The following is a 144,179-nucleotide window of genomic DNA, read 5'->3' as shown; positions in this document are numbered from 1 at the left end:
GATCCATCTGGAGGGGATCCAGGAGCTGGGACATCTGTTGTGAGACCGTCAGCCTCAGGAGATAGTCATACCTGAAAGACTTATCTCTATTGTATTTTGATCATTTTGTTGTATTTTGATAGAAATGACATCCCTTGTACATTTCGACCATTTTAAGAGAAATATATATGACACTGATTTCATTGATTCACATGTGATGTGTTATGGATGATGATGTCTGATATGCATTGATACGAAGTTGTGATGATGAAGATGGAATGCGTAGATGGTAATGCTTTTGATTTTTGATTATGATGTATGAGCGATAAAGATGAACATATAATGATGCTTTGTTTATCTTGATTTTGTTGATGTATGATGTGAGATGTATCTTGAAAATGAGATGTATGATAATGATATGATGTGAGATGTATGATAATGATATGATGTGAGATGTATCTTGAAAATATGATGTATGATAATGATATGATGATGATAATGAAATGATACTAATGCAAGATTAAAATGATATGCAACCTAATGCAAGATTAATATGATAATGATATGCAAGTAAATGCAAGTATAAAATAATATGCAACTAATTGATCACCCTCTTTTTCTCGTTGTCATTCCTGTGTAGTCACTATTGGAAATGTACCTCGAATTAAATTGACTTGTGTTCAGACTGATCAGAGTAACCTATCCCGATGGAACAACTATCGGTGTGACTCTTACCGATGGGCCGATGGAACCCTCTTCTTGTGATCGGCTATCAGGTGAGCAATTCTGAGATGATCCAATGACTGTTGCTATACCACGATGGGAAGATTATCAAAAGTTATTCCCCGTGGCTTGGCGAAAAAGAACGTGCAAAAAGAAGTGAGTTAAAGACCGTGCAGATCAAGATTGATCCAATGATGGTTGCTAGGTCATGATGGGAAACTGCTCGTTAGAATATCCATCGCAACCCAATGACAAAGAAGAGATTCATTCCGGGTGGTTAGTGAGGTTGTGCTAAGGTGGTAGGGCAGGAACTCCAGAGCCAATTAGGAAGTGACATGTGGCATAAGTGAGCGGCCTAGGTGAGATAAGGGTCATGCAAATCAAGAAGATCCAATGACAGATTTGAGGAAGATCAATGGTGTAGTAAAATTCTGGGACTATCAGCGGCTGTCGCTATACCAAGGTTGTGAGGTGCCTGAAATGTTATCCCTCGTGACATGGTGACCAAGTAGTGGGACCCGACAGGAGAGCGACTAAGGTGAGTTAAAGGCCGAGCAAATCACAGATGATCTTAGATGATGATCACAGAAGATCCGATGGTGGTCGCTAGGTCACGATGGGAAATTGCTCCTTAAACTTTCCACGACCCAGCGATAAAGAAGAGCTTCATTCCTGCGGTGAGTCCGTGACAAACTAAAAAAGATGTGAGCTAGAGGTTGAGCAAGTGGAGTAGAGACCGACTATGGGTGTGCACTCGAACCAGAGTCCAAAAGATAAACACTTGGACATTGAAGATGGTCTTGTCGATGTATATGAATACGAACCGACCCAACTTCCTGGTGCATGCGGGATATTGTGTTTCTCATGAATGCAAACCGACGCAAATGGTTAGACTTCAAACCATTGGTGCAGTTGCTCAGATGGATTGTCAAGAATCTGATATATGTAGCCATTGGATAATTATGGTGATATACTGATATTCGAGATCCGATTGTAGTGTCTAGTTCATGAGAATTTGAGAAAGAATACTTTTAGTTGTAGACTGAAACTTTATTATAAATTCATTTACTAGAAATAAAGTGTTTCAACTATTGGTGGTGGGTTTTTTCCCGAAAGTGTTTTCCCACGTAATTCTTGGTGTTCTATCTCTGTGTTGATTCTATGTGTTTTGTCTATGTTATTCTTAACATTCTGTAAAAGTTTTAAACTGCATTCTTGCATGATCTTGTATGTTAATTGACATTAGGAAGGTGTTTCCGCACTATGCTTTCCTTACAAGTGGTATCAGAGCTTGGCTCGTTTTGTTATCCTTGTTGGGTAGGGTTAGTTTTTTGTGTCAGTCCTGTTTTAGTGGGAGTCTTGTAGAGTGTCTACTTGTTTGTTTACAGGTTAAGATGCCAAGCACCTTAGGGCGCATAGACATGGAGAAGTTTAATGGTTCCAGTTTTGAACTATGAAAACTCAAGATGGAAGACTTGTTGGTCGACTGAGACCTTTGGATTGCTATGTTTGGGCAGAAACCTACATGCATGAAACAAGAGGATTGGGAATTAGCCGAGTGGAAGGCAAGGGGTCTAATCAGGCTATGTCTTGCTGATTCTGTTCTGTTAAACGTCCATGAGGAGAAGACTACACATCTTCTCTGGAATAAGTTGGGAGATATTTATCAAGGCAAGTCCTTGGTGAATAAAATTTTCTTGAGGAAGAAGTTGTACTCTCTGAAGATGGATGCAGGAACACCATTGGCAGACCACTGGAATGCATTCAACATGGTTCTTGCACAATTAACTTTTGTTGGTGTGACCATTCAGGAAGAAGAACGTTGCATGCTGCTATTGTGTTACTTTCCTGACTCTTGGGATCACTTAGTGATGGCTATCAGTAGTACTACGACCCAGTTCAAGATGGATACTGTGGTTAATAATCTTTTGTCAGAAGAAATGAGAAAGAAGTCTTCTGAGATGACAAAAGATGCTCTCTCTATTTGAGGTAGATCGAAGGACAAAGATAAGAAGAAAGGAAAGAATTCCAAGTCCAAGTCTCAAGAGATATCAAAATCTCCAGGCAAGAGGTCAAAGGTGAAGTGCTGGAATTGTGAGCAAAAAGGGCATATCCGAAAGGATTGCAAGGAGGAGAAGAAGAAGAAGAAGAATTATTCTGACACTGAATCTTCTTAGAGTGATGCAGACGCATTTATAGCGGCCCTGACAGTGCCTACCTCAGATGACACCTGGTTAGTAGATTCTGCCGCATCTTTTCACATGACCTCCCACAAGGAGTGGTTCTTGAAGTATGAACCGTATGCTGGTGGAAAGGTATACTTGGCTAGTGATTCTACGTTGGAGATTGTAGGGAGAGGTAGAATTAAAATTCAATTCCTAGATGGTAGAGTGAAGGGGATCAACGGAGTTCTTCATATACCACGTCTGGCAAGAAACCTTCTCTCTGTAAGTAAACTAAATGATGCTGGAGTACATGTTACATTTGTATATGGTGGTTGCAAGATGACTAGGGGTTCCATTGTATTGGCAAAGGGTGATTGCATTGGTACACTGTATAAGTTAAATGCTGAACCTATATGTTGTAATGTAACCTCTGAAAAGTCAGTTAAGACAACTGTAATGATGCATAATGCTAATTCATTGGAAGATAAACTTCCTGCTGAGAAAACAATGCTCTGGCATAATAGGTTAGGCCACATAGGTGACAAAGGTTTAAAATCTTTGAAGAATAAGAATCTGGTTGAAGTTCTGGATGATTGTAGTTTTGAGTTTGATTTATGCGAACACGACATATATGGAAAACATAAACGTGTTAAGTTTTATTCTAGTTCTCATAAGTCTTCTGACATTCTGGATTATGTTCACTCTAATGTGTTTGGTCCAGTGGATGTTCCTTCTCTATCTAAGTCTAAGTACTATGTATCTTTTGTAGATGATTATTCAAGAAGGGCACTTGTGTACTTTCTTAAAAGTAAATCAGAAGTGTTCAGTCGATTTAAGGAGTTTAAGAACTTTGTTGAAAATCAGACAGGGAGAAGGATTAAATGTTTAATAACAGACAATGGTGGGGAATAATGTAGTACAGATTTCAACAAGTACTGTGTTGATCATGGAAATAAGAGACATAAGATTGTACCTTACACTCCACAACAAAATGGAGTTGCTGAAAGGTTGAATCAGTCTCTAATGGAGAAAGCAAGAAGCACGTTGAGCAGAGCTGGGATGAAACAAAAATTTTGGGCTGAAGCAGTTGCTACAACATGTTACCTGCTAAATCGTTCTCCTACTTCATTATTGGTTGACAAAACACCTATGGAAGCTTGGTCTCATAAGAAACCTTCTTTAAGGCACCTTCATGTTTTTGGTGTAGAGGCATATGCTCATGTGCCTGATGTTAATAGGTCTAAGTTGGATAACAAAGTTGTGAAATGTATCTTCATTGGCTATGGAGTTGGTGTGAAAGGATACAAACTTTGGAATCCAGTGACTGGTAAGGTTATGTACAATAGAAGTGTGATTTTTCATGAGCTAAAACCTATGTCACTAGATCACAACATAGGAAAGGAGAAACTGAGGTTGAAATTCCTCTAGCTAAGGAATAATCTCCAGAGATACTTGAAGATGAGGAGAGTTCAAGAAGTTCAAGTAGTTCTGAAGAAGAACACGATGATGAGCCACTCATTGAACCTCAAGAACCCTCAACATGAGAGTTGAGAAGATCTACTCGAGAGAGGCAACAACCTAATAGGTATACACCTAATAAGTATAATCACTCTATGTTGAATTTTAATTGTGCTTATTCTGTACTTGTCGATACTGATGAGCCTAGGACTGTCAAAGAAGCTATTAAAATGCCTGATTTAGATTCCAAGTTGGAAGCCATGAATGATGAAATGTCATCATTGGATAAAAATGGAACTGGGGATTTGGTGCCATTACCTAAAGGTAGAAAGATTATAGGCTGCAAGTGGGTGTTCAAAAAGAAGTATGGTCCAGATGGCATCATTGACAAGTACAAAGAAAGATTGATTGCAAAGGGGTATTCTCAAAAGGAAGGTATTGACTATGGAGAGATGTTTTCTCCTGTGGCTAAACTGACATCTATCAGATTTCTCTTGTTACTTGCAGCAGCGTATGATTGGGAGATTAAGAAGATGGATGTGAAGACAAAATTTCTTCATGGTGATCTTGAAGAAGAGATTTATATGTCTCAACCTGAGCACTTTGTGGAAAAAGGTAAAGAACATTTGGTATGCAGACTCAAGAAGTCTCTGTATGGTTTGAAACAGTCTCCCAGAATGTGGTATCAAAAGTATTATACATTTGTTTTGTCCTTGGGATTTGTGAGATCAAAAGCTGATCATTGTGTTTACTACAAAACTAAAGGTGATAGGATTCTTATCATAGCTTTGTATGTAGACAACATGTTGTTCATAGGAAATATAAAATGTATGATCTCAGATTTAAAATCTCAGTTATCTATGAAATTTGAAATGAAGGACTTAGGAGCAGCAAATTACATTCTGGGAATGAAGATCAAAAGGAATAGATCTAAGAGGAAACTTTGGCTCAGTTAGAGAAAGCATATAACCAATGTTCTTGATAGGTTTCATATGTGTGACTGTAAATCATAGGTTGTTCCCATCTTGCAGGGAACTAAGCTGTTTGTGCTTGATAGTCCGAAATCTCCAAAAGAGATAGAAGACATCAAAAGTGTACCTTATGCAAGTGCTATTGAAAGTTTGATGTATGCTATGGTCTGTACAAGACCAGGCATTTCCCAACTAGTGGGAGTACTTAGCAGGTTTATGTCAAATCCAAGAAGGCCGCATTGGGATGCTGAAAAGAGGGTGTTTAGATATCTGAAGGGAACTTCAGATTTTGCTTTGTGCTATCATGGTTATTTTGATGATTCAAAGAAAACTCTCAGTGTATGTGGTTTTGTGGATTCTGATTGGGCAAGAGACATAGATAGCAGAAGATCCCCCAGTGGATATGTTTTTGTAATGAATGGTGGAGCAATTAGTTGGATGAGCAAGCGACAACCTATAGTCGCTTTATCCACTACAGAGGCATAATACATGGTGACCACACATGCTTGTAAAGACGATGTTTGGCTTAGGTGTTTGAGTTCAAATATTGGTTTTGATGTAGGGCAGGTTGAAATTTGGAGTGACAGTCAGAGTTCCATATGTTTGGTGAAGAATCCTACTTTCCATGCCAGGTCGAAGCATATTGATGTTCAGTATCACTTTGTCCGTGACATGGTGGAAGATGGAAAAGTTTATCTTAACAAGGTAGACACTCTGGAAAATGTTGCAGACGCCTTGATGAAACCTGTGAGCACTCACAAGTTCAGCTGGTGTTCTAATTCTATGGGTCTTGATACCCATGTTTCTTAGTAACGTTTGGAATGGTAATCGGTCCAGTGAATTCCTCGTCAAGTGGGAGTTTGTTGGAAATGTGCCTTGAATTAGGTTGACTTGTGTTTAGACTGATCAGAGTAACCTATCCCAATGGAACAACTGTCGATGTGACTCTTGTTGATGGGCTGATGGAACCCTCTTCTTGTGATCGGCTATCAGGTGAGCAAGTCTGAGATGATCCAACAGCTGTCGCTATACTGCAATGGGAAGATTATCGAAAGTTATTCCCCACAACTTGGCATCAAAGAACGTGCAAAAAGAAGCGTGTTAAAGACCATGTAGATCAAGGTTGATCCAACAGTGGTCACTAGGTCATGATGGGAAATTGCTCATTAGAATATCCTTCACGACCCAACGACAAAGAAGAGCTTCATTCTGGGCGGTTAGTGAGGTCATGCTAAGGTGGCAGGGTAAGGACTTCGGAGCCAATCAAAAAGTGACATGTGGCATAAGTGAGCGGCCCAGGTGAGATAAGGGTCATGCAAATCAAGAAGATCCAATGACAGATCCAAGGAAGATCAATGGTGGAGTAAAATTATGGGACTATTAGTTACTATCGCTGTATCAAGGTTTTGAGGTTCCCAAAATGTTATCCCTCGTGACATGGTGACCAAGTGGTGGGACCCAACAGGAGAGCGACTAAGGCGAGTTAAAGGCCGAGAAGATCACAGATGATCAGATGACAATCGTAGAAGATCCGACAGAGGTCATTAGGTTGCAATGGGAAATTGCTCTTTAGACTTTCCATTGTGACCCAATGACAAAGAAGAGCTTCATTCCGATGGTGAGTCTGTGACAGACTGATAAAGATGTGAGCTAGAGGTCGAGAAAGTGGAGTAGAGACCGACTACGGGTGTGCACTAGAACCAAAGTCCAAAAGATAAACACTTGGACATTGAAGATGGTCTTGTCGGTGTATATGAATACGAACCGACCCGACTTCATGGTGCATGTGGGATATTGTGTTTCTCATGAATGCAGACCGATGCAGATGATTAGACTTCAAACCACTGGTGCAATTGCTCATATGAACTATCAACAATCTAATATATGTAGCCATTGGATAAATATGGTGATATACTGATATTCGGGATTCGATTATAGTGTCCAGTTCGTGAGAATCTGAGAATGAATACCTATAGTTGCAGACTGAAACTTTATTGTAAATTTATTTATTGGAAATAAAATGTTTCAACTATTGGCGGTGGGTTTTTTTCCCGAAAGGGTTTTCCCATGTAATTCTTGGTGTTCTATCTTTATGTTGATTCTATGTGTTTTGTGTATGTTATTCTTAACGTTCTGTAAAAGTTTTAAACTGCATTCTTGCATGATCTTCCCTGTTAATTGACATTAGGAAGGCATTTCCGCACTGTTCTTTCCTTACAGTCACATGTTTGGTTATCATCATTAAGCTTTTGATATGTTGGAATTTTATACAAGCAGAATGGTATAATTGAATTATAATGACTTGAGTAAAACGTACATAGATTTTGATATTGCAAGATGACACAAGCGTCGAGGTATAATTAAACCAAGATGACCTGAGTGTTGTTTGCGTAAAACAAACAAGATTTAACCATTTGTATGCGAAAAGTTGAACAATGTATTCAGTGATATGTTTCCAATCATGTCTCAAGACAAAATCTGCATAGTACAAGTGATTGCCTCACATAAAGAAAACCAAAAAAAGTATATTAGACTCCCCTGCGATTTTCTCTAGCTCGATGCATCGTTGAGAAATTCAGGAGATCCAATGATTCAAAATTTTTGAAGTGAAAAACAGTCAAAACTTCATGCGAGATGTAAAAAAATTATAAGTCAGAAAATCATCCATCATGTGCGTGTTGAAGTTGTTAATCAGATCAATGTTTTGTTTTCTCTACAGATGAGCTATTGTTGACAAGATTTCCTTAGCATGTTGTGATTCTTGTTTGCTTGTTGTTGGGATGTTTTGAAGTCCGAGGAATGCTTCCCCTAGTTATAGATACCGATTGATGTGGATATTCATAGTGATTACCAAGCCATGGTGGGATAAGATGAACTGACCTTCAGATAAGCAAGGACGGTGACTACGCTAAGTATGTCCGGGATAATGGTTTGTAAAAAGTGTTGGGCGATGGCCATTAGCTTTGAATTTAGATGCAAAAGATAATGAGTAATGATGGATAGAGGAGATGTTCCCTCACAAAGAGCGCCTATTGCCAGGTTTTCACCACTTGTTTTTATTGCACTTTTTTTTGTATTTTTTTGTATTTTTCACTTTTCCATGCATTAGACCACTCAAGTATATAATTTCTTTAGATGGATGTTGTTGGTTGGTTCATCGAGCACATCTCCTTCTGAAGTTGTTAGTTGATAGGCACCCAATCCATAGGCTGATATGATGACATAGGGACCTAACCAATTAGGTTCAAACTTCCCCTTATTTCCTCGATCCTGTTGATTTCTGGGATTTTCTTTGAGTATAAGATCATCGACTTTAAAAATCCTAGGGATGACTCTGTGGTTGTAGCTTCTACACATGCGCTGCTGGTATGCTTTGAGGTGATTATAAACATGTTGTCATTTTTCATCCAGAAGCTCTAGTTCTTGTAATCTGTTTACCCGATACTCCTCATCTGGTATGAGGCCTTTTAAAGATACTTCAAGTGATGGAATTTCTAACTCAAGAGGTAAAATTGCTTTTGATCTGTACACCAATGAATATGGCATAGCTCCTGTAGGTGTCTTGATGCTAGTCTTGTATGCCCAGAGTGCCGGATTGAGTTGCACATGCCAATCCTTACCTGCATCATTTACTGTCTCTTTAGGATTTTCAAGATTGTTTTATTTGATGCCTTTGCTTGACCATTCCCCTGTGGGTAGTAAGGTGTAGAGAAATGATGTTGGATTTTGAATTGCTCACATAGTTCTCGTACATCTTGATTTTTGAAAGGACGCCCGTTGTCAGTGATGATAGAACTTGGAATGTCATATCTACAAATCAAATAATTGAGAATAAATGAGGCAATTTGTTTTCCAGTTACTGTGGTCAGTGGGACTGCTTCAATCCATTTTGTGAAATACTTTATTGCAATGATAATGAACTTGTGTCCATTTGAAGAGGAAGGATGGATTTTCCCTACTAAATCAAGTCCCCACTGACAGAAAGGCCAAGATGTTGTAAATTGCTACAACTCCTGTGCTGGTGCATGGATAAGATTGCCATGAATTTGGCACTTAGGACATTTCTTTGTGTAGACACCCAAAATTATCCAGTCTGATTAAATAAATATTTTATTTATTTAATTATCTAAGCTTAATTCTTCTATTAATTAAATAAATCTTTATTTATTTAATTAATTCATTTATCCTCTTCTAGCCTTATTTCTCATTTAAATAAATACATTTATTTATTTAAATTATCCTTTTCCTAAATTAAATAAATATCTTATTTATTTAATTATCCCACTTCTTCTATTAATTAAATAAATCTTTATTTATTTAATTAATTCATTAGCCTTTTCTACCTATGACACATGTCATTCATCTCTTAATTCATACACTACCTACCCCTTTCATTATTTTATTATTTCTTTTACCTACCCTCTAATCATAGCCGACCTCCTTTTACACCTCTCAATCTTATCCCTCCATTTCATATAGTGTCTTCTATATAAGAGGATACTTCCTTCATTATCAACCCTGGCTAATCAATTTATGCACTTGACTACACTACGCTTTTGACATATACGATCCTACTTGCAACCACATTCCGTTCTTTGTTGAGCTCTTGTGCATATAAAATCTAAGAGCAAATATATCAAGCAAGATCAATGGAGATAGGAAGAATGGAGATCCAAACCCTATTGGACATGTGATGGTATAATCTTTGTGATTTCATTTGATTTGCATTGTCTTAGGTAATCTTCATATGTTATGGTGGATCTTTGTTGTTGTTAGGCTAGGGTTTTGTGGTTGAATTCATTTAGCCTTTCAATATTGTTATTATTGTTATCCATTTTCACCATATAAATTTTGGCACACCCGGTGGGACTCTTGTCCCTTTTTGCATTTAACATCCTTATTGCAGATTTTATGTTTTGAAGTTGCAGATTTGACATTTTTGATAGCATTTTGATATTTTCGCGTCTGCGTACTTTTGGATCGCGTTTTTGATTTTCTGGTGCGTCTGCGACATCTGGAATCGCATCTATGTTATTGACAACATTTTATTTTGCAGATTTTGGAAACCGTGTTTGTGTTCATAAGTCACGTCTGCGGTGTTTTTGGACGCGTCTGTGTCCAGAAGTCGCGTCTGGGTTCTGTAGCCGCGTCTGTGTCTCACAGAACCACGTCTGAGTCACAAAGTCACGTCTGTGTCTAAGGTAATCACGTCTGTGTGCACCAGTTTCCAATTTTGAAGTTATTGATTTAGTTTTGGGTTCTGCATTTAAGGTTTCGGATCTGGTTTATTTTGAGCTAACATTTTCAGATCTAGCTAACGAAATTGGTGCAGCTTATCTTGAAAGCAAAATCATTTGTTTGAAGGCCCCTATTTTCACAAAGTCTTTTGGATTTAAAATTTACCTAACTTGTGTGCTTGCAGGAAGGGGTGATTATTTGAAACAATTCAAACTACTAATAAATCTTTGTTGGAGGTCCTTGGCAAGGATTTTTGGATTTTTATTGTGTGCCTTGTTTTCATAGACTAGAAAACACTTCAATTGGTGCACTAAAATTGAATCATTGTCTTTTGTGTCGTGAGCAATAGGCTCTTTTTGTTTAATCTTTAGAGGGCCTGTCTTCTTGTGTGGTCATTAGGACTACTAGTGAGAAGAGAACGACCCAAGTGGTAGCAAAAGAAAAGCCATTTTCTTCCAAACCACTATAAATAACTGTATTCATGGTGAAAACTATGAATAACGTGTGCTGATTAGTTCATACCGACACTATGTCTCCCCATAAACCCATTTGATCAAATTTATTTGATCAGTTGTAGGGCATAACCCCTACCGACTAGGAGCCTTCTGTATTTACAGAGCTGAAAGTGCCGCATGTATGGCCACACGAGCAAATGCCCTTACTAGCACCTTTTTGTTTTAGAAGTCCAAATCCTTCTAGTTGTTGGGGCAGGAGGTCGAACCTCTGGTAGCGGCCCACACACATACGGTTCTTAGTAGAGATACAAAGTTCACCATGGGGAGTTTTCATGGGGACTGATGCTTGGCTGACCCGAGAAGTGAGTGCCGAGGGTGGAGCTAGTGAGGTCAAGCATCTAAGTATTTGCTCTGAATAACATAGCCTCGGGGGTAAAACCCCATGTGGGATCAACAACTATTGTCTTGGCCAGCCATAATAATTGTGCTTGACTTATTTTAAACATTCAGAACATTCAAGACCAAATAACAAAACATTGTGTCTTTTGTGTCTTCAAGTGTATGCAAAACAATTTTACATCAAACAACACACTTTTCTTGGAGTCATTTTGAGTCTAGACACTTGCAAACATTAGGTCTTCATCAACATTGTGTCCTCTTATCATGAAAAACAGTCAAATAGTCAGATTTGGTCACAACAAAACAACTTCACAGATTGGAAAAAATTGCACAAATTTTGCAGAAACACGTCTGTGTCTGACATAATAACGTTTGTGTTGTATAACCGCGTCTGTGAAGGGCAGAAACGCGTCTGTGTTTCCAGAATCAATAGTGCATTTTAAAAAAAATCTTAGAAACGCGTCTGTGTTAAACAGAACCACGTCTGTGTCAGGAAATCGCGTCTGTGAAGTATACAGGCGCATCTATGTTTAGAATTGAAAAACTTTTACAATCCTGCAAACAAACATAGTCAGTTTCGAAATTCTTGAGCTTCCTAGGTCATTTCTCCAGGGTTTCATTTAGCATTCAACTTGTCTTTGGGTCTCACAAAGTCCATCATTGCTTTACACCTTACATTACATTCACATTTGTCTAAACTTGAGTCAAAAGGTCACTTGCTTGTCCTCATCATACTTTGTCAACACACTACATACAACAACACTTTGCTAAGTGGTCCCTCATCAAGGTCCATCACCTTTGGGTCTCATTTGGTCTTACTTAGAGTCAAGGTAAACTTACCTCATCAAGAGAAACTATCCTCTCTTTGGAAGTCACACCTACTCTACTACATACATACTTGGTCTTACACTTTGGACATTGCAAGTACACTTTAGATTCATTTACATTCCATCCAACTCTTAGTCTTCCATACTTTTTCCATTTTCATCTAGTCTCACACATCTCGATCAATACCTAGTTCATGGTTGAAACCCGTCTTCAAAAATATAGGAGAGAAATTAAAGAGGCTCAAGAGTCCGCAAACATGAGTTCTTATGAGTATGACAATGATGTCTTTTTCAATACTGATCATAACACATTACCTAACATGGATGCCTATAGAAACATTCCAAATGTTGAGAACATGGACACTACAAACAACAATGCTACACATAATGACAATATGGACAACTTTTCTGTACATTCAGCAGATGTGGAAGAATCCATTATGAATCCCCATTTCAATCGATTGGTTGAGGAAATAATGAGGAGGGATAGACAATACTTCTTACAAATGATGGCACAAATTGGAGTCAAGATACCTCATGATTTTGACATGTCTCAAATAATGGAAAATCGACCTTTGCAACAAACTCACTCCAACATGGATCAAAAAGGACCTAATAGTGGAGGCAATAGAAGACCACATATGGTGCCTGAATCACCATCATCTTTGTTTCAAAAACTAGAGGTCCCAGATACACATGGTCAAGAATATGATACTCACCTTCGTAGACCATTATGGAAGTCTTATGCAGAAAGGTATGCTCAATCACATACAAATGCTAAGGATCAACCACCAAAGCAATTGGATATTGAAAGGCATGCTCAAAATTTGGACACAAGGAAACCCCGTGTCAAATTTGGGGGCAACACATTAGAACATGACATGCTTGTAGAGTATGGTATACATGGAAAAAATAGATATGGCGTTCCTCAACATGAATCTATAGCAAGTGGTCCATATACGTAGCACCATTATAGACCTTCTCCATATGAACATGTGTATGATCAATATCATCCATATATGCAACATGCTCCTCTTGCAATTGGCACCTCAAGCATAGGGTATGGTCCAAGAAGTCGATCTCCACCTAAGAGCAATTTGGAGCAACAAATCAGGGACTTACAAAAGAAAATGGAGGACATAAATACACCAAAGCCAACATACACAATGAGAGACATATGTCCTTATCCATTTGACAAGAGTATTCCAATGCCTCCATTTCCTACACACTTTGTGACACCTAAGTTTGATAAGTATAGAGGAAAAGGGGATCCTAAGGCACACGTAAGATAGTTTTTCACAGCTTGCATTGAGGTAGCTTCAGAAGAGACATATTTGATGAGATTATTCCCACAAAGCCTAGGCGATCAAGCTATGGAATGGTTCTCCCAACTTCCACCTGGAATTAAGTCATGGGGTGATCTAGCAGAGACATTTATTCAACATTTCTCCTACAACATAGAGATAGACATATCAGTCACTACTTTGTGCAACACCAAGCAAAAAGAGGGAGAGTCTTTTGCATCATTTTTACAAAGATGGAGAAATCTAGCTAGCAGATGCTCTTGTGAAATTCCACAAAAACAAATGGTAGAGATGTTCACCCAAAATGTTAACGAAGACATTGGCTATGATCTAAGGAAAGCTTGTTTGTCCACCTTCAAGGATGTCATTGAAAAAGGCTTAGCGACATAAAAGGTCCTAATTGAACAAGGAGTCATTAAGATATTCAAGGAAAACAAAGATGACTTTAAAGGAAAAGACAAGCTGAGATTTTGGAATAGAAACAAGAACACAGTCAATGATGGTGTTGTTGACGCCAACACAGTGTGACCCAAATTCATTTTTTCTGGATCAAGTTCTACAAACAATCAAGTGAATACTCAAACAACTTCTAGATCACGAAGGAAGTACACTCCATTGGGAGAACTACTTGAGTCAGTCTTCAAGAAGCTAGTGGCAAACAAGGTAGTCACTATTCTAGATTTTCCTCCATATGAACCAAAGGTTAAACCAAATTGGTGGAATGATGATGAGTATTGTGAATTTCATAAGAGCAAGGGTCATAAGACAGGAAATTGTCATCGACTGAAGAACATCATACAAGATCTTATTGATAGAGGTGACATTGAGATTGAAGGACACTCATCCAATCAAGAACATGAGATGTTTAAGGAACCATTCCCAAAGCATGACAAGGGAAAAGCTAAAGCCATAGATGACCAAACCAACTATACCAGAGCATCCTATAACTATGATTCAACTATCAATCACATTTCGATGGACAATTACGTCTCTACCATTATCATCAAGGACAAAACCCCTGAGAATTCTACCCAGAGACCCAAGATCATTCTGAAAGGCGTTGGATCTTCTTCCGAACCTACCTCTGAATGTCATGTTACAACTCCTCAAGGTAAAATCACTTTGCAAGGTGCTCCAACCAAGCACACCGCTTCCTCATCAACCAAACCTGAGTATGACCTTGTAGAACAGTTAGGGAAGACACCCTCGCTCATCTCCATTCTTTAGCTCCTACGCATATCCCCCGCACATAAAGCTATTCTTGACAAAACCTTGAGAGAAACTATCGTTCCTACTGATCTGAACGTGGACCAGTTTCAAGCCATGGTGGGATACCTTTCCATTCCACTCTCTTACATTCATAGAAGCCGATGATGCCTCCATAAGTCAGCCACATAATGCACCACTACACATTGAAGCCTTCATACACAAACATCGAATAAAACGAGTCCTGATAGATGGAGGAGTAGGTCTAAACATTTATACATTGAGCACAATTAAACAATTGGGATATTCTGATAAAGCTGTGAATTCTACAAATCAAATCATTATCAAGGCATATGATGATGAAGAGCGTTCATCCCAGGGCACAGTCACCTTAGCTCTCAGAGTTGGGCCAGTTACAAAGGATGTGGTTTGTCAAGTCCTAGATCTAGATCTCACTTATAACATATTGCTAGGACGTCCTTGGATTCATGAAATGAGGGCAGTGCCATCTACATATCACCATTGCATTAAGTTTCCTCACAATGGAGTAGAAGTAACAGTTAAAGGTGATCCTAATCCGTTCATATACTGCAATAACCTGAGATCAAAAATTGAGACCATCATTCCCAGTAATCGTGAAGTTGTTCCTTCTTCGGCATACATTGATCTTGAGTCATTGAAACCTTCAACAACAAAACAAGGTGAGCTTAAAGGCAAATTTCAGGATAAGGGCATGGGAGAATACACTTTAAATCAGACCATGTACTTACAACAAGTCATGAGTTCCCCAAAAGAATATGGAAGACCACATCCTAACAAGCAAGTATCCATCATGGTACTCAAATGGGACCCTACTACCTTTCAAAGATGGGGTGAACTGGAAGAGGAAGACTTATACAAAATGCTTTACAAAGACATTGAAGATGACACACAAGATCACATCACTTTACCATGTGAGAAATATGGCAAAGGTTTCAAGATCCTACAAAAATTCGGGTATGATGGAAAAAACCCTCTTGGGTTATGAAAGGAAGGCATCATTGAACCTTTACAACCTGAATTGAGATTCAAAAAGGAATGCTCGAAGGGACTTGGTTTTTTGACTTCCAAGTTCCACACTCAAAGGACAGGAGAAGCCTTATAAATCAAAGCTGCCAAAATTCAACAAGAGGGTCGCTATTCCACAGACTCCAATGAATGGGAATGGGGTTCAGATAAATCCTCCAGTGACTACGAGCTCACCAAGATATTCAGAGAGCTAGATGAACCCATAGAAGAGGAGGAATTTTATAAAAAATTCAAAGTTGATTAAGAAACAACCCATGAGGATTCCACACAGTCCTTGTCTCAAGGTCCTAGGTTGAAATCACATAGGATAAGAACACCTGTCCCAGAATGCGCTACTAGTGATGATAATTTGGATTCATTCACGATCGAGACTGATGAGGAGAGTGCCATCGATGACCTCGATAATTACCTAGACATACCCGAATATAACTGCATCTTCACTCTTAGTCCCACTAACTTCGAAGACATTAAAAGCCTTCCCCTTGTTCACCACCAACTCATTGACTGGGATCATGAAGGATCTGCACAGTTTGACACATTCCAAAATGATGAAGCTTTTATTGACTATCTTGGCATATGAGATGATCTTCCTCCTGGGGACCATAAAGTGGGATACACTATAGAACTCAATAGCATGGCATATTTTGGTGAGGGTGTCGGACCTTCCAGTCGCAAAAATGTAAAAATAAGAACAAACCAAGGGTCTTATGGTGAAAACCACACTATGGCGCTGTTTGACCCCAAAGAAGTAAAAAGAAAGGATGTATCTGAGGGTGAAAACCTCTCTGAGGCACCCAAAGATGGAAGGCTCGACATTCTCCCAGCATCATATGAGGAAAAGTCATCCATGTTGGTAGAGGAGACTATCAAAACAAACATTGGTATAGAAGAGGTTCGGCACAACATATTCTTGGCTGAATCATTGACAGAGTCAGAAAGGTCAAAATTCATAAGTTTCTTCAAAGAACGACAAATCAACTTTGCCTTGTCATACGCTGATATGCCTGGATTAGACCTAGATTTGGTAATGCATCATTTGATAGTTAAACCGGGGGCAAAACCAGTGAAACAGAAATTAAGAAAGATGCATCCACAAATTGCATTATTGGTCAAAGCAGAGCTTGAGAAATTATTGGTCGTCGGATTCATACGCCCAATTGATTATCCTAAATGGATCTCCAACTTAGTGCCTGTCAATAAACCAGATCGCAGCATCAGAATATGTATAGATTTCAGAGACATTAACAAAGCTTGTCCAAAGGATGACTTCCCATTACCAAATATTGACTTGATTGTCGATCTCACAGCAGGTCATGAAATGTTATCATTGATGGATGGATTCTCTGGTTATAATCAAATAAGGATCGCGCTCGAGGATCAACACAAAACATCATTCACTTGTCCGTGGGGAACTTTCTACTGGAATGTCATGCCCTTCGGGCTAAAAAATGCAGGTGCTACATATCAAAGAGCCATGACTACTATCTTTCATGATCTCATCCACGTAACTGTGGAAGATTATGTCGATGACCTCTTGGGCAAATCAATAGACAGAAATACACATTTAGACATACTTTTAGTCATCTTTGATCGGTTGGAAAAATACAAAGTAAGATTAAACCCCAAGAAATGTGTCTTTGGAGTCACCTCCGGGAAGCTCCCAGGATTCATTGTATCAAAAAGAGGAATCGAAGCAGATCCAGCAAAAGTCAAGGCCATCTTGGAGATGCAACCACCAAGAAATATCAGTCAACTTTGGTCTTTACAAGGTAGACTCCAGTCGATACGAAGATTCATAGCACAACTTGCAGATAGGTGTAATCCTTTTCAGCACTTGCTACATAAAGACATCAAATTCAAATGGGATGATAACTATCAACAGGCTTTCCAAACACTCAAAGATTATCTTCTGAATCCGCCAGTTTTGATGCCACCAGTTCCAGATCAGCCTTTGTTACTATACATATCAGCTACTCCAACACCACTGGGGGCACTCTTAGCACTACAAATTGCGGAGGGCAAGGAAAAAGCAGTGTACTATATCAGTCGCACATTGGTGGGATATGAGCTAAACTACACACCAATTGAGTGTGCATGTCTCACCATGGTCTTTGCTTCATAGAAATTACGACATTACATGCTCACTCATAAGACTAAGTTGGTTGCAAGAATCGATCCATTAAAATACCTTCTCAATAAAGCAACACTTACTAGGCGACTAGCCAAATGGGTAATGATCCTGAGTGAATTAGACATCAAGTATGTGGACATAAAAGAAATAAATGGACAAGCCATCGCAGATCAATTAGCAAATGCTCCCATGATAGATGATGTTCCTCTAAGTTCAGAATTTCCAGATGAATCCATTTTAACAATGTCACATGCAAAGCCATGGCAACTGTACTTCGACAGCTCATACACATAGCATGGGGCAAAAGCTGGCATCCTCTTTATAAATCCTAAAGGGGATTCTATACCAAAATCATATGGCTTATCATTTCCTTGCACTAACAATATAGCCGAATATGAGGCATTAACAACTGGATTATGGATTGCAGTTCAGTGGAAGATCCAGGAACTTCATGTTTTTGGGGACTCTCAACTTGTAATCCGTCAAGCAACTGATGATTACCAAACAAAAGGTGAAAAATTAATGCCTTACAAATGAATGGTGGATGACCTGAAACAACACTTCACCAAGATAGATTTTGAGCAGATACCAAGAGAGCAGAATCGCACTGCAGATGCCATGGCCACAATTGCTTCACTAATTGATCTACCTCCAAATGAGACCCGTTATGAGTTCTTGGTGGATAACCTTTTGGTTCCTTCATATGAAATCATTCCTACTGAGATGATATGTGTTGTCGGTCCCAAGTCCCAGTTATATGGTTCCATTTTCACATACCTTCGTGACAATACCCTACCTCCTGATTTATCAAATAACCAACGTCGCACTTTCATTCACCAATCCTCTCGATATGTCATTTTAGCTGATATCATATATCAGCGAGGTCTAGATGGCACTCTTCTTAGATGTTTAGAAAGTGACAAAGCTCAGATTGCGTTACGTGAAGTACATGAAGGGATATGTGGTCCACATACTAGTGGTCCTACCTTAGCCAAGAAACTCATTAGGATTGGATATTACTGGCCCAATATGAAAAAAGACTCATATCAGTTTGTCAAGAAATGTAAGTAATGTCAAATTCATGGTGTATATGGTGAAAATGGATACCAATAATAACAATATTGAAAGGCTAAATGAATTCAACCACAAAACCCTAGCCTAACAAACAACAAAGATCCACCATAACATATGAAGAGTACCTAAGACAATTCAAATGAAATGAAATCACAAAGATTATACCATCACATGTCCAATAGGGTTTGGATCTCCATTCTTCCTATCTCCATTGATCTTGCTTGATATGTTTGCTCTCAGATTTTATGTGCACAAGAGCTCAACAAAGAACGGAATGTGGTTGCAAGTAGGATCATAGTGTAGTCAAGTGATCAAGTAATTAGGTCATTAGGATGATTGATTAGCTCATTAGGGTTTGATAATGAAGGAAACATCTCCTTATATAGAAGACACAATATGAAATGGAGGGATAAGATTGAGAGGTGTAAAAGGAGGTCGGCTATGATTAGAGGGTAGATAAAAGAAATGATAAAATAATGAAAGGGGTAGGTAGTGTATGAATTAAGAGATGAATGACATGTGTCATCGATAGAAAAAGGTTAATGAATTAATTAAATAAATAAAGATTTATATAATTAATAGAAGAAGTGGGATCAATTAAATAAATAAGATATTTATTTAATTTAGGAAAAGGATAATTTAAATAAATAAATGTATTTATTTAAATGAGAAATAAGGCTAGAAGAGGATAAATGAATTAATTAAATAAATAAGGATTTATTTAATTAATAGAAGAATTAGGCTTAGATAATTAAATAAATAAAATATTTATTTAATTAGACAAATATTTATTTAATTAGACATGATAATTTTGAGTGTTTACATTTTGCCCCTCTTTGAGACAATGCAGCTTGTCGTGTTGTTTCAAAGAAGATAATATGAACTGATACAGAGTTGCCCCAAGATGGGAATGATATGCCCCCTCGAGAGATTGGATGAAAAAAATGTCTGAAAAGATCATAGACAATCTCTCGATAAGAAAGATGGGCTAGAATGGACTGACCGGATAAAGTGACAAAGTCACGGGATAATGAAGACTGACTCGGAAAACAAAGGCGAGGGCTAGGATAGGCTATAAGATAGACCACGGGAGAAAATACATCCTCATTGTCATCTACATGTCCACGAGAGCAGATTGCAGAGCGAAAATAGAGCAGCAACAGTCAGCAGCGATGGCCTTCATTCACAGATTCGATCGCGTTCGCCGATTTCAGAGGTCAGCAGAGGCAGGAGAGCCAGTAAGTACCACCAAACCTCCTCCTACTTCGATGCATTTAATTTTGTCATTAATGCATGCTAGATAGGGTAATAAATGCGCTTAGACTAGGGTAAAAAAAAGTCAAAAAATGTCCAGGTGCGTCTGTGTTGGTGCTAGGCGCGTCTGTGATCGCGAGGCACGTCTGTGTTTGTGCCAGGCACGTCTACATTTGAACCCGCGTCTGTGTCAAATGCGACCACGTCTGTGATGGTCAGTCACGTCTGTGCCAAGAAGGCACTTCTGTGTCATCCAAGCGTGTCTGTGTAGAGCATAGGCACGTCTATGTCGATTAGGCACGTGTGTGTTTTTCAGGCGCGTCTGTGCAGTCTGAAAGCACGTTTATGTCAGGTAAGCGCGTTTGTGTTTAAAAAGTGTGAAGTTATGTCTTCTAGGTCAAATCGACAGTTCTGTGATGAACATACGCTATCAATTGGATAAGCTGTTGAGAGGATACACTCAAGCAGGTCCTCTAGGGAAGACTAGGATAAATTAAAGCACTTTGTGATGAACAGTGAGTACCAAGATAGAGTACTTTGTGATGAACAGGGAGTACTAAAATATGAGCAGCACTTTGTGATGAACAGTGAGTGCAGATGTGAGTAACATTTTGTGATGAACAGTGAGTGTCACACACGTAGTACTTTATGATGAACAGGGAGTACCACTAGGATAGAAGCAACACTTTGTGATGAACAGTGAGTGTCACTAGGATAGAATGCCATATGCATTTAGATAAAAAGTAGCATTTTGTGATGAACAGTGAATGCCACTATGATTGACATGAGTGATTTGTTTGACTGCAGGAGTATTTGCCGATGCTGGAGTCACAGGAGAGATTCCCGTCTACTCAGAGGTTGCGACCTGAGTTGATAGACGAGGAGCGAGCTGTGATCGAGGAGATGGGATTGAGACATGTTCTATATGTGCCCGAGTTTCAAGCAAACATGGGTTTGCTGACTGCATTAGCTGAGAGATGGCACTCTGAGACGTGCACGTTCCATTTGCCGATGGGTGAGATGACAGTCACCCTGGAGGATGTTTACAGGATTCTGCGGATACCGATCGATGGGGAGCTGATCCCATACGATCAAGATGGAGACAGGGAGGCCCTAAGACAAGTATTCCAGGACCCAGGACTAGAGATGAGGGCAGGACATGTGGCATGGGATACCATGATAGCCATAGGATTAGCATTACCAGCAGTTGTAGGAGGAGCGATCAGTGGATTCCTGTGTCTGGATAGGGTGACACGGGGGTTGGCTGTGGGTTGGGGAGGAGCACTGGAGACACTGGTGACACAACACACCAAATATGCCTGGGGACCGTGTGTGCTGACACACTTTTATTATGAGCTACATCAGTTTGTCTACCATGGATCAGTGGGATTGGGCTGCGGAGTGACATTGCTGTAGGTATGGGCCTATGAGCATCTGTCGGTTACCTGACCGATACACTTCAGAGGCAGGGGACATGGACGCAGCTTTGTGCACCTATATGATATGATCACATCATAGCCACGGATTGGCAGGCTAGAGCATTGGCGGCGAGTGATAGATGATATCGACATGGTCTCCATATGGAGACCATATCTGGGATGCGAGCAGTGGGAGGATGATGCAGTTGAGCTTCCTTACACTTTTTGGAGTAGGTACCTAATTGGGCGGATGCCCTATGTGCTAGAGAGGCAGCTGGTGGACAAGATTGGCTGATAGTTTGGCCGGATTCAGAGGATGCCCTGGGGCTCAAGCTTGTATGCACAGACAGTTAGAGATCAGGCACAGTTTGGGTCCTTGCTGTCATATGATCAGGCAGTGACACAGTTGGTAGAGATGATACCCCTACCCTGGGACATGTGGCTAGAGATCGAGGATGCCTGCATGGATGCTGAGTACACAACATTTTGGGCAGAGTATCCCTTCCCACGCTTGATGGATCCGGGAGAGCCATTGGAGGGAGATGGGGGTGGGGATGATGATGATGGTGGAGGCCGATGGAGGAGGAGGGGAGCAATTGGAGAGAGGAGAGTTGCACCTCGGAGGGAGGGTGGTGAGGAGAGGTAGGCTCGGGTGGTGAGGGGTCACGGTGGATTGCCGCTACAGGTGCCAGCAGCACAGGGTCCCAGATAGGTACAGGTGCAGGGACAAGGACAGAGACAGGTACCAGTATAGGTATAGGTATAGGTACAGGCTCAGGCACAGGCACAGGGACAGGCACCCATACAGGGGGAGCCAGAGGCAGAGGCGAAGGGGGCTGACCCAGTGGAGGATGAGCTGCTAGAGCTGAGGGAGATCTGCCAGGGCCAGGCAGATGAGATCCAGGAGCTGGAGAGGGAGAGGGATCGATTTAGGATGAGGCTCAGAGATACTGACCAGGAGCGAGATCAGGCTATTCAGCGCTATACAGAGGCTGAGACAACACTGAGGGCCGAGAGAGAGGTAGCGGAGGACACAGGGGCAGGATATGCTTATGTCCAGTAGGCAGGGGAGGAGATTGCCTACTGGCGAGATCTCTACTATGGTGCAGTGCCAGCAAATCAGCGGGCGAGGAGCTTCCATAGACCATCGCATACAGTGACAACTACGGGAGGGAGCCGGAGGAGACAGACATCGAGTGGTAGGGTTATGGGTCCTCCACCACCACCAGATAGAGGAGACAGGAGGGATGATCCTGGGGTGGGTCCTTCAGGGGCTCAGATTCCATTGAGGCCAGGCGGCTCTGAGGGAGGGAGTTCATCATAGCCGTAGAGGGCTACCTATGTGTCAGTTTTTGTACCATTTTTGTATTGTAGACACCTGCGGGTGCTTTTGTAGCCATATGATTTTGACATCATTGTATCATGACACTTTTATATATATATGAGATGATTCATCTTTGCGGCAGCTATATGCATGTGTACCTATGTGATGAGATGTTCTTATGTGATGTTTGCTTTATGCTATGGATGCAAATATGCATATGATGCAATGCAATATTTTTGTTCTTTTATGTTTTAAAATGTTATGCATGATGCAAATGCGAATGTATGTAATGCAGATGAATATGATAATGCAAATGTAAATTGTGCTAATAGGTGTTGTGTGCAGGATGTGATGGAATTGTGATATATATATGTATGTATGAAATTCTTATATGTGGTAATGCAGGTGAAACTACATGAAATGCAAGTGTTTTTGGTGTGTCATTATACTCAGTCATGTGATAGCAAGCTACGCGGACTTGAGAAGGACAATGAAAGTCAATCAAGAAAGGGGGATGAAAGACAGAAGATATGAAAGTGAAAGAGCTTCTTATGCGTTATCATCATTGAGCTTTATTATGGCAAGTAGGTTATAACAATCGAGGCATATGTTTGACCCAGAAAGTCATTGTACCTGTTTGCATGGAGATAAGATAGTCACAAACAAGGAATGCCCCAGTTCACACTAGACTCACAGTGTCCTCATATCCTTGGACAAGTCATAGCATTACTAAGAGACAATCCACAGACAACAAATACAAATAGGTGATGATACCCCATCCTCACCTTTCTAGTCAAAGACATCCTGGAGATAGAATCTCTAGTCAGAGACATCCTGGAAAAGCTAAAAGACATGTCACCAAAAGATAAAATCAAAAGAAAACCAAGACTCGACACCAACATCCACTGTAGTCCTCAAATTTAGTGTCTCTTGTCACTTTTATAAGTCTTTTTTGATTGTGGTACAATGTTTACTTTCACAAAAAGGATAGATAGCACTGAACCATAATGTTGTCTGAGTCTGTTGAAATATTTGATTTGTTGAAGTCCATTATTGCTGCTGTGTCTCATCTGAAACTAACTGAATCCATGAAACTGATACTTTATTGTGGAGAAGATGAAACTTTATTGCGGATTGGCGATGCAGATGTTGCTTTATTGCGGATTGTGCGCGAATAGACTGAAGAAAGCTAGAAGAAACTGTACTCCTCGAAACATGTGATGTTCTCAGTTCCACACCCATCACTAGACGTAGGATTTGCCTTAGCCATAGATAGGAGCTGATTTATTATGGATGGAAAGGGATGAAAAGGGAGGTTTATTATGAATGGCTAACCAATCTTAGGTAGATCAATAACAAGCCATGATGGGAATGTGTAAGTTTATTATGGATGAATTGGTCGTGAGTGTGTGCAAAGTGAAGTGATGAAAGAGAATCCTAAAGGAGGGAGGAGCAATGTCTCTACGCATGGTGCTGGTGACCCAATTTTCACCATGGTACTTGCCCAGGGCGTCACCGAAGTGGTTTTCACCGTTGGACAAAATTATTTCTCTTTACTTTTTTGATTTTTTTTTTTTTGAAATTTTTGATTTTTTTTTGTATTTTTGAATTAGGATATTCCGAAGAGCTATGTGTAGAACTTGCGAAGGTGCATGCTATTGATGGGATCCTCCAAAGGTTCACCTTCTGTAGTTGAGAGTTGATATGTACCAGATCCATATGCTGTTGTAATAATGTAGGGACCAAGCCATTTTGGTTCAAACTTGCCCTTCTTCTCTCTATCTTGTTGATTTTTAGGATTTTCTCTGAGAACTAAGTCCCCTACCTCAAATGTGCAAGGTTTGACCTTGTGATTGTAGCTGTGACTCATTCATTGTTGGTAAGCCTTGAGATGACTAAAAGCAGTTTGTCTTCGTTCATCCAGTAGTTCCAGCTCTTGTAAGCAAGAGACCCTATAGTCTTTGTCACTGATGATGTTTTGCAAAGAGACCTATAAAGAGTGTAGCTCGACCTCAATAGGTAAGATAGCTTCAGTGCCATAGACAAGTGAATAGGGTGTAGCTCCTGTAGGTGTGCGGACACTTGTGCGGTAGGCCCAAAGTGCAGGATTAAGTTGAATATGTCAATTACGACCAGCATCGTCGACTGTCTTCTTTAGGATTTTCAGGATTGTTTTATTAGATGCCTCATCTTGGCCATTACCTTGGGGGTAATATGGTGTGGAGAAATGATGGGAAATACGGAAGTGGTCACAGAGTTCACGAACATCTTGATTTTTGAAGGGACGCCCGTTATCAGTGCTAATGGAAACAGGAATACCGTATCGGCAAATGATGTAGTTGAGGATGAATGTAGCAATCTGTTTTCCAGTAACTTGTGTGAGAGGCACGACTTCAATCCATTTTGTAAAATACTCTATGGCAATGAGAATGAATTTGTGACCATTGGAAGAAGGGGGGTGAATCTTGCCTATGAGATCGAGTCCCCATTGACAAAAGGGCCAAGGAGATGCAAGTGGTTGAAGTTCTTGTGTTGGCGCATGTATGAGGTCTCCTTGAATTTGACATTGCTTACATTTCTTGACAAATTGATATGTGTCTTTCTCCATATTGGGCTAGTAATATCCAGTCCTGATGAGTTTCTTGGCCAAGGTAGGACCATTAGCATGTGGACCACATATCCCTTCATGCACTTCCCGTAACGCAATCTGAGCTTCGTCGCTTTCTAAGCATCTAAGAAGAGTGCCATCTAGACCTCGTCGGTATAGGATATCAGCTAAAATGACATATCAAGAGGATTGGCGAATGAAAGTGCGACGTTGATTATTTGATAGATCAAGAGGTAAAGTATTGTCACGTAGGTATGTGAAAATGGAACCATATAACTGGGATTCGGGACCGGCAACACATATCATCTCAGTAGGCATGATCTAATATGAAGGAACCAAAAGGTTATCCACCAAGAACTCATAGCGGGTCTCGTTTGGAGGTAAATCAATCAAGGAAGCAATTGTAGCCATGGCATCTGCAACGCGATTTTGCTCTCTTGGTATCTGCTCAAAGTCTATCTTTGTAAAGTGTTGTTTTAGGTCGTCCACGATTTGTTTATAAGGCATTAATTTCTCATCTTTTGTTTGGTAATCATCAGTTGCTCGACAGATGACCAGTTGAGAGTCCCCAAAAACATGAAGTTCTTGGATCTTCCATTGAACTACAATTCGTAATCCTGTTGTTAATGCCTCATATTCTGCTATATTGTTAGGGCAAGGAAATGATAAGCGGTATGATTTTGGTATAGAATCCCCTTGAGGAGTTATAAAGAGGATGCCAGCTCCTGCCCCATGCTGTGTGTATGAGCTGTCGAAGTACAGTTGCCATGGCTTTGCATGTGACATTGTCAAAATGGATTCGTCTGGAAATTCTGAACTTAGAGGAACATCATCTATCATGGGAGCATCTGCTAATTGATCTGCAATGGCTTGTCCTTTTATTGCTTTTCTATCCACATACTCATTGTCGAATTCACTCAGGATCATTACCCATTTGGCCAGTCGCCCAGTAAGTGTTGCCTTATTGAGAAGGTATTTCAATGGGTCTATCCTTGCAACTAACTTAGTCTTATGAGTAAGCATGTAATGTCGTAATTTCTGCGAAGCAAAGACCACGACGAGACATGCATGCTCAATTGGTGTGTAGTTTAGCTCATATCCTACTAATGTGTGACTGATATAGTATACTGCTTTTTCCTTGCCTTCAGCCATTTGTTGTGCTAAGAGTGCCCCCAGTGCTCTTGGAGTAGCTAATATGTATAGTAACAGTGGTTGATCTGGAACTGGTGGCATCAGAACTAGAAGATTTAGAAGATAATCTTTGAGCGTCTGGAAAGTCTGTTGACAATTATCATCCCATTTGAATTTGATGTTTTTATGTAGCAGGTGCTGAAAAGGATTACACTTATCTGCCAGTTGTGCTATAAATCTTTGGATGGACTGGAGTCTGCCTTGTAAGGATCAAAGTTGACTGATATTTCTTGGTGGTTGCATCTCTAAGATGGCCTTGAATTTTGCTAGATTAGCTTCAATTCCTCTTTTGGATACAATGAATCCTAAGAGCTTCCTGGAGGTTACTCCAAAGACACATTTCTTGGGGTTCAATCTTACTTTGTATTTTTCCAAAAGATCAAAGACGATTGAAAGTATGTCCAAATGTGTATTTCTGTCTATTGATTTGCCCAAGAGGTCGTCAACATAATCTTCCATGGTTACGTGCATGAGATCATGAAAGATAGTAGTCATGGCTCTTTGATATGTAGCACCTGCATTCTTTAGCCCGAAAGGCATGACATTCCATCAGAAAGTCCCCCACAGACAAGTAAATGATGTTTTGTGTTGATCCTCGAGTGCGATCCTTATTTGGTTATAACCAGAGAATCCATCCATCAGTGATAACATTTCATGACCTGCTGTGAGATCAACAATCAAGTCAATATTTGGCAATGGGAAGTCATCCTTTGGACAAGCTTTGTTGATGTCTCTGAAATCTGTGCAAATTCTGATGCTGCAATCTGGTTTACTAACAGGTACCAAGTTGGAGATCCATTCAGGATAATCAATTGGGCGTATGAATCCGACATCGAGTAATTTCTCAAGTTCTGCTTTGACTAGTAATGCCACTTGTGGATGCATTTTTCTTAATTTCCGTTTTACTAGTTTTGCCCCCGGTTTGACTGTCAAATGATGCATTACCAAATCCAGATCTAATCCAGGCATATCAGTGTATGACCAGGCGAAGTTGATTTGTCGTTCTTTGAAGAAACTTATGAATTTTGACCTTTCGGACTCTGTTAATAATTGAGCTAGGAATATGTTGTGTGGAACCTCTTCTGTACCAATGTTTGTTTTGATAGTCTCTTCTACCAACATGGATGACTTTTCCTCATATGATGTTGGAAGAATGTTGAGCCTTCCATCTTCGGGTGCCTCAGAGAGGTTTTCACCCTCAGATACGTCCTTTCTTTTTACTTTTTTGGAGTCAGAGAGCGCCACAATGTGGTTTTCGCCATAAGACCCTTGATTTGTTCTTATTTTCACATTTTTGTGACTGGAAGGTCTGACACCCTCACCAAAATATGCCACGCTATTGAATTCTATAGTGTATCCCGCTTTATGGTCTCTAGGGGGAAGATCATCTTGTATGCCCAGATAGTCAATAAAAGCTTCATCATTTTGGAATGTGTCAAACTGTGTAGGTCCTTCATGATCCCAGTCAATGAGTTGGTGGTGAACAAGGGGAAGACCGTTAATGTCTTCGAAGTTAGCGGGGCTAAGAGTGAAGATGCAGTTATATTCGGGTATGTCAAGGTAATTATCAAGGTCATCGATGGCACTCTCCTCATCAGTCTCGATCATGAGAGAATCCAAATTATCATCACTAGTAGCACATTCTGGGACGGGTGTTCTCATCCTATGTGATTTCAACCTAGAACCTTGAGATAAGGATTGTGTGGAATCCTCATGGGTTGTTTCTTGACCAACTCTGAACTTGTTATAAAACTCCTCTTCTTCAGTGGGTTCATCTGGCTCTCTGAATGTCTCGGTGAGCTCATAGTCACTAGAAGACTTGTCGGAACCCCATTCCCATTCATTGGAATCTATGGAATAGCGACCCTCTTGTTGAATTTTGGCAGCTTTGATTTGTAAGGCTTCTTCTGTCCTTTGGGTGTGGACCTTAGGAGTTAAGAAACCAAGTCCTTTCGAGCGTTCCTTCTTGAAAGTCAATTCAAGTTGTAAAGGTTCAATGATGCCTTCCTTTCATAACCCCAGAGGGCTTTTTCCATCATACCCGAATTTTTGTAGAATTTTGAAGCCTTTGCCATATTTCTCACATGGTAGACTGATGTGATCTTGTGTTTCCTCTTCATTGTCTCTGAAAAGCATTTGGTATAAATCTTCATCTTCTAGTTCACCCCATCTTTGAAAGGTAGTAGGTCCCATTTAAGCATCATGATGGAGATTTGCTGGTTAGGGTGTGGTCTTCCATATTCTTTTGAGGAACTCATGACTTGTCTCAAGTACATGGTCTGATTTAAAGTATATTCCCCCATGCCTTTGTCCTGAAACTTGCCTTTAAGCTCACCTTGTTTTGATGTCAAAGGTTTTAATGACTCAGGATCAATGTATGCCGAGGAAGGAACAACCTCACGATTACTGGGAATGATGGTCTCAGTCTTTGATTTTAGGTTATTGCAGCATATGAATGGATTTGGATCACCGTTAACTGTTACTTCCACTCCATTATGAGGAAACTTAATGCATTGGTGATATGTGGATGGGACTGCCCTCATTTCATGGATCCAAGGGCGTCCTAGCAATATGTTATAAGTGAGATTTAGATCCAGGACTTGACAAACCACATCCTTTGTAACTGGCCCAACTCTGAGAGGTAAGATGACTGTACCCTTGGATGAATGCTCTTCATCGTCATATGCCTTGATGGTGATTTTGTTTGTAGAATTCACGGCTTTATTAGAATATCCCAATTGTGTAATAGTGCTTAATGTGCAAATGTTTAGACCTGCTCCTCCATCTATCAGGACTCTTTTTATTCGATGTTTGTGTATGAAGGCTTCAATGTGTAGTGGTCCATTATGTGGCTGACTTACAGAGGCGTCATAGGCTTCGGTGAAAGTAAGGGAGTGTGGAATGGAAAGGTATCCCATCATGGCTTGAAACTGGTCCACGTTCAGATCAGTAGGAATGGCAGTATCTCTCAAGATTTTGTCAAGAATGGCTTTATGTGCGGGAGATATGCGTAATAGTTCAAGGATCGAGATGAGCGTGGGTGTCTTCCCTAGTTGTTCTACAAGGTCATACTCAGGTTTGGTTGATGAAGAAGCGGTGTTTTTAGTTGGAGCACCTTGCAAAGTGATTTTACCTCGATGAGTTGTAACATTACATTCAGAGGTAGGTTCAGAAGTAGATCCAACACCTTTTAGGACAATACTGGGTCTCTAGGTAGAATTCTCAGACGTTTTGTCCTTGATGATAATGGTAGAGATGTAATTGTCCATTGAAATGCGATTGATAGTTGAATCATAGTTGTAAGATGCTCTGGTATAGTTGGTTTGATCCTCTATGGCTTTAGCTTTTCCCTTGTCATGTTTTGGGAATGGTTTCTTAAACATCTCATGTTCTTGATTAGACGAATGTCCCTCAATCTCAATGTCACCTCTATCAATGAGATCTTGTATGATGTTCTTCAGTCGATGACAATTTCCTGTCTTATGACCCTTGCTCTTATGAAATTCACAATACTCATCATCATTCCACCAATTTGGTTTAACCTTTGGTTCATATGGAGGAAAATCTGGAACTGTGATTACCTTGTTTGCCACTAGCTTCTTGAAGACTGACTCAAGTGGTTCTCCCAATGGAGTGTACTTCCTTCGTGATCTGGAAGTTGTTTGAGTATTCACTTGATTGTTTGTAGAATTTGATCCTGAAAAGATGACTTTGGGTCGCACTGTGTTGGCATCAACAACACCATCATTGACCGTGTTCTTGTTTTTATTCGAAAATCTTGGCTTGTCTTTTCCTTTAAAGTCATCTTTGTTTTCCTTGAATATCTTAATGACTCCTTGTTCAATTAGGACCTTTTCTGTCGCTAAGCCTTTTTCAATGACATCCTTGAAGGTGGACAAACAAGCTTTTCTTAGATCATAACCAATGTCTTTGTTAACATTTTGGGTGAACATTTCTACCATTTGTTTTTGTGGAATTTCACAAGAGCATCTGCTGGCTAGATTTCTCCATTTTTGCAAGAATGATGCAAAAGATTCTCCCTCTTTTTGCTTAGTGTTGCACAAAGTAGTGACTGATATGTCTGTCTCTATGTTGTAGGAGAAATGTTGAATAAATGCCTCTGCTAAGTCACCCCATGACTTAATTCCAGGTGGAAGTTGGGAGAACCATTCCATAGCTTGATCACCTAAGCTTTGTGGGAATAATCTCATCAAATATGTCTCTTCTGCTGCTACCTCAATGCAAGCTGTTAAAAATTGTCTTATGTGTGCCTTAGGATCCCATTTTCCTCTATTCTTATCGAATTTAGGCGTCACAAAGCGTGTAGGAAAAGGAGGCATTGGAATGCTCTTGTCAAATGGATAAGGACATATGTCTCTCATTGTGTATGTTGGCTTTGGTGTATTTATTTCCTCCATTTTCTTTTGTAAGTCCTTGATTTGTTGTTGCAAGTTGCTCTTAGGTGGAGATCGACTTCTTGGACCATACCCCATGCTTGAGGCACCAATTGGAGGAGGAGAATGTTGCATATATGGATGATATTGATCATACACATGTTCATATGGAGGAGGTCTATAGTGATGCTGCGTAGATGGACCACTTGGTATAGATTCATGTTGAGGAATGAAATATCTATTTTGTGCATGTATACCATACTCTACACGCATGTCATGTTCTATTGTATTGCCCCCAAATTTGACACATGGTTTCCTTGTGTCCAAATTTTGAGCATGCCTTTGAATATCCCATTGCCTTGTTTTTGAAGCAAAGCTGATGGTGATTCAGGTACCATATGTGGTCCTCTATTTCCTCCACTATTAGGTCTCCTTTGATCCATGTTGGAGTGAGGTTGTTGCAAAGGTCGATTTTCCATTATTTGAGACATGTCAAAATCATGAGGTATCTTGGCTCCAGTTTGTGCCATCATTTGTAAGAAGTATTGTCTATCCCTCCTCATTATTTCCTCAACCAATCGATTGAAATGAGGATTCATAATGGATTCTTCCACATCTGCTGAATGTACTGAAAAGTTGTCCATATTGTCATTATGTATGGCATTGTTGTTTATAGTGTCCATGTTCTCAACATTTGGAATGTTTCTATAGGCATCCATGTCAGGTAATGTAGTATGATCAGAATTGAAAAAGATCTCATTGTCATACTCATAAGAACTCATGTTTGCGGACTCTTGAGCCTCTTTAGTTTCTCTCCTAGATTTTTGAAGGCGGGTTTCAACCATGAACTAGGTATTGACCAGGATGTGTGAGACTAGATGAAAAATGGAAAGAGTATGGAAGACCAAGAGTTGAATGGAATGTAAATGAATCTGAAGTGTACTTGCAATGTTCAAAGTGTAAGACCAAGTATGTATGTAGTAGAGTAGGTGTGACTTCCAAAGAGAGGATAGTTTCTCTTGATGAGGTAAGTTTACCTTGACTCTAAGTAAGACCAAATGAGACCCAAAGGTAAGAAACCTTGATGAGGGACCACTTAGCAAAGTGTCGTTGTATGTAGTGTGTTGACAAAGTATGATGAGGACAAACAAGTGACCTTTTGACTCAAGTTTAGACAAGTGTGAATGTAAAGCGAAATGTGAAGCAATGATGGATTTTGTGAGACCCAAGGACAGGTTGAATACTAGATGAAACCTTGGAGAAATGACCTAGGAAGCTCAAGAATTTTGAAACTGATTGTGTTTGTTTGCTGGACTGTAACAGTTTTTCAATTCTGGACACAGACGCGCCTGTATACTTCACAGACGCGGTTTCCTGACGCAGACGCGGCTTTGTTTAACACAGACGCGTTTCTGAGATTTTTTTTTTTTGCAAAGTGTAATGTTGACTGTTGGAACACAGATGCGATTATGCCCTTCACAGATGCGGTTATACAACATAGATGCTATTATGTCTGACACAGATGCGTTTCTGTAAAATTTGTGCAATTTTTTTCCAATCTGTGAAGTCATTTTGTTGTGACCAAATCTGACTGTTTGACTGTTTTTCGTGACAAGAGGACACAGTGTTGATGAAGACACAATGTTTGCAAGTGTCTAGACTCAAAATGACTCCAAGAAGAGTGTTGTTTGATGTAAACATATTTTGCATACACTTGAAGACACAAAAGACACAATGTTTTGCTGTGTGGTCTTGAATGTTTTGAATGTTTAAAATAAGTCAAGCACAATTCTTATGGCTGGCCAAGACAATAGTTGTTGATCCCACATGGGGTTTTACCCCCGAAGCTATGCTATTCAGAGTGGATACTTAGATGCTTGACCTCACTGGCTCCACCTTCGACACTGACTTCTCGGGTCAGCCAAGCATCAGTCCCCACAAAAACTCCCCGTGGTGAACTTTGTATCTCTACTAAGAACCGTATGTGTGTGGGCCGCTACCAGAGGTCCGACCTCCTGCCCCAACAACTAGAAGGATTTGGGCTTTTAAAACAAAATGGTGCTAGTAAGGGCATCCGCTCGTGTGGCCATACATGCGGCATTTTCAGCTCTATAAATATAGAAGGCTCCCAGCCGGTAGGGGTTATGCCCTACAACTGATCAAATAAATTTGATCAAATGGGTTTATGGGGAGACATAGTGTCGGTATGAACTAATCAGCACACGTTATTCATAGTTTTCACCATGAATACATTTGTTTATAGTGGTTCGGAAGAGGTGGGTTTTCCTCGCTACCACTTGGGTCGTTCTCTTCTCACTAGTAGTCCTAATGACCACACGGAAAGACAGGCCCTCTAAAGATTAAACAAAAAGAGCCTATTGCTCAAGACACAAAAGACAATGATTCAATTTTAGTGCACCAGTTGAAGTGTTTGCTAGTCTATGAAAACAAGGCACACAATAAAAATCCAAAAACCCTTGCTAAGGACCTGCAACAAAGAGTTGTTAGTAGTTTGGATTGTTTGAAATAATCACCCCTTCCTGCAAGCACACAAGTTAGGTAAATTTTAAACCAAAAAAACTTTGTGAAAATAGGGGCCTTCGACCAAACAATTTTGCTTTCAAGACAAGCTGCACCAATTTCGTTAGCTAGATCTGAAAATGTTAGCTCAAAATAAACTAGACCTGAAACCCTAAATGCAAAATCTGAAAAACTGAATTAATGAAAACCCCAAATTTTGAAATTGATGAACACAGACGCGACTGGGTAACACAGACGCAGTTCTGTGAGACACAGACGCGACTACAGTACATAGACGCGTCTTCTGGACATAGACGCGGCTAAAATCAATGCAGACGCAACTTTACAACATAGATGCGTTTTCCTAAACTTGCAAAAATAAAATATTGCCAAAACACAGACACGGATCCAAATGTCACAGACGCGCCAGAAAATAAAAAGCGCGATCCGAAATTACGCAGACGCGAAAATATCAAAATGCTACCGAAAATGTTGAATCTGCAACTTCAAATTACAAAATCTGCAACAAGGAAGTTAAATGCAAAAGGGACAAAGGTCCCATCGGGCGTGCCAAAATGTATATGGTGAAAATGGATACCAATAATAACAATATTGAAAGGCTAAATGAATTCAACCACAAAACCCTAGCCTAACAATCAACAAAGATCCACCATAACATATGAAGATTACCTAAGACAATGCAAATCAAATGAAATCACAAAGATTATACCATCACATGTCCAATAGAGTTTGGATCTCCATTCTTCCTATCTCCATTGATCTTGCTTGATATGTTTGCTCTCAGATTTTATGTGCATAAGAGCTCAACAAAGAACGGAATGTGGTTGCAAGTAGGATCGTAGTGTAGTCAAGTGATCAAGTAATTAGGTCATTAGGATGATTGATTAGCTCATTAGGGTTTGATAACGAAGGAAGCATCTCCTTATATAGAAGACACAATATGAAATGGAGGGATAAGATTGAGAGGTGTAAAAGGAGGTCGACTATGATTAGAGGGTAGGTAAAAGAAATGATAAAATAATGAAAGGGGTAGGTAGTGTATGAATCAAGAGATGAATGACATGTGTCATGGGTAGAAAAAGGTTAATGAATTAATTAAATAAATAAAGATTTATATAATTAATAGAAGAAGTGGGATCAATTAAATAAATAAGATATTTATTTAATTTAGAAAAAGGATAATTTAAATAAATAAATGTATTTATTTAAATGAGAAATAAGGCTAGAAGAAGATAAATGAATTAATTAAATAAATAAGGATTTATTTAATTAATAGAAGAATTAGGCTTAGATAATTAAATAAATAAAATATTTATTTAATTAGACATGACAATTTTGGGTGTCTACACATGGAGACCTCATACATGCGCCAGCGCAAGAACTTCAACCAATTGCATCTCCTTGGCCCTTTTGTCAGTGGGGACTCGATCTCACAGGCAATATTCATCCTCCTTCTTCCAATGGTCATAAATTCATTATCACTGACACAGAGTATTTCACAAAATGGATTGAAGCCGTGCCTCTCACACAAGTCACTGGAAAACAGATTGCTACGTTCATTCTTAACTATATCATTTGTCGATACGGTATTCCTGTTTCCATTATCACTGATAATGAGCGTCCTTTCAAAAACCAGGATGTTCGTGAACTCTGTGACCGCTTCCATATTTCACATCGTTTCTCCACGCCATATTATCCCCAAGGTAATGGTCAAGCTGAGGTGTCTAATAAGACAATCCTTAAAATCCTAAAAAAGACAATTGACGATGCTGGCCGTAATTGGCATATCTAACTTAATCCTGCACTTTTGGCCTACCGCACAAGTGTTCGCACACCTACAGGAGCTACACCCTATTCACTTGTCTACGGCACTAAAGCTATCTTGCCTATTGAGGTTGAGCTACCCTCTTTATGGGTCTCTTTGCAAAACATCATCAGCGATGAAGACTATAAGGTCTCTCGCTTACAAGAACTGGAGCTATTGGATGAACGAAGACAAACTACTTTTAATCATCTCAAGGCTTATCAACAATGAATGAGTCACAGCTACAATCACAAGGTCAAGCCTCGCACATTTGAGGTAGGTGATTTGGTTCTCAGAGAAAACCCCAAAAATCAGCAAGACAGAGAGAAGAAGGGCAAGTTCAAACCAAATTGGCTTGGTCCTTACATCATTACAATAGCATATGGATTTGGGGCATATCAGCTCTCAACTACAGAAGGTGAACCTTTGGAGGATCCTATCAACAACATGCACCTTCGCAGGTTCTACACATAGCTCTTCAGAGTATCCTAATTCAAAAAAAAAATATATAAAAAAAAAATCAAAAAATTCAAAAATACAAAAAAAATTATAAAACAAAAAAAATCATTACTTGGTGAAAACCTGGCAAACAGGCGCCTTGTGACACACAAAAAAATTGAAAAATTGAAAAAAGTAAAGAGAAATAATTTCATCCAATGGTGAAAACCACTTTGGTGGCACCCTAGGCAAGTACCATGGTGAAAACTGGGTCACCAGTGCCATGGGTAGAGACATTGCTCCTCCCTCCTTCAGGATTCTCTTTCATCACTTCACTTTGCACACACTCACAACCTATTCATTCATAATAAACTTACACATTCCCATCATGGCTTGTTATTGATCTACCTAAGATTGGTTAGCCATTCATAATAAACCTCCCTTTTCATCCCTTTCCATCCATAATAAATCAGCTCTTATCTGTGGCTAAGGCAAATCCTATATCTAGTGATGGGTGTGGAACTGAGAACATCACATGTTTCGAGGAGTACAGTTTCTTCTAGCTTTCTTCAGTCTATTCGCACACAATCCGCAATAAAGCAACATCTGCATCGCCAATCCATAATAAAGTTTCATCTTCTCTGCAATAAAGTATCAGTTTCATGGATTCAGTCAGTTTTAGATGAGACACAACAGCAACAATGGGCTTCAACAAATCAAATCTTTCAACAGACTCAGACAACATATGGTTCCATGCTATCTATCCTTTTTGTGAAAGTAAACATTGTGACCACAATCAAATAAGACTTATACAAGTGACAAGAGACACTAAACTTGAGGACTACAGTGGATGTTGGTGTCGAGTCTTGGTTTTCTTTTGATTTTATCTTTTGGTGACATGTCTTTTAGCTTTTTCAGGATGTCTCTGACTAGAGATTCTATCTCCAAGATGTCTTTGACTAGAAAGGCGAGGATGGGGTATCTTCACCTATTTGTATTTGCTGTCTGTGGATTGCCTCTTAGTAATGCTATGACTTGTCCAAGGATATGAGGACATTGTGAGTCTAGTATGAACTGGGACATTCCTTGTTTGTGACTGTGTTATCTCCATGCAAACAGGTACAATGACTTTCTGGGTCGAACATATGCCTCAATTGTCATAACCTACTTGCCATAATAAAGCTCAATGATGATAACACACAAGAAACTCTTTCACTTTCATATCTTCTGTCTTCCATCCCCCTTTCTTGATTGACTTCCATCGTCCTTCTTGAGTCCGCGTAGCTTGCTATCACATGATTGAGTATAATGACACACCAAAAACATTTGCATTTCATGTAGTGGCACTTGCATTACCACATATAGGAATTTCATACATACATATAGATATCACAACTGCATCACATCCTGCACATAACACCTGTTAGCACAATAATCATTTGCATTATCATATTCATCTTCATTACATACATTCACATTTGCATCATGCATACACATATAAAACATAAAATAACAAAAAATATTGTATTTCATCATATACATATTTGCATCCATATCATAAGCATCACATAAGAACTTCTCATCACATAGGTACACATGCATATAGCTCCCGTAAAGATGACTCATCTCATATATATATATAAAGTGTCATGATACAATGATGTCAAAAAATTATATGGCTACAATCACCCGAAAGTGTCTATATCATCATACAAAAATAGTACAATACTGATACATAGGGAGCCCTCTATGACTATGATGAACTCCCTCCCTCGGAGCTGCCTGGCCTCGACGGAATCCCCGAAGGACCTACCCTAGAATCATCCCTCCTGTCCTCTCTATCTGGTGGTGGTGGAGGACCCATAACCCCACCACTAGATGCCTATCTCCTTCGGCTCCCTCCCGTTGCTATCGCTATCCGCGATGGTCTATGGAAGCTCCTCACCTGCTGATCAGTTGGCACCGCACCATAATAGAGATCCTGCCAGTAACCGATCTCCTCCCCCGCCCGCAGAACATAGGCATATCCAGCCCCTATGTCCTTTGTCGCCTGCCTCCCAGCCCTCAGTGCTGTCTCAACCTTTTTGTGGCACTAAATGGCCTGATCCCGCTCTCGCTCAGTATCTCTGAGCTGCCTCCTGAGCCAATCCCTCTCTCTCTCCAGCTCCTAGATCTCATCTGGCTGTCCCTGGTAGATCTCCCTCAGCTCCGTCAGCTCATCCTCCTCTGCCTCAGCCCCCTGTGGCTCTGCTTGTGGCTCCTCCTGTACGGGTGCCTGCCCCTGTGCCTGTACTAGTGCCTGTCTGTGTATCTGTCCCTGTCCCTGTACCTGCACTTGTCTAGGACCCTGTGCTGCTGGCACTTATGGTGGTAATCCACCACGACCCCTCACCACCCAAGCCTGCCTATCCTCTCCACCCTCCCTCTGTGGTACCACCCTCCTCTCTCCAACTGCCCCCCTCCTCCTCCGTCGGCCTCTGCCTCCATCATCTCCATCATCATCACCATTCCCACCACCATCTCCATCTAGTAGCTCTCTTGGATCCGTCAGGCGTGGGAATGGATGCTCGACCCAGTATGTTGTGTACTCGGCATCCATGCCGACATCCTCAATCTCTGGCCACATGTCCCAAGGTAGGGGCATCATCTCTGCTAGCTATGTAATAGCCTAATCATATGATAATAAAGGCCCAAACTATGCTTGATCTCTGATAGTTCATGCATACATGCCTAAACCCCGTGGCATCCGCTGGATCCTGCCGAACTGCCTGCCCACCCTGTCCACTAACTGCCTCTCCAACACATAGGGTGTCCGCCCAATCAGATACCTACTCCGAAAGGTGTAGGGCAGCTCTACTACATCATCGTCTCACTGCTCACATCCAAGGTATGACCTCCATATGACCATATCCATGTCATCAATCACCCGTCGCCAGTGCTCTAACCTACCAATCCGCGGCTGCGAAGTGATCATGTTGTACAAGTGTACAAAACTGTGTCTATGACCTCTGCCCCTAAAATGTATTGGTCTCATCACTGGCAAATGCTCATAGGCCCACACTTGTAACAATGTGACCCTGTAGCCCAATCCCACTGACCCATGGTACACAAACTGATGCAGCTCATAATACAGGTGCGATAGCACACACGGTCCCCAGGCATATTTGGTGTGTTGTGTCACTAGTGTCTCCAATGCTCCTCCCCAGCCCACAGCCAACCCTCGTGTCACTCTATCAGGACACACGAACCCACTGATCGCTCCTCCTATCACTACTGGCAGCGCTAATCCTGTAGATGTCATGGTGTCCCAAGCCACATGTCTAGCCCTCATCTCCAATCCTGGGTCCTAGAACACTTGTCTCAGGGCCTCCCTGTCTCCATCTCAATGATAGGGAATCAGCTCCCCATCGATCGATATCCTTAGGACCCTGTATACATCCTCTAGGGTGACTGTCATCTCACCCATCGGCAAGTGAAACGTACAAGTCTCGGAGTGCCTCTTCTCCGCTAGTGCAGTCAGCAGTCCCATGTTCACCCAAAACTCAGGCACATATAGAATATGTCTCAAGCCCATAGCCTCAATAGCCACTCGGTCCTCAAAGGTTAGCTTAGGTCGCAACCTCTAAGTCTACGGGAATCTCTCCCATGACTCCAACATAGGCAAATACTCCTGCAGTCAAGCAAATAAATCATGTCAGTCATCGTGGCATTCAATGTTCATCACAAAATGCTACTTTTTATCTAAGTACGTCTGGCTATCTATCCTCGTGACACTCACTGTTCATCACAAAGTGTTTCTACTTATCCTAGTAGTACTCCCTGTTCATCACAAAGTACTACGTGTGTGACACTCACTGTTCATCACAAAGTGCTGCTCATATTTTAGTACTCCCTGTTTATCACAAAGTACTATATCTTGGTACTCACTGTTCATCACAAAGTGCCTTGATCTATCTTATCCTAGGGCCTATGCTTGAGTGAATCCTCTTGAGTAGTTTCCTAATTGGCAACGTATGTTCTATCACAGAATTGTCAATCTTAGCCCTATTTGCAATCCTAGTCTTTCCTAGAGGACCTGCTTGAGTGTATCCTCTTAGTAGCTTATCCAATCGATAGTGTATGTTCATCACAGAATTGCCGATTTGACCTAGAAGACAAATTCACATTTTTTGACACAAACATGTTTTCCTGACATAAACGCGCTTGAAGATTGCATAAACGCGCCTGTTTTACACAGACGTGCCTGAAACAAACAGACGTGCCTATGCTCTGCACAGACGTGCCTGGGCAACACAAACGTGCCTTTTTGGCATAGACACGCCTACACATCACAGATGCGGCCGCATTTTGCACAGACGCGTTTTTCAACACAGACGCGCCTGGCACAAACACAGACGCATCTCACGAGCATAGACGCGCCTGGCACCAACGCAAACGTGCCTGGATGTTTTTGACATTTTTTTTTGGACCCTATTCTAAGTGCATTTATTGCCCTATCTAGCAGTCATTAATGACAACAATAAATGCATCAAAGTACAAGGAGGTTTTATGGTACTTACTAGCTCTCCTGCCTCTGCTGGCCTTTGGAATCGGCGAACGTGGTCGAATCTGTGAACCAAAGCCATCGCTGCTGACTGCTGCTGTTCTTTTCTCTCTCTGCACTCTAATCTCTTGGAGGTGTAGATGACAATGAGGATGTATTTCCCTCTTGGTCTATCTTATAGACTGCCCTAGCCCTCCTTTCCCAAGTCAGTCTTCATTATTCCGTGACTCTGTCACTTTATCCGGTCAGTCCATTCTAGCCTCTCTTTCTTATCGAGAGATTGTCTGCAATCTTTTCAGACATTTTCATCCAATCTCTCGAGGGGGCATATCATTCCCATCTTAGGGCAACTCTGTATCAGTTCATATTATCTTCTTTGAAACAACGCGACAAGCTGCATTGTCTCAAAGAGGGGCAAAATGTAGACACCCAAAATTATCCAGTCCAATCTAAGCTTAATTCTTCTATTAATTAAATAAATCTTTATTTATTTAATTAATTCATTTATCCTCTTTTAGCCTTATTTCTCATTTAAATAAATACATTTATTTATTTAAATTATCCTTTTCCTAAATTAAATAAATATCTTATTTATTTAATTATCCCACTTCTTCTATTAATTAAATAAATCTTTATTTATTTAATTAATTCATTAGCCTTTTCTACCTATGACACATGTCATTCATCTCTTAATTCATACACTACCTACCCCTTTCATTATTTTATTATTTCTTTTACCTACCCTCTAATTATAGCCGACCTCCTTTTACACCTCTCAATTTTATCCCTCCATTTCATATAGTGTCTTCTATATAAGAGGATACTTCCTTCATTATCAACCCTGGCTAATCAATTTATGCACTTGATTACACTATGCTTTTGACATATATGATCCTACTTGCAACCACATTCCATTCTTTGTTGAGCTATTGTGCATATAAAATCTGAGAGCAAATATATCAAGCAAGATCAATGGAGATAGGAAGAATGGAGATCCAAACCCTATTGGACATGTGATGGTATAATCTTTGTGATTTCATTTGATTTGCATTGTCTTAGGTAATCTTCATATGTTATGGTGGATCTTTGTTGTTGTTAGGCTAGGGTTTTGTGGTTGAATTCATTTAGCCTTTCAATATTGTTATTATTGTTATCCATTTTCACCATATACACTTTGCAAATTGATAAGAGTATTTTTCCATTATCGACCAGTAATATCCCATTCTCAGAAATTTATTAGCGAGAGTAGGACCACTTGAATGCATGCCACATATACCGTCATGAAGCTTGTGTAAAGCAAAGTTAGATTCATTACGATTAAGGCAACATAGAAGAGTACCATCTAGACCTCGACGGTAAAGTTTGTCAGCGGTTAGGGTATAACAGGCGACTTGCCATATAAAGTTGCATTTTTAATTACGAGATAGGTCAATGGGTAGGGTATTGGTTTTAAGATATTCATAGATTGTCCAATATAAAGGAGAGTCTGAACCGGTTAAGGCATAGATGATGTGGGATACAAAATTATCATAAGCTGGGGAAAATAGTTGCTTTACCAGGAACTCATAACGACTCTGTTGCTCTGGAATTTGTAGTAGTGAAGCGATAGTAGCCATTGCATCATCCGCTCTTTTGTCCAACCTTGGTATTTGCTCAAAGGTGATGTGTACAAAGTACTATTTGAAGTCATCCATCATTCTTTTGTATGGCAGCAACTTGTCATCCTTTGTTTGATATTTATTGTTGATCTGATTTATAACCAGTTGGGAATCTCCATAAACGTTGAATTCCGTGATTCTCCATTCCATGACCATTTTGATTCCTGTGACTAAGGCTTCATACTTAGTGATGTTATTGGTGCATGGAAACATGAGTCTATATGATCTTGGAATGTTGTGTCCTTCAGGGGTGATGAACAAGATGTCAACACCTGAGCCATGTTGAGTATAGGAACCGTCAAAGTACAGGGTCCATTGCTTGAGTGTAATAGTAAGGACATCCCTGTCTGGAAATTCTACCTTCATTGGTTGCTTATCTGGTAGTGGCGCTTCAGCTAATTGATCTGCAATTACTTGTCCCTTGATAGCTCGATGCTTTGTGTATTGGATATCAAACTCACTGAGAATCATGACCCATTTAGCCAGTCGACCGATGAGACCTGCTTTCCTGAGTAAATACTTAAGAGGATCAATTTTTGCTACTAGCTTGATTGTGTGGGATAGCATGCAATGTCAGAACTTTTGAGAGGCAAATACTATAGCTAAACAAGCCTTCTCAATGAATGTGTAATTTAGCTCATATCCATTTAATATTCGGCTAATGTAATATATAGCTTGTCCCTTGCCTTCTTGATCTTCTTATGCTAACAGTGCCCCCAATGATATGTCCGTTGTTGATATGTAGAGAATGAGTGACTTTCTTGCTATTGGTGGTACCAGAACTGGTGGATTCATTAGATATTGCTTGATTTAATAGAATGATTCCACATACTTAGCTTCCTATCTGAATGGTATGTTTTTATGTAGCAGATGATTGAATGGTAGACTTTTATCTGCTATTTGGGCTATGAATCACCTGATTGATTGCAGTCATCCCTATAGAGATTTGAGTTGACTAATATTCCTAGGAGGTGGCATCTCCATGATGGCCTGTACCTTCGCTGGATCTACTTCAATGCCCTTTGCTGACTCAATGTAGCCTAATAATTTTCCTGATGTCACCCCGAAGACACACTTCTTAGGATTTAGCCTGACTTGGAATTGATCCAATCTTTGAAAGATTTTATCTAATATGCCCAGATGTTTTGCCCGGGTGAATGACTTAGCCAATAAATCATCCACATAGTCCTCCATGAAGGTATGCATCATATCATGAAAGATTGTTGTCATTTCTCTTTGATAAGTTGCCCCAACATTCTTTAAGCCAAAATGCATGACATTCCAACAATACGTTCCCCAAGAATGCTATTTTATCTTGATCCTCTAGAGCTATCTTGATTTGATTATAGCCAGAGAAATCGTCTATTAATGAGAGCATTGCATGGCCCCCTATGAGGTCTACAATTATGTCAATGCTGCACAAAGGAAAGTCATCCTTTGGACAAGCTTTGTTGACATCTCTAAAATCTGTGCATATTTTGATGCTTCCATCTGGTTTTGAAATGGGTACAATGTTTGAAATCCATTCAGCATAGTTTATAGGTCGAATGAATCTGATATCTAATAACTTCTTTAGTTCAAATTTGACCATTAATGCTACATGCGGATTCATCTTTCTTAACTTCTGTTTGACTGGCTTAGCTCCTAGAGAAATAGATAAATGATGCATGATTAAGTTTGAATGTATTCCAGGCATATCAACATAGGACCAAGTAAAATTGATTTGCTTTTCTTTGAAGAATCTGATAAACTCTAGTTCTTCCTCTTCTATCAGTGATTCTGCTAGGTGTATATTTTTAGTTGCTTCTTTTGTACCAATGTTGATTGATTGAGTGGGCTCAATCAATATGGGTGATTGCTCTTGATAGTGTTGAGGAAGAGTGTCAAGTCTCCCATCCTTAGGTGCCCTAAAAAGGTTTTCACCCTCAGATGCATCCTTTATTTTGACTTTTTTGTGATCTAATGCTACCATTGATTGGTTTTCAGCATTAGATCCTTTATTTCTTTCATTTTTGCGACTGAGAGACTTGGCACCCTCTTGATTGGAGATATTGTTATTTTGTTCACTAGTAGAGTTTAATTCCGGGTTGACTATACATAGGTAATGGACAATGGACTCATCATCTGGGAAAATAGGTATATCATGGTGTTCAGGTTCATCCAAGTCTATCAAATCAGGAAATATGAGTTGTAGAGAGTCATTTGGTGGGCCAAGGTCAACTGCGGAAAGTGTCATGATAGAGGTATCATTAGAGTTGTCTAGGATGTTGGTTAAGTTAATGATATTGTCAAGGTCTTCGTTGGTATCATCTTTTGTGTAGACTTGGTTGTAGTTCCGCTACTCGTTTTCCTTAGCCTCGTAGATATGTTGCAGACCGAATTCAAGTAATCGAGACTCTGTGCTTTGTACCTCCTGATAAATGGGTGTGTGTGAATGTATAGCGCCTTCAGGGACATCTTCAGTAACATTTGAACAACTACCCCATTCATAATCATTAGAGTTAGTTTCAGAAGTACTATCCCAGAGTCTTTCAGTGCTGCTGACAGGTATGTTGTAGGGTGAGAATAGATCTCTGATAATTGATACTAGTCTTGTAGTTTTCTCTGATTTTGAATCAAAGCTTGCTTGTACTCTTTGCATTTGTTCATACACTGTTTCTCCCTAGGGAGTAGCGATTTCCTCAGGGGGTGATTCTTCCTTGTTTTGAATAGGTTCCCGAACATGGTGTACTTTCTCATAAGATGCTTCTTCCCTTTGAATGGTTAGTTCCTCTTGTCCTTTCTCTTTTTCTTGGTGTTCTCGCTCTTTCCTTATTGTTTCTGCTGCTTGGTGTAGTGCCTCTTGCCATGAGTCCTCGTTGCATTTTTCTTTGCTTTCCACTGAGGTTTTTGATATTTATTTTGTTTTTGCCTTGGGGGTATTCTGTGTCCATATCCCAGTCCTGTTTTATCTTGAGAAAATTGTGAAGGAGGGTCTAGTGGTTCTGTAATTCCTTCTTGACGCTTGCCTATAGGTCCTTTTCCGTTGTATCCCATCCGTTGCATGATTAGGAATCCTTTTCCATACTATTGTGTTGGTATGGATACATCCAGAGTAGCAACTTTGATTTCTCCCTCATCCTTGTATAGCCAACTAAGGATGTCTTTCTCTTCTGATTCATGTGCTAGTGTGCCCAATTGGATAAATTTTCCATCAAACTTGGTGATGGGCTGTGTTGCATGATGTGTCAATGTAGAAGGTTGCCCATGAGATTTTGGTGATCGTGGCAATTTGGATAGACACATGGGTTCGAAAGAGTATTCTCCCATGCCTTCCTCTTTGATTTTCATCTTTTGTTTGAAATCCATGGATAAAGATTTGAGATTTTCTTGATGATGATCCAGTGCTGAGGAAGTTGGAGCTTCCCTGTTGTGTGGAACCAGGCTATCTTGAGCTGCCCCCATAGCATTGCAATGTTGAAAGGGGTTATTATCAGTAGAGATGGAAATCTCCTGTCCATTATATGGGAATTTGACACACTAATGGTAGGTTGATGGCACTACTTGCATTTCATGTATCCAAGGACGACCCAATAAAATATTGTATGTTAAGTCTATGTTTAAGACTTGGCACATAGTGTCCCTTTGTATCGGTCCTACCTGAATAGGTAATATCACTGTTCCCTTAGATAATCTTTCTTCATCATCATATGCCTTGATGTTGATCTTTTTGTGTTGATCAATAGACTGCTCAGAGAAGCCTAATGCACAAATAAGTTTTAAGGTACATATATTGAGACCAACTCGTCCATCTATTGATACTCTTTTAACTCGATGTTTGTAGACTAAGACTTTAATATGAAGGGGAGTATTATATGGATGGCTCAAAGAGATATTATCATATTTGGAAAAGGTGAGATTATGAGGCCTTGTCATATGAGCCACCATGGCTTGAAATTTATCAACATCCAGATCTTGAGGCACATTTGTTTCAATGAGTGCTTGTTCTAAGATGCCCTTATATTTTGGTGAAAGTTTGAGTAACTCAAGTATGGATTTCTGAGCAGGAGTTCTCCACAGTTGACTTACCAAAACATATTGAGTCTTGGGGATAGTGGTCAATGTTGATGTATGCCCTATCAAGACATATTTTTGAGCTCTGGTTGTCACATTGATTGATGCACGATCTTGTTTGTTCTTGATCTTTATGACATTGATTTGGTTATCTTCCGTTGATATGTGATTGATAGTGTTGTTGTATAGATGATTTATGCGAGCTCCCTATGTATCATTTGATGATGAAGCTCCTTCCTTGTTGTAATTTAGAAGAGGATTTTTAAAGGCGTCATGATCACCATTTGTTTTGAGACCATCAACCGTTAAATTGCCTCTATCGATTATATCTTAAACAATATTTTTAAGCCTCATGCAATCATTTGTGTGATGTCCTTTGTTTTGATGAAAATCATTGAAATGTGAGTCATTCCACCAAGGTGGTTTGATCTAGAGTTCAAAGTTGTTTATGACTGGCAACGTGATAATCTTGTTTGCTAGGAGTTCGCGAAATGCTAATTCTAAGGATTTCCCCAATGGTGTGTATATGCATCTATTTGGGAAATTGTTGGTGTTACCCCTTTGATTTGGATTAGTCCCTCGATTGGTGTTATTGCCTTGGGTATTATTGTTGGTGTTTGAATTTGAAGGTCCCTGATTGGTATTTTGTGGATAATTGTTAGTGCCTTGGTTAACACGTTTTTGATTCTTGTTAGCTTGCGGATTACCCGATAAAGCCAATATTGGTTGTTTGGACTTCATATCATTAGCATTAGTTCCACCCTTATTAACAAAATTTTTGTTTCTAGTCCAAAACCTAGATTTGTTTAAAGTGTTGTTGTTGTTTTGGTTGTTAAAGTGAGTGTTGGATGAATTAGTTCCTTCCTTAAAGAACTTCAATGTTCCTTTCTTGATGCATGCTTCCTCTACTTGGATTCCATTTTCGATCAACTTGGCAAAAGATGGTACACACTAGAGCTTGAGTAGATAACTCATCTCACCATTTAGATTGTCGATAAAGATCTCCATCTTTTCTTTTTCAGGCACATCTCGAGGATATCTCAAAACCATACGTCTCCAACGCTGAAGAAATACCATGAATGTTTCATTGTTTTTCTATTTGGTATTACATACATCCAACATGGTGATCACGTGTTGACTATTATAGGAGTATTGCATGATAGATTTATTTACCAACTCATCAAAGGATCTAATGGGAGGTGTAAGTTTAGACAACCACTCCATTGTTTTCCCTCCCAAACCTCTTGGGAATAGCCTCATCAAATAAGTATCATTGTGAGCAAATTCAAGGCTTATGGTACAAAATTCCCCAACATGATTGCGGGGATCACTCTTACGACCGTATTTATCGTATTTGGGTATATCTGAATTCGGGGGAAAAGGTATCATGTTTAATCTCCTGTCAAAGGGGTAAGGACAAATTTCATCCAAAGAGTATCATATGGTGGTCCCCTGTTGCATGTCTTGCATATGTCTTTGCAACATTTGAATTTGTTGCGTAATAGCGACTATAGGTGTATTTGATCGTCGATAGAAAGGTTGCGTAATAGCGACTATAGCGATTATCACTTGCTTGCAAAAGCAAAGTGGTCGGGAAGGCAGGCCCTCTAAAGGAGACACACAATCAAGGACAAAAGTATGGTATCGAAGATCTGGATTTCTGATCACCCTAAAAGGATGAGAGCATACTCTCCTACTCCAATGTCACACTCAACAATCAAAGCAAAAACATGTTCATTCCAACCTATTAGAAATTACTATGTGCCTAAAACATTAAAAGACAAACACCAAGTTTAGTTGTTTCTCCAAGGCAACCTGCAAAACCCAAGTTAGAAGTTTGATTTGTTGTCTTTGACTATCGATTCTGCATAACACATGTTAGTAGTTTGATTTGCTGTCTTTGCCATGCGTATGCCAAGATTCTGCATAGATAATTAGTACCAAAATCCAAAGCACAGAAAATAGAATGCAAAAACTAAACAAATTTCAAGTAAAATACTGCATTTTTACCTCTGTTCTGGACTTTACACAGGCATAGAACTCAGGACACAGGCGCAGAAGTCATAACATAGGTGCAGGATTACACAGGCGCAGGTTACCTTACACAAGCACAGTTTTTTTTTTTTTTTTACACAAGCGCAAAATGCATTTACACAGGCGCAGAATGCATAAAGATGCCTTACACAGGCGCAGATTGTCTCACACAGGCGCAAAAGTCTCCAGAAAACCCTGCACGACCCTGTTTTTGGGTTTTTGGCCTGCAAATCAACTTGAAAGCACTCAAAAACACCATAAAGGGGTTAGATGGTTAGTGTTCGCATCGGGTTCACCAATTAATGTACGTTAGGAAATAGGAAATCATCACAAACAAGTAAAAACACTAATCTAGCTCAATCACGAAAGCTCAATTGCAACGATCTATCCTAAACAACACTCAATAGAGACATGAAATAAAAGCATTCAAAACTAGAAATTAAACAAACCATAGGTATGATTTGAATGCTCCTTCATGCGACTCCATTGTCCTTCTTTCCTCTTCAAATGGTTTGGTTGTGGATCTCACCTACAAGTGCACATACATGATTGAAAGCAAGTAGACAAGATTATTGATCAAGAGTACTAGAAATTTGATAGTCTGATTATCAATTAGCTTTGATTGATGAAGATCATCCAATTTATAGAAGAATTGGAGAGATGACAAGATTAGCATGATTCAATTCAAATGGAAATTCCAAATCAATTATGTCAATTATGACAAATTATGACAAATTATGCACTTTCTATGCAAAATTTGTTGATTGATAATTTATGACAAATTATGACAACTTCTATGTCAAAATTGATTGATTGTCAATTATGACAAATTTATGACAAATTGACATGTCATTTCCATGAATTTAGGAGAGAAATAGGAGGAAATTGAAATTAGGAATTAGAAAATTAGAAAATTAGAAAATGAGGAATTTAGGAATTAGGTAAATTAATTAATAATCTTTCATTTATTAATTAATTCACAAAGAGGAATAATTAGCCAATTAAATGAACATTTAATTGTGACACAAAGACCTAGGATAAATAAATAATTTATTAATCCTAGAGGAAGAAATGACACACAAGGTTAAATGATTAAATCATGAAACCCTAGAAGATGAATTAGCAATGCGAGAATGACAATTAGGTCTTGATTGAGGATAATTGATATCGATCATGATTTTGATCAACAAAGGACCAATGTGATAAAGGGATTTGATTGATAAATGCGCCAATTGACGAGGAACAATGACTAATTGATCCAAATTGACATAATTGAGACAGACAACGATCGATGACAAATTAATCGCAAAATGACAAGATTGACAAGATGACAAGGGTTGATGATAAATCGATCGCCAGAGGACATGATTGACAAGAGGACAATGATCGATGACAAATCGATCGCAAGATTGATAGGAGGACGAAACCCTAATTAGGATTGACGATGTCCAAAATGATGACAAATGAGCACGCACATTGATGCGATAAAATAAGATCGATTAAAATCATGACTGGAGATTGTTGTCGACAAGACCAAATTTGAAAGTGAGATAAATGAAGAATGTAGAAGAAGGACTCAATGCTCACAAATGATAAAGACCAAGTGTGTGACATAGGAGGAATGTTAATGCGATGCAAAAACCTAAAATGAGGCAATGCGCAAATGTTAAAGTATGATTTCTCAAGCGTTGACCATTTTTAGGTGTCTACACCCACTAGTCTCGATACTTTGTCAACTCAAACAACCATGTCACCCCCTAGGGGCACCCATTTTTTGGCCTTTTGCCAGAAATTAACCAAAAGTGAATTGCTTCACAATTGGGTAGTTATCTTGGGAGATATATGGTGAGTAATCTTGGGGGAGGATTCTTCCCCATCCTTGCACTATGATATTGAAGATGTTTGGATACTGACTCGGCTCAAGGTTTCTATTGCTAAGGTTCATAATCAGGCTTCGCATTTGGTATTTAGTGATAAGGCTTCCCAACCTTTAGAACAAAGACTTTACGTATCTTAAAGATACTGGGGGAAGGCTAATTGCTGAGCAAAATCATTGAAGGAACTTTTATCAACCTCCACTTTTGATTATAGTGGGTTGGAACACTTGGAGATAAAGCTGTTTCCCACTTAGGTCATTCCTCTCTCACTGACCATTTAAATGGCGCTCTAAGAGCAACTCGAGAGGGTAAACCTGCTAAAGGAATTATGTACTTGAAATGAAGAAAGCATAAGAGTGGTTTGACTTTTTGGTCACCTAGTTAAAGGGAGAGCATATACCTTCCACTCTCGAGACAAAGCACTCAAGTTTGTTTTAACCTTTCAAAGCAGTGATTTGTTAACCTCTATTTGGAGATTTTGCTCCAGCAAACATGGGGTTCATTTTAACCTTTCATAGCAAAGTGTACATTTTCAACATAAAATTTGAATCAAACTTGGTCAACAAAGTAAATGGCACTTTGGTCATCAAAAATTCAAAGTCGATAGGGGAAATCTTTCCCTCTTTGCTTTGCATAAAATTAAAGATGAAGTTCTTTTACCTTTGCAAAAATAAAATTGATCCTTTTAGACACCAAAGGAAGGTGATGTTCATTTTAAGCTTTGTAGAAAGTAAGTTTGCTTATTCTTTTTATAGCTTCCAAAATGAAGTGTGTTCTCTCTAATCTTTCAAGAAAGCAAAAAGTGATTTTTGTTGTTCTTTTTACTTTGCAATAAAGAAAGATGAATTTTCTTTTTATGCACCAAAAGGAAGTTTGATGTTTATTTCATGTACTCCAAAATGAAATGTGAGGTTTATTTTAACTTTGCATAAAAGGGAGAGTGAATTCTTTTTAACCAACTTTTTAAGAAAGTAAAAAAAGAATTTTAAAGCTGCTAAACTAACTCCTTCCTCTGCACAAAAAGAGTAAAAACCTGTACACAGTCAGTGATCAAATGTTAGTGTGGGCATACACAAGCCTAAATAATTTTCCTTGGTTACAAATGTTTTTATTTTCCCTGCTAACTCTATGCGCTACACTGCTGCATGAATGCGCTACAAAAATGCACAGAAGTGCTACATAACAAACCCTATGCGCTAAGATGATCCCCAGATGCACTAGAATGATGCTCTAATGCACTGTGATTTTACCATTGCGCGCTGAAGAGTTATGCGCTAGTCTAACTACTCAATGCACTAAGGTTAGGTTCTAATGCACTAAACAATGAGCAATATGTGCTAATAAATGGTTTTGATGCGCTAAAGAAGGACTCCAACGCACTAACTCATCTTTTTTCATGTACTTACTGTAGACACTCAAAATTGTCATGTCTAATTAAATAAATATTTTATTTATTTAATTATCTAAGCCTAATTCTTCTATTAATTAAATAAATTTTTATTTATTTAATTAATTCATTTATCCTCTTCTAGCCTTATTTCTCATTTAAATAAATACATTTATTTATTTAAATTATCCCTTTCCTAAATTAAATAAATATTTTATTTATTTAATTGTCCTACTTCTTCTATTAATTAAATAAATCTTTATTTATTTAATTAATTCATTATCCTTTTCTACACATGACACATGTCATTCATCTCTTAATTCATACACTACCTACCTCTTTCATTATTTTATTATTTCCTTTACCTACCCTCTAATCCTAGCCGACCTCTCTTTTTACACCTCTCAATCTTAACCCTCCATTTCTTATTGTGTCTTCTATTTAAGGAGATGCTTTCTTCATTGTCAAACCCTAATGACATATCCTAATGACACATCCTAATGACTGATTTTGGAGTACTTGGCTACACTACAATTCCACTTGCAACCACATTCCGTTCTTTGTTGAGCTCTTGTGCATATAAAAATCTGAGAGCAAATATATCAAGCAAGATCAATGGAGATAGGAAGAATGGAGATCAAAACCCTATTGGACATGTGATGGTATAATCTTTGTGATTTTGAGTTATTTGCATTGTTTTAGGTTATCTTCATATGTTATGGTGGATCTTTGTTCATTGTTAGGCTAGGGTTTAGTGGTTGGATTCATTTAGCCTTTCAATTTTGTTATTATTGTTATCCATTTTCACCATAAACACTTACAATATCACTCCTGCATTGAAAAATGATGTTATTTATGGGGTTATGCCCCACGGTGGGTGCCAAAAATGTGTGCGGGAAAAGTGGTGCAATGAAGCAGAAATTTTGGTTTCTAGACAAGTCCACACACCAATGGGACTCTTGGTGCAAGTTATAAAGCTCTATTGAATAGATCAACTCCCAAAGGGATGTTCCATTGTTCTCTATCTCACAAGATCCCTCAAGCCCATGCCTTTGCTCTCAGATCACTGAGCAAAGTGACTTAGGAATGACAACTATGAGAATGAGGGATATTGAGCAGCTTAATATGAATGCATTCCTAGTTATGCATGATATTAATGCTAATATGATTTAAACTAGCATGGATATGATGCTAAGATAAAGGATTAGTAAAACCTATCCTAACATGATATACTAGTCTAATATGAGGATTCTATGATAATAGAAATGCTTCTAAAAATGCTTATTAAGATGATTTCTATTCAAAGAGAGGCTAAAGGCTTAATTTAATATGATTATATTAGATGCTTAGTAAAATGTCTATAATTTTGATAATAAAGACTTGGATATGAAAATGAGAGAAGGAGGACTCTGTTTATAGGAAAAATAGGGTAATGGATGGTCAGGATTGGATAATCTTATCAAGGGCCTGGATTGAAAGTTATCAATCCATGTTTACAATTCTCATCAATGAAATGGTGACAATTGTCAACATAAGACTGCTTGAGAGGAGATGTAAGAAGCATTAAATGCTTGAGAAGACATGATGGCTACCCTAGGAGGTAAGGGTTAAGGTTAGGTTAAGGTTATCCATTGGATAAAGCTTTTATCCAAAGGATAAACTCTTGTGCAAGGGTTAAAGGAATAATCATGGTCAAAGCAATAAATGCTTGATGAGACCCTTGGGTTAGATGAAGGTTGAGTTAGAGAGAGTCTCTAATCATGCAAGAGGGTTGAGTTATCCATTAATGGTTTGGAAGACTTTTAAGGTTAACTTGTTGAAGAAATAAAGCCTTTAATAGTTTTCAAAGACTTTGAGGGTTTGAGAAGTGACTTCCCTTTGCTTAGGGATGTGACAATATTTAGGAGATGGGTTATGCTAAATTAGAAGTGATTAGAAGAATCTAGAAGGGGGTTTAGGGAGGCAAGTGAGAGATGTAGGAAAATGCAAGTTTATGGAGGGGAATTTTAATTAAAATAAATTACTTTATTTCAACTAAATAGATGCAACTTGCATAAATACAAGTGGGGGATTTAAATAAATAAATTTAATTTATTTATTTGCAAGAATCACTTTAATTAAATGTAAATTTAATTAAAAGGGGAAAAGGGGGAATTAATTAAATAAAATGATTTATTTAATTAAAGGTTATGAAAGGCTTAGGTGAACTTAATCAAATAAATTGAGTAAGTTATTTAATTAAATAGATGAATGTGAATAATTTAATTATATAAAATTTAATTAAATAGAGGAATGAGGTTAAAATTAATATTAAATATTCACTTAGTAAGGTGGTCATTTTTATACGTCTACAATAGTAACATTTATCTCAAATCTGAAGGAGATAAAATACTAGTCAGTGAAGTATTTGTTGATGATATCATATTTGGAGGTAATGATGACATGAGCAATAGTTTTGCAGATGAAATGAAAAATGAGTTTGAAATGTCTTTAGTGGGAGAAATAATCATTTTCATAGGATTGCAAATACAACAAATGAAGAATGGTATTTTTGTCACACAGTCTAAGTATGTGAAAGAGGTCTTGAAGATATTTGACATGAGTGACTGTAAACTAGTTGGGTCATGTATGGTTACAGGTTGTAAGTTGTCTAAGGAAGGTGAGTCCAAATCTATTGATGAGAAGGAATACAGGTCAATGATTGGAAAATTGCACTATGTTGTTCATAGCAGATCGGACATAGCTCATGCAGTTGGCATAGTTGCTAGATTCCAGAAGAATCCTAAGGAAACACATCTGATAGCAACCAAAAGAATTTTAGATATTTGAAAGGTACTGTTGATTATGGGTTATGGTATCCATATGGATTAAATTTTGACTTAAAGGTGTACACAGATGTAGATTGGACAGGAAATGTTGATGACCGAAAAAGCACAATCGGTGGAGCATTTTTTCTTGGAGGAAGACTTGTTTCATGGAGTAGTAAGAAGCAAAGTTGCACTTCACAATCTACTGCTGAAGCTAAGTATGTTGCAACTTACATGAATTGTACACAGGCTATATGGATGAGGCACATTTTGGAAGGTTTTAAGATGAATATTTCAGAACCTATAAAGATTTTATTTGATAATACAAGTGCCATAAATATTTACATGAACCCTATTTTGCACGCATGAACCAAGCATATTGAATTCAAGTATCATTTCTTGAGGGAAAAAGTACAGAGTAAAGATGTGATCTTGGAGCATGTTTCTACCAAGGAACAACTTGCAGATATTTTTACTAAACCTCTGCCTAAGACTACTTTTGAGTATCTTAGAAGTTAGTTAAGTATGATGTAGATTACATCAGTCCGAGAGCTACTTGCAAAATTTTATAGAAGGATTGGTGTAGAAGTGGATTTATTCCACAGGGGGAGCATCAAGTTACAGATTATTAATGATGCACAATGAAATTTGACATTACATGTTTTACTTTCAATTTGGCATTGTTGTCAAAGGGGGAGAAGAATTATGTGATTATGGGAAGGAGAACCAGTGACAAGCTGAAGACATGGAGAGCATGGTGAATACTTGGTAATATAAAAAAGGATTCCTATTCACAATCACACAACAATCAATGGTATTGATAATTATATTGCCATCAATGCCAAAGGGGGAGATTGTTGGCATTTGCATGAAGATTGCATTTAATGATATGTTATGTTGTCATTGATGTCAATTAAACCGGTAATGATATTATTGATATCGTTGTAATATTGTTACTGTAACTGGTAGGAAGAATTTGTGGAGTGAACCGATAACCAATGTAAACCTTATCTATTGTTGTAACCGATAAACCCTACCTGTTGTTTTTGATAAACCCTAACCGATTAAGTTTGGCGAATTGGTTATATTGGTTTATGATCTGATGATGAGCTATAATGATTATGACACGCATGATTATTGTATGAATACAATTCCAAGAGATTTTGGCAAGTTGTTGTAATGGTTTTTGTCTAGGGAATGAGCAAATGTATTGCATCTAATGCAAAGCACGTGATGAGTTACTAAGCTCGATGAAGCAGTGATCAAGGAGCGATCAAGGTTTCCTTGATTGATGTGCAAAGATTGCTATGTAATCCAACGGTTATACTTGAACCAATTTATTTGTAATCTCTATGAGAATTAGGTTTTTTTTGTGTTACCGACCTGATTGGTTTGTTTATAAGGTCGATGAAGTTATTTAGTTTAATGAGTTGGCAAAGAGATAGACACAGTTTAGTTGAGTGTGTGGTTGACGAATCAGTTGATGTATCTACAGTTTGAGTAAAGGCAGATAGGAGCATGAAATGGATCTGATCAAGCAAGTGTAGTGCTATTCAGATAGATCAACAAACTCCTATTGTTTTCTAACAATTACAGCAAAATTGAAATCCCCTAACTGGGTAAGCTCTAACAAGCTTGGTGTTATTCAAATCCTCTAACAAGGTCATCCATTAGATTGGATTTTCAAATCCTCTACCGAGGTTACTCCTTATAGGGTATTTCTTCTAACAAGACATTTGTAATTAATCCCTTAATCATGTGATTCCTAACAGGATCAGTTCTTAACAAGACTTTTTGTAAAGCTTTAACAAGCCAGGCTCCTAACATGGCGAACTTCAGAAGAGTTCAGATAGTTATCTTGTGAGTCTAATCTCACCATGGTTTTTACCTATTTTGGTTTCCATGTCAAAAATATTTGTGTCAAGTGGAGAATATTTTTGTGGTTATGTTTTCACGATTGATTTACTTAACTACTTAACTATTTTGATAAGTCATGATAATCGAAAGCATTGAGATATGAAGAAGTTGTTTACTATTAATTTGTTGTAACGGTCAACCGGTTTATCCTATGAGTTTTTATCTTGATAGAGATATTATTCTAAGTTTACATTGAGAGATTGATTTTTGAGATTGGTGAAGTTTGTATTAGTTTTTCTATCTACTAATTCACCCCCCCTCTTAGTAGTTGACCGAATTCTTATTCTTTCATCATACCGTCAAGGAACACTCTCATGACAAAGGTAGATGGAAAACAAAGACAAATATCAACCCCCCCATGGCAATTTATAATGTAGTGCATGTACAATAAGGCACAAGATGTGCAAGATCCCAAATATACAATGCATAATGAAACTTTATCTTAGTGCATTTGCATAAAAAAAATGCTTACAAATAAATGTCTACAATGATCAGAAGAGACATAAGGCTGGAAATACATAAATAATAGCCAAAGACGAGACATCCTACTCAAAGAAAGAGATCCTAGGACCTGAAACTTCCAAGATATTCACCAGAGTGCTGAAAAGCAAAAAAATGAATAAAATGTACATGGATTAGAATTTGGAAAGAAAACTCATGACTGGAAAGTGCACAGAACAAGCTTTCCAATGATATAAAGTTTTCAATAAACAGAGTTCAGATGCTCAAGTTATGTCTCCCAGAGTGCAAAAAAGAACTTATGGCTCTGACAGAAAAAAACACCATCAAAAAATAAAAATAAGAAATTCAAACCTCTAGATCTAGATAGAGCTCAGAAAGAGCATTCTGACAATATAAGGTTTGTTGAAAAATGCCTTCGTGAGCCCAAGTTATGACCAAAAGAAAAAAACCCCTCTTTTAGGGCATAAAGAGGGTAAAAAAAACAAATTATTATTATTTTTTTTAAAGAAAATTTTTCTCACACATTTGCAGGTACAACCATACGGATTTTAGTGCCTCGTAAAGAGTGTCAATTCAAAAATCATGGACCAGATGCCCTTGTCATCGAAATAGGTCGAATTATATATCAAAATGACTAGAAACACCCTTCGGAAGCCAACGGTGAGGTCTTTTTTTGGCCCCAATTTCTCTAAAAGAATTTTCAAATGATTTTTCTGACGAATTTCTCGAAATTCATGCCAAAAAAGGCAAAACAAAAAAAAGTCCAGATTTTGACAAATTTAATATGCAAATAGGAGTTTTTTGGGCGTTCTGAGCTCAACGATGATGTCTGTTTGATCCCAAAATGATTAGAAACAAAACATCTACCCCAGATCCAATAAAAAAGCTAAAAAAAAATTTGAAATCCTAACCTCCAAAAATCTTCTAAAAAATTCAAGAACAAGTAGCAGTAGATGTAGGCTCTGATACCATGAAGAAGTGCAAAAAATACAACTTCAGAGATCCCAAGAGCACCTGTAAGCAAAATACTTGTCACAAGAGAAGATTGGAGACAAAAACACAATAATGGCTCTGAAAAAAATAATTATCATTCAGAGAGGGAATTAGTTAAAAAGTACAATACAATCTTTATAAAAGGATATCAGCAACCCTAAAGGTGTGCAACCTTAAAGAAACCCTAAAGAGATAATGTGTATTTAATAAGTAGAATAGTTATTAAACGCCTAAGTTTAGCTTAAGCGTAGAGTATAACAGACCAATAATTAAATAAATAATTATTAGCTAATACAAGATAACTCTAACATAAGAGGCTTGCTTCTCCTGTTGTTCATCCAAAAAGACCTCAACCTAAACCTTCCACTATCAAGGAGAGAAACACTCCTACTTTTTAAAGTTTTCCTCCTCCTTCTCAGCCTTCCACTAAGACTCGACAAAATTGTTGTGTGAGAGAATGTCAACGAAGATGCCATGTTCGAGCTTGTGAAGCTATCCCTCAAAATATTCAATTTCCTCAGACTCCAATAGTTGACATGATTCCCTTTTTTCCTAAGCAAGATGTTCAACCTACATCTCCAAATCATAAGTTGCATAAAATATGTGATGGTTTTACCCCTATTCGTGTTCTTGCTCCTCTTTCTCTAAACTTTGATGAAGAAAATGGGTGAAAATGTTATTCATAATGGCAATACAACTCCTAATGCTTCTGATAGTGAGTATGAATATGTTGACATAAACAAGCATTTATCAGATGAGTTTTCACAAACCCTAATCCTAGCTCCTAGAATCGAACAAAGTGACTTACAACATGAGCATAGTACTTGTTTGGATCTTGTGATAGCTCCAGCTACTGTGCTCGATATTGCTCCTCTGGCATTTTGCTCACCTTCCCAAAATAGTGATCAACAAGATCAGGAGGTGGATGTCATGCTAGATTAGCAATATTAGCACTATAGATCTTTCTCCCTCTTATTTCTTTCTTGTTTGTGACCATTCTTCTATGTGTATCCCTGTTCTTCTATTGTTCCCTTAATGTCTACTTGGAGACGATGCAAAGCATTGAGATCTTCTCTTGGTGTCTTTCATGGTGACTCAAAAGACATCCTCTCTTCCCTTTCTTCTAAGGTAGTGTCCTTCTTTGGGGAATGAAGATTATTATATGCATATACATACATGATATACATGAGTTATCATACAACATACCGACCCCAAGGAAAGCGATACTACGTCATGTTTTGTTTTCATTATCATTGGGTTTATACCTCAATTGGAGGCTAAATCCTTGCGATAATGTGCTCCCTCCTTCTCTCTCTCTTGGGTGTATCCTACCTTAAAAAAATCGCTCCCAATAAGGCACGCGTCATTGCTTTAATGTGAGGGCATACACTCCACTCATATTTTCCTTCTTGTGATACTTAGAACTACTTAGTGAACTTTGTTTTGCTTTGTAATCTTTAGCATCCTTACTTTCATGACTCATAGTGAAGGGAACTTTGCTACTTGCAATCATGGTTCTCCCCTTCTCGATCTTCCCTTTTACTTTGTCAATCGAAGTTGTAAGATCCTAAGTCCACTAGGGGCTTGGCACATCTTGCCTCCTTGAAGTGGTAAAATTATTTCAATTTTGTTTACTTGTACTTTACCGACAGTATTGGCGTACACTTATACTCCCGCTAAAGTGGGGGCTAAATGTAGTATCATAAAATTGTGACCCTATCAATTTTCGACTTGTAAAGCAGAAAAATCGAACCCTAGTTGTTCTCCCCTCCCCAACTCCAAGGAGAGAGAAGGGGGAGCCACTAGGGTTGATGGTTTTCACTTAGGAGAGACTTTACATTCAAAAGAGGGGTTGAAACCCACAAGATCCAATCCCACGCAATGCAAGATTGGATTCTATATGAGTTTCAAGGGTTAAGACATCAAGGAGACCCTCTTTTGTAAAGAATGTAGATAGAAAGATTGATCTAGGAATGCATGTAAAGCAAGAAAGATTTGCTTATAAACAGAGATAGGGATATGGGATGAAGCTGCGGACCTGGAATTAGCAGTAAAATGTCGAGACGGTGCTGTTCTACAAATTTTAGCGAAAGTTGACGGGACGATGGCACTCGGAGTGCACACGGTCCTCCGAAAAATCCGTGAAACGAAGGAGGATCTGTTCGTCTCTGCACAAGGATTCCAGATCTTCAATTACAGCCGCGTACCTGCAACCTACACACAAAAAAGAGAGGACGATTGGGGGGTTAGGGATGAGGGGTTTGCCTTTAGGTCAAACCCTGGTTTTGGAATTAACCAAGAAATGAGAATGCTGTAAATGTAAATGTTTGTAATGTAAACAAGTATTGATACCTTGTTGTAAGAATGTTTGTATTCTTACATGTGAAGGTGTAATGTATGTAGTATGTTGTATTTTGTATGTGATCTCCTCTTCAATGGTTGAATCCTTGTCTTGAATGCAACACCTAGCCTTGAATGGAGACTTAGAATGCTCAATTGCTTGAAGGAATGCTTGAATGCTTGAATGCTTGAATGTTTGAATATTGTTTCCGCCTTTTTTCCATCTACCAAAATGGGAGAGGAAATGTAGTTTATATACTTGTCAATTAGGGCTGATAGACTGATTTTCCCGACCTTAGGCCGACCAGGAAATATTATTTTCCAATTTGCAAACTTAAAGACCCGAAGCCCCATAAGAGACCGGGCCCAAAATAGGGCCAGGGACCAGGGTGCTGGGCGCCCTAGTCCTAAAGGACCAGGGCACTGGACACCATGGTCCCACCTCCAGGGACAACAGGGTGCAAGGAGGATTAGGCCAAGGTGCTGAAAAATGCAGTGTTTGATGTCATGAACAAGTTTTGGGGTCTCCATTCAGGTTCCGTGTTGCATCACCATCGCGAAGACCCAAATGCAGTCGAAATTGCAAGTGTCACAATTTTAGGATGCTACATTTAGCCCCCACTTTAGTGGGAGTATAAGCGTACGCTCATACTTCCAGTAAAGTACAAGGAAACAACATTGAAAGACTTTCACTACGTCAAGGAGGCAAGATACACCAAGCCCCCAGTGGACTAAGGATCTTATGACTTTGATTAACAAAGTAAAAGGGAAGATCACGAGGGAGAACCATGACTGTCAGTATTAAGGTTCCCTCACTATGAGTCATGCAAGAAAGATATCAAAAATTTTAAAGGCAAAGCTAAATTTGTCAAGAAATTTTTAAGTATCTTGAAAAGATATGAATGGGATGTATGCCCCCCTATGTTAAAGCGATCGCACACGCCTCACTGGGGGTGATTGCTTTAAGGTAGTGATACATATAAGAAATGAGAAAGGAGCACGTTATCACAAGGATTTAGCCCCCAAGTGTGAGATAAGCCCAAGGATAATAGACACAAAACACAAAGCACAAGGTGACTTCGCTTTCCTCGGGGTCAGTATGCTGTATGATAATTCATGTATATCATATGTATATATGCATAATTGTTCTTCATTCCCCAATCAAGGAAGGTCACCTAGAAGAAGGGAACACATGTGTCTTTTGAGTCAACATGAGAGAGACCAAAAGAGATCTCAATGTTTTGCATCGTCCTCAAGTAGACAACACTAAGGACAACAAATAGAAGAATGAGAATAACACATAGAAGAAGTAACAAAAGAGAGGAGGAGAGAGTCTGCTATGCTAATGAACTAGTCTAGCACGTCATCTACCCCCCGATCTTGCTGATCAATATTTTGGGAAGGTAGGAAACACGCTAGAGGAGGAACATCCAACACAGCAGATGGAGCTATCACAAGATCCAAACAAGGGCTATGTTCATATTCCAAGCCACGGTGTTCTTGTCTAGGAGCTAGGATAAGTGATTTAGAAAATTTGTTAGATAGATGGTTATCAACATCAACATATTCATATTCACTATCAGAATGAACAGGAGTAACATTTTCATCATGAATAACATTTTCATCTATGTCATCATCAAGATTTATAAAAATAGGATCTTTAACTCGCACAGGATCAAGACCATCATGCATCTTATGTTTAGGAGATTTCGGCTCAATCGTCGGCTGAGGAGAAAATGGAATAATACTGCCTGAAGGTGTTTTTGGGGATTGCAAAGTTTGAGAAGCAGCTTCCTGAGCTCTAAGATGACGCTTTCGTCGGCGTTCACATGCAGAATGATTTCGTCTAGTCTTAGTAGGAAGTTGAGAAGATTGAGGAGGAGGAATATTCTCATCCTTATCACTTGGGTGTTTAGGTTGTGGTCTCTTAGGTTGAATAATAGGAGAAGAGGAAGGTCTCTTCTCTCCATAAGAGGAAGGAGGAGGAACTACTCCATATGAAGGAGGAATATTTGGTTTAGGAAGGAGACCAAGTCCATCATGACGAGGAGGTATAGGTCTACTCTTAGGAATTTTATTAGATATAGGCATAGTCACATCCATAGGGATGGGTTGGGAATCTTCTTGAGGAAAGACATTAGTTTTATCTTTCAAAGGAAGAACTTCCTTCTCAAGAATGATAGGAATGTCAAGTTTGGGTGTTCTAGGTTCACTTAGAGATAGGATCATATCTTTTTTCCACTTTTGATAAGATTTAAAAAGATGATCACTTCGTAGAGGAAGAGATTGGAATTGTTCAGGCCAAAAGTAATCAATAGGAACGCTAGAAGTTCTTTCAGCTGGTTTAAAGAGGCTATGATTGACAGTAACAACTTCACCATTATGGGGAAATTTCAAACACTTGTGAATAGGAGAAGCAATAGCTTTCATGGAAGATAGCCAAGGATAGCCTAGCTTCACACGAAATTGTTCGGAAGATGGAATAATAGAAAAGCTCACATCAAGGGATTTGTTATGGACCTCAATAGGTAATGTAATAGAACCAATTGCAGGAGAAGAAAATGCATCAAATAGTTTCACAACCACATTTGTTTCATCATAGATCACTTGATTCAATTGCAAAATAAAAAGAAATTCTTCAGTAATGATATTTACCATACAAGAAGGATCAATAAGCACTCCACGGCAAGGTGTATTCTTGACTTTTGCAACTATATATAAAGGACCATCAGGTGCCCTGATAGTTTCACTAGAATCAAAGGTGATGGAAGGTTCTTTAGGGATTTTCTGCTGCTCTACAAAGTTAATCACATTCGGAGTCATAGACACAAGATCATCAGGTGAGACAGAGGAACCATTAGTATCAATCACATTAGAGGTGTGAGAAGGTAATGGATCAGTAAAAATCTAAAGATTTTGGTTAGGAGGAGCTACAGATGTGTTACCTTTATCATTCACTCCAGAAACAGAAATAGTATTATTATCAATCAAATCTTGAATTTTTTCCTTTAAAGCAAAGCATTTTTCAGTATCATGCCCAGGATGACGATGAAATTGACAAAAAGATTTGTTATCAAAATAGGGTGAGTTAATCTTTGCAGGATCTATTTGCCTTATAGGAGGAAGAGTAAGCACATTTTGTTCCAATAACTTATTCATAATACTATGCAATGATTCATTCAAAGGAGTGAACTTTCTTTCTTTCCTGAAAAATTTAGAAATAGGAGGCACTCCTGATGCCGCATTCACATTGTTGTTGATGATGTGTTCATTGAATTTAATGGACTCTCTGTTCGGTTCAAACTTCCCAAATGGTTGTTGACTACTATCACCCTTATCACTCGGAGCCATAGGATTTGCTTGTTCCATTTGACTCACAGTCAGTTGATAATTGTGAAGAGTTGCACACAACTGTTGGAAAGAAGTAAACTCAGAAAATAGGAGTTTTTCTCTAATATCTTTTTGTAAATTAGAAATAAAGATTCTTTGAATATCATTGTCAGGCACTGGAAAAGAAATTTGAGCATACAAATGCTTATATCTACCAATGAAATCAGTCACTTTTTCTTTAACACCTTGTTTACAATGCATTAAATCAATCAAAGTAACTTTAGGACTTATATTGTTTTGAAATTGTTGAATAAAAGTATTTGCAAGTTGTTCGAAAGAAGTAATAGAATATGAAGGCAACGAGCAATACCATTGTAGGGCTTTATCTCTTAATGTTCTAGTAAACAGTTTTGCAAGCAACCTTTGGTCATAAGCAAAATCAGTGCATATTGTTTGAAAGGTCTTAACATGTGTTAGAGGATCACCCTTACCATTATAAAGCTCCAAATGCGGAATTTCAACATGTTTAGGGGGAATAGCTCGAACAATGTCAAGAGAAAGTGGGCTCGCAACATCAAATGTGGGCACACTAAACTTAGATTGATTCATAGAGGCAATTTGTTGCTGTAAAGAAGAGACAGTTTGTGCAAGATTGTTAATGGTCGCTTCAGTCGAAGAGTTCATATTAGACGTGTTAGATTGTGATGGAGGTGTTATGTTATTGAAAGAAGGTAGAGAGTAAGGCGGTGGGACACTATGATAGTTAGTCATAGGAGATGATTGGAAAGGAGGAACACTACAAGGAGGAATGGAAGGGTTAAATGAATTTCCCCCTTGTGTCATGTTCATTTGTGGAGATATAATAGGAACACTCATTGAAGGAATGAATGAAGAAGTTGGATTGAATGAAGGAAGAGGGTTGATTGAAGAAGAAGGATTTCCCCCATGACTAGTGATCATAGGAGGAATGTCTTGTATTGAAGTAGTCATTATGTTTGATGTGAAAGTAGGTATACTAGCAATAGAAGTTGTCAAAGGAATAGAATGATTGACTTGAGTAGGAGGTTGTGTATAACCTAAAGTTTCAGCACAACTCTTCATAGGCATCACATTTGAATCCACAATGTGTGCAATACCATGCAAAATATCAATTCCATTCTTATCACTTTGAACCATACGTTTTAGACCCTCAATTAATGAAAGAGCTTGACTATCAGGGTATTCTTGAGACATCCATTGTCGAAAATCATCAAATTGGTTATCCAATTTTGAAAGTTGTTCTACAGAAACCTCATGGAGAGCTTCTTCATCATTAAGAGGATTAGAGGAATTACCCATATCCTCGTTAAAAAGGCCATTCAAATTAGGTTCCATCTCCTCAGTAATTAAACCTTGGAAAGACTTAATTCTAAGGCTTCGTCTAATGGGAATAGTGTAAGTAGGGCTTATTGTTGTAAAACTCATGCACTAAAGAGAGAGAGAAGATTTTGAATTTTAGAGGTAGCAAATTTCAATAAAATCAGCCAATCTCCTAGATTTAAGTTCTTAAATGCAATTAGGACAATCTCCCGAAATTTCGAAAAAAATGTCCGGGACCGTGGCGAACGGAGTGCACACGGTCCTCGCAACTTTTTTTGAAATTTTCAGGGATGAAAGTTATGATGATTTTAAAGCTAATCTGAAAAAATTGAGTGATTTTACGATCTGTAGATATGCCAAATTAAAGTTGCAATCTCAAAATTGAACCCTACCAAGATTGTTGAAAAATGTAAAATTTGAATTTTGAAAAATAGAGGGAAATTGAAATTTTGAATTTTATGATTTTAGAGGGAATGCTGAAAGCAATGCAAGTTTCGAATTTTAAAAGTTGACTCGATTTCATGCAAAATTTGATTTTGAAAGTGGAAATCAGAGTTGTTGCAATTAAACACTTAATTTCAAAAGTCACAAATTGTAAAAATTTGAACAAAGCACTGAAATTTCGAATGAATGCCAACACACTTTTCAGATTTAGGACTGTAAGAAACACAATTTTGATATGAATTTTAATTTCAACAATTTTTGAATGATTAGAAGCCTCAATCCAAGCAATCACTAGACCAACTTTGACTTTAATTTTGAAAGTGTTAAATTTGATAAAATCAGCCAAAATTCTAGATTTTAGCAGAAAAATACAGTAAGATCTAGCTCTCGAAATTTCGGAAAAAAAGTTGGGGACGATGGCGCTCGAGGTGCACACGGTCCTCGCAACTTTTTTCAAAATTTTCAGGGATGAAAGATATTGTGATTTTATTGCGGAATCCAAAGTTACAGCCGATTTGGAGGTGTTTTGATTAGTGAAATTATCAGTCAAAGGTTGAATCAAGAAGGTCTTAAAAATTAGGGTTTTGACATTTAACCACTTAATTTTCAGAATTAAAGCACAAATATGAATTGAAAATTTGCAATAGAAGGGTAGATCTGAAACAAGCATTAACAATTAAACATTTCACAAGCTTAATTTCTAAAAAGAAAATTTTAGGGTTTTTATGCAATCGACCTCCAAAATTTGCAAAAGATCAAACATGGAAATGTAATTAGGAAAAAAAAAATTTCAGATCTAACCATGAAAAATCAGAATGAGGATGTTCACGTCGGGTTCACCAAAATGTAAAGCGGAAAAATCGAACCCTAGTTGTTCTCCCCTCCCCAACTCCAAGGAGAGAGAAGGGGGAGCCACTAGGGTTGATGGTTTTCACTTAGGAGAGACTTTACATTCAAAAGAGGGGTTGAAACCCACAAGATCCAATCCCACGCAATGCAAGATTGGATTCTATATGAGTTTCAAGGGTTAAGACATCAAGGATACCCTCTTTTGTAAAGAATGTAGATAGAAAGATTGAACTAGGAATGCATGTAAAGCAAGAAAGATTCGCTTATAAATAGAGATAGGGATATGGGATGAAGCTGTGGACCTGGAATTAGCAGTAAAATGTCAAGACGGTGCTGTTCTACAAATTTGAGCAAAAGTTGATGGGACGATGGCGGCCGGAGTGCACACGGTCCTCGGAAAAATCCGCGAAACGAAGGGGGATCTGTTCGTCTCTGCACAAGGATTCCAGATCTTCAATTACAGCCGCGTACCTGCAACCTACACACAAAAAAGAGAGGATGATTGGGGGGTTAGGGATGAGGGGTTTTCCTTTAGGTCAAACCTCAGTTTTGGAATTAACCAAGAAATGAGATTGCTGTAAATGTAAATGTTTGTAATGTAAACAAGTACTGATACCTTGTTGTAAGAATGTTTGTATTCTTACATGCGAAGGTGTAATGTATGTAGTATGTTGTATGTTGTATGTGATCTCCTCTTCAATGGTTGAATCCTTGTCTTGAATGCAACACCTAGCCTTGAATGGAGACTTAGAATGCTCAATTGCTTGAAGGAATGCTTGAATGCTTGAATGCTTGAATATCGTTTCCGCCTTTTTTCCATCTACCAAAATGGGAGAGGAAATGTAGTTTATATACTTTCAATTAGGGCTGATAGACTGATTTTCCTGACCTTAGGCCGACCAGGAAATATTATTTTCCAATTTGCAAACTTAAAGACCCGAAGCCCCATAAGAGACCGGGCCCAAAAGAGGGCCAGGGACTAGGGCGCTGGGCGCCATGGTCTTGGGGGACTAGGGCATTGGGTGCCCTAGTCTTGAAGGACTAGGGCACTGGGCTCCATGGTCCCACCTCCAGGGACAGCAGGGTGCAAGTAGGATCAGGCCAAGGTGCTGAAAAATGCAGTTTTTGATGTCATGAACAAGTTTCGGGGTCTCCATTCAGGTTCCGTGTTGCATCGCCATCGTGAAGACCCAAATACAGTCGAAATTGCAAGTGTCAAAATTTTAGGATGCTACACGACTGCATTAGGGTCCTCATTAATACGAATTTGAATCCTCTAGCCTAATTGAAGACTGAAGATTGCTCAGCTTGCAGAACAACTTCTTTCTTGACCTCTGCATCACCCCGTCCACACTCTGCTCTGGAGAAAGGGGTAGGAAAAGGGTGTGGTGCCCCTGTCCCTGCCCTATTTTGGGGCAGGACCCTTCCTAGGGTTACATTGTTGGTTTTGCATCTGGCGGGAAACTCCCCCGATGTTGACCTATGACGAGAATCAGATCCACTGACATGTATTTAAGGGGCATTCATCCTCTCATTTTCGTAAGTTGGATAAGGTGAAGTTTGATAAGTTGGATGAGTGGAAAATTCACAAGCAAATAAGCATTCAAGCATTCTTTTCCAACATTGAGCATTCTCAAGTCTCCCTTCAAGGCTAGGTGTGGCATTCAAGTCAAGGATTCAACCATTGAAGAGGAGATTGATTTCAACATTCAATTATACACAAGCATTTCTATCAACATTGATACTACAACCTCCCTTGAGGTGATTTATAATTCAGTCTTTCATTGAGGTGATTTATAATTCAGTCTTTCATTTACATCTACTTGCGAGTACTTTCTTTCATTACTTGGTTAATTCCAAAACTGGGGTTTGACCTAAAGGCAAACCCCCAATCCCAACCCATTTTCCTCTCTTTTTTGTGTGTAGGTTGTAGGTACGCAACTGTACTTTTAGATTCAAGCTTCATTTGCAGAGGTAGAAAAACCCTTTTCATTTTGCGGATTTTTTGGAGGACAGCGTACGTTCTCGCCACGGTCCGTGCAACTTTTCTTCAAATTTGCAAGGCGACTTCATCTCAACATTTTACTGCCAGATCTAGGTGCACAACTTCATCCCATGTTATGTTCTCAAGTTATAATTAGTTCTTTGTCAGTCTTGCATTACATAATTCAATCAATTTCCTTTCCAAATGAAACAAGGGAGAGGGGATCAACTTAGCATTCCCAATTCATTCATAATTCAATCTACCATCTTTATGTGGAGAGATTGAATCTAGTGAATTATCCTCTCCTCTTTATAATGTAACATGGTGAAAAGTTCTTGAATGGTAATGAATAGCAAAACTCTCATCTCTCTTTGAGGGAAAGGGTAGTTTCCTTCTTGATCTATCATTCATCATTTTTCCCACCATTACACTAGGAAAAGGGAAAAAAGTATAAACCCAACGAGGAAAATAAAAATCTATACTAACACTTGGACCATAAAATTTTAAATAATGCATTTCTAGCTATAATGGCACCACCCAGGCAACAATGGTGTTAGGGGTGGAAACATCTCATGTGTTGGCTACATTTATAGCCTCTTTTTGCTTCAATAAGGCCTCCCACTCCATGATAAGTAGACTAGGAACTTAAAAAAACCTAAAAGTATTAGTAAAAATATTTTAATCTAAAAAAAATGTTGATGTACTCAACAGTTGAGTAAGGATGTCACGAATATTTGCAAACATTGTACAATGTTAATGTAGGCATGCAAATAATGCATTGATTCTGTTAAGAATATTTTGCTTAGATTGATTCTATTGATGATAGCGATTGAAAACTATATAATTGTGTACATATTTATATGAATGTACAAATTTCATATAGTTGTATGATAACATTTATGGCGATGGATTGCAAAACTCCTTTGATGGCCTCAAACAAAAGTTTCATATTTTAACAATTTGATAATCGAACTCAAGGTTTCTAGGCCTTCTAGACATGATGGTTGGGTCTATTTTGGCCCAAAGTGTTCCAAAATTTTAGTCACCTCTTGGATCTAGCAACCCAACTTGAAATCCTCATAGATCTAACCCTAATTTGAAAGCCAATAAATGAATTTCTTAGATTCCTTGGATTTAATGGTGAGGTCCAATTGACACCAAAGTGCACCCAAAAAAATCAAATTTAAATACTCCCTAGAATTGAAAATGTTGGCAATATTTTGGATTTGGTTAAGTGTTCTCATTGATGTCAACACTGTATCCTGGTTGGAGGTTATCTCGGTTGGACCTATCTAGGTTAGTCTTGGTGATCATCTTTGTTTTGGCTATGATTATGATCCAGTATGATCAAATCTCTGGAATCAATTTTGGATGCTTAATCTAGATGGTTATTTGTTTGCCATATTCTATTGTTTCATGTTTTAGTGCTTCGGTAACTATTGCTTATGTTCGCGGTTTGTATTTCCCGGTACCGGTTAGCTTTACTTGTAAGTGTTATTAGTGTTTTGGTCAGATGATTTTGGTCTGGCTTATGGAATTGGTTTCTATCATGCTGAAGGCACTTCTTGATCATATTTTGAGTGTTTGGTGACTTTGCATTGGCTGGCATGTTGTTATGGTGGTCCTATTTGGATCCGGTTAGAATTTTTGTGTTACTTCACTAAGGGTTTCTATTGGTTGGTGAAGCGTGTTGGATTTTGGTCTTAGCGGAATTTGTGGTGGAGGGAATTATTTGGTTACTTGATTTAGGTCTATGCTATATAATGTAAATCATAATATTGGTTCGGTGATACCGTGTAATGTAATTTTTGTTATTATGGGTTTATGGGTTTAGGGTTTAGCCGACCTTGTCAATAAGGTTGATGATCTCTATTTATAGGTGACTTATTCATGTAATTTAAATATTGATGGATGGATGGGATCGATGGTTATGTCTGCATTATCAGAGGAAGGTTTATGTGTGAATAAGTGATATATCATTCGGTGAAGGTTTTTGTATTGTAGGGAAGACATTTGTGCTTAACCGGAACTGTATCAAGCATTAGGAGATGCTACTTTCATAGTTCATTCTTTCTGAATTTTAGTCCTATGTTTTTGTAAGTCAGAGAGACTTCTTTTTGTGATGAGCAGTGAGCTCTAGGTGGTTGGCCTGATTATAAGTGCAATCCCCATTGTAATTTCACATACTGTTGCAGAAGTATTATCTAATTGTGGGTAGGGTTTCCCACCGTGGTTTTTCCCTTTACTGAGTTTTCCATGTCAAAATATTGGTATTGTGTGTACTATGATTTCATGTTCTATCCTCTATTGTGTTTGTTTCTTTGTGCTCTGGTTTAATGGTTTTGATATGCATAAGTTCTGATTTCTGATGGTAAACTGATTCACCCCCCCTCTCAGTTTACTCCCGGTATTAGGTCCATCTAACAGAGAAGTGACTTGTATATTTGAAGCTCTAATACCATGTTAGAGTCATCAATGGACTCGATCCTCTAGGTTTACCTACTAATAATATGCCTTCCACAAGAGAGCAACAAGAGACATGATTATAGGCACAATGGATAAGATTGATAGTGGGCACTATGTCACAAAATTCACATATGATGCCTTGATTATAAAGAAAAGGTTGATATGTAGGATTAGACAAGATTGTGACATGTGTCTTAATCATATATAATGCTCGATTACTAAAATGATAAATATCAAATGGCTTAAGACAAGAAGTAAATGCTAGGAGAGGACATGATAAGATCATGTGACACCTAAAACTTCTAGAAAGATTCACAAGATCCAAGTAAACTTAACATGTGAGTATGACCTACTAGTGCACTAATTAGGTAAAATACCTTATTCACACCAATAAAAAATACCTTACCGAAGGTGAAGACCTTCTTGCTATTATTCATGGTTGATAATTTTTTAAATGAGCATACTTTGGAAGTCTTTATATATATTTCGAATGATAGGAAGGGTACAATCTCCCTTTAGAATTAGATAGTCTTGAAACTCCCAATAGTTTAATGAATTCTCATGTGGAGAGTTAAACCTAGTTGAACATTACAATGGCTACAATTAGAACTATCTAACCAAATTATCTAAAACTTGATCATCATATAATATAAACAATAAAAACAAAAAAATGGAAGAGCTTGGAGGAGTAGGAAGCGACAATGGGAGAATTCAAAATTCAAATTCTCTGCAAGGTGGGAATTCTAGTTCCAATGGTGGGAGCAACCAGAATGAAGGAGCTGACCCCATAGGAGAGAAGGACAAGCCTCTAGACATTCCGAAGGCTGTTGACATTCCGCAGACTGGGGGTACTCTGCCAGAGAAGAAAGAGGGTTTCAAGCTTTTGGGGGAGGGGTCCAGCGGGGGGCCCAACCCACATGAAGAGGCCTTGAAGAACGGAAAAGAACCTAGAAAATGGTCATCCCTTTTTGGAACAAAACCATCTAGTAAATCCTCTTTACCTCCTATCAAGAATATTTCTGATCCTTCCGGTGGAAAGTTCGCTATCTCTATTCCTGATCTAGTTTTGGATCATAATATAAACAGTATGTCGAACTCCTTGGTAGGAAAATTTATGGGTTCATGCCCAAACATTGAAGTTGTTAGGGATTATGTCAAACAAAAATGGGCTCTGAAGGGTAATGTTGAAATATCGGCTTTGCCTAAAGGCCTCCCGTCTTTTACTTTTTCATGTGAAGAAGATAAATTAAGGATACTTTGTGGAAGTCCCTGGATGGTAGGAAAGATAGCTTTAGTTCTTCGGAAATGGCATCTGAATTAGAACATGAACGACTCTCTTTTGGCACAAGTCCCAGTATGGTTAAAGTTACCAGGTTTGCCTCTTGAATATTGGGCATAAAGAATATTCTTAGGAATTGCAATCTCCTTTGGTGATGTCCTCTCTATAGACCCAGTCACAACTTCAAAAAGGAGACTCACTCATGCTAGGTTTTGTGTAGGGATAGACCATGACGCAGACATGCCGAAATGGATAGATCTAGTGTCAAAGTTGGGAACATGGAAACAACAAATTGAATATGACTCTATTCCCTTTTCATGCTTCCATTGTAAAAAAGTAGGTCACTGGGTAAAATCTTGTCCAATCAAGCTGAAAGTAGAGCTCAAGCAGACTAAACCTCAGGTTGAAAGTAAAAAGGCTAAAAAAAAAATGGTATGGCAAGTTAAAAACTCAGAGAATAAGGAAGCTGACTATAATTGTTTTGAACCATTGGGGGAAAATAAGGAAGTGTCCTCAACTTCTGTCTCCAATCCTCAAACCTAGAAAGTATTGAGAAACGAGTCTACCAAAGTAAACATTTGTGTTACAGAGCAGATTCGATCAGAGGAACTGAAAGAACAGATTGAATCTTCAAATGACATAGCTGAAGTGGTAGCTGACACTTATGCTGGTAAGGAAACACAAAAGGAAGAGGATCAACTTGAGGAAGGGGAGATCCCTGGCTCCCAAGAAGAAAAGACCGACTCTTCACCGCTCATGACAAGTTCTGAAATGCAAGAAGCCCAAAAATGTGCAATATTGGGTATTAACCTTTCGGATTCAGACCAGAATTCAAAAATAGTAAACAAAAAATTATATGGTTCCAGAATCCCTAACTGGGGTAATGAAGATGAAATTTCCAGAATCCTCAGTAACCTAGAAGCGGTTCTTGAGAAAGAAGCTGACTGGAAAATACCAAAATACAGGAACAAGAAAGGATCCACTCCCTCAGCTTCTTAACTAAGGAAACCCAATAGAATAGGGCAAGTTGATGTTGGGTATATCTCCTCTTGCCTAGGTCGACCCTGTAAGCATAAAGTTAGAGACAAGGAGGCCAGTAAGAACATTGCAGATGGGACCCAGAAGACTCTCAAGGAGTTAGGAATCGGTAAGTAACTATGAAGATCTCTTGGAATATGAGGGGACTTAATAATCCTCATAAACATGATATCATTAAGAATATGATAAGGGATAGTAAACCTGATGTTTTTCTAATTCTAGAGTCCAAAATGAGTAGAGAAAAAGTTGAATCTTGAAAGTTTTTCAAAAATGGGAATATCAACGGTGGTAGTTCAGAAGGTGCCTCTAGAGGCATAGCTACCATTTGGAACCTTAATAGTGTCAAGGCCATGTTGTTATTCAGGAAAAATAATTCTCTTGCATTCAATTTGAGCATTTAAAAGATGGAACTTCATGGGTCCTCACTAACATTTATGCTCTCAATACCTTGAAAGCTAGAAATTCATTCTGGAAAAAACTTATAGAAGTTAGGGATAGCTTGAAAAATCTTAGCTGGTTGGTCATGGGAGACTTTAATACTCCTTTGAGAGAAGAGGAAAAATTTGGAGGAAGCCCCTCTCAGTTGGAAAGTAGGCTGGCCCTTATGGACTTTATTAACACTCAGGCTTTCAACGATGTGGAGATATAGGGATGCAATTACACATGGTCTAATAGGAGAACTGGTAATAAACTTATTGAAGTTCGCCTTGACAAGACTGTCATCTTAGATGACTGGTACATACATTATTTCTATTCTCTGTCTGCCCACATCTGGGTTGGGTCAGTTCACTTTCCTATCACCTTCATGGCCGACCCAATTAATAGAAGGAGACACTTTTCTTTCAGATTTGAAAAAATGTGGAATCATCACCCAGATATCACTCGTAATATTCAGAAATGGTGGAGTATCCAAGTTGAGGGAACTGCTATGTACAGAGTTGTAAAGAAACTTAAAAGTGTAAAGGACAATATAAGACACTGGAATAAATCTAGCTTTGGGAATATCTTTGAGGCCAAAGGTAAAGTTCAGGATGACCTTAAAAAAATACAGGCCCAAATTTAGAAGGATGGTTTCAGTACTGTGTCCATTGCTGATGAAAATGAGACTCTTAAAAAATACCATGGAATCATTGCCAAAGAGGAAACTTTTTAGAAGCAGAGATCAAGATGCATTTGGCTAAAGGAAGGAGATAAGAATACAAGATTTTTTCATATGTCGATGATCAAGCATAAAGCGGCTAATAGGATAACCAAACTAATTGTGGATAATGAGGAGATGGTCAAGGATGAAGAAATAAGGACTGAAGCTAAAAGGTACTTTTTAGAACTTCTTAGGAGGGATCACAGATTGGATGTTGATGCTCAATCTTCTTTCCTTCAAAATATTCCCCATCTCATTGATGAACAGATGAATGTCTCCCTTTCTTCTATTCCTTTGATCTTGGAAATAAAAAATTCTATTTTTTCCTTTGATGGTAACAAAGCTCCCGACTCAGACGGTTTCCCCATGTTCTTTTTCCAAGATTTCTGGGACATAGTGAGGAAAGATGTCTCCAATGGGGTCAAGGAATTTTTTGGGGCTAGAAGACTTTTGAAATAAATCAATGGTACTTTCATTGCTCTCATTCCCAAAATCCAAGGTGCAGACTCTATGGACAAGTTTAGACTTATTAGTTTATGCAACTCTTTTTACAAGATTATTTCCAAGGTTCTTACTACCAGAATTCTGACTATCCTTCCTTCTTTGATTAATCATCAACAAAATGGTTTTGTGTCTGGAAAAAAAATTCTTGACTCCATTATAACCATCCATGAGAATATTCATTGTCTTGTTAGGGCTAAGAAGCAGGGTCTCATCCTTAAGCTTGATCTCTCCAAGGCCTATGACCGGGTTGACTGGCCTTTTCTTGTGAAGGTTCTTATGGCTTATGGTTTTTCCACCAAATGTGTTGATCTCTTCAGCTAGCTTATTACCTTAGCCTCTTTCGTTGTTCTTGTTAATGGTTCCCCTTCCCCCTTCTTCCAAGCTTCTAGAGGACTAAGGCAAGGGGATCCCATTTCCCCTATCCTCTTCATCATTATGGCAGGATGTTTTGGTAGGTCCATGGAAAATATGGTTATGCAAGGCTCTTTTAAGGGACTCCAACCTTCTTCTGCTGACCTTATTTGCTCCCATCAACAGTTTGTGGATGATACTATTATCATGGGGGAATCAAGTATCTTTGAAGCTAGAACCCTGAAGAATACTCTTTGGAAGTTTGCCTTAGCTTTTGGTCATCTCATTAATTGGGTCAAAAGAAAAGTTTTTTTTATCAATACTCTAGAGAGAAGACAATAGAGAATCAATAGAATCCTGGAATGTAGGATTGCTAATCTTCCTGCGACCTAGCTTGGCCTCCCCATGGGCATTGCACCTCCTGATCTTTTTTGGAGCTCACTTGTGGATAAATTTCATAAAAAACTAGCTGGTTGGAAAGGAGCCCTTTTAATTCAGGCTGGAAAGCTTCAACTTCTAAAAGCTTCTCTTCAAAGAATACCAATCTATGCCCTAAGCCTTTTCAGAATTCCAGTTAAGTATGTTGATGCAATTAAGAAAATTCAATGAAAATTTCTATGGTCAGGGGTTGAGGACAAGAAAAAAATGTCTCTTGTGGCTTGGGATCAGGTATGCAGACTGAAAAGTAAAGGAGCTATGAGCCTGAGAAGAATCCAGACCTTAAATGAAGCTCTCTTGTCCAAGCAGGTCTGGAGAATGTTCCATTCAGATACTTAATGGTGTAAAATCTGGCAAAGTAAGTACTCTCTTCTGTCCTCTTCTCTTTCTTCTTTTATCAATTCAGATATCAGTATTAATGGGTCCCATATATGGAATCATGCCTCTAAGTGCAGAGAAAGAATTGCTAAAGGAGTTATATGGAAAGTAGAAAATGGTAGGAAAGTTAAATTCTGGGAAGACCCCTGGATTTTTGATAAACATTTGACTGATATCCCTGAATGTGCTCCTTATGCTCCCTCCTGTATTAGAATTTTTAGCCCTTTAGTTGAAGGGTATCAGACTGGCAATAAATGGTAGAACATTGAAAGTATCCACCCAAGCCTCATTAAGCTCAAGAACCACCTGTCTGTTAGAGTAATTGGGTCATTACTTGATTAATTAAACATTATTTGTTTAATTCTTTAAGTTTCCAATTATCTTTTTACACTAAAGCTAACATTAGGTGCATATAATTAATTATTTTAATTAATTATTATGTGCAAGCCTAGGGTTTTCCCTTTTTAGGGTTTCTTGACCTATTAGAGGTTAATTTTTCTTTTCATTGTATTATCTTTTCACAATACATTTCTGGTGAATTGGAGCTCTCTTTTTTGGAGAATATTTTTCTTGTGTTTTTCTTGTTCTTCAGATTTTGCTTCATTGCTTCTCCTTGTAACAGGTTATTCGGCTTGTAGAAGATCTTCAGGCTACTGTGGGGTTGTATTTCTCAACTCCTATATGGTATCAGAGCTCAGATCTGTAGCTACCTGTTCCTGTTTTTTGAGAATTTTGCATTTGAAGTAGATCTGGGGTTTCAGGCATTTTTTGTGTGCTTAGGGTTAAGGTTTTTTTTTTTTTTTTTCCTGAGCACTTTGGGCCTAAATGGACCTCACCATCGTGCTTAGAAGACCCAAAAACCCCTATAGTTATATAAAATTTGTCCATTTTTGACCCCTGAGCATCTGGGTGATTTTTTTTCTCCAAGTCAGGCCGTACGACCCTGACACACAAATCGAGAAAAAAAATTTTGAATTTTTTTTTTTGCCTTTTCACAGCATGCAGGCCAAATTGTTTTTGATTTTTAAAAAAAAAATTTACAAAAAAAAAATCAAAACAAAAATTTGGAAGGCAAGTAAAAAGTTTTTTGTAACAAATTTTTTTTTCTTGGGTACCGGACTTGACAGTCTGGTGCCGTACGGACCTGTCAGGCCAGTCCCACCCGGCGCCGTAGGCTACAAGCCTCCAGCTTTGGCTAACTCTTGTCCTCTCATCACCGGTGAATGTGTCTCTGACTTCTGCTCCCGCTTCGGCAACGAGTTCCGGTGAAGATCCCTGCCGCCGGCCTTGTTCCGTCGCCGGCCGTCGCTCTGGCAAAGTGCGTCGCTTCGGCCCCCGCTGGCAAGCCACTGCCACCCGACCATGGACCACTCCGCTAGGCCGCACCACCTCTACCTGACCGCTGCGCCACTCCGCCCCAGCACCACCTCCGCCCGGCCCGAGCCCCACCTCCGCCCAGAGCACCACCAGCTCCTCCTCTCTAGTCTTTTTGAGAGGGGGTTGATTTTTTGGGACTAGATCGTGCATCCGGAGTCAGATTTTTGAGAATGAATAGGCGTTGGAAAGGTGATTCCAAGCCATACCTCATGGTGGTGGATTTTTTTCTTGGATCTACTGTTTAACTATGTTTTTTACCAGTCAAATTTGGGCTTCTTTTTTGCACTTCCGGGGCCATAGAATGGGCAAACGGACTCCGTTTTTCAAAAAGAATAGGCGTTGGAAAGCTCTCAGCATGCTCTATTCAGATTTGTGATCTTTTTTCTTAGAATTTTCACTAGGTACATGAGATATCAGTTTGAAGTTTTTTTGCTTATGCACTACTTCCATCTTATTTCTATGTACTAGAGTTTGGGTTTCTCCATTGTGGGGGGGTGTTTTTTTTCACTTTCTGTCATTTATATCAGAAATCAAGAACACCTAAACTCTCAAAACAAACAAACCCTTCTGCATCTTCTGTCTATTCTGAAAGATCACATAATAAAAACAACCAACAAGCAGGTGCAAGTGCAGAGTTTTTTCTTTGTTCTCATGGCAGATCCTTCAGTTGAGTTGTTGACTTCACACAATTATCACACCTGGAAGCCTCACACCACGAGGCTTTTTTTAGGTCACGAGGGTTGTGGGCTACTTTGGATGAGGTTCAACCTCACCTACAATGTCCTTATGAGGTTCTTATGTACTAGAACAAGCTAGATGAGGCCATGGGTTTGATCACTTTACATGTCTCCGACAATCTTCTATTTCACCTTGATGAGTTGCTTACTCCTTGGGATATGTGGTTGAAGTTTGATTCTCTCTTTGGGAGGGTCAATGAGATTCAGGCATTACACATTGAGGCAAAGTTGACTTCTTTATTACCTAATTCCTTTCCCACTATTGAGGATTCTTTAAACAAATTCAAGACTACTAGATCTGTTCTTCAGGGATGTGGAAAGAACAAGACTGATACAGAGTGCATTCATTTGATTCTTTCGAAGCTTCGGGGTCCCTTTCAGTTTTTTGCCTCTACTTTCTACTCCACCATGGATGGCTTGGGTACTAATTTCACCATGCCTAGCTTTGATGTCTTTTGTGAGTGCTTGTCTCGTGAGCGGTCTCATCTTTCTCAGCTGGATACGCTCTCAGGATTCAAGAACAAAGCATTGGTTGCTCAGTCCTTTAAGGAGAAGGACAAACAGAAGCAGAAATCGAAGCCAAAAAAGCCTTCTACAAGTAGTGAGAATTTCTCCAAGCTTACTCCTAAGTCTAATTCAAAACCAGTTCCTCCCAAACAAGGGAAATCTTCACAGTCCAGTGAGTCTTCCTTCAAGACTAAGAAGAAATCATCAGACACTTGCAGTTTTTGTGGAAAGGACGGACATCCAGTTTCCAGGTGTTGGAAATGATTAGAGGCTTTAGAAGAAGCCATGCAACAACATCACATTTCCTCACCTTAGGCATCTTCTCCTTCCACATGGAAAGGTCATGCTCTCACTACTAGAGCTTCAACCTCTGGGTCCACTTGGATTCTAGATTCTGGTGCTTCTCACCATATGACACACACTCAGCAGTTGGTTACTTCTCTTGCCTCTTGTGGTATTTTACAGATTGCAGTGGGTGACTTAGTTCAGCTTTCCGTCTTGGGTTTAGGTTCTGTCTCATTGGATGGGGGTACTCTACAGGATGTTCTGGTTGTCCCTAACATCTCAATGAACCTCTTGTCCATTTATCATATTTGCCACTATGGCTCTGGTAAGACAGTTGAGTTCTCACCACATGATGTGGTTATTTGGGACCTCCATGACCCTGATTTGGTTGTGGCTTCTGGTAGTGTGGATTCTGCATCTCATCTCTACAGATTTGATGAATTTGAGCCCTCTTTGGGTACAGGTTCATCTCTCATAGCACATGCAGATTCAGTGAGTAAGCTTTTGCATGAGCGATTGGGCCATGTCAATTACAGATATCTTTAGCAGATGAGTGCATAGGCACTTGTTCTTGGGCTCCCAAAGATTTCTTGCACTGATGGTGTTTGTCATGGTTGTGTTCTTGGCAAGCATCACCAAGATCCCTTTCTGAAAGGGAGAGCCTCTCATACTTTGGCACCCTTGGAGTTGATTCATAGTGACCTCATGTTATTTCCCACTCCTTATTCAGGGGCCAAGTATGTACTCACGTTTAGTGATGACTTCTCCAGATGCACATGGGTGTACTTTCTTAAGTACAAGTCTGATGTCTTTGATGCATTTTGAATCTTCAAGACATATGTCGAGAAGCAGTCTGGCTGTTCTATTCGGCATATACATACAGATAATGGGGGGGAGTATGTGAATCAAGCTTTCAGAAATTTTTGCACTGAGGATGGTTTGCAGCATCAATTTATTGTTCCCTACACCCCTCAGTAGAATGGTGTCGCTGAATGCAAGAACAAAATTTTACGGGAGATGGTGAATTGTATGATTCAGTCCAAGTCCATGGATTCATCTTTTTGGGCTGAGGCAATCAACTGTGCCAACTATATTTAGAATTGGATGCCTCACAAGGCTATTCGACATATGATTCCTGAGGAGGCTTGGTCTCATGACAAGCCTGATGTTTCCTTTTTTCGAGTATTTGGCAGTAAGGCATGGGCCTTTATTCCTGATGCTCAGAGGAAAGCCATGGAGCGGAAGAGTTGACCACTCATTTTTGTTGGCTACTGTGAGGATGTTAAGGCGTACAGGTTGTTTGATCCTGATTCCAGAGAGGTCCTGTTTTGACGGGATGTTCAGTTTGATGAGCATCTTCTCACAGTGGATACCCCGACTCCAGTGTCTACTCCTCTACCTACTCCGACCACTGCACCACTTCAGGATCTTTTTGAGGATGATTTTGATGATGGTGTTGATGATCCACCATCCTCACCTCCACCATCCCCACCCCCACCTGCTCCACCTCAGATGCCCAAGTGGGCTCGCCTTACTGTTGCAACGGCAGGTCCTCTGGCTGGTGATCCTTCACATACTCATCACTCTCGTTCTCATATTGTGGATTCTTGTCTTTTGAGTCATGCTATTTCAGATGATCCTCAGAAGTTTTCAAAGGCGATAGGTCACCCTGAGTGGGATTGTGCTATGGAGGAGGAGTATTCTTCTTTGATGAGGAATGATACATGGGACCTCTGTCCTCTTCCTAATTGCAGAAAGATGGTTCGGTGTCGCTGGTTGTATCGCACTAAATATGCTACTGATGGTTCCATTGATAAGTACAAAGCACGTCTTGTTGTGAAGGGTTTTTCACAGGTTGAGGGTATTGATTACTCTCAGAAATTTGCCCCTGTTGCCAAGATGAATTCCATTCGCTTTCTACTATCTCTTGCCGCTTCTCGGCGTTGGCCTATTTTTCAGATGGATGTGAAGAGTGCCTTCTTGCACGGGGATCTACAGGAGGAAATCTACATGGAACAACCTCAGGGATTTGTGTAGGATAGTTCTTTGGTTTGTAGACTTCGACGTTCATTATATGGTCTCAAATAGGCCCCTCAGGCTTGGTATGAGAAGATGGACTCTTTCTTGCTCTCCATTGGGTTCTCCCGCAGTCATTCTAATCACACCGTCTACATTTAGCTTCTTGAGGGTGACATATTGATTCTTGTGCTATATGTTGATGATCTTCTCATCATGGGTAGCTCATCATCTATGATTTAGCATATTTAGCGTGCCTTGATGGATTAGTTTGAGATGACAGATCTTGGTCTGTTGCACTATTTCCTTGGTCTTCAGGTGATTCAGTCTTCTGATGGGATCTCTCTCTACCAGCAGAAGTATGCTCTTGACATGCTTCAGCACTTCAGCATGCTTGATTGCAAGCCTGCTCCCACACCATTTCAGTCAGGGGTTGTTTTGACCACAACTTGTCCCACACCTTCAGTCGATTCTACACTTTACAGGCAGTTGGTTGGCAATTTGTTGTACTTGACTCACACCCGTCCTGATATTTCCTTTGCGGTTGGTCTTGTCTCTCGATTCTCCCATGATCCTCATGAGAGTCATTGGCAAGCTACCAAATGTATTTTGAGGTACATTCAGGGCACTCGTTCTCATGGCATTCATTATACATCAGGGGATCCTCACATTGTTGGCTACACTGACTCAGATTGGGCTGGTGATGTCACTAATCGAAAGTCTACTTCCGGCTTTATTTTTTGTCTTGGCTCTGGTCCTATCACATGGTCTTGCAAGAAGCAGATTGCTCATGCATTATCATCTATAGAGGCTGAGTACCGCTCTGCTGTGCTCGCTAGTCAAGAGATCTTATGGCTTCGACAGTTGATGACTGAGTTTGGTTTTCCTCCTGATAGTCCCACTGTTCTTTGGTGTGACAATCAGAGTGCTATTCATATTTCCCGCAACCCAGTAGAGCATCAGCAGCGAAGCACATTAAGCTTCACATGCATTTCATCTGTTAGTTGATTCAGGATGGTGTTCTCATTCTGGAGTACATTCCCACTTCTGAGCAGGTTGCATACATCTTCACGAAACCTTTTGCATCGCCACGCTATCTTCAGTTGCCCTCTATGCTTGGGGTGAAGGAAGTTGTCCTTGGGGGGTCTTTATGAGTCCTTCCTTCCTTCCTTCCTTCCTTCCTTCTTATTTCAACATGTTCTTTTATCTCTTTTTGGAGAGGAGTTTTTTCCCACTGGGTTTTCTCCTTTGTCTCCATTTCATAGAGATTTCATTGTATTTGGGTACCTGATCAGGCCTTGTTGCCGGGACCCATCTTTCATGCTTTTAGTAGTTGTTCTAGGTTTTAGCTTCTCCCTAAGTTTAGCTTAAGGGGGGGTGTTAGAGTAATTGGGTCATTACTTGATTAATTAAACATTATTTGTTTAATTCTTTAAGTTTCCAATTATCATTTTACACTTAAGCTAACATTAGGTGCATATAATTAATTATTATGTGCAAGCCTAGGGTTTTCCCTTTTTAGGGTTTCTTGACCTATTAGAGGTTACTTTTTCTTTTCATTGTATTATCTTTTCACAATACATTTTTGGTGAATTGGAGCTCTCTTTTTTGGAGAATATTTTTCCTGTGTTTTTCTTGTTCTTTAGATTTTGCTTCATTGCTTCTCTTTGTAACAGGTTATTCGGCTTGCAGAAGATCTTCAGGCTACTGTGGGGTTGTATTTCTCAACTCTTATACTATCTTCGGTCTAGTTGAACAAAGAGGAAGACTCCCTCATTTGGAAATATGAACCCAAAGGTATCATTACTGTATCTTCAATGTATGGTGTTCTCTCCTCCACCCCTCCTGATAATCCTTTCTGGTCTAAAACTTGGATTAAGGGTCTGACCCCCAAAATCAACTTTTTCTATTGGACTATTCTTCAAAATAAAATCTTGACCCTAGATAACCTCAAGGGTAGAGGTTTTGCCTTTCCTAATATATGTGCTCTGTGTATTAAGGAGGAAGAGTCATTGGACCACATGGCCATCCACTATTCCTATTCTTCCTCAGCTTGGAAAAAATTTCTTAAAAGTTTTAGCATTGATTGGGTGTTTCCTAAAACTATCAGTGGGTTGTTCTACTTCTGGAATATTCATTGGTCTAACTCCTTTTTGAGATCTCTGTGGCAGCTATCACTTGCTCACATCCTTGGGGATTATGGAAAGAAAGAAATAATCATATTTTTAGGGACAGATCCCTCAATCAAGATATTGTGTTCCAGAAAATACAATGGGTGATTGTGGAGAATATTGGAATCATTGGGGCTCCCTATTTTTCGACCATCCCCCTGGAATCTAACATTTTAAGATCCTCGAATTTGAAGAATGCTGGTAGCTTTGACCCCAAGAAAAACAAAAGACTTGAAGCTAGATGGAAAACTCCCCCTCATGGTTGGTTCAAAGTCAATTTTGATGGTGCTGCAAAAGGTAATCCGGGCCCTACGGTTGTGGAGCTATTTTTAGAGATGATAAAGGTATATGCAAGGAAATAATTGTTGTCCCAATAGGGAGTCAAACAAACCACAAAGCAGAAGCAATGGCATCTCTCCAAGTTATTCTCCTCGCTAAAAGATGGAATTGCCCCTACATATGGATCGAAGGGGATTCAAACAACATCATTAAAAGTCTCAAGGGGACCTCTAAGCCCTCATGGTCTATCAATAATATTATAAAAGTCGCTAGAGACCTCATTAGCACTTTTGAAAAAAGTTACATATCTCATATCTACCGTGGAGCCAATGGGTTTGCTGACTAGGCAGCCAACACGACAGTCAATAAAGATGAAATGATTACGTGGATAGGAGAACAAGGACTCCTTGAGGATGTCAGACTAATCATTTTCAAGGAGCGATATAGTAGCACTCCAAAGATTTTTGATGGAAAAAACAATAATGAAACAAACTAAATGGAGTACTCCGAGTTATTATAATATTGTCAGCACCATTTATTATAATACTCATTCTATTAGTTCCCACACTTTCTGGGTAAATTTGGTAGTTTCGAGAAACTTTCTGTCTAAAACTCTCTGCAAGTTTTAATATTCTACTCCGAATAGCAAAATCATGGACGGAAACAGACGCCGATACAAACCTAGCAGCTGCAAGGAATGGAAGCAAAAGGAGGAGGTCTGGAATATTTTGCAGAAGGGTGGGTTTTCTAAATTTATGGAGAGACTCCATCGACGGAATGGCATGGTCACCAGTTTTTTTTGCAAAAACTGAAGAAAGGGCACTTTGAATATGGGAGACTAGTCTGTTGTCATAGATGAAGACCTTATTGCCCAAGCCACAGGTCTTCGAAGGGAAGGAAGCAACTTCTATAGAGACAGAAAAGTGAGTAAGGAGGCTATTGACAGATATCCTGAAATCAAAAAGGAGAAAAAATGCCTGGTGAAGCTAAGTAAAACTTACTATCCCCCTAGGTCTTTTGTAAAATGATGGTGGGAGATCCTCTTTGTTATTATGCGCTATATTACATTGGATGGTAGATTTACTAAAGTATACGGCTACCATTTTGTTTTGTTGAATCATTTTAGGCATGATGAGAAGCTTAACTTTCCTTATTTTCTGTTATGCTCTATGAATGCCACCATTAAGGCCTATAAAGAGAACCCTATGGGGGACACTGCCATGCATCAAGACTTAATGGTTCTTATTTATGACAATCTCAAGACTAGTCAAATTGCTCACCTGTAGCCCTCTATTGAGTTTGAGGAGGATGGGTTAGAATCTATTTTTTCTATGGATGAAGATTCCGATAGTGACCCAACTAGTGACTCTGAGGAGAGTTTGGATGACTCAGAATTTGAAATAGGTAACAAGAGGAAATACATGAAAACTAGACCTTCTTCCTCTAAGGGTAAAAAATCAAAAGGCAAAATCCTCCAGATTAGTTCTTCCTCCTCCTCAGAGGTCTCTGAATTTCAGAGAAGGAGAAACCCTAGGGTTCTCTAAAAAAGAAAATTAAAGTCCATACACAAACTAGAAACAAGCAAAAGAGAAAGGAGGAGAATGTGAAGGAGCTGGAGGTTCATAAGTAGGAAAAGATTTCGAAAGCTGATCAGAACCTGGAGGAGGTGACCACTGGAGAAGTTCGTAGGGTTGACGATACAACTACTATTGGTGACACTCCAAAAAAGGAACATGACAACTCTGGTAAGATTGATCTTCCCCCAAACCCTCCTCCTGAGGGTATGAAAGGTTTTATTGACACCATGGAGTGGTTAATAACTAGTTACAAGAAAGCTGTGGATGAAAACAAGAAGCTCAGCCACAAAATTTAGATTCTGGAAACTATCATCACCGGGAAAGGAAAGACTATGGCTGATTATACGGAGGATTTGAAAAATACTGTTGCAAAAGCTAAAAATATAAGAGACTCCTTCAACCTCAGATTTTAGAAAATAGAGAAAGACCTGTTGGAGAGGAAAACTAATGTTGACGCTATGGATCAAACTATATCAGACACTGTCAGTAAAGTCAACAAAATTGAGGATTACCTCAAGAGTATTGCAGAGCAAAGTTTAAACATCTTGAAGGTTTCTGCTGGCAATACTAAAACTCTTATCAGCAAATTGGATGAGGAGAAGGATACCCTGAATATTGACCCTAACACTGAAGGCACAAGAGATGCTCAAGGACCTAGAACAAGAACTAGAGGTAAGAAGAAAGAAAAGAAGCCTAATAAGGACCTGGATGATCTCAAAGTTGTTGCGGCCACCTTTAACTAGTTAGTGATAAAGGTGGACGACCTTCTGAAGACTATCTAATTATGTAGTGCTTTCCTAGTTTCTTTGTTGTTTCTTTCTTTTGCTGTCTTTTCAATTTGCCGGCTTTTTTGCTAGTCATTTTGTAAGGGTGAACTCACAATGATGGTTCCCACTTTTTTGCCACTTTTGACACTGAGATGAACAATTTTAAAATAATCTTCAACTTCCGACAACAATAAATTTTAAACTATTAAGAATTTGAAGATGATGTAAATTAGTGATTTGTAGAATTTTGTCTGTAGATTCTATATATATATATTTTTAAAAATTTTTTAAAGGATTTTTTAAAAATTTTTCCATCTCCCTCGAAAAGTAGTTTTTTACAATAAACTACATATTTTAAGAGTGATGTGCCTCTCGAAATGCATAATTTCTTTTCTATAAATGATAAAAACTCAATTCTTTCGAATTTTGGTTTGTAACATCAATATCCAAGGCTTGCAGTTGGTTTGATAGTGATATGTTCAATATTTTTCATTTTATTAAGTTTTGAAGTCCGACTAGTCATAATTCAGACATAGGTTTACATTTGAATACATAACTTATTCTATATATATCGAAATTCAATTTTATTATTTTTTGTTAGAAAGAAGACATCAATACCCAAGGCTTAGATATTTTTCAGAATTTTTTTGAATTAGTTTCCTATTTTTCCCAATGCGTTGAACAGAGAAGTTCATGTTCGGTGAAAAACCTATATTTGGTAAAATTAAAAAAACAAGTTCATAATAAACTCAATATGTAATAAAATTATATTCATTGGAAAGCTTGCTTTGAGGACTATAATACAACATTTTGGGTTGTCAAGATCATTCCATTTGAGCCTTCAACCAGAGGTTTCAAGGCCAAAAATCTGCAAAAAAATGTAGAAATCTTCATAGAAGTGTTAAAAAAGGGGTTCGAACGAAGGGGGGTTCAAGCAAACCCCCCATTTTTAGGGGAGTTCAAATGAAGGGGGGTTCGATCGAAACCCCATGCTATAATTGAAAAATGACATAAACAGGCATTAAAGGTGCTTCGCTCGAACCCCAAAGGGTATTCCATTCGAACACCCCCACTTCACTCGAACCCCCCGTAAACAAAATTTTCCACTTTCGCCAATTTCCTTCGTTGGCAAAAGTGGGAACCAGCTTTGTGAGTTCACCCGTAAGCGGTTTTTATGCTCTGGACTCTTTGATGACATACCTTAATTTCCTATGTTAAAGGTTTCAGGTCTTGAAAACCTATTTTTCTTAATTAAGCAGAACAATAAAAATATTTTCTTTAGCCTATTTGAAACCCCATTCTAGAAATAAAAATACATATAAGATATAAGTACTTTAATATTTATTTTTGATTGATAAATGGTATATATATTGACACTAATTTTTTTTCACTATTTTAGAATAAGTGTCTTCTAACACTGATATTCACAAAATTTGAACAATTCCTACACAAAAAAATATCCAAGCTCCAATTATTATCTACTCCATCATATATATCTTTATTATCCATGTATATTTTCTATAATCTATAACAATATCTACCATTTTAACATATACATCGATGTTGACAAAATTATACAAAAAAACTCAAATTTCTCTTTGCCTCAGGTAATCTTTTATGTGGCCCCATCCAAACTGAGCGTCAACCCTCCTCTCCTCTTTGTTCAGTGCAACGCTCCATATAAGAAGAAAGCAAATTGAAGGTGTGTATTGGGCTACATGTAGCCATTTGCAGCCCCTTGCCTTGAATCCTTTGCTTGGTATGGACATGGCTATAAAAGATCTAGAACATACAACCACTCTACTCTAATACAAGATATCATTATCCAACGAGCATCCTCCTCGCCACTTGACTCTAAGAACCATGCCAACACCATGGATGCTATTGTTAGCATTTGGCATTATAACAGACAATGGAAGATTGTTGGCATTTCAATAAGGATATTGAGAAGGTTGTTGATGATTATGGATATAACAGATTAAGGATGTTTACTGTCTTAATATTATTATTTTGTCATTGATGTCAAGAAATTGATTTTCTGATTCAGTATGATGTTGCCATATCTTGAGAAGTATGATTTGAAGAGTATAAAGATGTCAGTAAAAGACACAGAAAGATTATGATGAATAAGAGGATGAATAAGGTATTCAATGGGCAACTATTACCGAGTCAGACAATGATGAGATCATGATTGTTGTAAATTGTAAGGTTAATACTATACTATGTTACCAAGCAAAGAACCTAGTCGATAAACCCTAAGGTTATCAATATCGGTTAATGAAGGCAGAATGTCTACCGAGTGAAGTTTAGTATTTATCGAGTTGTAACCGAGCTATAACAGAATACATTAAATGTTTACATGCGTTATTTAATGAAGGAAGCTGATGAGGTAGAACTGATTAAATGATTGGTATGCTGTAAATAAAGTTTGTTAAGAATCTATGGCAATGAAAAATCGACAGGAAGATCTACAGTTCAGATTGAACCGCAATACCCTAGCAGAAGTTCCAAGAAATATATGCAAGTTCCAAGGCAAGGTAAAACATTTTTCAGATCAAAAGATGAATTGAACCTAGTAAAGCATGAAGATCTGATGGCTATGATTGATCATGGGAAATGTGATCAAGGAGATTAAGTGGTTAGCTAATTGTTTATAAATAGGGAATTGTTGATAAACAATGCATGCAGGCAAGTGTATGCACAGGGATGCTACATAGTGATTATCGAGCATAGAAGATTGAAGACCTGTTTGAATAACAGAGTATAGAAGCCCAACAGATGGACAAGATTAGTTCTATGTCTAGATTGTATTGAGAAAATTAGAATCTGCTTTAGCATTTTAGATGTGGAGTTGCAGATAGATTTTTATTATTGTTATTTTGAGAAAGTGACAACAAATCTCTTAACCGAGTGGACTTAACAGTCTTATTTGTAAAACCCTCTAGCAAGGTGACATTCTGATTGAGTGTTTGAAATCCTTTAACAAGGTCACTTCTAACAAGGTGAAGATCCTAACAGATCTGAGGGAAATCCCTTAACCGGGTCACATCTAGCAATGTGTTTGTAATCTTTAACAAGATTTGCTTTTAACCGAGCATACTCTAGAAGAGTATATTTCTTAGTGGGTCTGAAATACCACAGTGGTTTTTCCCTATTTGGGTTTCCATGTTAAATCTGGTGTTATGAGGTTTATGATGTTTATATGCTTTTGAGTTTGTATGTTTAGTAGTTTTGGTTATATTACTGAAGTATATGATACCGAGGTTGAATCTGAAGGTTTTATGGAAGATTAAGTTTGTATGATTCACCCCCCGCTCTCATCTTGTTGGCTATTAGATCTGTACTTATATTAAGTATCTGAACTATCAATTGGTATCAGAGCTTTGGACTCTAGAAGAAAAGTTTAAAGGCACTTGAGTTAAAGATCCAAAGATGTATAAGAGGGATTAACTGAAGTAGAACAAGTCAAGTTTCTCTACATGGCAGAAAAGGATGAAGCTGCATCTATCAGGAGTTGGAGAATATGCTGTATACTATCTAGAGAACGATTTTGTTACATCGAGCACCTATCCATTGACAATGGAAGAGATAAAGGCAAAGAAAGAACATATCCAAGCAATGATTGAAATAACATCTGCATTGACCGACTTAGAGTTTAATGACCTAGAAGGCTGAAATGATGCAAAGGCAATGTGGGATAAGCTCATATCTGTGTATGGAGGAGATGAACATGTTCAAAGAGAAAAAGTAGATAGTCTAAGAGGACAACTTGAATCCATAAGGATGAGTGAAGGTGATAACATAACTCAGTAAAGTACAAGACTAAAGGAGATTGTCAATCAAATCAAAGGAGTAGGTGGAACTATTAAAGAAAAGGATATAACAAGTAAGTTGTTAAGAACCTTTCTACCAGCTTATGCAATCCGAGTCTCTGTGATCAATGAATTGAGGTCTATACCGAATATGCTAGTTTCTTTAAATGCTACTATTGGTAAGCTACATGTATTTGAGTTAAGTAACATTGATAACAGTGAATCTTCGGTAAATAAAGTTGAATCTGCATTTAGTTCTTTTCATCTTGATGAATCTAATGATTACAATGAAAGAAAGTATAATTACTCTGAAGGAGATCATAGTGGAGCAAGTGAAAGATTTCATAAGAACATGGAAGAAATGCACAAAGTGTATGAGGAAATTAGAAAGCAAGAAGAGTTTGAAGCACTATTAGCCAGAATGTTACCGAGAGGCAAAGGTAAGTACAAAGGAAAACTACATTTGAAATGTTTCAATTGTGATAAAATAGGACATATAGCTTCTATTGTCCTGACAAAGATTCTACTGAAAAGAGAGATTATCGAGATGACAGACAGAAAGATAATCATTATAGAGGACACCAAGACTTCAGAAGAAGAGATAGAAAGACATGCTTAATAGCCGATGAGGAATCCGATGATGATAAATCAGATGAAACTGATACAGAGGAAGTAGTTTATGTGGCTATCAAAGATGGATCAGATGAAGAAAAGTATGAAGAAAAATCCCTAATATCTCACATAAACACTAATGATTCTTGGATCATAGATAGTGGATGCTCACATCATATGACAGGAGATAAACACAAGTTTGTTATATTAGAAGATTATGATGGAGGCTATGTAAGATTTGGTAATGATGCACCATGTCGGGTAAAAGGTAAAGGATCTACAACACTTCTTGACAATGCAAGATGCAATAATGTTTATTGGGTTGAAGGTTTGAAATACAATTCGTTGAGTGTAGGACAACTAAACAACATAGGTTACCGAATAGAATTTCAGAAAGGAATTGTCAAAGTTCATGACAAGAATGGAAAGTTAGCTGCTACCTGGACACAAACAAAAGGTAACACATTTCACCTTGAATTAACTCGGAATAAATGTCTGTATGCAAAGATAGATGATACCTGGTTATGGCATAAAAGGTTTTGTCATGTAAATTTTGATAATCTATTCAAAATAAGTAAGAAGCACCAAGGAAGAGGTCTACCGAGTCTTGAAAAACCTGAGAATGCTATGTGCTGAGGATGCCAGATGGGTAAGATAACAAGATCAAGCTTTACAAGTAAGTCTTACACTTCTAAGGGAATTTTAGATCTTGTGTACATTGATCTTTGTGGTCCTGTGAAAGTTCAAAGTTATTATGGTGATAAATATTTCATATTATTTGTGGATGACTATTCAAGGATGATGTCGGTAATGTTTTTAAAAGATAAATCAGAAGCTTTTCAAATATTTAAATGGTACAAGGTAAGAGTTGAAAATGAAACAGGAAGACAACTGAAATGTCTTAGATTAGATAGAGGAGGAGAGTTCACATCTGATGAATTCAACTTATTCTGCAATGATCATGGTATTAAAAGACAAGTCTCTGCACCGAGAACTCCATAATAGAATGGAATAACTAAGAGAAGAAACAGATCTATTGTGGATTGTGCTAGAACATTGATGATTGAAAAGAAAGTGCCACAAACATTTTGGAGAGAAGCAATAAGCACAACAGTTTACACCCTGAACCGAGTACAATTGAAGAAAGGTACTTTGAATACACCATATGAAATCTGGTATGATAAGAAACCTAATGTAAGTTATTTTAAAATCTTTGGAAGTAGATTCTATGTTCACAAAGATGATAGAAATGGCAAGTTTGATCAAAAGAGTGAAGAAGGAACATTTCTAGGTTATTCTTCTAGAAGCAAAGCATTTAAATGTCTAATCAAATCATCCAACAAAATAGTAGAAAGTGCAAATGTGAAAATTGATGAATTTGCAAAAAGAAATGATGAAGGAAATTCCAAGGAACTAGAAGACTATGATGAATTTGTCTATGTTCAACCGACAAGTCTTACCGAGAAGATTGTTGAAGAAAATGAAGAGAATATCCAGTTACTGAGTGATGAAGAAGATCATACAGAGCCTACCGAGCATGTATTAGCCAAGTATGTTAGAAGACATCATGCACCAAGTCAGATTATAGGAGATAAGGATGATCCAGTGATGACAAGGAACAAACTGAGACAGAACACATGTCTGATATCTGAATTTGAACCGAGAATAGTGAAAGAGGCATTTAACAGTAAAGATTGGATAAATGCTATGATAGAAGGGATTGATCAAATCAAGAAGAATGACACATGGACACTAATCCCAAGACCGAAGGACAAAAATGTATTCGGTACAAAGTGGATTTTCAAAAACAAGCTAAATGAAAAAGGAGAGGTCATTCGAAACAATGCAAGACTAGTTTGCAAAGGTTATGCTCAAGAAGAAGGAATTGATTATGGTGAAACTTTTGCACCTGTTGCTAGACTTGAAGGAGTAAGAACATTGTTGGTATATGCTGCTTTCAAAAACTTCAAGGTATATCAAATGGATGCCAAATCTGCATTTCTGAATGGAATATTAGAAGAAGAAGTTTTTATTGAACAACTTGAAGGATTTGTTGAAGACAAGAATAAAGATCAGGTATGTAAATTGAACAAAGCTTTATATGGTTTGAAACAAGCACCTAGAGCATGGTATGAAAGATTGCACTCTTATTTGATTAAGATTGGTTTTATAAGGACAAGTGAGAACAACAATATGTACATGAAGAATGATGAAAATGGAATACTGATCTCAGCCATATTTGTTGATGATATTATATTTTGTGGAAATGACTCTCTATACAAGAACTTTGGAAATGAAATGAGCAAAGAATTTGAGATGTCATTAATCGGTGAGATAAAGTATTTTATAGGTTTACAGATACTGCAAATGAAAAATGAGATTTTCATTACTCAATCCAAGTACATAAAGGAAATCTTGAAGAAATTTGGAATGGAGGATTCAAAACTAGTAAGTACTCCTATGACTACCAACTGTAAATTATCAAAGAATGATGAATCTGCATCTATTGATGAGACACTTTACCGATCCATGATTGGAAAGCTACAATATGTTATTCACAACAGACCAGACATAGCACATGCAGTAGGTATAGTTGCAAGATTCTCTGCAGATCCTAAGGAAACACACATGACAACAATCAAAAGAATTTTTAGATACTTGAAAGGCACTGAAGATTATGGCTTAGTATATTAGAAAGGAAATGATTTGGATTTAAAAGTTTATACTGATGCTGATTGGGCAAGCAACATTGATGATAGAAAAAGCACAAGTGGAGGAGCTTTCTTTTTAGGAGAAAGACTAGTGAGTTGGCTTAGCAAGAAACAAGGACGTGTTTCACAGTCAACAACAGAAGCTGAATACGTTGCTGCATCATTGAATTGTACCAACATTGCATGGATCAAACAACTGTTGGAAGGTATAAATAAGAAAATTACCGAGCCAGTAACTATATTCTGTGACAATACTAGTGCCATTAACATTTCAAAAAATCCTGTCATGCACTCTTAAGACAAAGCACATCTCTGTCAAATATCATTATCTTAGAGAAGAAGCTCAAGAGAAGAAAGTGGTGTTGGAGTATGTTAGCACAAAGGAACAAATAGCAAATATCTTCACCAAGCCACTACCAAGGGACACATTTGAATATCTTAGAAGTAAGTTAGGGGTCCTACCCCTATCTTCTACTCACTGACCGAGTTCGGTGAAAGCATCAATCCGATGACTCTATCGAATATCTTTTAGGAGTTGATGCCGACTTACACACTTTAGGATGTTTTCTAAAGGTGTACAAGAAATATTGCAGGAAATAATACAGGAAACCAAATAGGAATTGAAGACAAAATGCTCTGACCGAGACTAAATTGACACATTACAACATGAATTCACTTCATACAGGAAGAAATTATGTTTTAGTTCTTTACTTTTTGGCATTGTTGTCAAAGGGGGAGAAAATTGAGAAAGGGGAGAAGACTGAAGATTGGAAAGAAGACTGCAAAAAATAGGAGAAGTCTGATAACAATAAGAGAGCATTTCAGCATTTCAAAATCACAGCAATCCAAATCTTTTAAGGTCAAATCAATTGGTTTTGCCATCAATGCCAAAGGGGGAGATTGTTAGCATTTGGCATTATAACAGACAATGGAAGATTGTTGGCATTTCAATAAGGATATTGAGAAGGTTGTTGATGATTATGGATATAACTAATTAATGATGTTTACTGTCTTAATATTATTATTTTGTCATTGATGTCAAGAAATTGATTTTCTAATTTAGTATGATGTTGCCATATCTTGAGAAGTATGATTTGAAGAGTATAAAGATGTCGATAAAAGACATAGAAAGATTATGATGAATAAGAGGATGAATAAGGTATTAAATGGGCAACTATTACTGAGTCAGAAAATGATGAGATCATGATGTTTAGATTGTTTTGACATCATACATATGTTGTAAATTGTAAGGTTAATACTATACTATGTTACCAAGCAAAGAACCTAGTCGGTAAACCCTAAGATTATCACTATCGGTTAATGAAGGCGGAATGTCTACCGAGTGAAGTTTAGTATTTACCGAGTTGTAACTGAGCTATAACAGAATGCATTAAATGTTTACATGCGTTATTTAATGAAGGAAGCTGATGAGATGGAGCTGATTAAATGATTGGTATGCTGTAAATAAAGTTTGTTAAGAATCAATGGCAATGAAAAATCGACAAGAAGATCTACAGTTCAGATTGAACCGCAATACCCTAGCAGAAGTTCCAAGAAATATGTGCAAGTTCCAAGGCGAGGTAAAATGTTTTTCAGATCGAAAGATGCATTGAACCTGTTCAAGCATGAAGATTTGATGGCTATGATTGATCATGGGAAATGTGATCAAGGAGATTAAGCGGTTAGCTAATTGTTTATAAATAGGGAACTGTTGATAAACACTGCATGCGGGCAAGTGTATGCACAGGGATGCTACATAGTGATTACCGAGCATAGAAGCTTGAAGACCTATTTGAATAACAGAGTATATAAGCCCAACAGATGGACAAGATTAGTTCTATGTCTAGATTGTATTGAGCAAATTAGAATCTGCTTTAGCATTTTAGATGTGAAGTTGTAGATAGATTTTTATTACTGTTATTTTGAGAAAGTGACAACAAATCTCTTAACCGAGTGGACTTAACAGTCTTATTTGTAAAACCCTTTAGCAAGGTGACATTCTGATTTAGTGTTTGAAATCCTTTAACAAGGTCACTTCTAACAAGGTGAAGATCCTAACAGATCTGAGGGAAATCCCTTAACCGGGTCACATCTAGCAATGTGTTCGTAATCTTTAACAAGATTTGCTTTTAACCGAGCATACTCTAGAAGAGTATATTTCTTAGTGGGTTTGAAATCCCACAGTGGTTTTTCCCTATTTGGGTTTCCATGTTAAATTTGGTGTTATGAGGTTTATGATGTTTATATGCTTTTGAGTTTGTATGTTTAGCAGTTTTGGTTATATTACTGAAGTATATGTTACCGAGGTTGAATCTGATGTTTTTATGGAAGATTAAGTTTGTATGATTCACCCCCCCCTTCTCATCTTGTTGGCTATTGGATATGTACTTATATTAAGTATCAGAACTATCAGCTATGTCTGCATTACTTTCATATTTGCATTCAACAACCATGTATTCATCTCCAAGCAAAATTTTGATTAGGTGGAAGAATATTGGTTCATTGACAATGAAATATTTTTCAGCTTGTCATTTGTGATCATTCCTAAGAAAGATATGTCTCTTTTTTTTCACAAGCTTAAAATTAGCCTCCATCTTCACCTTTTCTCTACACCTTCTTTGCACCCTATGATTTCTCTTTGCTCTGAAACTCCCTTTCACCTACTGATCATTTGAAAATGATACTTCTTATCCACTACTCTAATGCATATAATATCACTCACATGCTTTAAAGGTCTAGAATTTGCCAATGAAATAGATGTGTGTGACATACATATCTATCTCCCACCTCCATAATCATTCTTCCTCCAAGATTTATACCTCAGAAGTCCTCCCATATGATACTTTGATTACTTTGATTAAATGTGACAACCCATTTGGAGATGACATCGACCACCTCATTTCCTTTTCTAAGGGTGTATGAGATTTTAATTTTCGCTATTTTTTTCTGTTTTTTAATCACTTTAATCAACTTGTTGATTGTCCAAACTTGGGCTTCATCATTGATGATAACGTTAAACTATAATTTGTGAGTCTTCTTTTAAATGTATCTTGGAGATAGATAATTTGTTTGCCATTTTGACCACTAGAAATGCCACCCTCTCCTTTTCTTCATCGCTAGTACCATCCTCTAATTTTTTAGCCCCCATAGCCAAGATATTCCTTGTCTAGTCCCAAGCCACACATCCAGCCCTCAAAGGGCTAGGATTGCCTTTGGAGGCTCCATCGAAATCAATTTTAATCCATCCTTCCTTTGGTTTGATCCATTATACATTCTTTTCTTTGGAGTCTGATGGATCAACCCATGAACACTAATTAACAGGTGTACTTTAATATTAATTATATTGCCTACATATACTACTTGTAAAATTAATTTTTTTTACATTTATTAAAATATTCAATCCTTAATTCTTAGTGGAAGAGGTTTCATCCTAAAGAAAGTTCTTTTTAGATGATATAAAATCCAAAGTTCTTTGTGAATGATACATACATACATACATACATATCTTAAAATGTAATTACTAGTATATTTTCATACACATATGTTATATTATTTTGTTATTAAATGAGAGGATTCTTATAATTTTATTATGGGCATCATTCACTTGTGTCAACAAAAAAAGCCTCTTTAAATCTTGCTCTAATTTGAAAATCACTGTCATTTGCAAGTATTTTAATCTATTTTTGCTACAACTAAACACACAATTATTTATTATTATTTATTACAAACCTTATCTCAAATTAATGAAGAAGAAACATATATATTTTTTAGTAATACAATTTTTTGTTTGTTTTGGTAATGTATTCAAGAGTTCACGAAGAAGAAATTCTTTTGCTGATTTTTTTTTATCATGGCTACAATTGATATGGTTGGAGAAGTGCAACCATTTTTCATGAATTTCTAGGAACCACATCCAATCAAAAAAGAAATCTAAAAAATAATAGGACATCATTGGTTTCCCCATTCAAAATAATATAAAGGAATGAAAAAATTGATGGAATAAAAACAATTAGTAGGGTGATGTAAATTTAGGAAAAGAAGAAGTAAATCATATAGTAACAAGCAATATGAAATAAAATGATAAGAAAATAATAAAATAGTATAAATAGTAATGAATAACAATTAAATACATAGTTCTAGTGTCTTGAATTGTACACCTTTATTAGTGTGTCCAATTTCACTCACCTAGCACCTATTTTAGTATTTCCCTTTCCTCCATGTATTATGGGACCTTTATTGATTTTAATTAATATTATGGGTCTTATTCCACTTCACTAAATCATCACACTATTTGGGATCTTAATTCTAGGTCTTCCCTTTACCATTTTATCTTGATTTATCCATAATTCTATGCTAATTTATCCTTAATTCTACCCTAGTTTTGACTTCCAAGACACATTTCACATATCTATACATTATTCTTTGAGACATCGAGCTAGAATTGATATTAGAGCCCTGTTATCTTGCATTCCTCATGTTGGGAAATTTGAAAGCCCAGGTTCAAAAATTTGATTTTTGCACTCAGGGAGTACCCTGCAGGATAAGCTTAAGTAGCTCAGTTGAGGAGCCCATATTTTTGCACCTATGATTTTTCATGAAAATCGCATTGGGAAAGTGTTGAGAACCTATTAGAGAGGCCATGTAACCATTTTCATCTTCCTTGGACCAACTTTGATGAGTTTTTAATGCCCTTGTTTGGAGGTTCAAAGATAGGTTGTTGATTTGCAACAATTTTACCTTTTTGAGTAAGCCCTCTTTGAGGCATTGCATCTTTGCACTCGATGAATATTAAGCCTAACTGTTAGTTTTCCATGATTCTCTATAATTTTTTGAAGCCCCATGTCAGTTGGCAAGGCACCATGTGTCTATTTGATAAGTTTTCAAGGTCCATTCCGTTCGCAAAAAGTTCAGTTTTGCAAGTTCACTGTGCATAATTTGCAGAACGTAGCCCGAAATTAGAGTTTATATTTGTTTATATTGATGAAATGCATGCAAAATGAATGTTTCCCATGATTATCTATTATATTATCTACCATTTTTCTAGTTTAAAGCTTCCTAGCCCATCATTTGCTATTTTTTCAGAGCTCGTTTCAAATGCACGTTTTCAGGGCTTGACAAGCAACATTTCTAGATTTTTGAAAGGGGGAAAGTTTGAGCAATGATATTTCACACATGTGATGGAATAATGCAAAACCCTCTGGCACACATATTCAAGGTACCCAGATATACAAATGTACCAAGTGGCGGGTTCTGAAATGAAAGTTTGATATATTTTCAACCCAGGGTTTAGATGACCTTCAATGTGATGTGACAGGTGCAATTTCAAGAAAGTCTGAGTAGGCAACTTCAAGGATTAAAATATTTTTCTTTGGGAATTTTCATGAGCAACCGTTGGGCATTCTGGGTTCATTGTATGACATTTTGGTAGAGTGCTAACTTGCAAGGCTTGATGAGGTGATTGGGTCAATTTTTGAGGCCAATTTCGAAGGCTACTCAGGTTGTTTTCGTGAAAGTTTGGAATTATTGAGCGTCAAATTAAATTCTTGTCCGATCAGATTTATGAGCCCATAGTGCATCTAGTTGACGTCCCAGACCATTTTCCAAGCTTAGTTGCCCAAAAACGAAAAAAAAACTTTAGCTGGGCCTACCCAGGGACCCGACTAAGGATGTGGCTAGGCGAGATCAATAGATGTTTATTTGGAGAAATGCAAATAATTTAAATATTTAAACAATTTGAAATAATTGTGGTAGAAACAAAGCAGAATACAAATGAGGGTATTTAAATTACCCTATTAATTTGAATTTCTATCGTGCAAAAGGGGGAATTAGTCAAATCATTTTTAATGGTTTGATTGGAGGTAACGAAAAAATATGCCTAAGGCATTAGGGGAAAGGACCCAGTAGTCGTGCACCCTAACTTCACGCTTCTCAAAATCCTACTTGGAAATTTCGAATCACTCCGATTTTTTTACAGCAGCTTACTTGGCAAGTCCCCTGCTTATAACTAAGGTTTCAGGGCCACATCATCAAATATGATGCCACATCAGCATGCTTTTTGCCAAGGTGTCCAAAACAGCCCCAAAAAAAAGTGAGACCAATAGGCGTGCATTAGAGACCCCAATAGTTGTGCAGCCGATGTGGCATCACCTGATTGGTTACTTTTTACAATATTAGTACATTTCTTAACAACTATTGGTACATTTCCTAACAACTGTTGGTACATTTCCTAAGAAAAATTGATATTTTTTGTTTCAAACAATAGGTTTTATTTGTTCAATTTTTGGAACAAAAGGTATCAACAACCCTCACAACAATTGGAACATGCTCAACTACTGGGTCCTTTCCCCTATATTATGTTTATATATCTCTGAACCTTGTCGGGGCTCACAATATACAATGAAAGAACAAAATTGAAGATTTCCTAAAGTCTTAATATTCTTTATCCCGCAATAAGAAAAATGAGAATCGAAGGGAGGTGCGGGGTGACAGAGGGAGAAAAGTATTTCTCTTTTCCTTACCCTGCAAGGTTTCCAACGCTAGGTGAAGAGTAGTGCGGGATAAGAAAGGAGGGGTGAGAGAGTGCTCTTCCGCCATCCCGCATCACATGAGGACACATCCAAAGCATGACACGAGGCACATCAAATGGCGCAAGGGAAGTCCCCCTTGTTACCCGACAAGGCACAAATGAGGACAAGAAAGATCGCGTGGGGAAGGGAATTAAAGCAAATAAACACAAAAGGAAAGATTAGGGTTCCAAAACAAAGACAACATGAGGAATCAATTTTTTTTATAAGAAATAGGGTTGGGAGCATGGGAGAATGTTTCCCTGACTACCCCACATAATTGAAGGAGGTGCTAAAACAATCGCATGAGGTAAGGATTATATTGGCAAATTGAGCAACTTGCTATCCTATGTGGGGATAAAAGCAAACAAAGAGACCATGCGGGCTAAGACAAAATGTGAGGAAAAGGAAATAAATGCTATCTTGCATGGGGTTCAAAGGCAATCCAAAACATTGCGGGATAAGAGAAAATTTAGGGCAGCCAAAGAAAAGAAAGCACGGGAGATGTTAGAATTTAGGGTTCTCTGTACCTAGATTAACCAAGCCATTGGAGAAATTTGCAACACGTTCTCTGTATGAGAGGGCAAATTGAATTCCACCCATGGTTGTTAAATGGGAGATCATATGTAGAGGTGTAATACATGATTGCGGGAAGGATATCGATTGATAGTTATCAAAGGCTTTCAAGCAGTGTATGATAGCTGGTTCAGTGATTAGCAGTAATTTGACGCCAATATTAGCTGTTCATGGAAAATGCATCATGCCACACAATGGTTCACTGGTGTTTGCAAGGAAAAAGAGGCTTCTTTATGTAAAGATCGTTGTATATTGCAAGACATGGGGGAGACACCATGGACATTGCACAAAGATGCAATGCAAGTCATGTCGATGTTGTTTTTTTTATTTTTTTTAATAAATATGATGTGCCAAAGGTGGAAGCATTCAAGGGTTTTCCATGATGATAATAATCAGACATAAGGTAGATGCAACTTGCCTCATAATCATTTTTTAATAAAAGTGACAAAGGAGTCTGAAGAATGAGTGAATGCAGTTTGATTGTAGCTCAAATCGGTAACACAAATTGAGCGCGTGAAGTGATCAATGCTTCAAAGAATCTAGTGCTGAGAAGATGGTAAGTTTAAAATATTATATGCATTTGACACAGTGCAAGGGGATGAAAATGTTTTTCCATGAGCCATATCCTTCTTATCCTGTGATGTAATAAAACTTTGGTGTTTGTTTTGATAATGCTTGCATGTTATTAGCAGTGGCGCCAAATAAGGAATAGATGGAGAGTAGTGGCTGAAAACTAGAAACTGGGTGTCTGTGCAATGGTTAAGGGATGAATTGAATGAGTAAATGAATGCACAAGATGTTGAGAAATTAGTATCATGGCCATCGGTTATAATGTAGAGCATAGATTCCAGCCATGCCCTGACCATCAAGATGTTTAGATAATGCTAACTGTGCAGAGAAGAGAATTCCTAGTGTAGTCGCGAATAGGAGGGACCTCAAGGAGATCAATTTGGACCATGCAACAAGAGTAAAACACAATAGAAACAATACAAGATGATGGAAGTAATGCAGAACTGATTGAATTATATCATGAAATTCAATTAAATTTAGCTAGCAACATGCAGGCTACAAGATTCGACTCACTGGCCTGAATACATACATGCTCAATTATAGTATTAGTCAAATTCAGACCTATTAATCTCAAGATAGATCTTCTATGTTCTAAAAACTGATTTCTACAAGCTTAATTACATTGATTTATATGACCAAGAGGGATCCATGTTGGCCTAAGATGAATCAAATATCGATGAACAAGATGAAACGTGTAAAACTATCAGGTCACCCTCCACCAAAGAGAATCCTTCAGAAAATCCAAAGGAAGAAGTGTAGACCAAAGGGAAGGTCGACCACATGCCAAGGTACATTGGAAATAATGAATTGAATCTCCACAAGCTATGGAAATGATCTGCAAGATTCGCCAATAGCAAAATAGGTCCAAGTGGTTATGGTGTTCTAAGTCAAAAAATTGTCTCAAATTTTGGAATCTATAACTTGTCGGGAAAAGATCCAAACGTTCCGTGGACCAAGGATAAGGTAGATGAACATGTCCATGAAAAAAATCCAACTCTACAAGATTTGGTGAGAAAATGCAAGAAAATGCAAAATAGGAAACAAACTAAAAAGAAATGTCTTTGGTTGACACAAGATTGCCAAGAACCAGGGACGCTCTTACATCAGACATCTAGGGTTGATGAAAAAGTGAGCCTCTCACTTAACTGGGGTTAAAGGAAAACCAAGGCGGTCTACCTCCACTTGAGAAATCCAAGATGAATCTTCAACTGGTATGTCCTTCCATTTCACAAGATACTCTCTGTACTGGTTGCTCTGGGTGTTACGCCCAATCGCACTATCCAAAATGTCTTCAATTTGATTTGGTTCCTTCCGATTCATTTGCTTCTCCAAGTCTGCAATGTTGTCTCCACTGAATTTTGATTCATGATACTGATGTAAATCTGCAATGTTGAATATGTTACTACTTATCAAGTTGCCATTAGTTTTTATATTCAAAGTCATACTATATATTCTAGTCGGTTAGCACTACCGAATCATGAAGTCGGTATAAACAAAGAAGTTGGTATGCACAGTCTAGTCGATTACAGAAGAAAGCAATCACAGAATGCAGTATACATCGAGCTGTCTACCGAGTATCTTTTTATGGCTACCGAGCAGTAAAGTTAACACACCGAGTTGATATTCATCGAGTGAAACATGTTACCAGATACATTGAACCTGGACATGCATATGAAAACGTGTTATAAGATCGAGGCAGATCTAACCATTATTACATTGGAAATTGCACTAGAAGATTGTGTATGATTGTGAGGTCAATCTAACCAATGAAATATTTTGTTTAGTTATTCATTCAAGGAATCTTGTTTGTAAGATCGAAGCAATGAATTAGATCACCGTTTTAAGAGATCTATTTATACAGCATGAATTAAGAACAAGGTGTGTGCATATATGTATGAAGGAAGAATGTTACAGAGACACAAAGGTCATCAAGAAGATTTTTAGAGAACAGTCGAAGAACAGAGTAAATAGAAGGGTTTACCGAGTTACTATATGAGTTACCAAGGAATGCTATAAGAAAGATAATCTTATCCTGAGCACATAGAATCCGCTATAACATTTCAGATGTAAAGTTGCAGATATTTGTAATGATTTTATTGTAATATTGTGAAGTTGAAAGAGAAACCTTTAACAGGGTAAAAGACTCTAACCAAGTCTATAAATTGTAAAGCCTCTAACCAGGTGCAACATTCAGAATAAATGTTGTAAAATCCTTTAGCAAGGTAGATCTAACAGATCTTGTTACTCCTAATAGGGTAAGCTATCAGAAATAGCTAAATGTAGCTCTAACCGAGCAATCTTTATTATTGCAGTAGTGAAGTTGTGGGTGCCATCCCCACCGCAATTTTTCTCTCTAACCAAGAGTTTCTGCGTAACCAAAATATATGTGTTATGGAGTGAATCATGTATGATTGTTATCTGTTTGTTTTAACTTTATTTTATGTTACTGCACTATTCTGTTTATGCATAACAGTAAGGTTATTATTAAAGAAAGGTTTTGGAGTACTGATTCACCCCTCCCCTCTTAGTACATTAGCTTTCCATATTGGGCCTAACAGAATATAGGTGAAATACCGAAACTATCTGGTAACTCCACTTCATATGCATTTCTGGAACTGAATTTCCTCAATATCTTACAAGGTCCAAACTTTTGCATTTGCAACTTGTTATAGGTTCCAACTAGAAATCTTTCTTTTCTTAGATACACCATCACTTCATTGCCAACTTCAAATTCCTTATGTCTCCTCTTCTCATAGGCTTTCTCCTTATACTTGTTGTTCATATCCTCCAATTGTTCTTTAACCTGAACATGTAAGGCTTTCATATGATCTACAAACTCTTATGCTTCTGCACTCCTCTTGTCTTCATTACTGATATATCTTAATTCTGATATACCTCTAGGGTGTACTCTGGTAACAATCTTAAAAGGTGTTCTTCCAGTACTCCTGTTCACTGAATTATTGTAGGCGAACTTAGCTTGTGAAAGAATCAAATCCCAACTTCCGATCTTCTCTCCAACTAAGCTTCTCAACAAATTTCCCAAACTGTGGTTTACTACCTCTATTTGTCCATCAGTGTGTGGGTGAAAAGTAAAACTAAATTTCAAATCTGTCTTCATCTTCTTCCAAAGTGTCCTCCAAAAATAACCAACAAACTTAGTGCTCTTAGGTAATCCATACAATCTCGCTACCTCCTTGAAAAATAAGTCAGCTACATGCACTGCATCTGATGTCTTCTTACAAGGTATGAAATGAGCCATCTTTGAGAATCTATCCACCACCAAAAATATAGAATCATTCCCTCTCTGTGTCTTAGGCAATCCAAGTATGAAATCCATGCTTATATCCTCCCAAGGTCTCTCCAGAACTGTCAAAGGCTTATACAATCCCACACTCTGACTACTACCTTTTCCAATCCGACAAACTCTACAACTCTGCATAAATTTCCTAACATCCTTATGAATCTGAGGCCAAAAGTAATGTTCACTAACCAATGCCACTATTTTGTCAACACCAAAGTGTCCAACTAATCCTCCACTATGCTTCTCCTTTATCAAATTCTCCCTCATAGAACTCTTAGGTATACACAACTGGACTCCTCTGAATAACATCCCATCCTGAATGAAATAATCCAACCACTTACTTATATCCACCATAACCGGTTCTCTACATGCTTTCCAAGGTTCAACAAAATTTGGGTTATCATCATGCAAGGTCTTCAACTCCTCAAATCCTAACACTGTTACTCTCATCTTTGTCAGCAAATTTCTCCTTCTAATCAATGCATCAAAAAATTTGTTTGACTTCCCACTTCTATGCTTCAACATAAAGGTGTAACTCTGCAAGAACTCTACCCATCTCATATATCTCTGATTCAACTTAATTTGACTGTTCAAATACTGCAAAGCTTGATGATCTGTATACAACACAAACTCCTTAGGCAACAAATAATGTATCCACTTCTTCAAGGCTTAAACTGTGGCATAAAATTCTTGATCATACATTGAATACCTCATTCTTGCATTATTCAACTTATCACTAAAATAGGCTACTACTCTTCCTTCCTGACTTAGCACTGCTCCAATTGCATTTCCACTTGCATGACAGTCCACTTGAAATACTTTGCTAAATTCTAGTAAAGCTAACACAAGCTGCTTAGTCACCTTTTGCTTCAACAATTCAGAACTCTTATTTGCTCTGGTTGTCCATTTGAAATCCTTCCTATCCGCTCTCATTGTCTCAGTCATAGGGCTACAAACTGAACTGAAATTTCTGATAAACTTCTGGTAGAATCTAGCCAATCCATGAAATGATCTTACCTCTTCAATATTTTCTAGTGTAGGTCATTCAAGGATTGCTCTTACCTTCTCAAGGTCCATCTTCAATCCATCTGCAGATATCACAAATCCCAAATATACCAATTCTTCCTTCATGAAACTACACTTAATATTTATAAACAACTTCTCTTCTCTCAATCTTTGCAAAACTTATCTTAAATGAAACATATGTTCCTCCTTTGTCTTACTGAAAATCAAGATGTCATCCAAATACACAATAACAAACTTTCCCAAGAACTTCTTCAATACCTCGTTCATCAATCTCATGAAAGTACTTGATGCATTAGTCAACCCAAAAGACATCACCAACCATTCATGCAATCCTTCATTTGTCTTGAGTGTTGTCTTCCACTCATCTCCTTCTTTGATATTGATATGATGATATCCACTCTTCAAGTCTATCTTTGTGTAGTATTTGGCTCCATTCAAACAATCCATTATGTCATCCACCTTAGGCAAAGGAAACTGATACTTCACTATGATCTTGTTTATTTCTTTGGAATCAATACACAACCTCCATTCTCCATTCTTCTTAGGTGCGAACATGGCTGGTACTGCACAAGGGCTCAAACTTTCTTTGATCAAACCTTTCTTCAAAAATTCCTACACTTGTCTATTCAACTCTTTATTTTATGTCGGTGTCATCTGGTGTGCTGCTTTACTAGGCAAACTAGCTTTGGGAATCTGGTCCATGCAATGACTGATACTTCTTACAGGCTATAATCCATTAGGTACATTATATGAAATGATGGCTTCATACTCTTTCAACAACTCCTTTATCTCCTCTAGTTGTTCTTCATTCTCTGGGTTCTCAGTCTTCTTAGGAACTAAGAAAAAACACACATTGTCATGCCTCATTCCATCTAGGAATTTCCTTCCATCAACCAAAGAAATTATTGCATTCGTATAGACTTCAATTTTCAGGGGCTCCTCCAAGGGTAACAAGGTTTTCTTCATTCCGTTCACAACAATAGTGTATATGTTCTTTCTCCCATCATGTATTACCTATCTATCAAACTACCAAGGTCTTCCGAACAAGATGTGACAAATATCCATAGGTATAATATCACACAAAATTTCATCATAATAATTTCTAATTTTCAATTTCATTGAACATTTCTCACTTACTAACAACTTATGATCATCCTAAATCCATGCTTTTTGTTAAGGCTTAGGGCATTTCAATCTTTCCAATTTCAACTTATTCACCATCTCCTCTAAAACTAGATTGTCTGAACTGCGACTATCAATAATGACTTTACAACACTTATCAGATACTTTACATCTGGTCTTAAACAAATTTATCCTCTACAAGGGCTCTTCATGCTCTCCGGTATGACACAAAGCTCTCCTCATCATCAACAATTCTCTGTCTTCTGGTTTGTTAGTTGCTTCGGTAGGTTCTTCTTCTACCAATGCTATCCTTCCACTGTTCTCTTCCTTATTACATTTGAAAGAACGCTGTCATTCTCCTCTGCATTTAAAGAAAGTTCCTTTAAACACTCTATTTTCTTGTCTTCTATCATCTTTTTCATAACCCTCATTCCGGTAACCATCAGGTTCTCTTTTTCAGTTGAAATTTTTGTCATCCTTCCAGTATGAACTACCATCCTTGCTTACTTCCTTGTCCTTTTTCTAAAATACATAGGTTCCTCTTCCCCTAGAATATCCTCTTCCTCCTTGAAATCTTCCTTTGAAAAACCTTCCGCCCCTACCTGTCTGTCTCTTCTCATGTCTTTTGTTTAATTTCTCTTCTTCTTTCAGGGCATACTAGTAAGCTTCTTCAACACTCTGCAACTTGATCAAACTTAGTTCATCTTGTATAGACATCTGCAACCCATTCAAATATCTCATAAATTATTCAACCTCATCATCGGTATGTCCAGATTTGATATTCAACTTGTAGAATGCTTCGATATACTCCTTCACATTGGATTCCTTCTACTTCAGGTTCTATAGTTTTCAGAACAGATTCACTTGATAATCAGCTGACATAAACTTTTATTTCAACTTGGTAACCATCTACTCCCATGATTTTATCTTCCCTTTACCTCTTCTTTGTCTATCAGCCTGCAAATGTTCCCACCAAAGTGATGCATGACCTTTCAACTTAGTACAAGTGTATCTTACCTTCTTATCTTTTGCGGTGCCTTCAAAATCAAAATACTTTTCCATCTTCGTGATCCAGACTAACAATTCATTTGAATCTAACCTTCCATCATAGTCCAGTGGACTAAAATGCGGTCTGGTATTCGCTCTTGACAATGCTCTTATAAATCTATCTTCATTTGGATCATTCGCCGATGGGTTTGCTACTTGTTCTTTTGGTGCTTCTTCTTCTTCATCTTTGCTCATATCTTCAACATGTCGACCTTTTCTCTAGGCCGTTTCCACCACTTCCAATTGGGCTACAATTCCTCTCAACATTTCCATCACAATAGGGTTTGCATTCCCACCTGCTCTACCATTCCTACTTCCTATTTGCGCCATCTTCACACCAATCCTCTGCAGCTGTAGGTCGGATCCACAATCTGCCACCCTACAACAAAATCTTCAGGACAACATAATCTCCAGAATGAAATCTCACTCTAATACCACTTGGTGCAACCACAGATATGAGGGACCTCAAGGAGATCAATTCGTACCGTGCAACATGAGTAAAACACAACTAAAACAAGACAAGATGATGGAGGCAATGCATAACTGATTGAATTATATCATGAAAACCAATTAAATTTGGTCGACAATATATGAGCTACAAGATTTGACTCACTGGCTTGAATACATACATGCTCAATTACAATATCGTTCAACTCTAGACATATCAATGTCAAGATAGATCTTCTATGTTCTAAAAACCGATTTCTACAAGCTTAATTACATTGATTTATATGATCGAGAGGAATCCACATCAACTCAAGATGAATCAAATGTCGATGAACAAGATGAAATGTGTAAAACTATCAAGTCGACCTCCACCAAAGAGAATCCTCCAAAAAATACGAAGGAAGAAGTGCAGACGAAAGGGAAGGTTGGCTGTAGACACCTAAAATCAATTAAATTAATACTTAATTAATTTAAGCCTATCAACATAATTAACCAATTTAATTGTGTTAATTCCCTTTATCTCAAGGTTAATTAAATCAAATTTAATCAATCTTATCTCTATAGTCCAATAATTAATTTATCAATAAATTAATTAATTTTCCCATTCTTCTAAATTCCTCTTAGTTAATTAATCCTAATTAATTAACTTAACTAAAGTGATTCCTACAAATCACTTTTCCTAAACCCCACTTAGCCTAATTAATTCTTCTAGAATCATGCTTATCATTATTCTCTAATTTCATATTCATCCACTCATTCTCTCTCCTAATGTCACATCCTCCTAACTTTCCCACTTGCATTCTAATCCATCATTAACTCACCTAATCAATCCCCTAATCATTTACACATCTCTAATCACCTTGATTAGGGATGGGTCAACTTTGATTCTTTCAAAGAAATTTAAAATTTGTTGAATCTCCTCATGCATCCTCTTCCCAAGGAATTTTTAATTCATTTTTTCCATTTAGTCTTCCCACACATCCTCTTATTTTGGAATTTTTAATTCCTCCTCCCTCCCCCCAAGGAATTTTATATTACTTTTTCTCTTCCCAATGTACTTAGGAGCTCTTCCCCATGTACCTTGAGAGGTGTGGAGACAAGAAATGCCTTTATGGCATATCTCCTAGTCTCCACACCTTGTCCTCTCAATCCATGTGCTCCCTCTCAAATAGATCTCAACCCTTCATCCCAAAGTCAATCTTGGCGCTTCATTTTGGCCTCCTCCAATCTATAAATTGGAGTCTCATTTTCTCAAAAATTATGAAACTCCACTTCCATCACATGCTCATGCTATCCATTTGAGGATGAAAATCCCCTATAATATTCCTATAATGCCCAAATATTCTCTCATCTAATCAATATCCATCATCATTCAAATCCAATCCAAATCCAACCAATCTTGTTGTGTGTGGAGAGAAATCCACATCCCAACCAAGGAGCTAATCCAAACAAGTCAAGGAGGGGTGCATCCTTGGCTTCACCAATAGCTCAATCAGAGGAACAAGAGAGAACTCTCTCTTGCAAGGTATAAGAAGTTTGGTTTATACTTTATTTGGTTTTCTATGTTTATTTGTGTTTAAACTAACCATCTAACCTTGCATTGGTTTTCCCTTGCTTCATCGACCACATGCCAAGGAATGTTGAAACAACAAATTGAAGCTCCGCAAGGTACAAAAATGATCCACAAGATTCACCAATAGAAAAATAGGTCCAAGAGGTTATGATGTTCTAAGTTAGAAAACTTGTCTCAAATTCCGAAATCGATAACTTGCTGGGAAAAGATCCAAACGTCCCATGGATCAAGGATAGGGTAGATGAACATGTCCACAAACAAAATCCAGCTCCGCAATATCTGGTGAGAAAATACAATAAAATGCAAAACAAGAAACAAACTAAAAAGAAATGTTTTTGGTTGATGCAAGATTTCTAAGAACCAAGGATGCTCCTGCATCAATTCCCCACGCTTACCAAGGATAGGTCATAGCTCTAGTTGGGGTTCTTTGAAGTCTCAAATTGGCATAAAGGGGATTAGGTTTACAATATTGATGCCAGGAATGGGGTTTAGCGGCCTTTCACATATAAGGAATAAGTTTCTTAGAACAACTTGGTTGGCATTTCGAAATAAAGATCAAATATTAAATGAGTGTATTGAATGATTTGTTTCAACTTTTTACATCTCAGGAATGGCAGTAAAGCTTAATGGAGGGTTCATTAAAGGGATAATAGGGATCACTCATTTTTGAGATAAAATAAACTAGGTTGCAAGTGGTTTATTTTCACTCAAGCCAAAGTGTTATCACAGATTCAACATAGAAAGATGAAACAATGTTGTAATGGTAAATTAACAAAAGCAGAGCACGAAAAAACAAAGAATCCATTATTTTTACCAAGGAGTAAAGTAATATCCATTTAGAGATGATTAATTTATCCATGAATAAAATACTCTTGCAAATAAATCAAAAGAGGTGTGGGGATATCATTTTCTCTCAAAGGAAGTTGTTTTTCATCTGGCTACAATTTGCAACAAAGGAGCATTTTTATTAAATCTAGAGATTATTTGCACAAAGGGAGGAGTAATTTTCACCTAGATACAACCTACAACAAAGGGGGTATTTTACTGAATATGAAAATTACTTTTTCATAAAGAGGTAAATGTGTAGAAAATGTAGATGACAAGTCATTTCCAGCGAGAGGGAAATTTCGCTATTTTTGAACAGAGAAAGAATCCATACTGAAAGTCAAAGTTTTTCCAGCCAAAGGGAGAAATTTCAGATTATGATAGGGAAACTATAGAAGAGACGGGTTTATGCCATTTTTAGATCTGAATTGAAAAGTGGACTGAAGTTAGAGATCGACAAAGGCACTAAAAGAGGAAAATTTTTAGTCAAGGGGCAGAGGTGAATGTGATGAGTGATTGCAGGGATCTTCTTTTCAGATTTTTCAAATTTTTGAGGTGTCATATTCAGATTTAGAGGTGCAGATCAAGGGTAATTTTAGAGGGAGAATGTTGGCATTTGCATGAAGGTTGCATTAATGATATGTTATGTTGTCATTGATGTAAATTGAACCAGTAATGGTATATATGATATTGCTGATATTGTTGTTATTATTGGTATTGGCTTGTAACCAATAGGAAGAGCTTTGTGGAAGATGTTGTAAACTGGTATGTTAGTTTGTGAGTTGAACCGGTAAACTGGTGTATAAGGTTAAACCTTTTTCTATGAAATGTAACTGGTAATTCCTACCAGTTTTTTTTTTGTTAAACCCTAACTGATCAAGTTTGTTGGTTTAAGATCTAATAATGACCGGTAATGATGGAGACACATGTGATCATTGAATGAGGATAAGTTCAGATTGTTTTTTTCGCGTTGTTTGTTTGTTTGATTTTCTAGGGAATGAGCAAAGTGGATTGCATCTAATGCATAGCGCATGATGAGTTACAAAGTCCGATGAAGCGGTGATCATGGAGCGGTTGGAATTTTCTTGAAGAATGTAAAAAAATTGTTATGATTTCTAATGGTCAAGATTGAACTGACTTGTTTGTAATCTCTATGAGAGAATTAGGCTTTTGTTGTGTTACCAACCTAATTGATTTGTATTTAAGGTCAATGAAGTTGTTTGTAAGAGTGTTGGCAAAGTGTTGGCTGAAAACCAGTTGAGTGTGTGGTTGCCTAATCATAGAATGGATTTGTTGATCAAGAAAATGTAGTGCTATTCAGATAGATCAAGAAAACCTATCAGTTTCTAACAATTACAACAGAATTGAAATCCCCTAACTAGGTAAGCTCTAACAAGCTTGGTTACTTATTAAATCCTCTAACAAGGTGGTCCATTAGCTTGGATTCTCAAACCCTCTATCGAGGTTACTCCTAACAGGGTATTTTGCTTTTCATCAAGGCATTTTGTAAATCCCTTAACTGGGTGATTCCTACCAAAATCAATTCTTAACAAGACTTATTGTAAAAAATTTAACAGGCTTGGATCCTAATAGGGTGTACTTCAAAAGAGTTCAGATAACTATCCTTGTGAGTCTCATCTCATTGTGGTTTTACCTATTTGGGTTTTCCACGTATAAACATTTGTGTCAAGTGGTGAATGTTTTTGTGGTTATGATCTTATTTGTTGATTTGATTAATTTCTGATAAGGCATGATAATTGGAAGCATTGAGAGATTGAATATGTTGAGATATGATTAAGCATTTTGATGTTTACAAGATTGAAGTTGTTTACTGTTAAGTTGTTATAACAGTTAACCGGTTGATGTTGAGCATTGATCTTGATAAGTGAAACTTTACTTTGCGAGTTTGAATTTGAGATTGGGAAGTTTGTATCAGTTTTTCAATATACTAATTCACCCCCCCTCTTAGTATTCTACCAGATACTTATTATTTCATCATACCATGAGAGAAAGATGCAGATTTTGAAGATGAAGAATTAAAAAATTTCTAAGAATGCCATGTGTCATATATATATCCACTTTAGGGATTCTCTAGGGTTTTCTCCTTCTAGTCTTTTATTCTTTTCTCTTCATTCTAGGAGGTTCCATATTGTCTAGATTTTGTGCTCCAAGAGAGCATTGGAATGTAAAGTGTAGGAATTAATGTAAGCTAGAGTTTACTCTTCTGTTTGTAGTCATTTAACTATTCAAAATAGTTATGTAACCAGAATGCAAGCATGTCTAAGTATTTTTTGCAGTTGTCTCCTCATGTGTAGCCACTATTTTATGAAGTGAATGATCAAGCAACATTTGTTTTGTCTCAAAAAGTTCTGGTGTTTGTTTTGTTATCTGCTTCTCTTTAAGGAAGAGATTAAACTACTCTAAATAGGACAATAAAATAGCATCATGTACATCGAGTATTTTGAATAATGGTTCTAAAAAAGAAGAAATGAGAATATTAATGTAATGCATTGATATTGTGAACTCACTGGTTATATGTCAATCTATTTGGGTTAGATGTTGCATGTTGAAAGTTAGCTCTACTGCCCAAGTAAACGCACTGGTTATGGGCTAGTACCCATCTTTCATAATCAATTTTATTCTCTTAAAGCCTCTTTTATTTTTAGTTCTTAAGAGTAGGCTTATTGTAGAAACTCACCCCGAGTGCTAAGCGAGAGTTTAAAAGCCAGAATTGTAGCCAAATCCAAGTTTCAAACACTTTCCTTGGCACATACACATTGGGGTATGTGGTGTAATCTGTAATGCCATGAATGTAGGAAGTTGTAAGTTATTTAGGCATTACTTAGGTACACCTTCCTTGGTCTCATAGAGGCAAAAGTGTAGTAGATTTCGGTCTTGTGCAACTGAATCTCATTTGTTGGCCAAATCCTATTCTGAGTCTGTTGATGAGTTAACATGGCTATTCCTCTAGGACTTAGATTTAGGCATTACTTTGGTATACCTTCCTTGGTCTCATAGAGGCAAAAGTGCAAGAGATTTTGGTCTTGTGCAATTGAATCTCGTTCGTTGGCCAAATCCTATTCCGAGTCTAATGATGAGTTAGCATGGCTATTCCTCTAGGACTTAGAATCTGTTGATTTGGGAACCAACAGATTGGCGAATTTGCTGGAGATAATCTTATAATAAAAGTTTGTCAAAAGTCTCTTGTGAGTCTCTGGTTAAAGGGTTTTCAGCCTGGAAAAGGTTTTATTGTAGCATGTTTGAAGAAGATTCAGGTGGCTTTGCTAAAAAGATGAAGACCTAGAATGATAGAAGACTTTGAATAGCTTGCAGTTGTTCAAATAAATATTCCTCAACAAGGAGGCAGTGACTCTGACATTCAAGAACCTGGTGATCAAAGAAACGAAGCTCATATTTGAAGATTTCTCATTCAAAGAAGAAGAAATCAGCAACTGCAATATTTTCCAGGTATTTGCTTCTGAAGTTTCTATGAAAACCATAAAGTATTAATTTCTAAAATGAACCCTTATTCAGTGTTGAAGCATAATAGAAAGGGAAAGTAGTAGTTTTCGGATTTCATACTGCTTTGTTGTAAGTTCCAGTCACATCTTTGTGTTGAAAAGAAGTATGAAATATTGTCATAGGCTCATTTGAAGTGGCTTTAAGTCTGATTTTCATTCATTTTTTTATTTTTCTTAAGGCCCTGTTGTGAAAGAAAGAGTCATAAGGTGTAATTGTAGTGTTTGTATGAAGAGTTTGTAAAGTCAAGTCAAAATGTATTGTCATAATTTTGACCCAGGTATAATGAATAATCAACAACTTAAGCCATGTCCACCTAGAGAAGTGTTTATCCCTAAAAGTTATAGGCCTTTGAACTTTAGCAATGTCCAGGGATACCCACATCCTTTCCCTATTGATCTCAGAGATCACATGCCTTTGTTCCATGCAAGTACATTTGAGTCAGGAGTTAAGCACATTCAGTCATTCTATAAGTTTATTGAAGATATTCAGATTCGTGTTGAAGATATTGTCATGAATTATTTTATGAGATCTTTGAAGGATAGTGCAAGGGAATGGTATGATGGCCTACCTATACAATGCAAATATTTAGGGAAAAATTTTAAGGGGTTATTTTTTAGGAAATTTAGTGGCAACAATGAATGTTATTAGCAACTCTTAAGGTATCAAGATTTTATTGCCAATAGGGATGAAGCATGTGCCCAAGAGAAACATGTGTCAATTGTTAAAAATATTTTTCAAAATGTGAATGTTCTTGTTGTCCCAATCCATGCTTTAAAGCCTTATGAACATTTTTATTAGCCTCAAGTCAAATGTGAGTTCAATCCAAACCTTGTGAATCCAATGATGTATGTTAGTGCATAGTTGAACATGAAGAGAATAGAAGGTGAGCCACCATATGCACTGTTGTCAAGGTTCCTTAAGGCATTACATAATATTCCCACGAGCTTCATGCTTTAGGATTCTGAGTGGATTGATTTATTCTTGCAAATCTATGAACCTAGTGTTGTTCATGTTATCATATTGGCATAGCTAATGGAGATGATGGTGTACCAGTAAAGGACTATTGGTGATGATATATTGATGGACTGTTGGTGATGATATAATTATGATATGATGCTTGACGATCAGTTATTTTTGTTGTCATTGATGGCAACCATGCTTGTTTATGTTTGGTATATCATCTAAGTTATCTAAGCCTAACCAGTAAAGGAATGTTTGCTAAGTTGACAGTGAATCGATAAGCAGGAACAATGAAGGGGATGATTGCGGTAGAGATTAGTGCTAAGTTAGGTGTTGCGGTTTGGAATGTACGCTTATAACATTGTAATGATACTATGACTGGAACCACATCATGTTTGGAGAATTGAAAGTCATGTTTGTTATTGACTGTTATATATTCAGCTAGGGTTTGAGAACCAGTAACAAGATCTTTGACAGATGATGTTTTATGGTTTGGTGGTGATTGTTATCATGTTCATAAGTTAGTGGCGACGTGTTAGAAACTGTGTGTGATGATAAGATTGCATTTAAGTGTGCACATGGAGAAAAATTCTTGGGAAACAATGAAGTGCTTAGCAGAATGTGTTGAGGGTTTGACAACTTATCAGATTGATGTGCAGTGATGAGTTATGATCATTCAAAGACTGTAATTGTCTTGAAATTTGTTGTAATGAACTGTATGATGAATTGTAATGATTTATAACAATTTGATATGATCTATGATTTAGATTCATTGTAAGTTAGGGTTTTGTAACTGACCTAATTGTTAAGTCTATTTAGGTCAAGTTTTAGAAGGTTTATTGTGTTGGTGATCAAAGAAGAAGAGTGTGTCAAACCAGATTGAGATGTCTGCATGAGTGAAGCATACTGGAGATGAAGTGGATCTGTACTAGCAAGCAGAGAGTGCATTAATCAGATTATTTACTTGTTGTTTCCTAACACTTGCAAAAGCATTAAAATCCCTTAACTGGGTAGGTCCTAACAGACCTGATCTTGTAAATCCTTTCATTGGGTGGCTCGTTAATTTGGGTTTAAATACTCTAGAGAGGTTACTCCTAATAGGGTAGAGCTCCTAATAGAGATGGGGTTAAAATACCTTCACCAGGTGACTCCTAACAGGGTCTGCTCTTAACTAGGCATTATTGTAAAGCTCCTAACTAAGCTAGGCCTTTAACAAGGCACATTCCAAAAGAGTGCAAATATTTTGTGGGTACCAATTCCCACTGTGGTTTTTACCATTTGGGTTTCCATATGAAAAATCTCTTTGTTCATGTTGTGGATGGATTGTTGAGTTATTCATTTGATGCCTTTACTATGTTTGCTTAATGATGAACACTTCAGTAGCTACTGATAATGTTTTGGTAAATCTATTTTGGAGACTGTTTGATCAGCTACCAGTACTGGTTCTGAACTATTTTTGGTGAAGTGTTTTCAGATTGGTGAAAGATTACAGTTGATTTTTATCACCGATTCAGCCCCCCTTCTTAGTGTTAACCAGATCGTCACATTAACAATGGGTATCAGAGCATAGGTACTCTTTGTACAAAAGCTTAACCACTTGAGGTAAATATCCTTGAGGATAACATGGGGGAAGGTGTTGGTGCCCAAAAACACAGATTGGAAAACCCAAAGACTTGCCAACTCCTTAGGAAATCCAATCAGTCTTGGCCAACAAACAGGGATGGTCGACTGCACTTCAAGCTCCACAAGACCTAGGTAGGTGTACCCTTCCCTCTCAAGTACAAAAGAGTTATTTAAATGTGGATTTAAGCCTCTAAGAAAGTTTACACAACTGGCAAATTAGTGTTCTACAACTATGCTATATCATGTGCTTTAGTTGAATACTTTGAAAACTTAAAACTGAATATGAATAAAAGTGTATGTTAAAGATATTGTATATTGAAAATGAAATGCTTTTAGGACTTGAATGAAATCTACAAGGATTAGTTCAAATAGGATATGGAAGAATGTTTCTCTGTAAGGACCTTATGCATACAAATCAAAATCTCAGAAATAAATGACAGACCAGTGCCTCTATCCAGGAATATGCACGATACTTTCTGGACAAATAATTCGATTAAACTCTTGAGATAGTTTTCAGGCAACTTGTAACACAAGACTATCAATACAGAGGTTCCATTAAGTGCTATAAGAACATGAAGAAGCAAATCTTATATTCAATTATAACAACTTGTGGTGGCACACTGTATTAAACCCTTTATCAGATTTATCAAGAGGACAAAATCAAATTCATCAACACAAAATTATACACGAATTCTGGAATTGAAACAACAAATCTTGTATATTAATTTCTGGAGAGTGAATGCATACAATAGCTACACTTACAGATACTCCATTACACAGTGATTGCTCAAAATGATACTTCCATTGCTACAAACTTCTCCAATACAGACATCCCATAGCCCCTACTGTTAGTCTAACAAATTGTGAATTGTCTCTTCCTTTTTTTAATTGAAAAAGACTCCCTATAAATACCTGATCCAAAAGACATATGTGAAAGGACACACCCTTTGGCATACATGACACACCCTTTGGTTTACAGAGATAATTACATTTGAATCCCTAAAATACACACTAAATAAAGCTTTAATACTATATCCTTTATCCTCCACTTTGATAATACTTCCCGTAAATATTCAATATCTCCTACACATAAAATAAACCAATCAAATCCCTTATTAATTAAAGATTAAATATATTCCACTTTAGATTAGGCAATAATCATTTTACCCTATGTAAAATACTTATTTACAATAATTCACTTAAATCAAAGTATTAAACACTTGTAAATATTTATTCCAATAATAGTTTTTATTAAATAACATAAGGTAAAATATTTTGTATAGTAAGTAAAAGAAAATACTTCCCTTCTGATAATGTTACAATACTTTCTCACCTTTTGGTAATCTTTAATTTGGGTGAGAAATATTATATCATACGAAATAACCTTTGCAAAAAGCAATCAAGCATTAAATGACTCACCCTAATGAATATGTTCAAATTATTTACCTAGGGTGAAAATAATATTAAGAGAATATAAAATGACATAGTAATATATCAAACCCTATTTTAGGTCATCCAATACCACATATATTTTCCCTTTTGATAAAAAATATTACAATTATAATTTCTTAAAAGGCAAAAAGAAAATACTACTTGCATAAGTATATCAAGATGCTATAAATATCAAAATGCCTTTCGCAAGTAATAATTAGAAATATTATATCACAAAAAAATGTCAAAATGTAATCTTGGATAAAGAATACTCCCTTTTAATGTTTGCCCAAGAATTTTAGCTTTCTACACATAAAACAACATTGTAATAAATATTTATCCTTTAATTAATCTCTTAATAAATAAAATTCACCCTAAATTATTTAATTTAGTGATTAAGGGCAAAAATAATTTACAAGAGAGTAAAAAAGGTAATAATGATATCAATATTCAATTTTCTTCATTAGTACATTTCACACCTTTTTAACATATTTTTCAAAATAAGATCCATTTATATGAAACAACATTTTACCCTAATATGTATTTTACCAATGTTTTAGGGTAAAAATAATTTATTTAAATCACATATTTCAAAATGTATTTCCACATTTCAAGATTACTTTAGTAAATTAAAATCTTGTGGAGATGTTTTCAAATCATTATCCATAGTAATTTACCCTAATAAACATTTTCAAGTAATACAATAGAGCAATTGGTAAAAGGGGAGGGTAGGTATGCGTAGTTAGGAAGGTCGGGTTGAGAGGTTGAGTGTTCAACTCCCTCTCCTTGCCCTTTTGTAAAAATATATTTTATTTTTAAATCATTTATATGCAAAATATAATCACATTGCAAAAAATATTCTTGGGTAAGATATACTCCCTGTAGAATAATTTTTTGAGAATAATTTTTTGATTGTCCAACCTGAGCAATCGGGTTATCAATTACCAAGTTTTTGCCTGTAATTTTAGGTTCCACCAGAAGGTTCAATGAGTAAATGAAAGCTTTCAAATAGGCTTGCAGAATCTGAAGAAGCCTATGATGAACTTGTTAGGAATAAGGTGTCTCAACCTTGGATAATTCCTATTCTTATTATTTGTTTTGTAAAATGTATTTCTTGCAAATAATGTAATTAAGTGTGAGTGTACATGTCTAGTTGGCATGTTGATGTGTCACTCCACTTAATGTGTCGGCATCTTGAATTGTGTGTAAGGAGATCATGGCTGAAACGGTTATGACGGATTCCTATGACATGTAAGAGCTATTTCTAGGAGATTTCAATGACGGGTGAAGACATGCAAGACATGTGGCAACTGATAAAGTTGAGTACTGTACACTCTTCCTCAATCGTGGGCTTCGGGGCATCGCCCCAAAAATTTTTTTAGGGTTCCTATTTTCTTGGAGAATGGTAAAACCCTAATACGGCTATCTTTGGAAGTTGCCCTAAAAAGGAAAGCGCATAAGCATTTTTTAGGGTTACAAACTGTGATACAAAAAGAGTGTATTGTTGGTATGATATCGTGCTACTGGATTTTGTCTTTAAGTGTCGATTGTCTCCTGAAAGAACTTGCATTTGCAACTATGTTGTAACAGTTGTGTTGAAGATAATACATTGTGCAGGTTTTGGAGTGCTGGGGTTTTTTACCGAAAGGTTTTCCCTAGGGTAAATCATTGTGTCATTCTCTATTTTCTATATGCATGGTATATGGGTGCAATATCTTTGTTAAAGTAGTTAACAAATCTGACATTGTAAGGATTTAAAAGAATTTGCACAATACTTTCCTCTAGAGATTAGTGTAGGAAGCTATTTCCGCACCTGAGCTTCCTTACAGAACTAAAAGTCAAGTATAAAGCTTCACTGGCTAAGAGAAGAGAGTTGGATAAGTAGTTGATGGAATTCATTGAATGCGGTTCATCTGATGAAGCAAACATTGATTCCTTGGTTAATGAGGTGGATAAGATGAATGATGATAACAAAAATCTAAGGAGAGAGCTGGAAGCCCTTACTATCAAGATGAGTCAAGAGCTAGAAGCCAAAAGGATAGCTGAAGAAACAATAAAAGATAAGGATCATGAGATCTTAAAGATGAATTGGGAGATTAGCACCTTGCATACACAACTTCAAGAGGAAAAAGAAGAGAAAGAGGAAATACAAGAAGATATAGACATGGCTATGTCTCTCAGAGAAAGTCTTACAAAAAGGAATGAAGAACTTACCAAGGAGTTGACTGATGCTAATGAGATACTAGCTAGATTCAAGAAGAGCACTACTATGCTTGATGAGAAGATTCACTCACAAAGGTAGAATGGAGATACACATGGCTTAGGATTCACAACCTTTGAACAAGGAGAGCCATAGCACCAAGGACACTGAGCATATAGCCAAATCTGCACCAAAGACCAAAAAGAAGAATACTGGTAATAGAACCTACAAACCAGTATGTTTTAACTATCATAAGGTAGGTCATATTGCTAATGTTTGTAGAAGTAGATTCAATACTTTTGATGGATATAGATCTACTGCATATGAAGGATATAAGCCTAGAACTTTTAATGGATTTTACTTCAATTGCAACAAGTATGGGAATATATTTGTTGAGTGTAGGAAATGTGTGAACAATCAGAGATCTTACATGGACTAGAGGTCTAATAGCGGTTGTCAGAGATCTTACTATGACCGGAAAAAACCTACTTGGCAGATCTTACAATGACTGGAAGAATCCTACTTGACAGAGACCTTATGTGAACCGGTCTAGTCCATATGAAATGGAGAATAGATGGAATGTGACATATTCAATCTATCACAACTTCGGTCATGTTGCTATGAATTGTAGAAGAAGAACTGGTAGAGGCAATGCTAGACCCTGGAGAGAATCTAGAATGACATGTTTCCATTGTCATAAACCGGGACACCTTGCAAAGTTTTGTAGAGATAAAATGAACAAACCAATTAATCAGTCTATTGATCAGAAAGGAAAGAAGAAAGTTGATGTTGAAGAAACCAGGAGTGAGATGAATAAGATTTGGAAGAAGAAAAGTGAGGAGAAACCATCAAAGGACTCCCATTTTTCACCTAGTGTGGAGAATCCTTGACCGGTAAACTAAGCTATGATAAGGCTTAGGGGGAACTTATTGTCAGATCCATTTCTGGATCCCCTAAATGGTGTGCAGTAAGTCAAATCTGTATATCTTGATGCAATATGATGTTATGAAGTAATTTTTGAATCGGTTACATTTTAAACCGGTAAATTGAATGTGATATGTGTGTCGGTATTAAGTTTTAAAGTTGAACAGTGATTAGGGTATGTTCAACCAGTATGATAAAAGGCAAATAAAAGTGTTTGTTAGTCTCATGTTTCACTTAACATTTTTGAGAGCAACAAGAACATAGAAGAACTTTTGATTGCTACTTTGGTAAGATTGATAGTGGATTGAGAAGATTGAGGAAGAGCATTTAGATCGGAAACCCTAGTTGTAAAGAAGTTGATAAGTATTCTGATAAATCTGATGTTATCAGCTAGTTTGATGCAGTTAAGGAACAAAAGCTAGTGATTACTGAACTGAAGATTCAGATTGATGTTGAGAAGAATAGTGCAAAGGAAGATGCTCAACCAGTAGAAGATGAATAAGATGAAGAACATGAAGAAACTTCTTTATTGGAACCGGTTATACCTAGATTTGTGAAGTTAAATCACTTTGTTGATCAGATTATTGGAGACAAGAAGGATGAAGTATAAACAAGAAGAAAGATCAGAGAAATTGCTTATCTGATTTCCACAGTTGAACTGAAGACAGTAAGAGAAGATCTTAAGGGTGATGATTGGATAAAGGCAATGAATGAAGAGCTTGATCAGATTGAGAAAAACAACACTTGGTCACTTGTTCCTAAACCCAATGATAAAAATGTGATTGGTACAAAGTGGGTATTTAGAAACAAGTTGAATGAAGATGGTGAAGTTGTTGCAAATCAAAAACAAGGAAAGACTAGTTTGCAAAGGGTATGCACAAGAAGAAGGTGAAGATTATGGAGAGACCTTTGCACCGATTGTTAGGCTTGAAGGAGTTAGAATACTACTTGCATTTGTAGCCTTTAAAGGTTTTAAAGTATACCAAATGGATGTAAAGTCAGCATTTCTAAATGGTATTCTTGAAGAAGATGTGTATATTGAACAACCAGATGGGTTTGCATTGTATTAAGACAAGGATATGGTATGCAAACTACATAAAGCATTATATGGATTAAAGAAAGCACCAAGGGCATGGTTTGAAAGACTTCATGCACATCTGATAAAGATAGTATTTCAGAGAACCAGTGAGGACAACAATATTTATTTGAAAACTAAAGGAGACAAGATGTTGATTGCAAAAGTATTTGTTGATGATATCATATTTGGAGAAAATGATGATATGAGTATGACTTTTGCAGATGAGATGAAGGAAGAGTTTGAGATGTCTGATAGGTGAGATAAAAAAAATTCATTGGTTTGCAGGTCCAACAGCTGAAAGGTGGTATTTTTATCAGTCAGTCTAAGTATGTGAAGGAAGTGTTAAAGACATTTGGAATGGAAGACTGTAAACTGGTTGGAACACCTATGGTTATAGGTTGCAGATTGTCAAAAGAAGATGATTCACCCTTAGTGGATGAGAAGGAATACAAATCTATGATTGGGAAACTTCATTATGTTGTTCATTGTAGACTATATATTGCCCATGCAGTTGGTTTAGTAGCGAGATTTTAGAAGAGCCCCAAGGAGACACATATGACAACAATGAAGAGAATATTAGATATCTTAGAGGGACAACTGACTATGGATTATGGTATCCATACAGAGGAAATTTTTCTTTGTAGGTATTCATTGATCTGCTAATTGGGCAGGTAATGTAGATGATTGGAAGAGCACAAGTGATGGAGCATTCTTTCTATGTGGTAGACTTGTATCATGGACCATTAAGAAACAAACTTGTATTTCTCAGTCTACAATAGAAGTAGAGTATTTGGCTGCAATTGGAAGATATATTAACTAATCCATTACCTAAGGATATCTTTGAATATCTCAGAGATAAGTTAGGGGTTATACCCCTACACAAGATCAACTAGGATGCTAGTGATGCATCAATCTAGTGGATTCATTGAATATCTTACACTTTGGATTGATGAGAAGTGGGCTACTCCTCAGGGGGAGAAACATAGTTGAATACAGAAGATGCCTTTGCATCTTTGGAATTGCTATAAAAGGGGGAGAAGAAATATAACATCAATAGGGAGAAGAAATGTAATAGTCATGGGGAGAAGAAATGTAACAGTCATGGGGAGAAGAACAATGACAGGGAGAAGATCAAAGAAAAATATCAAGTGAAGCACATATCAATACAACATGGCATGATGAGTTCCTACTATTTGTTAACAATTGATTGTTTTAGTTGTTGCATTCTTTTAGTGTTGCCATCAATGCCAAAGGTGGAGATTGTTGGCATATTGGCATAACTGATGGAGATGATGGTGTACCAGTAGAGGACTATTGGTGATGATATATTGATGGACTGTTGGTGATGATATAATTATGATATGATGCTTGATGATCAGTTATTTCTGTTGTCATTGATGGCAACCATGTTTATTTATGTTTGGTATAACATCTAGGTTATCTAAGTTATCGAAGTCTAACTGGTAATGGAATATTTTCTAAGTTGGCAGTGAACCGGTAAGAAGGAACAATGAAGGAGATGATTGCGGTAGAGATTTGTGTTGAGTTAGGTGTTGCGGTTTGGAATGTATCCTTATAAAATTGTAATAAGTCTTTGATTGGAACCACATCATGTTTGGAGAACCGGAAGTCATGTTTGTTATTAACTGTTGTATATTCAGCTAGGGTTTAAGAACCAGTAACAAGATCTTTGACTGGTGATGTTTTATGTTTTGGTGGTGATTCTTATCATGTTCATAAGTTAGTGGTGACGTGTCAGAAACTGTGTATGATGATAAGATTGCATTTAAGCATGTACATGGACTGAATTTCTTGGGCAACAATGAAGTGCTTAGCAGAATGTGTTAAGGGTTTGACAACTTATCAGATCGATGTGTGGTGATGAGTTATGATCATTCAATGACTATAATTATCTTAAAATTTGTTGTAATGATCTGTATGATGAATTGTAATGATTTGTAATGATTTGATATGATCTATGATGTAGTTTCATAGTAGGTTAGGGTTTTATAACCGACCTAATTGTTAAGTCTCTTTAGGTCAAGTTTTAGAAGGTTTATTATGTCGATGATCAGAGAAGAAGAGTGTGTCGAACCAGATTGAGATGTCTGCATGAGTGAAGCAAATTGGAGCTGAAGTGGATCTATAATAGCAAGCAGAGAGTGTATTGATTAGATCATTTACCTATTGTTTCTTAACGGTTGCAACAACATTAAAATCCCTTAACTGGGTAGGTCCTAACAAGCCTGATCTTGTAAATCCCTTCACTATGTGGCTCATTAATTTGGGTTTAAATCCTCTAGTAAGGTTACTCCTAACAGGGTAGAGCTCCTAATAGAGCTAAGGGTAAAATCCCTTTACCAAGTGACTCCTAACATGGTCTACTCTTAACCGGGCATTATTGTAAATCTCCTAACCGGGCTAGGCCTTTAACATGGCGTATTCCAAAAGAGTGCAAATATTTTGTGGGTACCAATTCCCACCATGGTTTTTCCCATTTGGTTTTCCATGTGAAAAATCTCTATGTTCATGGATTGTTGAGTTATTCATTTGATGCCTTTACTATGTTTTCTTAATGATGAACACTTAAGTAGGTACTGGTAATGTTTTGGTAAATCTATTTTGGAGACTGTTTGATTAGCTACCGATATTGGTTATGAACTATTTTTGGTGAAGTGTTTTCAGATTGGTGAAAGATTGCAGTTTATTGTTATCATTGATTCACGCCCCCTCTTAGTGTTAACTGGATCCTCACATTAATAGTTCAGTGGTCAAGAGATTTGAAACTAGCTAACATGAGTCAAATTATTGGATGGATAGACATGATTGGGGGTTTCAAGTCTAAAATTGGATTTAATAATGAACACCTAATTGCTGATGATGAAAAGATTGAACAAGAATGTGATAATAATGCCCAAATTGGTAATGATACTTTGTGTATCATTGAAAATGAAATGCATTATCAAAATGAAGTAGATAATGGTTATGAACAACAAGAGGATGAAGAGTATGCACTTGAAAATGATTGTCATGACAGACGTAATGTGGATGATAGTGTCATTGATGCAGAGCAAACTGATCCGACACAATTCACAAGCAATACCCAATGAAACCAGTCAACTATGTCTCCAATGTCCTAGGCCAACTTGGTCTTTCTCCTCCACTCAATTTCACCAAAATGCCGAAACTTGACTCCCAACTCCATAAACCTATCTTAACACCTTCTAGGGGTCACAAAATGTCCTATTCAACTTGTCTAAATAGACTTAACTCACCATTTTGGCCTTTTCACTCACAAACCTTTACCAGGTAACTAACCAGGCCTATTCCTAGTAGCGTTGCTCAGTGACAAATTTGAATTTTAATAAAAAATTTCCCAAACCACTTAAAAAAAAATTACACTTCCAGATACCCTTTTGGAATTTGTTCAACATATGTCAAAACTAGATATGACTCTTTTGAATCAACACCCTGGATCAATACCCTGCCACTTTCCAACTAGGCCCAATTAGCCCACTTTTACAAACCAAGTACTAACAAATCAACTCCCTTCAATCCAAAACCTTTAAAAAGTCTTTTTTTAGGGTCCAAAACAAAATATTTTCATACCCATTTGTAGAGCCATGCTCATTTGATAGGCTTTCTATCAAACCCTCCCTCTTGTGTCCTTAAAACTAGGGCTTTCTCAAACTATGCTCTACCAACACTTCCGAAACCCAAACCAAGTTTATTCAACATGTATTAAATGTGAAAAATCATAAAAAGCCATAAAAATGTGCCCTCATGAGATTAGATCTTCCAATCTAATACCTACACCTCTCATATCATGTCCTTTTCCAAGGTAAAGTCACTTCAATGGTGATCACCAGCATCGACCTTCTCTGTCTTGCATCATTTTATATTATTAGAGGATAAAATATATCAGATATGACCAATTCAACAAGGAACAGTAAGAATACATAAAGTAGAATGGGTGTTTATGCCATAAAGACTCTCAAAATTATGTATTTCCCAATGTTGTCAACAAGACAATCAATAAAAGGTTCTGAGCGAGATTGTTTTAAGACTTAAAATGGATTTAAACATGAATATAAAGCTTTCACAAACAATCTATAATAGTCCCTAATTCATGTGAATGTGGATTTGAAGTTTTATGAACAAGAAAGCATACAAATTGTATCAAATTTGCAGGAAATTTGAAAATTGTTTATTAAACCTGGAAAAATATATTCAACCCCCATTCCTCTTTCTTTCCTTGGCCTTCAATAGGTGTGAATAAAATTTTCCCAAGACAAAAACTGGTACAAAACTCATCAAACTATCCAAACTACCATTTACCCGCATATTCCTAACTAACCGTTAGGATTTGAAATTCAAATTTGTTTCCTTTAACAAATGGACTTCTAGGACTCCCAAACTTAACTGAAAGGCTCTTAATTTGGCCTTATTACATAATTTATGATTAAAAAAACCCATTCTAACCCTTGGTGTCCTACCCAAGCCCGTATTACATATATTGGTCCTTTGATCCTTACCAGGCTCATTAAGACTTATATTCATTTTATGCTTTTCATTACATCCAAATGCCATAATAGGATTTAATACATCATAATTAGGTCCTTGAGACCCTATATCACATTTATTAAGCCACAATGGATTCTTGCACCTCCATGCTTCATTGGGCGCCCCTGCACCATACTCCCCCCTATGAAAAATATCTTGTCCCAAGAGAAGAGAGGTCTTGGCTTCACACCATGCATCTTGCTGGAAGGATTTCTGCAATTTATCTTTGTATGGGGCATCTATTGCAATAAAAAATCATGAAATGAGTGAGGCCTCCACCTAGAACCTGCACCAAACTCAGTCAAATGATTAGATTTAAAAAAATCATGGTTTCCCTGTTTTGGACATTCATATATTGACTGCTGCTTCACCATATTCACTGACTTCTTGATGTCCAAATGACCCCCAAAACCATTCAACTTTGAAGGACTATCTCTATCTTTAGGCTTGCCACCAATAGGACACCCAATGGTCCCCACCTTCACACTATGTTACACCACTTTATATTGCAGGCTTGCCTGCACCTTCTAGTAGGTATCCAAACCAATTTGTTGTTGCTCTATAACCCACCCACTCTTCAAACCTCTTCCCTACAAATCCACACACTCTTTTCCACCAAAACATATGATATTTGACCCTAATGACTGATCATCTTGCAAAGGAATCAAGGTAAATCTTCTACCATCTTTATGAACAACATAAGTATTGTGAAACCCATCATGTAAAGTTCTCCTTAAGTACTGCCAAGGCCTCCCCAAAAGGATATGACAAGAAGTCATGGGAACTATGTCACACAAGACCCTATGATGGTAATCCCCAATAGAGAATTTAACATAGGATTGTTCTTGAATCAAAAGGCTTTGTTAATTGCTTACCCATGTTGCCCTATAAGGTCTACTATGAGGGTATTTCTCCAAATGCAATTTATTAACCATTCCATATGACACCAAATTATCATGAGACCCTGAATCTATGATCATTTTACACACCTTACCTTTTCTCAAACATTGAGTTCTGAAACTGGAAACCTTTGGGTGTGTTTGCTGTAACATTTGACCTCTCCTAAACATCAGAAAGTCACCTTCAAGTACTAGAGCAACAATACCAATCCTCTCTTCTTCTGGTTGTTCTTCCTCTTGTGATAACTTAACTCTCCTTTCATCCTTCTTGCCACCTTGTTCATTCATTGGACACTTGAAAGAAGGGTACCCAACCTCATTACATGTAAAACACCTGCTTGTAAACACTCCCAAGCCTCTACCTGTCCCAAATCTTCTTCCACCTCTGTATCCTCCTCTCTGATCAGAAGTAGACTCCTTACCCTTATCATTTCCACTTTGTCCTTGCCCATCATTGTTAGGTCTTCTGCCCCTACCTCTATTTGCATTTCCTCTACCACTTCCTCATTGTCTCTCTTGCTTCCTCTTTACCTTTTCTTCCACCCGTATAGCCAATTGGAAACACTCTTCAGGTGTCTTTGGCACACTAAACCCCATCTCATCTTGCAAGTTGTATCTAAGCCCATTAACATATCTTGCAACCTTTTCATCTGCATCCTCTAATCCTCCTCTTATGCTTAGATTGTGAAATTGCTCAGTATAAGTCATCACATCCATATCCTTTTGCTTCAGATTTTGTGTCAACCTCTTCGTCTGAATTGCATAATCAGATGGAAGGAATTGATCCTTCATCATGGCCTTCATCCTACTCCATGTTGAGATCTTAGTCATTCCTCTAGCCACTCTCTCAGTTTGTGCACTAGTCCACCAAGTTAGAGCAGTCTGTCTCAATTTTGTTTTAGTAAACTTGACCTTCTTCTCCTTATCCATGTCTTCATACTCAAAGTAGTTTTCTATGGCATCAATCCACCCCAATACCTCTTCACTATCCATCTTGCCATGATAGATAGGAAAATCAATGGCTATCTTACTTCCAACTCCTTGTACTGCCTTCAATAGCTTGACCATCCTTCTCTCTTCAGGGTCTAGTTCCCCTTCTTAATTCCCTTCATTCCGATTCTCATCTACTCCATCATTTGCGTCAGCATCTTCTTCCTCATTCTCTCTTTGTGGCCCTCTTCTAGATCCTCTCTCCAAGGCTTCCAACCTTGCCTACAATGCTTCATTCTCCCTTCTCATTTGTCTCATCTCTCTATCCCTTGCTACTTCTTATTCTCTTCTTTCTCTCCTCTCCATTTCCAAGGTCTCTTTCAACTCTTGGTTCTCCCTTGCTATTTGTTGTTTTGGAGGCATCTTGTCTATACCCCAACTCACTACACAACTTCTCCCTCTTCCTTACTTCCCACAAGAACCTACTAGTGGCTCTGATACCAATATGATGTAGAGAAAACTGATCCAACACAATTCACAAGTAATACCCAATGAAACTAGTCAACTATGTCTCCAATGTCCTAGGCCAACTTGGTCTTTCTCCTTCACTCAATTTCACCAAAATGCCCAAACTTGACTCCCAACTCCATCAACCTATCTTAACACCTTCTAGGGTCCCAACATGCCATATAAAACTTGTCTAAATAGACTTCACTCACCCTTTTGTCTGTTTCACTCACAAACCCTTACTGGGTAACTAACTAGGCCTATTCCTAGTAGCACTGCTCAACAAGAAATTTGGCTTTAACTCAAAACTTTCCCAAACCACTTGAGTTTTTTTTTATACTTCTAGATACCCTTTTGGAATTTCTTCAACATATCTAAAAACCAAATATGAACCTTTTGGATCAACACCCTGGATCAGTACCCTGCCACTTTCGAACTAAGCCCAATTAACCCACTTTTACAAAGTAAGTACTAAAAAATAAACTCCATTCAATCCCAATCCTTGAAAAAGTATTGTGTTAGTGTCCAAAAAAATAAAATTTCACACCCACTTATAGATCCATTCTCATTTGATAGGCTTCTTATCAAACCCTCCCTCTTATGTCCTAAAAACTAGGGCTTTCTCAAACTATGCTCTCCCAACACTTCTGAAACCCAAACCAAGTTGATTCACCATGTATTCAATGTGCAAAATCATAAAAAACCATAAAAATGTGCCCTCATGAGGTCAGATCTTCCAATCTAATACCTACACCTCTCATATCATGTCCTTTTCCAACGTAAACTCACTTCAATGGTGATCACCAACATCAAACTTCTCTCTCCTGCATAATTTCATGTTATTAGAGGCTAAAATACATCAGATATGACCCATTAAAAAAGGAACAATAAGAATACATAAAGTAGAATGAGCCTTTATGCCATAAAGACTCTCAAAACTATGTATTTCCCAATGCTGTCAACAGGATAATCAATAAAAGGTTCTGAACGTGATTATTTTAAGACTTAAAATGGATTTAAACATGAATAGAAATCTTTCCCAAAAAATCTATAACAGTCCCTAATTCATGTGAATGTGGATTTGAAGTTTTATGAACAAGAAAGCATAAAAATTGTATCAAATTTGCAGGAAATATGAAAACTCTTTATTAAAACTAGAACAATACATTCAACTCCCATTCCTCTTTCTTTCCTTGGCCTTCAATAGGCATGAAAAAACTGTTCCCAAGCCAAAAACCGGTACAAAACTCATCAAATATCCAAACTACCATTTACCCGCCTATTCCTAACTAACTGTTAGGATTTGAAATTCAAATTTGTTTCCTTTAACAAATGGACTTCTAGGACTCCCAAAATTAACTCAAAGGCTCTTAATTTGGCCTTATTACATCATTTATGATTAAAAATACCCATTCTAACCCTTGGTGTCCTAACCAAGCCTGTAGTACATAGATTGGTCCTATGGTCCTTACCAGGCTCATTAGGACTTATATTTATTTTATGCTTTTCATTACATCCAACTGCCATAATAGGCTTTAATACATCATAATTATGTCCTTGAGACCCTAGATCATATTGACCAAGCCACAATTGATTCTTGCACCTCCATGCTTCATTGGTGCCCCTGCACCAGTCATTTGTGAAGGCAGTGATTTGCAAAAGAATGGTGTTCACAGCCCTTGCGAAGACATGGAGCAAGAAGATATGGGACCTATGTATGAAGAGGACACACGTTCAAACAATAGTGAGGGAGTCTCAGAATTATTAGCAGCTGAGTACTAGAAGTATGCATTTGGAAAAGGTGAAGAAGTCTTATACTCTGTTGATATAATGTTTGACACTGAAAATATCTCATATAGTATTGAATGTGATGCACCTAATGTCAATCTTCTTCCTATGTCTGAGCCAACTGATGTGAAAAATGATAAAGAATATGAGCCCATGGAATTTTTTGAGTATGATCATTGTTGGCATATGTGCAGAGCATGATGACATGATGATATTGTATGGTGTCATTGATGTCAATATGCTGAAGTATGAACCGATATGGTGTAGTAAGAAAACTGGCAAGAGAACCGGTATGATGATGTAAACTGGTATTTGTGAAAAAGTGAAGTGGTATGTTTGTTCAAGGTGAACCGACATGTTGGTAGGAGAACCGGTAAATGGAAGTCTTGTATTGTTGGTCATTTGGCATGATTACTGGTTGGTAGTCTCAGCTTCAGGGTTTCTGGTTGATGCATTCCAAGCTTGTGCGATTCAATCGATGACATCTTGTGATGAGTTAGCATTGTATGAAGACTAGATAGTGTTGCCACACCAGCCTTGTGCGCATGAAGGATTTCCTTGAGGATCTTGCATGGAGAGTGATCCTATCTACCTCAGGAATGTGCAAAGTCTTTGTAAACGACGAAGAGCGCATGATAAGTTATCAGCTTCTTGAAGCAGCAAAGAATGAACGTTGGAGAATGTCTTGAGATTTGTTGAAGACCGTTGTATTCGATGCAGTGTGATTAACGGTCAAGATTGAACCGACTGGATTGTAAAACCTAAATGTTTAGGGTTTAGGGTTTATGCTACTGACCTATCTATTTCCTATAAGGTTGATGATGTTTTTCATTTTGAAGTTGTTGGAAAATGGTATATGTGTATCCGAGTGAGCGATACTTGATTCTTGCCAGACCGGAGAAGTGTGTTGATACCTACAGAGTGTGATTGTAGAAGAAAAGGAGCTTAAGTGGATCTGCCTTGGCATTGAGTGCTGTTATCATATCAGTGTATTACCTATTGACTTCTCACAATTTCAACAGTTGGAAAATCCCTTAACCGGGTAGCTTTAACAAGATTTTGTGTAAATCCTTTAACAGGGTGACTCAATTCAATGAGTTCTTCAAATCCTCTTGCGAGGTAACATTTAACAAGGTTCTAACTTTTAACCGGGTGATCCCTAGCAGGATCAGTTCCTAGCAGAACCTATTGTAAAAGTCTCTAACCAGACTAGGCTCCTAACAGAGCGGACTTCAAAAGAGTTCAAGAACAGCTTGTGGGTATTCATCCCCACCGTGGTTTTTCCCAGTTGGGTTTCCACGTGAAAAATCAATGTGTCATGTGTGATACCTTTCATGTGATGGTTTAGTGTTTTATGTCAAACTGGTAAAATATGTTGAACTACCAGTCATTATATTTCTGATGATAGATTACTCATTTATGCATAAGGGTGAAGTGGAAATGAGGTATTAGATTTTATGAAAAGCTAAGGGTTACCGGTGTAAGTCTTTGACATTCTTATTGTGTTTTACTGGTAGTAATCTGGTTTAGACCGGTGTTAGTGCTTGTCAGTCAAAGTGCAATGTTTGCAGTCAAACCGGTTTAGGAAAAGTGTTTTTGCCTGCATTGATTTACCCCCCCATCTCAGTAATGGTTTGGTACTAACTGTTCATCATTTATTCATCAATTGGTATTAGAGCAACTTCCAGGTCCTCTGTGTTGTAAGCTTAACCGCTTGAGGAAAAGATCCTACTCTAATGATGAAGAGGGAAGGTCCAAAGTTCAACAAAGACAACTTTAAAATATGGAAGGGCATAATGAAGATATACATCAAAAGCATGGGTGCTCAACACTGGTGCTATGTTGAGAATGCTTATGTTATCCCTACTGGTACTCTCACCGATGATCAAAAGAGAGAGATTCAGGAGAATGGGCAAGTCATGGAAGCCCTAATCAACAGTCTATCTGACATTGAGTTTATTGATGTTCAGGATAAAGACAATCCCAAAGAAGTATGGGATGCTCTTGAGAATATCTATGGCGGTGATGAGCATGTGAAACAAGCTACGAAAGAGAGCCTTAGGGGAAAGTTTGAAGACATGCGGATGGTTGAAGGAGAGACCATTCAACAATATGGAATAAGAATCAAAACTGTTGTTGGAGACATCAAGAGTGCAGGTGGTATAATAGATGATTCCATTATTGTTAGCAAAGTCTTGAGATCCTTATTACCTGTCTATGCAATAAGGGTTGCTGCTATTCAGGAATTGAGGTCTATAGACAAGACGAAGGTATCCCTAGACTCCATCATTGCTAAGTTGACAACTTATGAGATAAATAATTATGATGGCAGTATTCAGAAGACTGAATCAGCCTTTAAAGCATCTACTGCACCATCTAGAAAGGGCAAAGAAGCTAGTACCAGTGGTGAACCAAGACAAAGTAGAGAAATGGATGATGAGGAGATCCTGATGGAATTTGAAGCTCTTGTTGCCAAGAGACTTCCTAAGGGAACCGATAAATACAGAGGTAAGCTCCCTTTGAAATGTTTTTCTTGCAATAGGATAAGACACATTGCTGTAAACTGTCCTAATGATGATAACAAGGACAAACCAGAGAGGTTCAAGAAGTTCAAAGGAGGAAACTGGAGAAACTGTTTTGTAGCAGTTGATGAAGGTGTCACTGATGAGGAATCAGAAGATGAATGAAGTGAAGACATTGTGTTTGTAGCAGTTAAGGAAGATGTGTCAGACAAGAAGGCTCTTGTCTCCCACTTTGATAATTCCAATGAGTGAATTATTGATAGTGGCTATTCTCACCATATGACTGGTGACCAGAGTAAGTTTCTATCTCTGGAAGAGTATGTGGTGGTGTGGTTCATTTTGGTAATGATGCACCATGTATGGTAAAAGGTAGAGGGTCCATCTCTCTGAATGGAAAAAGCAGTGCTCACAATGTGTATTGGGTAGAAGGTCTCAGACACAACCTTTTGAGTGTTGCCCAACTGAATGATAATGGACTCACTCTAGAATTCAGAGATGGAGTGTGTAAAATAAAAGGTAAGAGTGGTGAACTGATGGCTACTGGTATGCAGACCAAAGGTAACCTATTTCAGCTGAATGCTAATGTTAGTACATGTCTAATGGCTAAGTTTGATGATAGTTGGTGTATACACCTACAAATTGGCTATGAGCAATTAAATAAATATTTTATATTTATTTAATAATTATTCATCTATTAAATAGTTAATTCAAAAAGATTAATCTGTTTAATTCATTTCATGTCTTTCTATTAATTAATATTTTATTAATTAATTCATCTATCTTATTCCTCTAATTAATTAAATATCTAATATTTAATTATCTGCTCCAAGTTAATTAAATATCCAATGTTTAATTATCTTCTCCAAACAATTAAATATTTAATATTTAATAGTTATTCTCCTATCCTATAGTCTCAAATATTAAATAATTCCTAAATTATTTAATCCCTTTTTCTAACTCACCCTCCATCTCCACTTCATCTTCCCTTTGCCAACTCATCAAACATGTGGCTAAGGAAATTAATATTCCTTAAATATTAATTCATCATTTATCTTCAACCTCCAAAATTAATGAAATTGTGTACATACACACATTTCATAACCATTTCCTATATTCTCTCCAACACCCCCTACATCTTGGGAAGGACTTGAGTCCACTTGTCCTACCATGCCTAAATTTCCTCCAACCATCCCTAGATTCCCTCAGTCAACAACCCAGTCAATGTGAGATGAGTGACACTTGTCTTCTCCTTCCCCCTTTCTCTCAACCTTCACCTTTACTCACAGCCATTCAAATTTCCAGATCTGATCATGACCATTGATCTGAGCCACATCATCTTATCCTCTCAAGGTTTATAAAATCAAGAGCTTTAGTTGAGAGAGAGTTAGACTTGAAGAGACTTCAAGTGCATTTTGCAAGCTAATCATATGCATCTGTGAGTTTTTGAAGCAAATAGAAATAGCATTTATCATATAGCATTTTAGCATAATCATGTAGCTTTTGCATATCATACTATCAGTTAACTACAAGTTATCAGTCCATTCTTCATATGCCATCTTGGAAGCCAATAGTGCATTGTCTGAGAGCACACCATCTGCAACCAGGAACAGTGGAGTTAGGACACAATGAGACATAAGCCATGAAGGTAAAATAATGTTTTATTTTAATATTTATTTCATGTAGTTTCATTGGTGGATTTTGGATTTCCTGTATGCATTTCCATTGTATTTTGTGAAACTAACTTATTACAGGTAATATTCTAAGGATGAAATTCAAGCTCACACAGTTGGATATGGCATATGAGACTCTGCCATGTAAACTTTGATAATATTGTGAAGGCCAGTAAGATCAAGGCAGTTAGAGGATTGCCTATGCTGAGAAAACCAAAGAATCCTTTGTGCAGAGAGTGTCAACTGGGGAAAATGTCTTCCTCAACCTTCAGAGGTAAATCTTTCACTGCAGACAATTTACTTGATCTTGTGCATACTGATTTGTGTTGTCCTATGAAAACTAGGAGTGTGTAGGGAGATAGGTATTTTATGATTCTTACTGATGATTGCTCAAGAATGATATGGGTCACATTCTTGAAGGACAAGTTTGAAGCCTTTGGAAAGTTAAATCCTTTAGAGCACTGGTTGAAAAAGAAAGCAGTAAGAGGATTAAGTGCCTGAGAACTGATCAAGGAGGAGAATTCACTTCCGATGAATTCAACAAGTACTGTGAAGAGAACAACATCAAGAGGCAACTGTCTGCCCCCCAGAATCCACAACAGAATGGTCTAGTAGAGAGAAACAACCGGACTGTAGTTGAAGCAGCCAGAACAATGCTGATCCAAGAAAAAGTTTCTCACACCTTTTGGAGAGAAGCGATGAGCACTGTAGTCTACACAATGAACCGGGTACTCATCAAAAAGGGTAAGGATAAAACACCTTATGAGTATTGGACTAGTAAGACACTAGTGGTAAGCTACTTTAGAGTGTTTGGTAGCAAACATTATATCAAGAGGAGTGAACATCAGAGCAAGTTTGATGCTAAATATGATGAGGGAATATTCCTAGGGTATTCCACAAAGAGAAAAGCTCTCAAATGTTTCAAAACTAGGACGGAGAATTGTTGAAAGCATCAATGTTAGAGTTGATGAAACCTCTGAGAAATATGAGGAAACCAACAGTGAGCAAGTAGGAGATGAACCGGTAGTAACCTTATGGGAACCGCTTGCAAAACAACCTAGCACCAGTAATAGTGCTCCTACACTAGTAGATGTTGATGCTGATGAAGATGAGGATGAAGAAGAAAAGAAAGAGGAAACAACTAAGATCATTCCTAGGTATGTAAAGTTGAATCATGATCCAAAGCAGATCATAGGAGACAAGGATGCAAGAATTCTTACAAGAAGAAAGGTAAGAGAAAACTCTTGCATGATCTCTGAACTTGAGCCTAAAACATTCAAAGAGGCACATAAAGATGAAGACTGGATCAAGGCAATGGAAGAGGAACTTGACCAGATAGAAAATAATGGACATTGTCTTTGGTACCCAGACTTGAGCATAAAAATGTCATAGGCACCAAATGGGTTTTCAGAAATAAGCTGAATGAAGATGGCATAGTGGTAAGAAACAAAGCCAGACTGGTGTGTAAAGGATATGCTTAAGAAGAAGGACAAGACTATGGAGAAACCTTTTCTCTTGTAGCCAGATTAGAAGGAGTTTGTATGCTTCTTGCATATGCAACATTCAAGGGATTCAAAGTATATCAAATGGATGTAAAATTTGTATTCCTGAATGGAATACTAGAAGAGGAGGTGTTTATAGAGCAACCAGATGAGTTTTCCCTATCAGAAGATAGTGACATGGTGTGTAGGCTACATAAAGCCTTGTATGGACTAAAGCAGGCACTTGGAGCATGGTATGAATGCTTGCACTCCCATCTTGTGAAGATTGGATTTGAGAGAACAAGTGAAGATAACAATATCTGTCTGAAGTCAGAAGGAGATCAAATTTTAATCTGTGAGGTATTTGTTGATGACATAATTTTTGGAGGAGATGACAAGATGAGTCATGATTTTGCAGATGAGATGAAAAAGGAATTTGAGATGTCACTTATAGGGGAGATTAAGTTCTTCATTGGATTACAGATTCAACAAATGAAAGATGGAATCTTTATCACTCAGTCCAAGTATGTCAAAGAGGTGTTGAAGAATTTTGGCATGGAAGACAACAAACCGGTTGGTACATCGATGGTGACTGGTTGTAAATTATCAAAAGAGGATGACTCAGGGTTGGTAAATGAGAAGGAATACTAATCAATGATTGGTAAATTACACTATGTAGTACATAGCAGACTGGACATTGCACATGTAGTGGGCATTACTGCACAGTTCCAGAAAAGCCCAAGAGAATCCCACTTGGTAGCAGTCAAGCGGATTCTGAGATATCTGAAGGGAACTTTTGACTATGGATTATGGTATCCATATAGTAGTGATTTCAACCTAAAACTGTTTACAGATGCTGACTGGGGTGGTAATGTGGATGATCGGAAGAGCACAACCGGTGGTGCATTTTTTCTTGGTGGTAGACTAGTCTCATGGATGAGTAAGAACTAGCGTTGTATCTCTTAGTCTACAGCAAAAGCAGAATATGTTGCAACATTTATGAACTGCACCCAGACAATTTGGATGAAGCATGTATTAAATGGCTTCAAAGTTCCTGTATCTGAACCAGTAAGTATATTTTGTGACAACACAAGTGTGATTAACATCTCCAAGAATCCCATTTAACATGCTAGAACCAAGCACTTCGAGCTCAAGTATCATTTCTTGAGGGAGAAGGTTCAGAACAAAGAAGTTGTACTGGAACATATTTCTAGTAGGAGCAGTTAGCAGACATATTCACCAAGCCTCTACCAAAGGCTACCTTTACTTATTTGAGAGGTGAATTAGGGGTGCTGCCCCTTCAAGAGGTGAACTAAAGGTGTATGCTCCACATTAGTCAGGTCTTACATTGATATATCTTTTTCATGATTGGTGTGTTGAAGGATGCTACTCCTTAGGGGGAGCAACATAGTGGAACATAGATGTGTATGCCTCCACTTTGGCATTGTTGTCAAAGGGGGAGAAGATGTGAAGCGGAGAAGATATCTGTAGTATTGGGGAGAAGATGTGAAGCAGAAGTAGAAAGATATCTTTGTATATTGCCATCAATGCCAAAGGGGGATATTGTTGGCATATGTGCAGAGCATGGTGACATGATGATATTGTATGTTGTCATTGATGTCAATATGCTTAAGTATGAACCGATATGGTGTAGTAAGCAAATTGGCAAAAGAACTGGTATGATGATGTAAACCGGTATTTGTGAAAAAGTGAAGTGGTATGTTTTTTCAAGGTGAACCAGCATGTTGGTATGAGAACCAGTAAATGGAAGTTTTGTATCGTTGGTCATTTGGCATGATTACCAGTTGGTAGTCTTAGCTTTAGGGTTTCCAGTTGATGCATTCCAAGCTTGTGCGATTGAACCGATGACATCTTGTGATGAGTTATCATTGTATGAAGACCAGATAGTGTTGCCACATCAGCCTTGTGCACGTGAAGGATTTCCTTGAGGATCTTGCATGGAGAGTGATCCTATCTACCTTGGGAATGTGCGAAGTCTCTATAAATGGCGGAGAGTGCGTGATGAGTTATCAACTTCCTGAAGTGGCAAATAATGAACGTTGGAGAATGTCTTGAGATTTGTTGAAGACCGTTGTATTCAATGCAGTGTGATTAACGGTCAAGATTGAACCTACTGGATTGTAAAACCTAAATGTTTAGGGTTTAGGGTTTATGCTACTGACCTATCTGTTTCCTATAAGGTCAATGATGTTTTTCATTTCAAATTTGTTGGCAAATGGTATGTGTGTATCCCAGTGAGCGATACTTGATTCTTGCCAGACTGGAGAAGTGTGTTGATACCTGCAGAGTGTGATTGCAAAAGAAAAGGAGCTTAAGTGGATTTGCCTTGGCATTGAGTGCGGTTATCAAATCAGTGTATTACCTGTTGACTTCTAACCATTTCAATAGTTGGAAAATCCCTTAATCGGGTAGCTTTAACATGATTTTGTGTAAATCCTTTAATAGGGTGACTTAATTCAATGAGTTATTCAAATCTTCTTGTGAGGTAACCTTTAATAGGGTTCTAACCTTTAACCGGGTATTTAGCCATCCCTTAACCAGGTGATCCCTAGCAAGATTAGTTCCTAGCAGAACCTATTGTAAAAGTCAATAACCGGACTAAGCTCCTAACAGAGCGGACTTCAAAAGAGTTCAAGAAAAACTTGTGGGTATTCATCCCCACCGTGGTTTTTCCCAGTTGGGTTTCCATGTGAAAAATCAGTGTGTCATGTGTGATGCCTTTCATGTGATGGTTTAGTGTTTTATGTCAAATTGGTAAAATATGTTGAACTAGCAGTCATTATATTTCTGATGATAAATTACTTGTTTATGCATAAGGGTGAAGTGGAAATGAGGTATTAGATTGTATGAAAATCTAAGGGTTACTAGTTTAAGTCTTTGACATTCTTACTGTGTTTTACCGGTAGTAATCTTGTTTAGACCGGTGTTAGTGATTGTCAGTCAAAGTGCAATGTTTGCAGTCAAACCGGTTCAGGAAAAGTGTTTTTGCCTGTACTGATTCACCCCCCCTCTCAGTATCGGTTTGGTACTAACTGTTCATCATTTATTCATCAATCATATGCCTTGAGTGCTAATGATGAAGGTGTGAATGGTGATGAAAATGTAAATTTTTATTTTAATGACTTGTGGGCAATTGAAGGTAACAATGTGCATTGCAAGAAGGACCTTAATGGAAAATCTTCAAGTATGGATACACATGAATGCATTTCTCTTGATGAAGATAAACATTGTGATGAATACCTTCATATGGAAATGGGATTAGGCATGAATCTAAAATTAGATTGTAATGATAAGTCAAAACTACATGCTTATGTGCAACCTTGGGAGGGTAGTGATGACTGCTTGGCATGCATACAAGTTTCTGATGTAGGGAGTTTTGAAGAGGACTTGGGACACAAAGACAAAGGTTTTTATTAGCATTATGAGTTACAGTTGCCTGAAAATGATTCTTTTTCTTTTCATGATCTTGATAATGGTTTGCATAATAGGTGTGATTTGCTGATGAATTATTTTGACAACTTTTTTGATATGCAAATTGATGATCAAAATGATCCCTATGATGCCAGCTGTGTGGTAGAAGGTGAGTTTTTTCTTTTCCAGCTGGGTGATCTTTTGAGGAAGTGTGACAGTGGTTTAAGTGATGATTGGTGTTGTGTCCAACATGAGGGTGTGTTGTTTGATGATCATAAAATGCTTATGTCACACAATGATCAGTTTTTTTAGTTTGTGCATGAGTTTCAAATGTTTCATGGTGAAGAGTGCACTTATGATATTCAATATTGTAGCTGGGTGAAGAAGTTTGACATGTTGAACCAGATGAATTCGACCTACATCTTCAGATTGGCCTTGGTGAAGTCAGAAGAAAATCAGATTCACGATAGAGGAAAGCATTGGCCTATCTTTTTTGATGGCCTTAGGCCATCATATGTGGTTTTAGGATAAAGCCACAATAGTTTGGGGCATAGATGACCTTTTTTGACTCCACACCCAATGGAGTAGGCACCCGATCTCCTCCCAGAGATCTGAGATCTTCCATGCACGCAAGGGGCATGCATCCCTGAGAAAGAGCCGTTGTTGGGACTTTAAAAAAAATATCAAATTTTGAAGGTCGGGTTCAAAATTTTCATTTTTGCACTCAGAGAGTACCCTACGGGATAAGCTTAAGTAGCTTAGTTGAGGAGCCCATATTTTTACACGTATGATTTTTAATGAAAAATCCTCTTGGTAAAGTGTTGAGAAACTATCAGAGAGGCCATGTAACCATTTCCAGCTTCCTTGGACCATCTTTGATGAGCTTTTAATACCCTTGTTTGGAGTTCCAGAGATAGGTTGTTGATTTGCAACAATTTTACCTTTTTTAGTAAGCCCTCTTTAAGGCATTACATCTTTGAACCCGATGAATATTAAGCCTAACTGTTAATTTTTTATGATTATATACAATTTTTTGAAGCCCCATATTAGTTTTCAAGGTCCCATGTGTTTGTTTGATAAGTTTTCAAAGTCCATTTCGTTTGCAAAATGTTCAGTTTTGCAAGTTGACTGTGCATAATCTGCACAACGTAGCCCTACATTTGAGTTTATATTTGTTGACCCTGATGATCTACATGAAAAATGAACATTCCCCATTATTTTTTATTGTATTATCTACCATTTTGCCAGTTTAGAGCTTCCCAACCTATCATTTGCTATTTTTCAGAGCCCGTTTCAAATGCACTTTTTCAGGGTTTGACAAGCAACATTTCAAGATTTTTCAAAGGGGGTAAGTTTGAGAAGTAATATTTCACATATGTGATGGAAATATGTTAAACCCTCTTGCACACATATTCAATGTACCCAAATGTACCAATGTGCCAACTGGTGGGTTCTTAAATGAAAGTTTGATATTTTTTCAACCTAGGGTTTGGATGGCCTTCAGTGTGATGTGACAGGTGCAGTTTCAAGAAAGCCTGAGTAGGCAACTTCAAGGATTAAAATATTTTTCTTCGTCCATTGTCATGAGCAACCATTGGGAATTTTGGGTTCATTGTATGACATTTTGACAAAGTGCTAACTTGCAGGACTTGACGAGGTCAGTTTTTTAGGCCAATTTCAGAGGCTACTTAGGTTGTTTTCGTCAAAGTTCAGAACTATTGAGTGTCAAATTAAACTCTTGTTCAATCATATTTCCAAGCCCGGAGTGCATCTTGTTGATGTCCCAGACCATTTTCCAAGCTTAGTTTCCCATAAACGATTTTTTTTTAGCCGGGCCCACCCAGGGACCCGACTAAGGTTGTGGCTAGGTGAGATCAATCGATGTTTATTTGGAGAAATACAAATTTTTTAAATGTTTAAACAATATTGCATTTGAAATCATTGTGGTAGAAAAAAATAAAAATACAAATGAGGGTATTTAAATTACCCTATTAATTTGAATTTCTATTGTGCAAAAGGGGGAATTAGTCAAATCAATTTTAATGGTTTGATTGGAGGCAATGAAAAATATGCCTAAGGCATTATATTATGTTCATATATCACTAAACCTGATTGGGGCCCGCAATAAACAATGAAAGAACAAAATTAAATATTTCTCAAAGTCGTAATGTTCTTTATCCCGCAGCAAGCAAAATGAAAATTGAAGGGAGGTGCAAGGTGACGGAGGGAGAAAAGTATTTCTCTTTTCCTTACCCCATAGGGTTTCCAACACCAGATGAAGAGCAATGTGAGATAAGAAAGGAGGGGTGGGAGAGTGCTCTTCCACCACCCCACAGCACATGAGGACACATCCAGAGCATGACACAGGGCACATCAAAGAGCGCAAGGGAAGCCCCCCCTTATTACCTCGCATGGCACAACTGAGGACAAGAAAGATTGTGTGGGGAAGGGAATTAAAGCAAGTCAACACAAAAGGAAATATTAGGGTTGTGAAAAAAAGGCAACATAGGGCATCAAAATTTTTGATAAGTGATAGGGTTGGGAGCATGGGAGAATGTTTCCTTGGCTACCCTGCATAATTGAAGGAGGCACTAAAACCACCGCACAGGGTAAGGAGTACACTGGTGGATCGGGCAACCTGTTATCCCACATAGGGATAAAAGAAAAAAAATGGACCATGCAGGCTAAAGCAAAGTGTGAAGAAAAGGAAATAAATGCTATCCCAGGAAGGGTTCAAAGTCAATCCAAAACATTGCGGGATAAGAGAAAATTTAGGGCAACTAGAGAAAAGAAAGCACGAGAGATGTTAGAATTTATGGTTCTCTATACCTAGATTAAGAAAGCCATTGGATAAATTTGCAATGTGTTCTCTGTATGAGAGAGTGAATCAAATGCTACCCATGGTTTCCAAATGGGAGATCATATGTAGAGGTGTAATACATGACTCTGGGAAGGATATCGATTGACAATTATCAAAGGCTATCAAGCAATGTATGGTGGTAGGTTTAGTGATCTATGAGCACCGATTCACAGTAATCTAATGTCAATATTAGCTATTCATGGGAAAATGCATCATGCCACACAATAGTTCATTGGCATTTGCAAGGTGAAAGAGGCTTCTTTATGTAAATATTGTTGTATATTGCAAGCCATGGGACGATGCACAGAGATGCAATGCAAGTCATGTTGATGTTTTTTTTTTGGTAAATGCGATGTGACAAAGATGGAAGCATTCAAGGGTTTTCCATGATGATAATAATTAGACATAAGGTAGATGCAACTTGCTTCATAATCATTTTGTGCTAAAAAATATAGAGGAGACTAAAGAATGACCGAATGCAGTTTGATTGTAGCTCAAATCTGTAACATAGATTGAGCGCGTGAAGTGATCAATGCTTCAAGGAATGTAGTGCTAAGGAGATGGTAAGTTTAAAACATTATATGCATTTGAGGCTATGCATGGAGATGAAAATATTGTTCCATGAGCCATATTCTTCTTCTCCTGCGATGTAATAAGACTTTGGTGTGTGTTTGCATAATGCCTGTATGTTATGAGTAGTGGCATAAAATAAGGAATAGATGGAGAGTAGTGGCTGAAAATTGAAAATAGGAAATTTGTGCAATGGTTAAGGGATGAATTGAATGAGTAAATGAATGCACAAGATGTTGAGAAATTGGTATCACGGTCATCGGTTATAATGCAGAGTGCAGATTCCAGCCATGCCCTAACCATCAAAATGTTTAGATAATGCTAAATGTGCAGAGAAGAGCATTCCCCATGCTTACCAAGGATATTGTTGGGAAAATGGTGTCTCAACCTTGCATTTACGTAAGGTTACTATTTATAGTAAGTTTTCCTTTGATCAAGAAATGGTGCAAAATTCTCCTCGAAGATTCTGATTAGCTAGATAAGCATTCCAACAAAGTTACGTCGCAAGATCACATCTAGTTTTGAAGCTATTAAATTTTCTGTTTTGGAGGGGTCTAATGAAAGGTTTAAATTTGACTTTGAGGAATTTAGAGGCACCTAAATGCCCTAAAAAGTGGGCATAAATGATGTAGCAGTTTATGAGGCAATGGAGAACTTCGCGAGCTTTCTGGTGCTTCAAACGATTCGTCAATCAGATCCACGGTTCATAAGTTATGGCCTTCAGAAATTTGTACTCCTAAAATAGGAAATATAATTTATATTGGACACATAAATGAGTTGTAAAAGGGAGGGACATGTCATAGGGCATCTAGAAGGGAGATAAGGTAGGCTACACCTTATTGGGTGGTTTTAGCCCATGGTTTTGTAATACTGTTTGACAGTTTCTTGTATTGTATCTCCTATATATGAGGTGTGTGAGATAGAGGTTGTGTGTAAGAGTCTTATAACTATTGAGTTACCTTCGAATCTCTAATTAGTGGTACTCCTGTGAAGAGCTTCCTCTGCAAGTATATTGTAATCTATTTTTTATTGTGTAATAATATATTGGGCGGCTTTTGGAGTGTGGGGTTTTTCTCCCGAAATGGTTTTCCCCACATAAATCACCGTGTTATGGTTTGAATGTTATTATATCTATTTCTATTTTTTGTAACTGTTGTGATGATCTGTAAAAGTTTTTGCATTACCCTCCTCTCAAGGTTAGTGTAGGAAGTTGTTCCGCTACTTTACTTCCTTACAAGTGGTATCAGAGCTTGATCACCATAGGTTTTAGTTGTGGGTTGGGTTTTTTGAACTAATCCAGATTTGAGTGGGAGCTTTTGCAAAAGACACTTTTTGATCTTGTAGGAATTTTTAGATGGCAAGTTCGTAAGGGACAATAGAGGTGGATAAATTTAATGGAACAAATTTTGAGATGTGGAAGCTGAAGATGGAAGATTTGCTAGTGGATCGAGATCTATGGGATGCTGTTGATGCGAATGTCCAAAGGCCCTCAGATCCTACTGCGGTAGCTCAGTATGATGTTATGGACTCAAAAGCCAAGGGTCTAATTAGATCGTGCTTGGAAAACTCTGTTATGATCAATGTTCATGAAGAAAACACTACAAAGAAGATATGGACTAAGCTTGGTGAAATGTATCAAGCAAAATCTTTATTAAATGAAATTTTCTTGAGGAAGAAATTGTATTCCTTGAAGATGGAAGAGGGTGGATGAGTTGC

Source organism: Cryptomeria japonica, chromosome 10 (assembly GCF_030272615.1).
Source record: "Cryptomeria japonica chromosome 10, Sugi_1.0, whole genome shotgun sequence".
NCBI classification, from domain to species: Eukaryota; Viridiplantae; Streptophyta; class Pinopsida; order Cupressales; family Cupressaceae; genus Cryptomeria; species Cryptomeria japonica.
Note: the sequence above shows the minus strand (reverse complement) of the source record.